Consider the following 131,742-nt stretch of genomic DNA (forward strand, 5'->3'; position numbering starts at 1 on the left):
TTATTGGAACGCAGTGTCTCCCTCTTGCGATGTGGGTCTTTTAAAGTAGAGTGAAAGGACTACTGCTTGGCTCAGCCGTGTTAATGATTCCAGTGCGATGAGAGACGAGGTGCCTCGGAGAAGAGAGGAGGGGGCTCTTAATTTACAAATGATGGTGTGGATGGGGGGAGCAGACCACGTGTGCAGCGATTTAAAGCAGAAACAGCTGACAGATTCACGCCAGTGCATGTTACCATGACTCTCTGGTAGCGATCTGTCAATATGAGATGTCCAGAGGCATCAAGGAGAACGATGGGGGGCGCAGGAGGTCCCCCCAATGATAAAATCTGCTGAGTGGGTGGTGCTTTTGGGGTGATTAAGTTGTGTTTCAGTCCAGAGTCCTTCAGTTCAATATCTTTCATAGAGTCATTAGATTTACCTCTATGGGAGTGACAGTTACACAGAATTTTTTTTTTTTTTGGGGGGGCTGGTGGTGGTAGTATTTTCTTCAAAGGGGGTGGTTTTTAGTATGCATCCCATGACAACGGAAGCCCTGAATATACCATTAGGAGCATCGCTGTCTGATTACTTCTTACAGCAAATTTAATATCAGGGCCAGACGTCCGTCTGAACTAAATATATAGGCGTTAAAGGGGAACCCTAAAGTAATTCTATCACTTTCTAAGAATGATCAAACAAACCATGGCTGACGGTTGGCAGAAAATTGCCAGAGGGTCTGAAATGGACATTTTCAGACTCTGAGCTCCTGTTTCCTCCCGAGCTGCTGCAGCAGCAGAGCCTGAGAGGGGGACTGGGGAAGTAACTGAGCCGGTGTCTGGGACATTGCGCTGGTCCCCATATCTTTTCATGCAGACAGCTCTGTGCATTGCGGTTATTCTCAAGAATCCCCAGAGAGGAACGGGAAATGCCAGTGCTTCTTTAACAGCAGTAGTCAAATGGACATTTTGACTAGTTTCGACAGCTAACTGGCTAATCAGCATTTCTTAATTTGACACTGATTGCAAATCGATATATTTGACAAAAAACGTAAACAGCGACGCGTGTCGTACCTAACGTGGCCACAAGGGGGAACCTTTTGGTTAAGTCAGGCGTGGTCGACGTCTGGAATTGCAAGCTGAACTTAGTACTCAAATAGTATTTAGATCATAAAAGTAAAGGACAGGATTGACTAAAACGAATGCAGGTTATGTCCAAAACTGCCAAAATAACGAGCACAATATTATGGCTCACTACTATCCAAGGAACTACAATTCATTCATCCATCCACCAATCATCTCTTATGTCCACATGGTTGCATTAATGCTACACTTCCGATGCCCCCGACTCAATTATGGGCTTGAAGATTAATTGGTTAATTTTATCATCTGAAATAATATATGGATTGGCGTGGGTTCTGAGGGAAAGGATTAGGAAGCACTGACTTAGATGATCAAAGTCGTCCGTTTCAAATGCAGGCCTACTCTTTTCTGTCCCATACAATAAATTGCACTTTAGGTTTAACAACCGGCAACTCGTTTCTTATATAACTAAAATGTGTCTGAATTCTAGGCTGCCAAAAATCGAACAATTTAATAGGCCTGCCTCTGAAAGAGCTGGGAGCAAAAATAATTCCGTAGGCCTTTTTTTGATTAAAATATGAATTGCTGCTGGAGGAAATGCTTACTCACCGTGACCGCAGACGGCATTTTAGGGTGCAATCGGCTGAATCAGCAAACTGTAAGACCCGTAACCTTGAAAATGACAGCCCGCGGTTAGGTCGACAGAAGTAATTCAGGCACGCATTACCATGCAATGTTTGTTTTACGCATAATATCTCAAATCTATAAAAAAAAATACAGGTGACTCCAAATCCCAAATAAAAAAGAGTAAGAGTTGTGCCCCCAAAGAAATTAGCTCACAAATATTTATGTAGGTCAATATGTGCCATAAACTGCAGCATAACAGGGTATATTAATTTAAATATGTAGTATTTTTGGCCTAATGGCAGCCTTCCCCAAACGGACGTGTCTGATTGTAATTACGGTTCCTCTGGATGGGACATATTATTAAACGTCCCGTGTTATGAGCCTGTAGGGCGGAGACGCCTCCCTCGCTTGTTCACCTGAGCCCCGGCTGCATGTGCGCAGGCGCACACTCCCGGCCGCTGCTGCCTTGCCAGGATCGATCCCTGCAGGTTTGGGAGGCAGCCGCAGCGGACGGAGCGCGTCTGCAAACAGACGGGAGGATACGGGACCCGCTCCTGCTCTGAAATGCACTAACCGTACGCATCAAATACAAAAACGGACTATCTATTCTTAAGCTTATAACTGCTTATTTTAATGGTAAGTTCCGACTATAGTTAGGTTGTGCGTTACAGTTTTATTTACTAAAACGTTACTCGCTGGCGAATATAAACTAAAGCACTGCGGCTGTGCCAAGAATGTGAAATTACATCATTTGATTAATCGTGGAGGGAACATCCACCTGTCAAAACGTCGCTTTCGCGACTGTTTGTTAATGCGGCACTGTGTATAAGACGATGCTTTTTTTTTTTTTTTTTTTTTTTTTACAATAACATTTTTTTTCCAGCTTTGCGGATCTCCTGGGGGGAAAGCAGTGGGAAAAAGGTAAGATCGCTCAATAGTGTAATTATTTTGGATGCATCCGAAATAAGAAGACAGAAATAGAGCAACATTACCTATTAAATCGTTACCGTATAACAGTGTGGTGTAAAATAAATACTACACGCATCCTTGTTTTTTATTTATACAGATGATCGCGAGATCCGTGCTTTAGTTTCTATTAATAATTTTATTTTGCCAGCACCACGACAAGCATTGTGTGACTCTGGTTTATGGTAGAAGATAACCTGTAACACAAACTAAGTTTATTTTTTTTAAGTCGTGCCTTTTTGATTGTAATTTCCTGGATCAGTTTGTGTGCTTTATTCCAGTGCTGATGTCAATCCCCCCGAATTATATGCCAATTTGTTTTTGTGTTCCCATTGAAAAGAGTTATTTAAAACGAATACTAGATAAATTGCGTGATTTGTGACCTCGGACACAGAAATTTATTACATGATGATCATTTCTTGTGGTATAATTCAGTGCTTAGAAAGGGCACAGGCGCCGTGGGCTTGGTAACAGCGGCTGCCCGGTATCCAGGCGCAAACCCCCGGAGAGGAACTGGAGACTCTGCGACGCGTGTACGGCAACATGTGGCAATGTGCGACTGGCACGGATGTCCGAGACTTCAGTCAGTTCAGTGTCGCAGTATGATAAATGCACCTGCTTCACCACCGGGACCTTAATAGACGTTTGGCAGAGCCGATGCGTTAAGAAATTGTGTAAACATGCAGCCTGGAGTGTTAGGGGGCAAAGATGCCTCCTGCCCACAGAAGCTTTTGCGTTTTCTAGCAGACGAGGCGCCGTGCGCCATTCAGTCTTGTATAAACTCGTGCACAGTGAAATTAGAATTACAGGAGGAAAAAAATCACTTAACTATATTAGCATCATTTGTCCAATACAGAAATAACGAATAAAATGAAAAAACAAAATTTAAGAAAATTATTGAATTTTGTAATGATAAAGTAATTTAAAGGGCTATCCTGATATATCTGCGTCCTATAGGGTAAAGATTGTAGAGGATATTATTTCCAAAAGAAAATTGTCACGTCAGAGCGCTATTTGATGGGCGTCACACTTTGTTATGCGGTAAATATATGTATGTGTGCCCACACACTCGCTTTTCGCGCCCCTGCTTTGGTTTGCGTGTATTAACAGACGCCCTTTGACCCAGTGCTGAATGTACGTGCGTAGCTTTGTCGCTGTCCTCGACGGTCACAGTTCCCGCTGCCTTTCACGACTATTTCTCATGCTGAGATGAATTAGAAGTAATCAATTTAAGTGTTGGGAACAAAGAGCAGCGAAAAGTTGTGGCCAGGTCAGGTCAGGGGGGATGGTGGTATCCTCGTGTTACCATGGGAACTGAGACTAACCGGGAGAATGCAATTTTGTGAGACAAACTTAGACCAAAGCCTTTAGGGGATCCCTGACTGATTTGTGTGGGAGGCTAGTAGGCGGATGACGACAGGATTACCAGCAAGGGAATAATGAAACATTAACACCTGTTCACATAATTGATATCGTTTGATAAGTTAACAGTATTGAAACAGTGGTGGGAACGTCTGTAGGCTGAAGGGGAATGAAATGTTTGAAAGAAGCCACTGTTGAATATTGGTTAAATTCTAAATCGACTTCTATGTATAATTTTGTCTGAGAAATTTTTGCATATGCATTGAAATTTTTCCCATTAAGTAGATATTTGTCAGTTCCACATCCTTTCCTTAATTAAATGGTCTCCTCTGTGTCTTGGGGCTGTTCAGGTCAGTTTAGTGCAAAGTCATAGGGGTGTATGAGATGTAATTTGATCCCTCCTCACTAACCAATAACAAGTCCCACCCTGAGCACTGAACTGGTTTTCTTTGCTGTTGATACTGTTACCCAGTACATGAAGAAAACTTACTGATATATCGATCCCGGCTGTTTGGCCCTTCATGTCCTTTTTGTATTCTTCTGTGTAAAAAAGAGTTTTGTCTTGCATATGTTCCAGCTGTATTCAGCATGAAGACCTTTTCTCCCACATTGGGATCAATTTATCTTATGCTTTCAGACCTTTGCACTGGACAGACAAGGTTGATGATTGCATGCTAACGGAAAAGCAGGCTTTAGTTTCAGTTTTTCGTTTCACTTTTATGCTTGTGGGCGGATTTGGACGTTGTTTACAGTCATTGTGTTTATGGCTGAATTTGTCAGTGTTGGGGCCCCTACCTACAACATAAATGCTACTGTAACAACCATAGAAACAATTCGAGGCGCCTTACATCTCGGGGCCCCGGGCCTCAGCTTAGGATAGTTCCTGCATGAGTCCAGCCGTGATTGTGCCTCGTATGTTTGAATGCAGAAATAATCCAACAAAACACAGGAGTTTCTGAGAAACAACTGCCTATTGTCAAAAAAATTAAGGTAAACCTTTAATTCCTAGAAATAATGCCTCAGAATAATCTGAATCTGTATCGGAACATTACCGAAGCCGGGAATTTTCCGTGTCGCAGCTCGCTGCTGTTTTCGGCCGTGCGGCTGCATCGACGGGCCAGCAGCAGAACCCTGGGAACGTTGTTTGCGACTGAGGCACGGCACTGGGGATACGGGACGAGTCAAGTGCTGTAGGATGCTGGGTCTGCGGAAGGCTGCCCCCCTACCAGCGGTGTAGCGTTTCCTCTCTGTAACTGGAGTCTAGTGAGGGGTTGTGGCTCTTAGGTTAGTAGACAGAATAGAAATTTGCCCCCCACCCCACCCCACCCCGCCCCAAGTCTCCAGGACATAAAAGGGAAATGGAGTGCAAAGCATAGACCTAAATATTTATAAGCTTAAAATGGTGTTTAAATGATCTTCATATTGGTGTGAAAGTATGATATTACGTCTGTCAAAGTGTATCAGCTTTGCCATTTCAAAACCTCTCCTAATGTCACTCCTTTGTTTGCAGCAGCCGATTATTGCAGCCATGTATGTTTTGACTTGACCAGTAGCACACCATGTTTGGCTGATTGATACCTCATTTAGTCATTTAACTAATTATCCATCTGTCCAGCCATTTTCTGTACCCGCTTGTCCTAAATAAATCAATTAAGTGAGCTGGTGGTGAAATTTAACAAACACATGGAGTGGCTGAGGTGCCCCTGAGGAGCGGTGTGGGAACTGAAGCTGTGTTCTAATGGCCAGCAATGGCCAACTTTCCTGTGACAACTGCTGTACAGCACTGTACTCCCCTGTGACAACTGCTGTACAGCCCCTGTACTCCCCTGTGACAACTGCTGTACAACGTGCACTTGGTGCCATAGCTGTGCTGGACATACACCCATCCAAAGTGATTTTTTTTACACACATTTACTTAGTTAAAAAAATTGCAAGTCATCGTTAGTCTCATGGATTGTTAGTCAGGGATAGTATGTACTTTTAACTGTGTCACTATTAATTTGTGTATATTCTGATGTTAAATTCTGAGCAGTTTACTACCCAGATAAATCGCTTTAAACATTTCCTTTGACACTTCAGACTTTTGCACAGCACTGTAAGATGTTAACCTGGGGGGGGTTTGAATTTTCGCACCTGTAACCCCCAGAGGCTTCCGTCACATCCTGCTAGAGAGTGCCACACATTTGTGTTTAGCTCAGTTTAGGCGGTTCCTTCAAGGTTTGGTCACTGGTGCCCCCAGGTAATTATGCACTAGTGAAGCAGCACCTGACTGTCGAGTCTCTCCTGTCGAGAACGAGTGGTAGGTTCAGAGCCGATAAGGCGTTTTCCCGTCATGCTGCATCAGTGGAGTTTGGGGAGAGGCTTATGTTTCATATCTCTCTTATTATAGGGATGACAAAAAATGCTTTTTTGAGCAGGGGACCACGGGGAAAAGTATCCCACGGTGAAGTGTTGGGGGGTCCAGTTTTGCAAGCATATGCCGTTAATGAAGATAGGCCGAGCCGAAATCACACAGGTGTCTTTATGGGTGTGGACCTAACGCCATGGTGTGATGGCAGTTCGTTAGTCATGTGGTATGTAATCTCGAGGGAGCCTCGGAAACAGAGAGGTTCTCAAATTACTGTCATAAAGATCGGCAGCGCTCGCTAGGCTGCCACCTGTAATTGCCCTTGTTTTACCGAGAAATAATTCTGGCCGGAATGACCTTGGGTGAGATATCTGTTGCATGATTGCCCATGCAGTCAATGCAGATGTAATTCACCTAGAAGCATGTAAATGTTGAGAGAGAATAGCATGTTGGAACACCGAAGGTGTTATTAAGTTGTTAGCAATTCATATTCCCTGGTGACTAAAGGAATCAACACAGAGAATTGGGCAAAAAGTTTCTAGTAAGAACACATGCAAGGTGACACTATTAGAGCACATAGTTAAGCTATGACTGTCCGAATGCACTGTTAGCATACCATTGACGTATTAGTATTAGTTGACATGCTAGCATACCACTGACATGTTAGCGTTTGTTGACATGTTAGCACGCCATTAACATATTAGCATTAGTTGATATGCCAGCACAATATTGACATGTTAGCATTAGTCTATATGTTAGCATACCATTGTTATGTTAGCATGCTGTTAGCACGTTAGCATGCCGTTGAGATGTTGGCTTGAAAAGCTAGTAGCTATAAGGCCGAAGTAGCTTTTCCTTACACTTCTTTGTGCCTCCCTAGTACATGTGACCTGCTGAAACACAGGGGAATGTCCATTGACATTTCACTGAGAATTTTGCGCCATTGTCCGGGGCGTAACTTGGGAATTGCCTCAGACTTCCTGTCATGTCCTGCCTGGAGGGGTGGGAGGGATTCGAGGTGCTCTGATGCCCGTTCTCTGGAACGCCGAGTGTGGGAGGGGGTCACTGATACTGGGTTTCAATTGGCGGGGTGGGTGCGGTGGAGTGGCCAGGCCTCAGGTACCTGGCGCTGAGACTCCCCCTTCAGAGGCCACCTCCTCCTCCTTTAGTGGCCTTTATCTTACTCAGAGGGGAACAGTCCAATTCCCAAGGCACTCCGGTTACCCTGGAGACAGATGTTCATTTTGACTCATTCTTTGTGATTATATGGGCGTACTGCAACCTTCTCCCAACACACGCACGTACACACACACACACACACACACACACACACACACACAGAGGTTTGTAATTATATCTTTATGGGGACTCTCCATCCATTTCTATGAGGAAAATGCTAATCCCAACATGATGACCCTAACCCCTACCCAGTCCTAGTAGTGGCCAGAAGTCGTACTAGGTGGGATTGGCGCGTAGAAAAAAAATTTGGCGTTGTGGACGGGAGCCCAAGGAACACAATTTGGACTTACGGTCCTCTTTGTTCGTATGTCTGAAAGTTCATAAGTTGAAAGTTCATAAGTAGAGGAGTGTCTGTAATATAAACCTAATACACATACACAGACCTGTACTTAGATCTTTGTGGGGACCTTTCATCCATTTCTTTGGGCATAACCCTAATCCCAACTATGACACCCTTAACCCCTACCCACTCCTAACCTTAACCATAAGTAACCAAACAAAATACGGGACTTTCGACATTCGTAGTATTTTGATTGCAGTCACAGATTGTTATAAACCTGAATTTCCCCTTGTGGGGTACAAAAAAAATTAACCCACAACGTCAAAATAACAGGTTTCTATCATTTGGTCTCCGCAATGTAATCTACACATGGCACACATACACTCGCACAGTATACCTGTTTGATAATTCAGTCACATCATCATCCACTGCTGCTAAGTTACTTAAAGACCCATTTAATTCTTAAAACTTTAGCCAGTTTCGTTTCATCATCATATTGTACTGTTGATTGTGAAGTTATCAAGCTATCTTTGGTAATAAGTCATTAAATGTGTGCCCTGTATCAGTTTTGATGTAATAAGACGTAATGATATTAAATAATGTGGTTTTGGTCTTGATGTGAACTCTTCAGCACCATAATATCCTACATATATTTGTTTTTTGTGTATGTAGTATTTTTCCTGTCTGGCTTTTAAGTTACATTTTCAGAGATGAGTTGGGATCATATATATTGGTTCTCAGCGCCATGCTTGTTCTGCCCCAGGCTCCCGGAGGAATGGGAGGAGTTACCGTCAGCCTGACGCAGGAATGTGTTTTTGTTTTGAAGAACAGTCAGGATGCACTGCCTTTGCGTCATTTGTGTATGCCGGGGGTGGGGCTACAGGGGCTGATTGAAAGCTGATTGGCCCCCAGAGTGCCTCCTTCCTGGTCACTCATCGATTCAAAACGTATCATTGGCTAATGATAAAGTTAGCCTCTCTGGAGAAGTTATGCTCCCTTTTATAGCTTAAAAAATACTGGAATTACTGCTGTAATGTTACGCCGGCCAGTTAATAACAACTGATGAAGAAAATGAAACCAGCAGGTTTCTGTGTGTCTGATGCACTTTTCCAGTTGACCTGTGCAGTGGCTAGTTCCACACCCTTTATTTATATATCAATTCTGGCTCCTTAGCATTATGGTGTCGAATGTCCTCAAATGAGCTCTTCTCATGAGCTGCCCTTTTGCACCGGAATGCACATTCGGAGACGTGGAGAACAGGCCCTTCAGCTGTAGGTGTAGGTATCGTGTTTGCCGGCTTGGGTTTTTAAGAGAATGTTCTTGGTAATTTAATTGAAGAGGGGGAAGCTGTTCAGGCCAGCGCTGCCTTGGAATAATAGAGGAATAATCGAAAGAAATGGGCTCAGAGATGGGATTTTGCACCAGCCGTGTAAGAGCCACAGTGTAAGATAACACCTCAACCTGCTTTAATTCTCCTCGCGGTCGTCGTTTCCCCCTTAATCTGCATAGATATTCAAAATAGAAGCAGACGCAGGTTTGGCTGCATGACGTGTCATCTGGATGCAGTGACAGAAAGGCTCTTTCCCTGCTGTGGCCAGACAGCAGTGCAGTTTTATTTATATGGAGCCTTTCGCACACTAAAGTGCGCTTCACGGCGCATAGAATCCAGCAGATAAACAGAAATCGGCGACAAAACAACCGAAGGCAAACCTTACAAACTGGATGATGTGTTACATCATTCCAGAAAGAGATACCTTTTTAACCCGGAGCTCAAAAGCTGGAGTAGATTGTGCATCTCACAGACTCGATGACTGTGCATCTCACAGAGCTTTGGTGCTGCCACATTAAATGTCCTGCCACCCATAGAGGATGGGAGGTCTTAACCCAGGTATCGTGAGGAAACTGGAGCCTAAGGATCTTAGTGTACAAGCTTGCGTGTCTGGAAGAAGATGGTCAGACAGTTAGGAAGGGGCAAGTGCATGAAGAGCTTTGTAGGGGAGTAAGTGTTACTTTAGAATAACTTCATTCTGACTGGAGCAGAGGTGGAAAGTTCAGGTCCAGAAGATAAAAATCCAGACCAAGGTTTTGTTTCAACCAACCAGTTGAGTATAAAGAGTCACAGTCAGGACTTAACTGGTCTGGATTTTTGCTTTCTGGACCTGAACTTTCCAACTCTGCAATAGAGCTGAGGGGGGCTGAGTGTCCTTGGTGCTGATTACTGCCAATTTTGGCCACACGGGTCCAGTACAGGGCTTGCCCCTGTGACCCTCCATGTCCTGCTGTTTACTCCCATTTTTATTCTGAGCTGCTATTGAATACTGGTCTAGATAACACAGTTATTAACAGGTGACAATGACAGATCCTTTTTCAATAGTCATAAAGATACATTTGTACTGGCAATGTTTATGATCTGAACTGATTCGATCTCTGACATGCTTAAGGAATCGGAGGCGCAGATTCGTAGTTATTAATTAGCAAAACACTCATTCAGTCAGCAGATGGAGTAAATAAGCATCAATAAGGACAGACGTGGACATATTTACTTTGATTTACTTTGAAGCAGGAACGTTATCTGCCAACGTTTGATAAGTCACAGTAAAACTGTGAGGTTCTGCTTGGATTATCAGAACATTCAGAACAGACTGTGAGTCCTTGGGAAGGGGGGGGGGTGGTCAGCAGATGCTGGCTGGCTGTCCCACACGCATATTTAACCTAACTGGCTGTAAGGGAGTCCCACCTACAAGAAGACGTGACTTTGGGCGTCTTTGGACTTTTGCTTGTGGACAGCAGTTGGTCAGGTAGACCTTTGTGGGCGGCAACAGTTAAGTAAACACTGGCAACTTCTGCCAATAGGGGCATATCACAGTATGACTATATATAATATAATATAATACACATACACACACACATAGACTTATGTACCTCTACAGTTAATCCACTGTAGGGGAAATCAGATTAGGGGAGTGATTTATTACTGGCCTAAGAAATGCACAATGATCTTACTGATTCTTTGCCATCAGATAAACAATTCCAGATAAAATGATTCTGCTTGTAATGGTGCATTGTGTAGTGTGTAGTCCAGTTTTTAATTACACGTTGGTGCGGTCGGCCGTTGCAGAATGTCCACGTGATTCGAGAAGCGTGAAATTCATTTCGGTAGATTACGAACGGCAGCGAAAAAAATTTAACTGCCCTGCAGTCTTTTGTCCGAAAAGTCGTTAGAATTCTACAATGCGGAATCGGGTGCTCGTGACGCTCACGTGTAATTAAATTTTCACAGATAAATCTGCATGTTTGCAGTCCGTGTGGACTCCTGAATCGCGAATCCGCTGTGCGTGCTGCCGGGTGCGCGGGCTGCTTGCCGTATGAATTTGCATATGCGGGAGTGATGTCACCTCCAGCCCTCCTGCTGTTTGGCGGCGGCCAGGAGGAATAGAGGTGTCATTGTCAGCCTGGCCCCTGCGGCGGCCGACGGTCCTCGGTGACAAGGCCGGGCGGCAGCGGCGGACGGAATACGGAGCAGCTTTTGTGGTGGCATCCTGTCGGGAGCCTTTCCCAGCATGCTGCGGGGCTGGTGTTGGCAGGGGCTGGTACTCTTGAGTACATGAGGTGTTGAGCTTCATGGTTTTCACATTCAGGCCCACTGGGATGTGAGCGTGAGCACGACTCATTGCGATAGCACATCTTAATAATGCACAATTGTCCGCTGTGGCCTTGACCGTGAAAAATATTGGCGTGATGGCCTGGAAATTGCGTGCAGCATGCAGTGAAGGTGCAAGGTTATGATGAAGGTTTGGCTGTATTCTTGAATAGTGAAAAGCAAAGAGCTGTTTAATCTACTGATAGATGGATGGATGGATGGATGGATGGATAGATGGATGGATGGATGGATAAATTTAATAAAATGATAAAATAAGTAAAAGAATCTTTATTGTCATCTTCTGCTGTATGACCCATGAAATGAGATTATAATCTATTAAATTCTGAAATTATAATCTAATAAAATAAATCATGTGTATTGAATACCGGTTTATACCACAGCGACACTGAACACCTAATAGGGTGCATTGACCAGCAGAGCACTTACAAGGTCATCAGCACAGGGTCAGATGAGGTCAACATACGTGTGACGAGACTGGGTAGCCAGGCTTTGACAGAGAGTAATCAGGCCGGAAGGACCAGAGATTGCAGTGCGGGCGAAGGCGTGACAGATGTCCGGAACGACGGGGCAGACGGACACAGGCGTCCTCAAGGAATCGTTCACTCTGCAAAATCAGAAAGACAGAATGTTCTCCTCCAGAGGAGTCAGGTTGGAATCCTGGGTGATGTTTACTCTAGGGCTGTCACATCACCGGACATGGCTGCTTGACGTTGCCGTTAAGAATGTGCCAGTCCTTAAATTGCAGAAAATATCACAAGTATTTGTTGTTTTCCAAGGAGAATGCATGTATTTTTTCCCGTGTGTTTACGACGTGTGGCGCTGTAGATGGTACAGGTGAGGAGTAATGTGTGTTATGCACCTAAAGATATTTTTTCCAAAGCGTGTGAATTTTGGTTCAGTAATTGTATAATCAGGAAACATGCGGCACATTTAAGCCTAATCCCTGATCTTTTTAATAACCCCATTCTCCTAGAACTTTAATACGATTTTATCTCTAAACCTCGTCTTGCTCAGGCTCGCATTGTACAGCCTTGGAAAAGTGGAAACGAAACCTCGTGTAATTTTACAGGCCGACGTGAAACGATGTCAGAGGCGCCTCGAGGAAACATGCGAGGCAGAAATGCCGAAACGCTAAATCGACAGTAAACTGTCACGGGAGGGATGAGTTCTGTGTGGCGGAAACTCCCTGCATGACTCACGCCGTGTTATAATGTCTATGGCTCCAAATCCCAATCACTGAGCTCTGGGACTCCCAGAGATTGTTCTGTGTCTGTCAGCACCAAGCGATGGAGAGCAAGACGGGGTAGGCGAGGAGACAAATTCCAATGTATCTGTACTCGTACTTGTGCAAATAGCAAATAAAGGATTTATTGTTTATCCATGGTTTGTCTAACACCCCCCCCCCCCCCCACATCGCTGCTTCTACCCCCTCCCTTGCTCGGGAACCCCAGCATCACCCATCTCGGCCCATTTGAGTGCCCATCGGTCAGGCAAACTGCGCCGAGGCTCCTTCTAGGACCTCAAAAAAAAGACGTCTTTAACTTTTAGGTGCAGAAAGTACCCTGCTGCCGTGGTAACTCTCCTACACCCTGAGGGATAATTGAGGATTATTCTGCCCGGTCGAGGAAGCGAACCCACAGCTGCAGCCATGGAGTGTTTAGCAGCACAGGGTGCTTTTGTTAGCATGAATGGCGGCCGTGGGGCCGCTGCCGCTTTATCTCGCAAGTACGCAACCTTAAAGGCGCTCCCAGTTACAGCCTGTAGGTAACACAATGCTCTTATTGTCGTGCCTGTCGGCCTGACAATGGACCTAATCGGGTTTGTCCTGTGAGCCACAGCCTCCCTCCTGCGGTCGCCGGGGCATTTACGACCGGGCGTCCCCGTATTGTCGAGTGCCTCCGTTTCCATAGCACGGGCCCCCTGCATTTTGTTATTTTGTTTTGTTTTGTGTGTCGCATTTCCTGCATCCGCAGCGCGTGTTTGCTTTTTATGCCGCGATAATTCGACGTGCTGGATTGGCTGCGCGAAAGCGGGTCTCCTTGTACTTTGAGGAGACGGGCTTTAACAGAACAATGACAATGCTAGTCTGGCTTGGCCCTGGTCCAGTACGACCCCCCCCCCCTCCTTTACTCCCACATTTGAATGGCCCAGCTGTCTGGGGGTTAACAAGCACCCAAGCCCATCAGGAAGTAAGTGTTCCTGGGAGATGATTAGAGCTCAGACTGGCCTGAGAAGTACTCCCCCCCCCCACAAAAAAAAATAAAACATCCCACCCCAGACCCCACCCCCTTGCTACACCACCTTGGGTGAGGGCCTGTGTAGAGCCATGAGTGATCTAGATAGCAATATTACATACATATCTCAAACAGCCCCCCCCCCCCCCCCAGATCCTGCGGTAATGATGTCGTGAACTTGGCATTCAGGACAGTACTGTTATACTCGCGTACCTGTGACCCAGGGTGGTCCAGTATAGATGGCCGGTGACCCATTCACGGTCGGTTCCGCCTAATCGGGACAATACAGAAAAGCCCGCGGCAGCCCAGTCCCAGCTGATAATGAGCCTCTTTAAGCTGCATCGTTCCTGTTCATATTCACCTGATCCAGCAGGAGCTTCAGCTGACGAACCAAGACGATAAAGACACACAGACAATCACTCCTAGGTAACATGCTGGTGTGACAGGGGCAGACTGACTTGGATAAGCAAAAAAAATGACAAATCCCTTATTTGCCATTTGCAGAAGTACGCGTACAGGTACATTGGAATTTGTCTCCTCGCCTACCCCATCTGGTACTCCATAGCTTGGGGGTCACAGCAGAGGGTCAGCCAGTGTGCGGCAGCCCTACAGCTGGGGGTTAAGGCTCCTGCTGAAGGGTCCAGGTACATGTGACTGTTCTGCTGAGTCCGGGTCTTGAACCGGTGACCTTCTGATCACAGGCTGAGGGGTTTACGTCTTTCCGCCCTCCATGCAGACCCAACCACGGACACATAGGGACTTACTCCGGAATGTTCCAAGTTCTGTGGAACGACTTGCCGCTGACCAATCAGACTTCTGTTTGCAAATCTGGTCCCGGCCTGAGGTCACCGCCAATCCCAAGCATTCCTTTTCTTTTTGGGAGCGTCATCAGCACGGCTTATTCCCACTTCCTGGCCATGAATTTAACATGGGTTGCCGGGGTGATAGCCATCCGTGGAGAAGCACTCTTAAATAAGTTAGAGGCTGCAGGATAGCCGCAATCTAATCCTCATGGGTCTGAGAATTACCCTTCAGTCTGTGACCACAGAGCGTCCCGAACAATAAACACTAAATAAACCTCACGCCTGGACCAACACTTTTATAATTTATAATGGAGAGAAACATCAGGGGACACATGCACCCTTCTGCACACGGACCGGTGCGGGTCTTTCTGAAAGGCTGCGGAGTCGGATTATTAGTCCCATGGGAATTATGTCCTCGTAGGTGTTTTGCACACCGACATGTCATTACTCTAACTGGGGAGTAGCATTTGCGTTGCTACTGGGCTGCGAGTAATCCCAAACAAAGCCGGTATCATTTCACATTAACTGCACCTTCATGATGCTTTTATATTGCATTCATAAAACGTTCAGTACACCTTCGTAATGTACCCATAAAGTATTCATAAAACATTCAGAAACATCATGCACGTGTATCTTAACATCCTAACATCCCTTAACAGCTTTAATATACATTAATAACAAACATTAATAATAACAAACATTATAATCGTATAATCAAGTAATGTTTGTTATTGATGTATATTAAAGCTGTTAAAGGATGTTAAGGTGTACTTGCATGCTGCTTATGAATGTTCTATGAATGCATAATGAAGGTGCACTTAATGTAAAGTGTTATCAAAAAAAACATTTGCATTGGCAGTCTGGATACGTGTCTGAGATAATTGGTCGTAAATCTCGCCGAAGTCCTGCTTCACCTTTTAGGGTGCACTTCACTGAAAAGTGCAAAGATTATATCCCATAAAAGCTAATGAAATTATATTTATTTATAGCTCAGAATATATTGTTACCTTCAGAAAGGACACTTCCGCTGGTATACATCACGGTAAAATTACATTCACCAACACTTTCGTGGTGGTCTAAAAATAAAAAACGACAGAGAGTTTTAGGGACAGAGAACATTTCACTGGGGCTTTTTTGGTCTGTCTCTCTGTAAAATAAGACACGTTGTGTTCTAGCTGTGGACAGTAGGTGTTTTGTGGATCTGATGGTGAATAAGTGACCCCCTTCCCAGGGCCTCGTGGCCTCACTTCGGCTTTGTGCTTTGAGGGTCCCTCTTTGATCTCACGGGCCCCGTGAGGGCCCATCGAGCGGGTCGCCATAGGACCGTGTGCTCGACTAAGCTCTGAGATTCGTGTCTCGTGTTCTGTCCACCTGCAGCTCTCCAGCTGTGGCTGCCGGGTGTTCTCACGCCCCCTTGTGGATCCTCGGAGGATCGCGTCGCCGGAGATGCGGGGGGGGAGTATCCAGGAGCACCATGACTGCGTTGTGAGTGGATGTCCCAAAACCTGTGCGCTCAAGGCTACCCCTCCCCGGACTTGGTGGCTGGCGTGAGGGGGGGGATGAGCAGCTTGGCGTTGGTCGACAAGAAGGAGAATCACCTTGGGGAAAGCGTCTCGATGCCCGGACAACCTCCTTCGGGCAGCCCACCAGCCCCTCCCCCGCCCCCACCTCCTCCACCCCCGCCCCCCGGGCCGGGCAGCGGAGGCGCCCAGGGGGTGGTGCGTAAGCGGCGACGCGTACGGAGCTTCTTCTGGAAGACCATCCCGGAGGAGAAGGTGCGGGGCAAGCCCAACATCTGGACGATGGCCGTGCGGCAGCAGCAGTACCAGATTGATGTGCGCACCGTGGAGGAGCTCTTCGGTCAGCAGGAGGAAACGCGGCAGGGGGGCACCTCCACCCGCTCTGGCTCCTCCCTCAAAGAGTCCAAGGAGGAGGTGAGTCCCGTTAGCCTCGAGGCTCGTCGACGCAGATTACAGATGGTGCTGAGATCTTATTGGGTGCCACCAAGGTACAATGACCCCTTAGAACCTCCCAAATGTCCTCATACCCCTCCAAGTCCAATGGGCTTTGTCTCATGTGAGGGAAACGCATCAGATAAAGGCTTTTGTCTCCTTGCTCCTTCAAACGATAGGTTAAGAGGCAGAAGATCGTCTGTGGAAGTGAATATAGAGAGGAGTTCCCTGACAGGAGCCTCTGTCTTGTAAACGTATATCCCTGTGAGAGCTGGACTTGACAGCATCCTCAGCTCTTTGAATGGGCCTGCTAGGGTTACCTGTCAGATCGGTCACCAAACTACCCCACAATGAAAGCTTAAGTCGACCCTTATAGAGCCTAGAGGATGGAAAGAACCAATTTGTGGACCAGGCGGGGGTGTTTCCTCAGAAGCTGTTCAGACGTTATATGCTAAGTTGCTTTGATGAGCACATGGGGTGGGGGAGGGGCGGGGGGCATAAAGGGGGGAGATGCTAAGATAACTTGAACAAATCTGGGTGGGATGGGGGGCATAAAGGGGAGAGATGCTAAGCTAACTAGAACGAACCCAGATTTATTTTAAACGCAGCCCATAGACAAGCTCTGTTGGGGGTGCAGGAACATATCAGTCCGCCCGCTGCCTCCCCCGTGTGCAGAGGATCTCAGAGCATCATGGGATTTGCATGCTTTTTCCATAAGCTCATGTTGCACACACAGATGCCTTGTAAAAATAAACCATTCATCCGATGACCTCACTGTGCTCCACAACCTCGCATCATCCTTCTTGTGTTTGGAAATAGTTTGTGTTTGTGTGTGTATGCAGCTCCCATAAAGCTGACCTCCTGAATCACCCATCTGTTTTAGGAACCTATGTATCCAGGTTGGGTCACGGTGAGATGATAGCCATCTTTGAAAGCGCGGGGTGTAGTGAAGGGTTAGGGTGCTGTGCTTGTGTTCGGAAGGTTGCTGGTTCAAATCCCAGGGCCAGCAGAGTGATGTCAAAGTTGTGCCCGTGGGCAAGCTCCTTAACCTCCAATTGCTCCAGGAACTGTTTGACCCTGCTCCCTTAAAAAATGCACATCACATTGAATAAAACCATCTGGTAGGTAAATTAAATGTATAACAACCTGTCAAGGTGCCGGTTCCTTGCAAGAATGGTCGACAGCAACCAGTTGGCTTGAACCTTATTTTCTTTATGCTGTGGGAGTGAGCAGGTCTTAAGGACAGTGACAGGAATGCCAGGAGGTCTATGTAGGTGGAGCGGGGGTCAGGGATGCACCCCTAGAGCCTCACTTTGAGCCACTGTCCCGGCCAGCTCCAGAGCAGATATAAGCGAACATCAGTGTCCTATTGCTCCTGTCATGTTTTTTACAAGGAACAACTGACGTCTAAACACCAGAAATATATCCTGAGCGTCTGTTTAGCCTTCCTGTTGCCCCTATGTAGCTGCAGACTGGCGACTGTTCGTTATCACAACACCTCACCTGTGCATTCCCATGACACAGCACAGCTGCGAAGATTATGATGATGTCACTGCGTAAACAGTGGTCGTCATGGTGATGAACACCCCGCCCCCTCACTGACCATGGCATATAGACAGTGTGTCAGACAGGAAGGAAACAAGAGTGGATAGTGTCTAGGTAAGCTAATCTGATTTGGTAGTAGAGCTTGCTTGAAAACTGCTGAAGATGCCCCAGAAATGTTGATTGAGTGTGAAAAGTTCACCAGCTCTAGTTCAGGCACACAGACGCCTTTTGAATGAGCTGCTCTGTCTGAATGAACACAGTTGGCAGCGTCCGCCTGAACAAAAACAGGGACGTCAGGCTGACTGAGAAGTTCCCCTTTTCTGTTTGCGCTTTCAGATGAGCATCCTGGACCCCAAGCGAGGGATGAACGTGGGCATTTTCCTCAAGCAGTTCAAGAAGTAAGTCTTCTCGTCCACACGTGTGGCAGAAAGGGGGATTGGGACAGGTCAGAGCTGCAAGTCTGACGGTTAGCACTCATTGGGCAGGTGCAGAGCAGTGTATTCTGGGAAACGGCTACGAGTGAGATTCACCTTCATTGCCGTGTGCAGAATGTGCCTTGCATTTCTATGACCCTGGATTGGTCGTCGCGTGTGCAGACATCTGCCGGTGATGTGTCATGGGGGGGCCCCAGTGTGCCCAGGGAGCGAGGCCACCTGCTTCTCATACTCCCCAGGACTTTGGCAAGTCGTGCTGCTTTTTGCATCACCCTGCGAGGCATTCTTTGCAGCTGCAGATAAAGCTGATTGACCCCAGGGATTTCGCTTTTGATGAACTCTGTTCTCTAGTGACGCCGAAGTAGGAATGTGAACCGGAAACCCGAACCGGAGTATGAACTGTCTACTGCGCTGCAAAGACCTGAACCAGAGTTGGAAATTTCCGGTCCAGAAAGTAAAACTCCAGACCGAGATTTCATTTTATCCAACCAATTGAGTACCTTGTGACTGTGACTGTTTGTAGTCAACTGGTTGGTTGAAATTAAATTTTGGTCTGGATTTTTACTCTCTGGACCTGAAATTTCCATCTCTGCCCAGAACCAATGAGAATGTGTAAACATTTAACCCTCTTTGTTCACCGTCCTATGAGAAATAATCCAGTAGGATAAGCGGTTTGGAAAACGGATGGATGGATGGATGGATTATTACTCATTATTGTCAACGGGGGTGCAGTAAGGGGAGGGGATGCTAGGACAATTCCAAAAAATTTGGAAAAATAACTGCATTGGTCTGGACTGGGGAACCCAGTATGATATTCTTGCACGGGGCCCAAAATCCATAGCGACGCCCCTGATTGTCATTGACCTGAATGATGCAGAAAAGTGTCAGTGGTAATTAACAGATAAAATATACGATAGACGTTTACAGTATATGTGCATCTTTCAGAGCATCAATATCATGGCAGGAAGCATAGATTTATAATCCGGCATGTAAAAATCTCTAAATAAAGTCACTGTTTATGTTCCTTTTAAATGCAGGAATACATCAAAAAAATATGTCGCTATAAAACAACGTGTCAGCTAAACAGCTACATGCATTTGTTAACGCAGAACTCATTAAGCAACTGGCTGCCCATTTATGAAGAGACTCTCTGTCTGCTGTGGCATCGATTTAAAATTTGTTTTCCTTGATCGTAAGGCCGGTACTAGTCCACTGCATTCTCCCTAGATCACAGACTTCCTGTAATAAGAGGCCTCGCCAAAATTTGCTGCACAGACCACATTGTTTGCATTAGCTGTAGCTTGCAAAAAGAACGACTCGGTCAGCCACACTACACCTGTAGCCCGGATCGCGGCGCCGTGTGTTTTCTTGTTGTAGTGTGTTAATTGATCGTATCTCAGGCCCGCCAGTCAAATGGATCGTATTTCAAGCCCCGTTTATCGTCGTGCTCATCTGCACCCAGCTTCAAGACCTATATTCCTGCATTAATGCAAATGGTTCCGGAAAATCTGCATGAGCACAAATGGGCGACACTGGGCTTTTTTTGTGCTAATACACCTTCGCTTCATGTTTGTTTACATATTATTTGTTAATCGTACGCATGGATGGTTTTTCCGCGTCCAGAGGGGCGCTGGGCACCGCGGCGAATGAGCAGTTCGAGTCTCGATGGCGTGTGAATGCCGTTGCCGGACAAAAGGGGGGGTCATACATTATGCATGTCTCTTTGCGCGGCCTTTATGGAAAAAGCCGGCGTGAGCGAGCGGGCCCTCAAAGCCTTCGTCGCGTGCGTTTTCTCCAGGTTGTGTGAGCCATGTTTTCATCCTTTAATGCCTGTTTTTCTGCCATTTGCCGTTTTGTTTCTGAATACACACTCTTGCCTGTACAAGGCTTCCATTCTGAGTTGTTCTGGTTCAGTATCATCAACCTTTCTGTCCCCAGTTGGCACCATTAACTCCCAGGCTGCTAACGAGACCCGTTCTCTGTGTCTGTCTTTACGTCAGATTTGTAGATAATTTGGAAATATAATAATACAGTATGAACACCGATGGACACCTGAAGCCTCTCTGTTTTCACGAGCATTACAAAGTAGATTGTGCGTTTGTTATTACGGACCATTGTATTTGTCCAGAATTTTTTATATAATTTTAATAGGCTTTATGCCAGTATGTTCCTAAGTACGAGTTGGTTGTAAGTCGGATGTTCTTAACTCAGGAACTGCCTGTGATCACAACTTGTCCCTTAAATTACTCATGGTTTCACTTTCCACCGACCCCTCCCTCGTTCTTCCCTTCAACAGTACATTTCACTCTGTGATGCAACCCCAATTCGCCCCCATTCTCACGAATTAACAGCTCAAGTGCCCTAATTTACCTCACACACAAACCCAGCTTTCTTCAGCCGCATCCTACATAATCCCAATAAGAGTGGATGTGGGAAAACATTGTTTAAAATGAGCGGATTATCCATGGCTAAAAATCCAGTCCGATTTTGAAGTATAACTTGGACAGTGGCAGCCAAAGCAGGTTAGCCGGCTCAGTGGAACTTGGTGGAAGGTTCTATAAGCCTGTTTTAAGCAGGCACTGCTCGCCTGAATTTGCATCGCAGGGAGTTAACTGGAGCCACCTGATCGCGTCGCGAGTTTGCATCCGACTCGGCGATTTCCATAATGCTGCGGCCTTGACTCATGAGCCCTCCCTCGCAGCACCCTTCCGGAAGCGAGCGCGCTACCTCAGGCCTCCGCGGTGACCTGCTGCCATGGAGACCCTTACATCAGAAGTTACCTCTGCATTCAGCCACTCGAAGAGCTCCCAGATAATGAAGCCTTATTCGTTATTGTAATGCCCCTGAGTAAACGGGCCCCCTCAATAAGAAGTGTGACGTTTGAGTGCAGCGCCGTTGAATGTCTGGAGTTGGTTGTGTCATCTGTGAAGAGCTGCTGTATTCATGTGCCTGTTGGGTGAGGTCAGGTTCACTTGCACATTTTTAGTTCTAATGTTGTAGAGGCTCTGTTGAGACCCAGGAGTTCTCATTTGCAGCTTACTCCATATATTGCGTCCAATAAATCCACGTGTCCTTTGGAGACTTAGATCAAAAGCGTGCAGCCAATTTGAGGAATAGTGGGATCTATAGATTAAGTTGGGGCAACATTAGCAATACAGCCGCAAATTTGTCTTGCAGGTCTAACCAGTCTATCATTGATGACATCCGCCACGGCAACAGCAAACGGTACGGCCCAGAGGCGTTGAAGGAGCTCCTGAAACTCCTGCCCGAAGCAGAGGAGGTGAGGACTGCTCGTCTTTTTCAGATGTGTTTGTGGAATGGACCAGATGATAGATTAGACCATACATCTAAAGCAGGGCTGTCAAACTCCAGTCCTGGGGGGCCGGAGCCCTACACAGTTCTTGGTTCACCCTCATTTAACACACCTCTTGCAACTCCTTGTTTTAGATTAATTACCACACAGCTCTTGAGGTTTGTGGTGGAGCGGGGTCTACACCGGCCCTCCAGGACTGGAGTTTGAGCCCCCTGATCTAAAGGTTCTATGGATTTTTGTGTGGAACATTCCATCATGCAGATCAGCTGACATAACCATGACATAAATTGGCCGATGATGTAATGGCCCAACGGAAGAAGGGCTAGTTGAGCTCAGTTTCGAACATTGTGTTTTGGCATTGTACAAATGGATGTGGGGTTAGTGAAGCAGCAGGTCATGTGACTCAAGGAACACGTTAGTATTGACTCTATGCTTCCCTCTGCAGGTGAAGAAGCTCCAAGCCGTCAAAGGGGACACCAGTAAACTGACCCTTGTAGACTCCTTTATGTACCTTTTGATCCAGGTGCCAAGGTAGGAACCCTCTTGTTCTAAGCGGTTTGTATTTTGGTTCAGCTCTCTCTAATCCCATGTTAAATGGGAAATGAACTCTTGTTGTCATCATCCGCAGTTTTGATGCTCGTATTGAAGCCATGGTGCTTAAGGAGGAATTCTTCCCATCCTGCTCAGTGATGAGCCGCGAAATCGACGTTATCCGTACGGCCACTAAAGGTAATAATGAGTTTTCTTCTTTCAGGTGTAAAAATCTGCTTTCCCTCGTCATCAGGTGGGCAGGATTGCCCATGCGACTTATCTAGACCAATTGAAAAGAATCTGTATTTAATGAACCACTTTCTAATTAGTGTCCCACCCCAACAAATTTAATTTAGCTGTTTTCTCACATTAAAATGCAACTTTTAAAAGCGGTGGACATTTTAGCAATTAAGTTATTGATCTGTATGGTTCATTCTCTCATGCTATTAGGCTGTTTGGATACTATTTCTTCAGATTCCTAAAAAGTTAGCTAACTTGGTGCAGTTTGGAAAAGCGGTTTGACACATTCTGTGAAGTTCCCAACTGTTTATGCATCGGAAGTGCTGGGAATGCACTTTCTGTTAGCTGCAGGAACATTCTTACTGAACACATGCTTAACATCAATGGGCTCATTAAATCTTGCTGAGTCACACTGTTTGCAATATCTGGGCCCCCTAACCTCCTTTACGGCATTACAGTTGTGATATTTGCAGCCTTCCTTCCAGATTATGTTTTTTCTTGACTGAACAATGCTTTAATTATTGTAGTGCTTTCAGGACTGGGCCAGACTCTTGATGTTCTGTGTTGTTTTTTTTTACCCTTTCGCTTTAAGTACCAACGTAGAGGTGCCGTTACGTAATGAATGATGCTGAGCTTTGAATTGCATTATCCATCATTCTGGAGACCTTGCAAGGGGGTTTTAACATAGACTAGAATTGCAGGAGGTGTGTGACTCAGTGGGTTGGAACACTGTGCCTGTGAACAGAAGGTCGTTGGTTCAAATCCCATGGCCAGTGGAATGATTTCACCTCAATCCTTTAGCATGGCCCTTAATCCCCAGTTGCTCTAGGGACTGTCTGACCCTGCTTTTTCGCAAAAGTACATCGCATCGGATGATGGTGTCTGCCAGATATGTAAAACGAGTGAGGATTTTTGGGTAACACTTTACTTGACGGGGCACGAATACTTATTTATAATAACTGAGTAATAGTAATAACTGAGTTCTAACTGAGTACAAACCATGAACAAATATAGCCGTTACTTGACATAAAATATGCGTCATGATTCATTAATGATGAACAAACACGATCAGAATTTCACTTGTGTTATTCATGACTTGTTCCTTCAGTAGTTCACAAAGGTTTACAGAATTAACAGATGTAGTAACAAATATAATAACTGCTTGGGATGAAGGATGCATCATGATTCATTAATGATGAACAAATATGAGATCAGTATGTAACTTGTGTTATTCATGACTTGTTCCTTCAGTAGTTCCTTCAGTATTTCACAAAGGTTTACAGAATTAACAGACATAGGAAAAAATATGTTTAATATGTGCTTAAGATAAAACATGCATCACCATTCATTAATGATGAATTAACATGAGATCAGTATGTGACTAAGACTTAGTTTGTGGTTAATTAATACATAAGTAATAGTACAATATTTGCCCCGTCAAATAAAATGTTACCGTTTTTTTTGTGCTAAGGAGTAAGTAAAATGGCCGCTGTATTCTGACTGCGGATGTGTTTGCGTCTTACAGAGCTGATGACGTGCGAGGAGCTGCATGCTATACTGCACCTGGTGCTGCAGGCTGGGAACATCATGAATGCTGTAAGTGCCTGTACAGGCCAGGCTGCTGTAACGAGCCGCCCTGAATGATGCTAACCGCTAACGGTCTGCTTGCGTGGGAGCAGGGAGGCTACGCTGGAAACGCCGTGGGCTTCAAGCTGTCCTCGCTGCTTTCGCTAGCGGACACCAAGGCCAACAAGCCGGGGATGAACCTGCTACATTTCGTGGCTCTGGTGAGTGTGTGTGTGTGTGTGTGGGGGGGGGGGGTGTCACTGGGGTAGAGAGACACAGGGCAGCTTTAATACAAAGTCCCACAGCCTAGAGACCTTAGTACAAATATATTAGGCTTACGGTGAACAGGATTAAGCATGAAATGCTAGTTTCTTTTGGTTTTAACCCAGTAGATATTCATATAAGCAACAGGTGGTCTGGGAAGTCAGCTAACTGACAGAGCAGTATAATCCTGACCACTGTGAGTTTCATACTAGTGTTTCTCATCACTATGTAGTATAATTCTACGGAGTCTGTAAAACTAAATGTAAATATCCTGAGTCATGGTTCTTGCGGTCTGGGGTGATTCTAGGATTTATTTAAGGTGAGACTCGCGTATAAGATGGCCATAATTCATACAGAGAGGCCAACCAGTATCAGTAGCCAATGAGATGTTTTGATTCAGTGAGTGACGGGTGAGGAAACTCCGGGAGCCAATCAGCGTTCAGCTAGGGCCGGTGCCTCTGTGACTCCGCCCCTTAATACACTCCTGGTCGAGGTTAAAGTTCATTGTGTCTCTCTCCCCTGCACAGGAAGCCCAGAAGAAGGATGAAGGCCTACTGAAGTTCCCCGAGAAGCTGCAGCACGTGCAGAGTGCAGTCAGGTAAGACACCCTGCGCAGGTGTAGGCAGGAATGGCACCTGCATCCATCTTGTGCCCGGCGGCGCAGAAGTGCATTAGAACTGCAATGCGAAGCACCAGATGACGCCCAACAGGGCCGTGCAGAGCTGTCCCTGCTGCAAGGGCGTGTCGGTGGAGCAGGTGTTTCCAAGGGCATCCTGATACTGTCCAGGCGGCAAATTGCGCTTCCTGTGGAAGATGCCATTCTTTCTGCTTGTTTTTTTTTTCTCCCTGCTAGTATCACCTCAAAGTTTAACGCCGTGATCTTCTCCTCAGAATATGCGTGGAGAACATCGAGACGGAGCTGCAGTCCCTGTACTTTAGGATAAGGTCGGTTGAGGAGAAGATCCAGAGGGATGAAGAGCTGCTTCAGCAGCTAGAGGACTTCCTGCAGGTGGGAGACCCCTTTACCGCCCAATGGCCGGAGTCATAGTGGCCATTTTGTTAGAGACACACTTCTGAACCTGTACACATTTGTACATTTTGTGAATTTACCGAGTATATTGTGTAGCAATGTGGTGGAGCAGCAGCTTGCACTGTTGCCTCACACCTCTGGGACCAGGGTTCGAGTGCCTTTCTGACATTGCCCCTATACCCCCCCACCCTCCCCCCCCACCCAGAACTCCACACGGACTCTGCAAGAGCTGACGAGGCGCAGGCTGGATTTGCGCAAGGAGGGAAACACGCTCATTGATTTCTTCTGTGAAGACAAAGACACGTTCAAGCTGGATGACTGCTTCAGGATATTCCAAGACTTCTGTCTGAAATTTAAAAAGGCGGTCAAGGTATGGAGTGTTAGGTCCTTCGACGCATTTTAGCATCGTGACAGCAGTTAACTTTCTAACTTGTTCGGTGGTCATTCTAGGATTTTTTAAGGGGAGGCGCCGTAATACATTCTGAAGGGCCGGCCTTATCATTAGCCAATGATATGTTTTAAACCAGCGAGTGACAGAGGAGAGGGGGCTCTAGTGACCAATCAGCTTTCAGCGGGCACCCTGTGGCCACGCCCATGTATGCCCCTGATTCTGATGGATTTACCGGTGGATATCGACCAAGCAGACTACTATGATGCCAGCTATAAATCAGCTTTTAGAATCCAGTGTCTGGTATCATTAAGGTTAAATGACAGGTGCTGTGCATTGTGGGATGGTGAATCATAAAAATGAAAATGTGGGAATTCCTTAAAGAAAACAGTTTGTTTTCATAATGTTTGGAGGCTGCCAGGAGGACTATGTTGTTTTAGAGTGGGGATGAGCTGCAGATTAAGTTACTTGCTCCCCTACCCTTTCCTCCCTGGGCAGGATAACCATGACCGCAAGCTAAAGGAGGTGGCGCGACAGCAGCGGCTGCGCGAGCTGGAGGAGAAGCGCTTCCTGTTGTCCAGCTGGGAACGCGGCGGCGGCTTCGGCCGCAGCAGCAGCGAGAATGATGTGGACACGCTGAGCAAGGAGGGGCTGCTGGACTTCCTGCAGCCGCGCTCGCAGAGCCCCCGCAGTCCGCTGGGCCGTTCCTCTAGCGTCCGCCGTTACCGCCACACCACGGCCGCCGCCGCCGACCGCGAGCTGCACAGTTACCTCGAGCTGTTCTCTGCCGGCGAAGTGCCGCATTTTAACAGCCTACCACGCCCCAGCCGCCCGCACCAAAGGAGGACCGTCCCCTGGCTTGCTGAGCAGGATGGCACCTACAAATCGGGCTCGATTGGCCAACCCTCCCCTGGGACTCAGGCGACTCCCCCAGGATCAGACAGGGACCCTCTCAGCCCCTTGGCTAGGTTCTCCACTGGCTTTGACATCGATGAGGATAGGTTTCTCGATAATAAAACTGCCCTCTCTGAAGGTGAGGCGGTGCCCAGAACTGATCACAACAAAAATCACCTCTGCAGGTCCTCTAGTGTAGGTACTGGACAGCTCAATGTCAACATAGAGAAACGCACCTTAGTTCCTGGGCCACCACCTTTGGTTCTTGGAAGTCCTAACAACAATACTATGCACTTAGCGGATCAGGGAGATCTTGTAATCACTGATCTGGAGAGGGAACTGGATCCTCCAAAAAACCTTGTCTTGGACACCCCTCCTTCCAGTAAGGATTCTGAGACTGGGCCCGATTCGAGAACAGAATGGGACTGTAAGATGGCCTCTCCTCAGTTTACTTTATCCCCTCTGCGCGACGAGGAAGACAGTAGCACGATTTCCTCAACGACGTGTGATACACCTCTGCCTTTGGATTTATCACTATCAGGCAAAAAGCCTGTTTTTTACATTTTGGACTGTACAGATACAGACTGTTCTGTGATACTGGACTACTCAGAAACGGAAAGCTCTTCCGTCACACGGGATGCCGTCAGCCTCGACTCCAAAATGCTGACCGGTGACAGTCAAGCCAACTTGAAGGAGCAGAGCTCCCGTTCGTCCAACATTGAGTCCACGTCGAGCAACGACCAATCGGTGCTTATGTCGCCCAATGATAGCGTACCTAAGGGTGACATAGAGAGTGCAGAAATGCACAGCTGCGGCAAAGTAGGGGGCAGAGAACTGGATAATCGGACAACGCCAACCAATGGGTCCAAACCCATGCGGGTGAAAACTAAGTCTGTCACAAAAGCCGTTGCTGCACAAAACACAGGAGAGGTTCAGGAAGCTCATACACAGAACATCCCTGAGCATCAGGCTTTGCACAAAGTGGTCCCCATCACCAAGACCAACCACGCGAGCAGCACAGCTAGGAAGGTAGAGAAGCCCCCAGCTGTGGAAGGAGCTGACATCAGGAGGCACCACCGGGACCATAGCATGCCCGCTAGGAGGAACGAAAAGCTCAGCCGTGCCCCGCGAAACTCCAGCATGCCCCCAGAGGACCCCAAGGGTCACAGGGGGATCCCTCGCTGGGCCCGGGACTCCCCCATGTACAAGGCCTCCATCAGGAAGCCAAGTGCCAAACCCGTGAGGAACATTCCCAAGCCCCCACCAGAAGAGAAGATGTGCCGGTCCACCATGAGGGCGTTAGCCCAGGCACAGGCAGCCTCTGAGGGCAATGTCCCAAACACACCCACCCATGGGGGGCAGAAGATGCCGGGGTCCCTGCCCGGCTTTGCCCGCAACACGGTGGCCTCCTCCTCAAGGAGGGCCACGAAGGAGCTCGGCCCGGACTCTAACCCCTCAACCCCTTCGAAAAGTGCCACCCTAACAAGGACTGGCTCCCAGAGGCAGGCCTCCAGTAAGGCTGTCCAAACGAGCACTCAGCACTCCCCTCGGGAGGAGGCGAAGCCCCAGGGTTCGCTGCGGCGCGTTCAGAGCGCAAAAGGCAGCAGTCGCAGCGGCCGGGTTGTCGACAGGCCGACGCCTCTCAAGAGCAGCAGTTTCTCTGAGAAGTCCAGAGACTCCATCTCCAGCAAATCCATCAAACCTTCGTGGAAATAAGACCGAGGACTTGGAAATCGGACCACAGCGTTTTGGAGAAACCCTAAAAAAAAAGAGATTTAATTCAATAAAAAAAACCTTTTCCCCCAGCCTTGTCCAGGCGAACCATCACCTTATAGGAGCTGGTTGGATGAATGGTATTTTTGTCCAAAATCTTCACCACATGTCATTTTCAGTAGCTGCTTAATCACGAAGGGTTTAAAATCTCAAAATGTGCCGTCCGTATTTTCGAACGATGTCGAGACCGCAATCCAAATCGGCAACATTTCATAGTTTCAGGTTAGAATGGATTCATTTCGTTTAAGATACATTTGTGACTCCTCACTTATGGAAATTGCCTACCAACGATTTAGGTGTTTTAATAAATACCCTTATCTGTGTTTTTTTTTCCGTTTCGGCAGTAGAGGATATAAATAGTATGTTTTTCGTCTTCGTGGACAGCCTCTGCCTGCTTTGTTGTCCCGTATGTAATAGTTCAAGACGTGTAAGAACTACCAAACATGTTCAAATGCTGCTGAACAGCTCTGGCGATCCCAGTGAGCGTTGGACTTCACTCGGGGGTACAAGCTGTCGAAATGTGATGCTGCTCTCCGTGTCCGTCTTCCCTCGCTGCGACAAGCCGTCGATTGTGCACGGACTTGCCCGGCCGGTAGTCACTGGGGCCTGGCGGCTTGTCTAAAAGCTTCACCCTGTGAAACGTGGGATGCCTCTTGTGTCGTGGTATATTAGCATTTTTTATGTGTCTCCCCTGTAGTACCCTCACTGTTGGTAGCCCTAACACCTAAGAACGCATCCATTTGATATGGATAAGGTAACGCACACCATAGAATATATTGTGGTTGAATTTGTGCTATGAATCGATTATGAACAGAATGGTTGTAATTGTTTTGGATTGAAATAACACGTTTATGAGTGTTATTATTTCCAAATAAAAATCACATTATTTCCTTGCATTTGTCCAATGGGAGTGTTTGTACTTGTACTTGATTGCTACTAATTACCTGATCACTGTCCAACAGTAAATTGCCCACATGAATCTGGAAAACGTAGTTCCCACGATCAAAGCAGTTCCCTACTTCCAGGCCACAAAAAGTATTTCAAATACCACATCAACCTCTCAGTTTAGATTTTTTTAACAGTACATATTTTTTTAGCATCACCAAGCTAATAAATGCATGTACTTCTCAGTAAACGCAAAGCTATGCATTAAAATCCCTAAACATTTATATTCCTAGCTATACTTTAAACCGAAAGCAAAATTCACCTCTACACATCAATACATACGTACCTTCCTTTGTCTGGAAATCTTTAGATTTGAGTTTTTTTTAGTTTTTCACTGTTTATTACATTCAGTAGATTAACTGGATTCAGAATGCATGCCCATGTTCTGAAGGGGGTTCAAACTTGTAATTTTGCCTGATGGGTCACAAATTTATTTATTTATTTTTTTTTGGGGGGGGGGGGGATCGATTTGAGCCCATTATTTTATTACTTGGCTATGCACTGGCTGTAATCCACATCGCACAATATATGGGGGTAAAGATACACTGGCCCTTGGCTCAATTCGAGGCAAACCTGCACACACACGCACGCGCATTTACATGTATGTGACAGGTAGCTAATTTTAGGTTTATAATGGAATAATATAGATTTGCTGTAAGATTTCTTGCGCGAGCGCGAGTCGGAAATTGTGAGTGTCGCGCCGGATGCGTGAGACTCGGCGACCCTGGTAATATGAGGTGCGCCCTTGAAGTCATGCGTCACATCATGAGTTTGATCAGTTGTTAACGGGATTTCTTGTTGTTTGTGGTGTGAGGTGATGATACAAAGTCTCCGGCCACAGAATGGGAGTCTGCATACCTCGGTCACCGTATCTCTGTAGCTCTCTTCTTGGGAGGGGGGGGGGGGGGGAGATTCTAAGCTAATACACTATACTGGCTGACCTGAGCGATAAGAACACCCACTAGCTGAAGACTGATGGTACGAGCGAGCCAGCGGGACCGGTGGAGGATCTGTGGGCATCTTGCCAATTTGTCTCCCATGGCCACCAACACCCCCCAACCCCTCAACCAGGACCCTCCCCTTCCTTGGCTGCTTTCAGTTTGTTCAGGCTGGGTCCCAGAAATAGATGGCCTTTCACGTGGAACCCGATTACGACAGAAGTCTCGTATATGTGACGGTTCTGTGTTACTGTCTGGCTGCCATGGCGACCCAGTGCGTCAGAGGCTGAAGTCCTGTCAAACGGGCCGCTGATGAACACCGTCCAGCTTCACCCCATTACCCTAAACAGCTTATACAAGCTCAATGAAGTGTAGCGGCAACGACACCTTGAGGACGTATCTGGAACTTTTTTTTATACATGACAGCACAAGAACAGTATTCGATTTACCTTCAAATATTGAGGCATTTAAATGTCTAGAGCACAGGTGTGAAACATGCCCCCTGGTGGGATGCAAAGGAATTGCGGCGGCGGGGGGGGGGGGGGGGGAGCACAAGTGATGGGAAATAACAGAACTTATGGAGGGTTTGAGGTGGGGGCAGACCTATATTGAATTTGTAACCTTTTAAAATCTAAAAAATAATAATATAAAGCCATTATATACCTGTACACATTATATGATGTTAACAAATTAAAAATTAAATGTGTTAAACTTACACTACACAGGGAATACGTCACTGTTATGACTAATGACGTAATGAAATTTCACTGCGGGAAAGCTGTTTAGCGTAATGGAAGCCAGTCCATTTCAGGACACTTACGCATTCGCAAGCCGTGAAATTTATATGCTTTTTGGACAGCGGAAGGAAACCCAAGTGACAAGAAGTAAAGATGGAAACACCACACACACTGAGCGAAGGTGGGATTTAAACGCCCAACTGTGGAAGTGTGCGGTACTACCCGTTATGCCGCCCTGCACGTGCAGAACTTTCCTTCTGTGTGAATCAAATCGCTAAAAACGGGTCCTACCACATAAGCCTAATGCGACAATGTTTTATGATCGCCACTAGGGGGAGCTCAAGTGCTACAAGTCTACATTTAATTTAATACATTACTGCGAGCCCAGGAAATTCGCGTCCCTTCCTAGATTTTTGCAATGTCATCATATTAAATCTTACCACCAGCTTCTTACTCTTTTGCCTGTTTTTTTGTTGTTGTGAATTAAAATATGTTGCAGTAGTTAATGTAGTTTCCTTCGGTATTTGTGGTAACATTTCCTGCTCGGATATAAAATATTAATTATTGAATATTTTAAAATATATTTTAAAGCGACATGACTTTGACCGGCATATGCAGATGGAATATCGCTAGACGGATGGATGGATTTTTAATGTATTCTCCAAACCACTTATCAAGGTGTCATGTATATCCATCCATCCATCCATCCATCCATCTTTTACACTGTCAGAAAAAAAGGTCAGGGTCCCATGTGTTATGAACTGTGGGTAAGGACAGGTGGGCAGGAAGCAGGGAAGGATGAGGCAGACAGGCAAATTACGGGCAAAACCGGGGATTTATTAAAGAGGAGACGGCCAGGAGCATAACAGGACATCACAACGTTAATGAAGGACACTCGACTGAGGAAGACGCGGACTGATATACACAAGACAGGGCGAAAATAATAGGAAACAGCTGCGCATGATCGGGGAGGCACACGTGAATAATCAGGGGGCGTGGCACACACGAGGACCGGACGAGCCGGGCATGACACCCTAACTGTAATGCAGTCTGGGGTACACTCGGGATGAGATACCAGTCCATCGCAGTATTTATAAAATACACCTCACTTGTTAAATCCTCTCAAGTTCTCACATGGCATTGGTCTTTGCTTTTGAGTGATACATGTCTCCTATCAATCTTTGTCTGTACCAGTAACCTCAGTACACTGTCCCTGAAACAATATTCTCAACGCAGAAAGATAAATAATGTCATTGTCACTTTTCAGTGTCAACATAGGGCAGGACAACCTGTTCAGTTTCCGTCTTGCCTCGGATCAAATGTTAGGAGAATGCAGCTGCTGGAAACCCCCGAGAAGGAACCAGGGGTTGATGTGAGCAGAGGTGACCTCACTGCAGAGGCTGAGATGCTCCTGCTGCTTGCTTACCCCCACTAACAGAAGTGCTCCAAGCGTGCTCAGGATTACTGCCAGTCTATCCCAATCCTTACCAATCCTCCCTAATCTCCAGGAGCCACCTGCGGACCTGAGTCCCTGAAGCAGGGTGGGGTGGGCATCTGGGGAAAAAAATCTACCAGACTGGAACAGAGGAGCTCCACAGGGACCTCATCTGCGACAGTTTAGGGTTTGTGAGAGCTGGCTGCAGGGAGGCAGGCCAGGCGTAGCACGCACAGTCATACGGGCGGGGGTTGGTGTACGACTGCTCGCGTGTAGGAGCCATTTCGGCCCCGGACGGGATTTTGTCGGTAAGTGATTTTCTTTTTCCAGCGAATGCTGTTTGTCAGCCAGCCTTTTATGTGCTTCGGCGCTCACAAAGCACAACGGGTTAGCACTGTCCGTCTCCTCTCATTTCCCGCAGATCGGGGATATGCGCGGAAGTTAAACAGGAACGTCGCTACTGTTATTTATTTATTTGTTGCCGGAACCACCGCCTTCCCGTTTAACGAAACTCGGAGCCGTATGGAGCCGCCCTGCCACGTCGCTCACACCGACCGGAACGCGGAGCTAGATGGTTTAGCACGGTGCACCGGGAATAGAAAGAGAGCGACCGGACTCTATTCCACCTGAAAGCCAAGGACACAGGTGCATGCAATAAATAGACACGGATAAAAAGGGAGTATTTCTCTCTGGGAATACCTCCAAGACTCTCAATTAGTCATGTGTTTCGAAGCATACAGAGTCACCAGAAGTTTGGAACAGAGATACCTGGAGGCACTAACTAAAGTCACATGACAGAGAAAGGGGATTGTATTGGGGACTGAACAAATGAGCTATGACTGAACTGCTAAATACACGAGACTGAATAAACCACGTGAATGCAACCAGTAAGCCTATAATTAAGTAAAATCCTTTTGATTGATCATGTGCACAAAACTGAACATTTGCGGTAAATATTGTACATGATATTGAGTGTAATGTAAATATAACTTATATATACACACACAACTCGACTACACTTAGCTGACATGTAAGTAGGCTATAGGCGTTAGTGGTTTCGCCTGTGAGGACCTTAGTAACCTCCAGCCTGGGTGAGGGAAAGGTCATTCTGTAGAGCGATGCTCTTAGGCAGAGAATTAGGGCATCTCATTAAAATTAAACTAGGTTTTTATGCACGGCTTTTAGTTTGATTGCTGACCATATCCGCACGGAGAATACAGGCTTTTAAAATAATTTAATTGCACGGCTGAGGCTAATGGAAAGCTTTTCACCTACATCGCCAGGACCGCGTAAATGTGTGCCTTATTCAGGCCGGACTAACTCCATTATTCCTGAGTTTTAAAAAGCTCAGTGTTGCACCAGGAGACGAATACATCAGCAACAAAAAAAGAAAACAGAGCCCCCTGCCCCTCCCCCCCCTCGAGTGATTTCATTCTTTGAACACTGGGGGCTTCCCATGCCCCCAAGATCAATGACCTCGATTTTCGGGTGTTACACCAATGCCAGACAATGACATTTCAAAACAGAGCTAAAAGGCAGTCGATCCACAGTATACAAATGCAAGAGTAAAACAGGAGTTTGCTGCACTGCTAGATTTTTGTGGTTCCTATATTTAGGTTTTTAAAAGAGCCAAAGACAGGACTCATATAAATCAATAGCTGTGAATGTACATGTGTTTCAGAATAATGGATTATTTTGTTGTGGGCTTCCTTCAGTAATTCTGCTTGCAGTTATGATAAATAGGGTCTTTGAATTGCCCATAGTGTATGATTGTGTTTGTGTGTGTGTGTGTGTGTGTGTGTACACATTGATGAACTGGCATCCCATCCAGCGGGTACTGTAGCCGTATACCCTAGACTGCTTGGGATAGTCTCCAAGATCCTCCATTACTCTGACTAGAACAGGGGTGTCAAACTCCAGTCCTGGGGGGCTGGAACCCTGCACATTGTTGGGTTTCCCCTCATTTAACATACCTGATTTATCTTCATGTGCTAATTACCACGTTGCTCTTGAGCTGAATCATTTGTGGTGGAGCAGGGAAAGAACTAAGTTACACAGGGTTCCGCCCCCCCCCCCCAGGACTAGAATAAACAGTTGGTTTTTTTTTGGTTGTGTTTTCTTGAAAGTTTGTAGATGTTTGGATTGCGGGTCTAAACTCAAGGTTCAGAGACCAGTTGCCTTACAAACAGCTGCTGCGTCTGTCGGGTGAGTCCTTAAGCAAAACCTTACTGTTCTAACAGAGCTGTGTGAGTGTAGTTAATAAGGAGGCTTAACCAGCCCAGAGAAAGCTAAAGAACAGCACAAGAACAACCAAAGAGCAGCCCAGGAACAGCCACAGAACAACTAAGAAATGCTCCAGTAACAGCCACAGAACAACCATAGAATGGTTGAGGAACAGCACAAGAACAACTGCAGAACAACCAAGCAATGGCCGGGAACAGCATAAGAACAGTTGCAGAACAACCATAGAATGGTCCAGGAACAGCACAAGAACAACTGTAGAACAACCAATGAATGGCCGGGAACAGCACAAGAACTGCCACAGAACCACAAATGAATGTCCCAGAAACAGCCGAAAAATGGGACACACATATGTAGCATTGCACACGTACATTTTCAATAATGAGGTGGTTTGTAGTGCAATGAATTAGGGATTTATGCTCATGACTCAAGCCCTCTCATTGGCAGGGAAACATCACCATTAGGTCCTTTACCCCACCTGCCCCAGGGCCACTGGTTCTGACTAACCCTGTAATTGGACCCTAAAACTTGCTCTCACTGTATACACACATGTCTCTGTCTCTAATGGAGAGCAAGATGGGGCTTGTGAGAACTGCCCACTTTCCCCAAATTGATGAATAAAGTACTACAGGGGTGTGATTTGCATTGAATGGGGGTTGGGGTCCTTTTACACACTGGGAAATTCCTACGGCTGGTAATCAAATATCGTGCTCGTCGCCGTCTTTCACACCCTGTGTTTTCCCACACTGCAACAGATGCTTGTTTTCTGTTTCCAGATCTTTCCAGAGGGTGGCGTTTCAATGGATCTCGTGCGGAAATGCTCCGTGACAAGTTAATGCAACAATGGGGTAAGTCGTAGAGACCCACAGAAGGTCACTGTCAACACTTAGGTAAAAACTACCTACGAAATTGGATCACTGCGTCTGTTGGCAACGTACTGTGTGTACAAAAAATATCCACAAAATATAACGTACACATTCAGTATTTCGATATTCTACCTCTACAGCTGAAAACATATTTTGTGAACATTTGTGCTTATTAACAAAATAGCGCTGATCACTAAATGTGTTTACCCCAGGTCAATGAAAAAAGTTCTTTAATAACAAAATTGAGTAGATATTTTCAAAAGCATCAAAGAGAATAATCTTCGCGTCTGGAATTGACGAGGTAATCCTGTCTTACTTTTCCCCAAGCAACTCAACAAAAATGCAAATGATCTGCAAATTAGCAGTCCTTTCATCCTATTGGGCCCAGTCCCAGTGTGATACCCCAAGGGGTGTGCGGGGTTTACGATCCCACCGCCACGCAGGAGCCCCAAAGTGGATTATTCCTGGCAAAATTTCACAGTGCGCTAGAGATTAAAGGCTTCGGATCAACCTTCAGATTTCAAATCCAGGCTGTTGATGTGACTCCCAGTTCCTCGCTGAATGAGAGCTACCTGCCTGTCATGTGACATTCACTCTCATTTTGCTGGAAAGTCTCGCCCCAAGACACGTTAAAGCCTGATTTCACTCAGTCAGGATTAGATGCTCTTTGTAAAATTATTAGATCGTGACCTCGTTTCAGTCCTGCTACGGTTTACAGATCTTTACAAGACAGTGCACTGTGAAAATATGATAAAAATAAGGAGAAAATGTCCGTTAAATTTCAATCAGCTTTGATCTTACATTTACTCTTCATCGATCTCTGTGGGGATACAGGCAAGGGTGTGAATTTTGGTATAGATGGTGGAGGTATGTCCCTACCAATATTCTGGGAATATCATGGGTGTTTGGGGAGGCGGGGGGGGGGGGGGCTGATTTGGTCCCTGCTAAATGTTGAAACCTTTAGATACAGAATTTTGGTCCTGTGGTGGTTTAGTGCAGTTGCTGTGTTTCCGAATATCTGTATTGTTTGCAGCTGTGCAGAACATAACATAACAAAATATCTGTGCCTTCTAAGACTTTAGGGCAGAGAGGGCTTCTTGTGAGACCTTTACATTGGAATGCCAAAATTGATTTCTCTGACAGAGCCCCGGAGGCTGATCAGACACTATGTCTGAAAGATAATTGCTGACATTTCCTGCCTCCTCAAATTTCACATGGAAACCAGCCACTGTCCGATGTCGCCGATGTAATGTGTTACATTACCGAGCGGCACCCTGTGACAAGGACGTCACACCCCATGAGCCTGGCGAAGAAAAGAGCAGTGAAAGAATCGGCAGTGAGTCACAATCCTGACTAGATGCAGCGATGCTGAATGGGGCCTGCCAGTAGGTGGGTGTGGTCAACAGGGGAAAAGCGCTTTGGCCTTTTCTGGCCACAGGGGGCAGCGTGCATCACTTGTACAGTCACCTGCACCAAAAGATGAACTAATGCCACTGCATATGGATTAAGCCAGAATTCGGACCATGTGTTATTGTTCAGTGTGAGGAATCGTGTTTGTGCTCCTGTTGGTGCTTTGTTGTTTTGCCGCACTTGTGGCATTTTGTCCATCTCTGGCATCTGAATAATTTTCATGACTGTGTTCTAAGTGTCATTATAACTTCCTTATCAGTCTTTTGGAGTCTTATAATTTTTTTTTTTTTTGCTCCTAAAAGGAAATTCAAATAACTTTGGCTGAAAGGCCTTTCATCGGCTGATGCATAATGTATAGTTGCTGTGGCAACAGCCTCCTTTTGGAAATAAATGACTGAAGCGAGTTCCCCTGGAAACCAGTGCCACGCTGAGAATCCGATGGCTCAATAAGAGGTGAACAGAATCGGAATGAGTTACTATGGCGCTAAATGTTCACAATTCATGTGGGAAAATGTGCGACAAACGCGTAAGGCCTCGTCTGCAGGCAACTCATTCAACAACTGACACAATAGTGCGAGAGACCATTCACTCCTTTCCAAAAAGTTATACCGCGTCAATATTTTTGTCATCTTATTAATTTAAACGTAGTCTTTTTACCGATTCGCAAAAAGCACTTCATACTCCATTGAAGAAAGTTACTTACTTTATGTCTGTGCGTAGATTTCAGGAATATTAGGCCTACTTCGACGCCAACGCTCGATACGAAAGCCATGATTGCTTATTACACTTTACCATACTTAAAAATAATTATTTTAGCTCATCAGTTGCATATTTTCACCTGACTGATGGTACAGGGGTGTTTTTGCTGGAATCGGGGCAGGTCATCAGCCCGGACATTTTAAATTATTTAACTCATACTCTCCATTGCAAAAGACATCAGTATAAGATCCTCTGAACATTAGAAAACTTTTCACAAGTTTATGTAATAACATTTTAAATCCAGCATTAAAATGTAGTAAGGTTGACGAAATGTGTGGGGAAACTATGGAGTTAAAGTTTTGGGATATACCATATATATCTTCTGCAGAGCTAATGCAATTTGATGTACATGTAAATACATTTTGTCCGCAGTGTGGGCTAATAAAATACAGGAAACAAGGGACAGATGCAATTCGTTACAGTGCCGAGTAAACGATTTACAGCGGGTGGCATTTCGTAAAACCGGAATCCCGGTGGGCCGAGTCGGTCTCTGGCTGAACCAGAGTCACCGCAGCTGCGGCGAAGAGCGCATCTCTGCCGTGGTGAAACCGGCTGACTGCGCCCCGCACTGCCCGTACCGCCCCTCGCCGGCCCTAACTGTTCCGCAGAAGCAGCCCCGATACGGCTCGTCATTAGTGCACGGAAAACGTGAGTATGCCGGGCTGCGTTTTTATCCCGATTCTTCTAGCAATCCTGAGCGCGACTTGTTTGTTTGCGTGCGAGTCGTGCAATGACATGAATACGTGCATAAATACGCCGCCGGTTGATACTTTAACCTTGTAATTAAATATTTGCACAGATATGAAGAAACAGGGGCGGCCTCGTTCCATTGCTTTGATAACCGGACATTAATCACGGTTTCTGTTACATCCGAGGGCGGATAGAATAACGCGGCTCGGTAGTTTGACTGTAGATCACGCTGGAACAGCGTGTGGAGTCCATGGATTTGTAGCCACGTTTTTGTTCTGAAATGTTTTGCTCCACAGTAAAAAAATAAGCAATTAAGTAAGTTGTAGAGAATAATATTTGTATTTCTGCTTAGTGCCGTTTAATAAACACGTTTTACGTCGCATGCGTTTTAACACATTTTTGGTATTGTGTTGTAGCCTACAAAGTGTCAGTGGATGACATTTTGATAGTTTTAATCGTCACTTTCCTATTTTGACCAGTAAATACTGAGCTGTAACCATTAAGCAGTGATTTGTGGTATTTACGTCCCTATAATAAGACGCCTATAAAGATACTAGATATAAGCTGTATTTAATACCCGTTAAATTCTAACAAGGATATCGGTTATTACATGCTGCGTACTTTTACATTAGTCTTCGCTTTATAATATACCAAAATGGGATTTTATTTTAAGATTCGAGAAATTAATTATAATCAAATACGTGAGTCTGACGTAATCAGACGGGCTACTTTTGGCGTATTGACTCATCCCTTTTATTTTTTTGAAACGTTATATTTTCAGCATAGGTTTTGCCGTAAATCACTTCGATCGACCTATATTTTGAGTAATTTGTTTTTCCGGAGGAAGTTGGTTATTATAACGTGGACGATTATGCGGGATTTTAGGACACACGTGTCGACATCTGTGCCTCATGTCACGGGTGGGGGACACCGCGGTGACATTTCGCCCAAGTCTCACTAATGACGGTTTGACAGCAGTGTACTTTGATGTTACCTTATCAGTAGGTGCCCTTCACATATGCATATGGGGGCATATAGACGTGTAAATGTGTTCACATCAAGAAATACTGATCGTTGAATGCTTTCGTCCCGGAGTGACGTGATTTTACTCCTGAGCTTTTGGGAAGAAAATCGTTCCTGCATGATTCCCACGTCGATCGATCATGCACCAAGGTTTATTTTTAAAAGGGGTTAATAAAAGACGTATTAACACAAATAATCTGAGGTCTGAAACGCAGCAGTAACAGGTCGATTAGTGACGCTTATGCTTGTCACGAAGTCATTGGTTTACGAGCGACTAACGTGACCGAAAAGGTTGCGTTGCGTATAAAGTCAGCCGAAATGGCCGCCCCATGTTAAGCTTTAATAATGCACACCTGAGCTCTTAATTACGATTTTAGCTCGAACGATGACTCGCAGGCAAAACGGTGTCATAGCGCGCCGCAAAGGAGAAGAGGCAGCAGCCGAGGCGCTGCACCTGAACTGAGAATGACGGCTGTGAAGCGTGAGATTTTCTGCCTGATTATTTATAGTACCGCGCAGATGGAGGCGGCGCAGTCCCCTTCCGTCTTAATTTATTTAGTACGCCTTGTGGCATTTGCATGGTGAGTGAAGCGCTCCTCCGCTGCGCCGTGGCGCAGGGCAGAGATCCGTTCTCAGTGCTGCAGTGCAGCCCGTGCGCCTGACGGGGGTGCTACTGAGACCATGAAGGGGGAAGAATTTTGTACGTCTTTTATAGAAAATGAGTGTGCAGTTCAGGAAAAATGGATAAATGCAAGGGATGTTTTTTAAAAAAATATTATTCTGAGGGCAGGACTAGGTGTTAGATTTTGCTGTTACTGCTTTTTAAAATATATTTTCTCAGCATAACCACCAACTATAGGCCTTGTATCCTGCTGCCCGCATTGAAGGTAGCCTCTTGCGTCACCCAGCCCCCAAGCTGAGGGCCGTGTAAAAATGCTGACAGTGTATGTTTGTATGTCGTGGGTGTCGCACAGAGGGAAATAAAAAGCAGTAAGAACCAGATGACATTACTGTAGGTCGAAATGATTTTATCTGTCGTATGAGGGAGCTGGTGCTGTTGTAGTTAGCTGTGGCTCTGATCTCTCTAATGCTTTGTGGTTACGGTACCGTCGCAGGGAAAGCTGCACATGTACAGCAATGTACAACAGCAGAATTGTGGTTTTATTAAATAGCCCAGTGGCTATTTTTAAACGGGCGCTAATCCCGGTTTGCCCAGCAGAGTGTGCTAATGTCTTGTGAATAATTTCTGTTAGGGAAACTGGTTTGGTCGACTCCTAAATGCTTGGAATTGCATAGGCTTGTACCGTCTCTCGTCCAGCGTGTCATCTGCTTTGCGTTTCCTGGGAAAAGTGCCAGGCTCATTGTGATGCGTAGTTATGTATGATGGATGGATGGATTCTTCATTTGAACCAATATGACAATGTTTTTTTAATTTATAAAACACTAGTGCCTTTGATTCAGTGACTTTATCACGCTTATAAAATGATATTCTTATAGGATATGCTAAATATTTGACTTCCAGATTGATCTGTATTCAAAAGTGAAATTTTGTCTTAACTGGAATGCAGTTCCAAGCGTATAATCAGGCTAATGACAGGTTAGCGGTGTCCCCACGATGTCATGGTTTCCGGAAGCCAGCATTCTTGTCCCTGTCAAATTGGCGAGTTACTCGGTTTGTTTCTGGGTAGCCAGCACCGTACTGTTGTTGGGAGTAGCGTGCCTGCGGCCGCAGGGCGACGTCATGCGGGTGAGCGTCTCCGCTGAAGTCCGCCGGGTCACGGTCTGAAGAGCTGCGTGACGGTCCGCTCGGATCCGGAGCAGAAGTAATAGGCATCTTTGCTACCGTGTTTCCATGTTTCACGAGACACTGTTTTACTTCAGAAGGATTTGATTCAATGTGGTGTTTAAAAATTATTTAAGGGGAATCCTTCTTCTGATGGTGGCCCATCTGAGCTACTAGTTAAATTCTCCCCAAACGAGCTTGATGGGCCGAATGACCTCCTCTCATCTGTAAATGTCTTATGCACACATTCACACAGAGACTCTCCTAGAGTCCTGCACTGATGAGTGGATGCTTATGCATGCATGATGGATGAATGGATCACTGGGGTGTGGGGGTGGATAAGTGTCCCTTTCCAGTTAGGGAGCCACTTATTTTTGCTGCGCTTTCGACTCAGTGCTGCAGTCAGGCTGCAAAATTAACTGCCTGGCAGCTGGAATCTCAGGCGATTGGACAACTGCAGCTGGTAAGGATTATGTCATACTTGAATTCTCCATGGTGATTGGCTAGTTGCAGCTGGTAAGGATTATGTCATACTTGTGCCCCTTTTCCTGCACTTAAAATTCAGCTAATTGAACCGAGTTGGTTCTCGGCTGTGACAGCTTATTTCGCTTCTCGGATCCGTGACCTTGCCTGCGAGAGAGCAACGAAGATATCATAATCATACAGATCTCATATCCCGAAAGGGGGGTGTGAGGATCCAAATGTGTGATTGTGTTGGTGTTTGTTTTTCGCTATACCTTTGTTTGCCTCCATTTGTACACTGGTAACTGAATATGAATGTGGCTTTTAGATAAACGTGATTGGTTAGAGAGCTTTTCTTTGCTGCCGCGTTTCTGTGGCCGTACCTGTAGGGGGCAGCGGTCGCCCAAAATGCCCAAAGTTATTCCCAGCCAGTGAGCCGAACCTGTTGAGGAATGCAGAACACTGCTCAAGTTGTGAATAGACTGTCTGTATTTATAATGAAAGCAAGCTGGGGGTGTCCTTTGTGGTTATGTCCTCAGTATGGAGGTTGCTTGAATTCTGGGACTGATCTGGGCCTTTGCAGAGGATTCCTGCTTCCTCACTGATGATTGGGTGGGACCCACAGGACCCACAGAGTGGTAGCAGAGGTCGGCAAGTCAGCTGGTCTCCGTCAGATAGGGCTGAAGGCTCTGGGGGTCCCCCGTCCCCCGATTGAGCTGCTGTTGCTCTTTATGAAGTCGACGGAGCTCCCGTGCTCCTGCGAGTCACTGCAGATGCCAGAAGCATTTCCGGATGATCTGCTGAAGGAGCGGTTTGAGCCAGCATTGTATTTTTCTCATTTGCATTGCAGTTTATTACATTTGTCAGGCACTTCCTGTCTGCGTCCCTCTGCCGTTATCTAAGGAGCGTGGGAAAACACAATAGCCGGATCTCCAGGAAAAGTACATCGATGACAGGAGGGAGTTGCAGAAACCTTCAGCAGAGCTTCGCGAGTTTGTTACTGAACCTCATGATTGGTGTCACCTGTGTGTGTGTGCGTGCGTGTGTGTGTGTGTGTGTGTGTGTGTGTGTGTGTGTGTGTGTGTGTTTGGGCTAGCCCTTGTTTGGATTTATGGTGAATGGCATTTGCAGAATTGTTTACCTGTCTCCATGGTGACAGTGGGAGGAATGCCAGTGAATGTCTTGATACGAGCTAGGTTATACTCGTTATCAAATCCAGCCTGTTGTTGCTGAAATGGTTCCTCACTGGCAGAGCGGTCGCTTCCTTCCAGGTCCCACGGCTCACCTCGATCCCGTTGCCACGGCTTCCGTTGCCACGGCGTGTCCTTGCATGGCAGTGCATGTATCCCCAATCCCCCCCCCCCCCCCCCCCCCCTTCATCGCTGGCTGCTTTTCTTTTTATCTGAAACCGCCTGTTGTTCCTCTCCTCGTCCTCGTTGGCCCTCAGCTCCTCACTGGGGCGCCCAGACACAGGGTTCCGCCCCTCTGAGCCCCGGGCAGTCTTCTATTGGCCAGTGGCCTCCACTGAGCGCTAAGTCCCTCCCCCCCCACCCCTCCCCTCTGCTGCTGCCTGTGACAGTGTGTCGTCGTGACGGGGCCCATTCTGAGACCCTTCCGCTTAGCTGCCTGGAAATGGGACCGGGTGCTTGAGCAGGCAGATGCTAGCTGTGTGCATTTGCTAACCGGGCGGGACACAGACCAGTGCAAGCCATGGACCTCAAGTAAGTGTTTTTTTTTCTGTGTGGGCTCCCCCTGGGGGCCTGGGGGGGTTGGTGCGTGTGTGGGGGGCTGCCGGCATGCAGCGACTGTGGGGCCCCTCAGGCTTGCCCACCCTCGTGTGGTCTGCCCGGTAGCATGCTTGCTTGTGGCAACTGGGCAGAGAGGCTTCACGTTCAATGAAATCCGCCGGCCGATTTTAAACGTGACATTGCAGATGTCCTGTGGGAGACACTCCCGGCCCTTGTGTTTGTGTATATAACAGTTTAGGTTCTGGCAGTGTTCAGTCTGAGAGATTAATCAGGGTTTCATTATGTGAAATGGAACTCCGAGGGAGGGCGTTGACCCAGATGAAATTATGGTTCTGATTATGTTACTCATGTTGTGTTGGACATGGGGTGGAATTTATTTTGCAGGCTTTTTTTTTTTTTTTTTTTTTTTTTTTTTTTACAAAGGACAAGTTAAAAAGGCAGAGCATATTTCAGACTTTCTTTTTCTCCCCTCAAACTGACAGGATAGCATGCTCACGGGAGCACGCCGTACCACCGGGGTTTGCCTTTTCGGCCGAATTGCGACACCGTAAATTACCTACTTTTGCATCATAAGAGTGTGGTCAGGCAGGCTCTCCGAAGCTCTGCGGCCTGCTCATCGTCATTAAGGCTGAGCACAATTCACTCCTCTGGAGGGGCAGGTTCTATGATAGCTTATGCAAATTTACTGTCTCCTGATTGGTGATTGCAGTGGGCCATGTACCAACCCTGTTGAAACAGGTGTTTTCCCTGACCACACTCATTTGCTATTTGCATACTCTGTACACACACACACACACACACACACACACACACACACACATTCTGCTTAAATTTCTACCTGCATCCATTCCTCATGTACCTCCCTAGGTTCCAGGTTCACCCCTGGCTTCTTTAAGAACAATCGTATCCGTTGCTTTCTTTTATTAAATCACATTTTCTCATTTTGGAAAAACAAATGATTCAGGTTTTCTGTGAAAGCGATTTTGGGCAAGTACAGCCTTCCGCATTTGGACTAGCTTGGTATCGGCGAGTAATTTCGCATATCTTCTCATGGAACTTCTTGGGTTGGATATAGACGAATCCTCGTAAATTTGCATGTTAGAAATGCATACATTTTATTAACATCGTGGATGTGACCAGCAAACAGACCTTTGCGTGGAATTGCCCTTTTGCGATTAGGAATGCACGATGCAAAACTTGCATACATGCCATTCATCTGTTTGTTTGCATTTCAGTGTAACAGACTATGGTTTTGGCCTTAAAAGGAGCAGCCAACCCTATCATGCACGTTTGCCATTTTAGAGGTGCTTGACACACACATGCACGCCCACACATGTGCCACGCCCCCTTTCCTGCCAATCAGAATGTTATCTCTGCGCACACCCAGTACCAGTCCCAGCTGCTGCGTGCACCACACCAAAGCTCCCAGATATCAGGGGGGGGCCTGTGATGTATGTCGTGTGAGGTCTCGGGGAGAGGAAAAGGCGTCAAAGGGCAGCGCGTCATGTCAGCCGTCTCCATGGAGACGGGCGCGTCAATTCCTGGAAGTTCTGTAACGTAACTCTGAATAACTGTGTCGCCGACAATCTAACTACGCAGGAGCTGTTCTGTCCCTTTTTCTTGCTTTTTAAAAAAAATTAATTTAGATTTTATTTTTTATTAAGGTGTTAATGGTATGCTCTTAATAGAAAGTCTTGTGGTGATTTTTTTTCCCCATGAATTAAAGATTAATATTGGTTCAAGCCTTAGGTCATGCATTTTGGATGTTTTCATCTTTGACGGCACTGGTGGATGGCGCGGTGTGTGGTCTGTAAAACGACACAGCAGACGCTGTCTGGAGTCCTGTGATAAAGCCGGCAGCTTCGTCCTCAGATGATTCTGCTCTCTGTTCGGTGGCCCCCACCACCCAATGACCTTTGGTCCCCTCAGATCTCTGTTTCCCGGGGCAACTGCAGTGTGCTGCTCGGTAGCGCGAGCCGCTGCGAATCTCTTCTGGGCTGAATGACGCGGAATTTGTGACGCCTGAAACGTCTGCAAAGACCAGATCTGGGTCCATATCTCTGATAGGCCTGCAGTTCTGCCTTATTGTTATACGTCTCAAAGATTTGTGATGCTTTGGGAAGGTGGCCTGGACTTCACCCCCTGACAGGCAGACCATTGAAAACTGAGCAGACCAATGTACCCCCCCCCCCCCCACGTGTAAATAGTCATTTCACTGCGTATTTACTTTGTTTGGCCGCCCTGATGAAAAGGTCATTGACAAGTCTGTTTAACACTGACTGCAGAGCAACTGGAGTAAAATGGAAAATATTTGACGTAAATAACCCAAGGAATTTATTAACCATAAAATCTTTTTATTATTTTTTTTAGCTGTACGACTTCATTCTTTCTGGTGGATTTTACTTATTTGAAGACAAATCATTGGGGTGACTATTTATATATGTTGCTGTAGACCAACATGCTCATTCAGTGTTTCACTAATGGTTGCTCTGGCCCTCCGGTCCTGCGGCCTGACAGGAGTATCTGTGTCGGGGTTAGAAGGTCACCCCCACTGGGGAGCCCCCCTCTCCATATGTTCAGCCTCCTTCCCCATCCTATTGTCTGGTGTGAGGTAAAGGCGCTATATCGGGGTGAGGCCTGTATCCAACTCGTCCATCAGAGAGGAGCCTCCCAGTGGAGTCCTTGGTGAGTCTCATGATGACCAGCTCCTCATTTTGAGCCCCACCCACTGCTGCACTTGACTTAAGTGTTCGTGTGCCCTGCCCCCCTCCCCCAGGGGAGTTTCTGCTCCTAATTGTCCGTCATCGATTGATTCTGGGGGTGGGCTTTCTGTACTGGCCAGGGGTTGGCTGGGGCCTGGACAGGCCAACAGCTAGTATACTTTCTGCCTCGGCAAGCACTCGGTGAATGTAAAAAAAAATTGGTTCGGATTGGATCTTAAGTTGCTATGGATCTATGGATTATTTTACCTGACCCTGGTGCGGATCGGTGGTGAATTAGCTTGGTCTGGCTTGTTTTTTTTTTTTGTTACGCAGGTTTATCTCGCTCTGTGTTCTGTTCCGTCCTCGGTGTAGGTGGACTTTTGAAAATGCAAATCTTGCACAATGGCCTTAAAGGATGGAGGCCTTGTGCTCTGAGTGAATGCTAAGCTTGCACAAAGGCTGGTCTCCATCTGCTGCGACTCGGTGTTGGAGGGCGGCACCTACCTCAACACGACTCTTAAACGAAGCCTTTGTGAGGATCACGCTGGTCTGAAATAAGGCCTTTTTATAAAGGTTCAGGTGAGGCAAGATGTACTGCGGAGTGTTTTCTGGCAACTTTGTCCTTAGCTGAGTCTATGGTGTCTCTCTTAATTTTAGAAAATGTTCAGGATTGCTGATTGCTCAGAATTCAGGCTTGAAGGTCTTGTCTTGCACTGATTCAGCACGGCGAAGAATGGACTGTGTGTTTTTTGCTTCTATTTAGGGGGTGGGGGCCTGACATATTGTAGCTCTGGTGGGGGCTTTTAGAAGGCCCCTCAGATTCCAGATGCGGGGTTTACGGGTCTGCTGGAGTAGGGAAGGGGGCCAGGACTGAAGGCTCGTCACCAATGGCTCGCTAATGCTAACAGCTCAGTAGGCTTGTTGACAGACGGCTATGTTTTCCTACTAGCTTCCCTGCATTCTGTTTATGTTCTAAGGTGACGGCAGTTGTGGGGTGGGGGGGGGGGGTCATGTTGTCCCGCTGTCCAGGAGTTCCCCGTATCAGCTGTGGGCCGTATTGAGTTGCATGTGTGGTTTCCAGATGGGTCGATGTGGGACAGCTAACACAAGTGTTCTCAGTGGTGGCCTCTGACTTGTGGAAGCGTCCTGCGGGTGAGTAAACAAACTTCCTGCTCCCCCTTTGCCGGGGGAATCCACCCCCGAAAGCAGCCAATGGTGAGGTGTGGTCTCTCTTGCTGGGGACGCTCTCTAAAGGGCCACTGTATGGCTCTGTGGGTTAGGGCTGTGTTTGGAATGTTTTAAGCGATATCGGTGCTTTCATTTGTGGGTTTGCTGCTGATGCTGAAAATCATGGAACCTTAATATCATCCAAGAAAAAAAAAATCTATCAAGTCCTAGTTCCTACCCAGCCTCTGTATTTACTGTTTTAGCTCCACATTGCATGCTTCCCCTGGGGTGTTCTGTACTTTCTTTAACCTTGATGGAGTAAACTGACGCTTGCTGAATTTTAATTTATAAGGCCCTAAATGTGAGGGGTAGTGATTGGGCGGTGGTTGTCATGTGAGTCAGTCACATGATTGGTTTAATCTACTTTCTATTGGTTACACTGTTGGCCTGCACCAAATAGTCCAGTCTACAGTGGGTTGTTTATTAGCTCATAAATATTGTCCAATATTGTATTAATATGCTGTTAATGGTGGTTCTGATGTGCAGCTATTTTAAAACCCTTTTGTGAAATATGAAGTAGGGTCAACTATTCCCTTTATTGTTGTTTATAAATCGATTTATTGTGTGATTTCTGAACCTGTGTCTTGGTTCTGCAGATTATGGTTCTGGCTCTGAGGTCCAGGCTTGGTTTTACTGTGTTTTTTTTTTTTTACCGTCATTTAATCTGTGCTCTGCCTGTGTGACAAACTGGGGATCAAGGCCTTAAAGCCATGCACTTATTTAATTTTATTTTTGTAATAAGATTTTTGCGTACTTATACTTACGGATTGACGTTCTGGTATTTAAGTATGTGTATGTGGTATAAAGGTTAAAATATGCTCTAACTTCTTGTCATAATTTATGTTCAGTTGTGCTGTTAAGTGCATTTAAACCGTTAAACTGCAAATATACCTGATAACATTTTAAGTCTGTTCTGTAAAGCGCTTTGAGTGACCTCTCTGCAGGGAAATGTGCTACATCAATAACCTGGGCCTGGACTTACGAGACAGATGCCATTCGTGTTCGCTGCTCTTCTGTCTTTTAAATTGATCCTCGGGGACAAATAGTTATTTATTTATTTATTTATTTATTCTTGATAAAATGAGTGTTTCCTGTAATGCCATATCCTCTCCTCGTCCTGTCGTGCACCTTTTTAATTGGGTGGCTGCTTGGTCTTAAGTGGATTGTTGTTTTGGCCCCGATTTACTCTGCAGGGAAAATGGGGGAAGATCCACAGTGATGCTACAGGCCGACACAGAGCTTTTAGCTGCGAGTGTGGTGACAGTTGTGAGGCTGTGAGATGGAGTGTGGGAGTGTGGCTGCATGTTATGTAAAACGTGCGTGTGTATGTATGTGAACGCTTCTGGCTGGGTCGGAGCCAAAGATGTCCCCACAAACAGTTATTCGTAAAAAAATAACATAAAATATAATAATAATAATAATAATAATAATAATAAAAGGTTTGGTGTAGATGTCCCCTCATCAAACTTATTCGTACCACACGCTGCAATCTGCCAAAGGCCAAAACTTCAGTTGCCCACTGAGGTTTGGAAAGTCAAGAAGGGGGCCGTGTGTAGAAATCGCTCTGCCTGATGTGGTCGTGGTGGGTCTGTCCCGCCTACGATTACTCCCATGATGCTTTGCTGTTCTTTCCATTTGGGCGTAGTGCTGCGTTCAGATGCTTATGAAGGATTTTGTGCAGAATCATCGCTCATTTCCTGTGTATGACCCCCATAATGGCCCTTCTGATGTGACGTTTTCATGTCCGCTTTTATGGACAGACTTCTTTTTGGTTCACTCAGACTGATGTACAGATTGCAAGTGTGTGTGTGTGTGGGCGGGGTCCCAGATGAGTCACACGGCACCCCACTGAGCACTGCGCCATTATCTCTGAGCTCTTAGGCCAAAAAGGCCTTGATTGATTTTTAGAGGACGATCTTCCCGCTGACCAACTTTCCCTGAGAGCCTCCCGATCCACACAGCATTAGCAGTCAGATTACTGGTGTAACAGCCAGCTACCCACCTTGCCAATGCTTTTCCCTTACTTTTGTATCCCAGAATCCTTTGCTGAGTTTGACTGTGGTGAAGTGATGGAATGGGGTCAGAATATGGGCCGGGGTGTCAATTTGATCTGGAGGGGGGGGCTGAGACAGGATGACTGCTTCCTCTGGGGGTGCGTTGGCTTGAGCCCAGCGTAGCTTCCTCTATTGATCATGCATTTATTCTGGAATCCTGGAATATTTAAATTATTGAATATTTGTTCAAGAAGGCCCCTCTTGATGAAAGAGGACAGCAGAGAGAATGTTCGTCCCCTCTGGCTTGTTTTGCCTGTTTTTGATTTTACAGCTGAAGTCATCTCATAAGTACTGCAGCTTATTGAACTGGGTTTATGCTTCACTGGCGGAGGGAAAGCTGTGGGTGACCCCCCCCCCCCCCCCCCCCCGTTTTAGTTACTATGGCGACGCGATCTTTTCTTTATTGAAGGGTCTTTCTAGTACAGCACATATTTCAGTAGCAGGAATTCTCCCAGAGGGTTTCATTAGGGCCACAGTTCTGTGCTTCATAAATGGAAGAAATCCGGTTCTTCACCTGGGACTCATCTGTCCTCGATTTATTGTTTGAATGCGTCTTACATTGGGGGGTCGCTGAAGTAAAAGCAGGGTAATGGGATGATATTCTGCAAAAATATGCTTTTTATGTGCCTCAATTATGCTGAGGTAATATGTAATTTGTTGTACATGCAATGTGTCAAGTTGGAAAATTACTGTACAAAGCTAAGCGAAGTGGCTCCTTTCGGGTGACTGGGGGGTATTTCAGGCTGCCTGTGGCCAGACATTAAACATTCACTACCAGTCAAACGTTTCTGCACACGCTGACATTTTTGTACATTTCCATATCACCCATTTATCATTTACTAAATTCACTCGACATTATTTGCTAATTTTACAATATGTTCAAAATTTGAGTACCTTTTTATTAGCAAGAAAATGTCATCTTTTTATTCATCAAACTAACCTCCTCTAGCAGTTACAGCAGCAGATTAAAATTCAAGTCATTCTGTCTACAAGGGACATTAAATACTGCTCTGTTTCATGGGAGAAAACTAGTGCATTTAAAGTTACAGGACAGCCTAGAATTTGACTCTGCCGTCACAATGCAACCAGTTTCAATACAATGTCAGACATGCACTGTTGCATACTCTTTCCATGTTATAAGGGAAACTTGTTTTATTTGACTTATTTTCATTTATAGTTTTTCACTCAACCTTTCCAGTGCTTAACCGGAATAAAAAATCTGCAGTTTATGAAATAAATGGAAAGTGGTTAAAAACCTGTGGCGTGCAATAACCTGACTGGTGGTGTGTGTGTGTGTGTGTGTGTGTGTGTGTGTGTGTGTGTGTGTGTGTGTGTGTTGGTAGTTTTATCTTGTACACATGGCCCACGTCTAGAAGTTTCAGACCTCAGTGAAAAGTCCCCCTGATGTGGTGGTGGGTCTGTCCCACCCACTGTCACTCCCATCATGCTTTGCTATTATTTTCTGTCAAGTGTAGTGCAGCAGTCCAGTGCCATAACGACTCCTGTGTGTCTTTCGAAGTTTCTGAAGTATGTTGGGCAGGATTGTCCCTCCATCCTTTCAGTACGACTCCTATAATAACTTTGAAGATCTGGTTTCCCGCCCTCCCCACTCCGCCCTTTGTGGTGATGCATCTCTCACCGCATGTGACTCCAGCTTGAGACCCCCCCCTTCCTGCTCTTCACTGCCAGGCCATCACGCTGGGCACAACTCTGCCGGAGCTTCTAATGCCAGGTTCTCCAGTTTCACCTTGTGAGATTTTCCACTGGCACTCTGGTTCCCGGCTCAGCCCCCTGGAGAGGCTGCCTTGCTAATCCAAATAAAAAAATAAAAAAAATCTACTTAATTTTTATGTGAAACCGATGCATAAGTCAAGTTGGTGGAGGTTTCTGTTTTTGTGTTATAACCGTCAACGGAAGAGTTGAGTAATCCTAGATTTCACAATTTAAAATTTACTGTTTACTGTAAATTTAATGTGTGGCAGGAGATTTGTTTACACTCCAGATAACAACATGTTTAGGTTAATCTGGCCTTATTTATGGCCGGGGATCTGATGGAAATCTGCATTGTTTGCATTTTAATAGCTGTTAGTTGACATGCGTGTTGCTGAATTGCAGGGCGGGGGACAGGAGGCAGACGGACCCCCATGTCATAGTCTTAGGATGGCAAGTGAAGGCTCCAGCATCCCAAGCCCTGTGGTCCGTCAGATCGACAAGCAGTTCCTGATCTGCAGCATATGCCTGGATCGCTACGACAACCCAAAAGTTCTCCCGTGTCTCCATACCTTCTGTGAGAGGTGAGGGCCGCCCAGCGCTTGGAGCCGGAAGCCCATGCCGCAGGTTTGCCGAGTCGGGAGTCTGTGTGGTCACCATCTTCACTGGCTTCACTGGTGTAGCTAGCTGTGTGACTTTGATGTTCTTCTAGGACACAGCTAGCTCCTGTCTGGTGTTTCGGTGAGAAATGAACCACGCGGGGTGGAAGCTTGGAATGGGAGGTTCCTGAGCCGTGAACTTGTAGCGCTTTTCCACTGCCACCAAGAACCGTGCCGCACTGCAAACTGATGGGTTTTCCATTGTATTATGCAAGTCATACTTGCGCTATCATGGCCCTGTTTGCTGGTGGTCAAAACTGACTCAACTGACCTGGTTGCATCACCACCATCTGATTGGTTGAAATTTATGGAGAGACCGGTGTTCTGCGCATGGATTATCTGAAGGAAAAAGGATATATTGTGTGTGTGTGTGTGTGTGTGTGTGTGTGTGTGTGTAAAATTAGTTATTCATTATTAGTAGTATATTAGTGTATTTATGCATTCCTGATAACTCGGAACTTTCCAACCTCCTACTTTAAAAAAGTATCAGATGAGCATAGTAGATTTTTAATGAAAATTTATGCAAGCGACTGCTAATTCTGATAGCGTGTGAGGCTATCATTACACGGCAATTCTCACAAACATGCTGGCAGAAAGTAGCACCCTTCCGCAGTGGAACACCGAAGCGAGCTGGAACCGTGCTGTTGCTAGGCTCCCTTGGCGTTACGGCTTTTTCTTGGTGGCAGTGGAAAAGCGCTTTGGCCCTGTGGTTCCTCTGTGTGAGGAGTCCCCAGTGCCAGTCAATCCTATAGGTGACATCGGGTAGCTGTCTAGGGCGCCATCTGCTGGGAGGGTGCAGACTCGGCACACCACCGGCCAAATGGGCTTTGTCCGGCACTGGGCATCTCTAGGCCTTTTGTGAGAGAGAGCTGTAGGTCAGAGCATTATAGAGTAACTCTTCTTAAAGCATCAGTAGAGTTATTCAGTGTCATAATCTTTGTGTGGTTGATTTTTCTGGTTAACTGTTTGACTATTGTTATTTATTTCAAGACAGATCCTCGATTTAAGACTTTGCATTTGTTTTTACTGCTTTAAGACATGTTTTATAGTCCGTTATTTTTTTGGTGTGAATGCTACAGAATTTAGTCTCCATGCACCTTGTTCGAGTAACACAGGCCTGCGGATGTGTCTCTAAGTGACGGACGGCACTGCTCCTCCCCTCACTCCGCCTCCAGGTGCCTCCAGAACTACATCCCCGCTCACAGCCTGACGTTGTCGTGCCCCGTGTGCCGCCAGACGTCCATCCTGCCCGAGAAGGGCGTCTCCGCCCTGCAGAGCAACTTCTTCATCACCAACTTGATGGATGTCCTGAGGAAGTCCCCTGACAGTGGCAGCGAGGACTGCGCGGTGCAGGAGACCGTCGCTGCCGTGGCGACGGGACAGCCCCTGTCCTGCCCCAACCACGGGAACAATGTAATACCCCTTCCCAGTCTTTAGGCACTTGCACTGAAGTTCCGGAATCTGGTCCCAGTGTACAAGTCCCTGGGCTGCCTCGATCTGGAACTTTTCTAGCTCCCGGCCACTTTTCGCTTTCACGCTGCACAGCAGGGACCGGGACCATTATGCAAAATAAACATGAGGGACGACGGCAAAAGTTTGTAGGTTAAACTTCACACACGATTTCATACGGAAATACACTGCCTCGCCGAAAGAGTGAATAAGCTGGTTTGTTGGTCGTTTTGGGAACCGATTACGAACAAAACGGGGCACAACCTTTTATTTATATTTTCCTTGTCTGCCCAACGACATGTTCATGGTTGCTAGCAGATCGATCTTTTGTTTTCCACAGAATGAGTAGCAATGTAACACTATCCCGATAGTAAGTGCTGGTAAGTTTTGCTGGCAATTTTCACCGCCGGCACCAGCAATATTAGACAAAAGTATATTGGTTAGCGATTGAATTGTCCAATTCAGAAATATGGCGATGCAAGCAAAAACGATATGGATTGATGTGTTAATTTTGTGCCCCAAATACATTTAGTTCCATCTACTCCAATTTCTGCTCCACTTATTCCTGCACTTAGGTGGAATGTCCAGGTTGGTCCCAGTGCTTGCGTTCAACCGATCAGCAAGCTGCCGCTATAAGCTCCTCCCCAGTAGTTTTGTGTGTGAGCGAAATGTACCTAGTCTGGAGTAAGTACTATAAAAAAGGGTTGCAGAACTACCTCCAAGGAACTACAATGGGGCCGCGTTCCTGTGGAGTGAACACGATAAAAGTTCCAGGAAAAAGTTCTGTTTGTGTGAAAGTGCCTTTTTGAGTTGCAGCTGCACCCCCCCCCCCCTATCAGGTGCCTTGTGGGTAATACCCTCATCTGTGCACGACAGTTTTTTTTGTGAGCAACCACTGGGTTTGAGGTAGTGAGGGGCAGGACATTTGCGTGTATTTCTGAAACTGCCTGTTGGATGATGCCTGTGCAGAGGCCTGAATGTGTTGACTTTTAAAAAAGCGTTGCCATAGTATTTTTAGCTGGCTGATTGTTGCCATGACAACCAAGTCCCACTGCAAATACTTTGAAATACTACCAGACCCATTAATATGTGTGTGGGTGTGTGTCCAGATCTATGATCCTTTATGGGCATATTCCGGAGTAATTTTCTTGCGGCATTTTTGCGTGCTTTTTTGTTGACTACGAAAGGGGTTTTATGTTGCTCTCTCGAGTTCTGAATGTTGTGGCGCTCGCCAGGTGATGGAGTTCTACTGCCCGCCGTGCGAGACGGCCATGTGCGAAGAGTGCACCAGCGGGGAGCACGCCGAGCACCCCACCGTCCCGCTCAAGGACGTGGTGGAGCAGCACAAGGCTTCACTGCAGGACCAGCTGGACGCCGTCAAAAGCAGGTGTGGCCCTTCACCCCACTCCAGATGTTTCTTGCCTTCCTGGTTGCTAAGCAATGATTTAGTCAGGTTTTTGCATCAACATCCGGGGCAGGTAATCTCAAAGGTCATATTTAAGAGGGGGTGGGTCATATTGTAGTATGTACAGTAAGACTTGCGGGGGAAATGGTGTGTGTGGCTCAGGGATTTGGGATGCTGTGCCTGAGATTGAAATGTTGCTGGTTCGAATCCCAGACTCGGCAGAGTGACGTCACCATTAGGCTTCCAGAACTGGTTCACCCGGGTATGTTGCTTTGGATAAAAAGATCTGCTATATCATTTGTAATATAATGGAAGCAAAACCTGCAGACTCATGGAAATAATTGGCTTTAAAATATCCCATATAGAGTGCTTGTTTTAATTTTATACGCCGAAGTGCAAGTCGAAGGATTTCACCATTGAAGACCGCATAGGTTTGTGTAGCAGCGGAGCAGACTGAGGCGCGATGCCTTGCGTTGAGCTTTGACGTTCGCCTCAGCGCGGCGGTATGCTGCTGGCTGCCATTACTCCTGAGCCGGTGACAGGGAGGTGAAGGAGGAGTGGGATTTGCTGAGGCGGATGTCGCCTCGCGGTGCAGCATTAGCTCCCCGCTTTCAGCACTGACATCACTGATATAATTAGTCGAGCGGTTGTGACACAGCATCCGTCTGTAGGTGTTAAAAGGATCGCCGGTGTGGATTGCACTGCCTCCCTCACACACTGACGCATAGGGCAATGTGATAGTTTACGGCGACTTATGATTTTTTTGTGTTGCGACTTGGCCATGTAAATAAAGCCGAGCGGATATCTTGTTCCCATATTTACGGTGTCCTAACCTGCTGAGCCACCTCTCTCTCTCTCTCCATGCCAGTGAAGGGAACCCGTGTCCGTTGATTCACAGGGTGCAAGAACAGATGTACCAGCAAGCAAGTTAGCTTGCGGTTAACCACATACTCTGACTGTCCCCCCCCCCCCCAACAACCCACAGGCTGCCCGAGATTGACCTGGCTCTGCAGGTAATCTCCGAGATCCTGCAGCAGCTCACCAACCAGAAGTCCGCCATCGAGGAGGACATCCACTCCACCTTCGACGAACTACAGAAGACGCTCAATGTCCGGAAGAGCGTGCTGCTCATGGAGTTGGAGGTCACCTACGGGCTCAAACAGAAGGTCGGTGGTTTTCATGTGGTTGTGAGGCTTCGTTTTATTTGCTGTTGAGACCTGAAGGCGAAACCAGCTGTTTGCACAGAGGTTTTCAGAACAAGAAGAGCTGGGTCATATCCCTCCACCGCCTACTAATCAGTGTCCCAGTTGGAGTTAGTCACTCCATCTCTCTCCACTGGAACAGGGTGGGCAGACAGACTGATCATGGATGTGAGCAGGGTTTTTGTATACGTCATGCTGTAGGTCCTGCCGATTTCTGTCGTAATTGACTGTCTCTGATTTGCGTGCTGTAGGCGGAGCTGGATAATACTTTATACTCGGCTGGTTGGTTGAAACAAAATCTTTTGTCTGGATTTGAACTTTCTGAAGCTGGATTTTCCTCCTCGGGCTGTAGGTGCTGCAGGCCCAGCTGGACACCCTGCTGGAGGGTCAGGAGAGCATAAACAGCAGCTGCAGCTTCACAGAGCAGGCGCTGAGCCAGGGCTCAGAGGCCGAGGTGTTGCTGGTGAAGAAGCAGATGAGCGAGCGTCTTGGTGAGCTGGCCAGCCTGGAGTTCCCCCTGCAGCCCGAGGAGAACGACCAGCTGGATTTCCTCATCGAGACCGAGGGCCTCAAGAAGTCCATCCACAACCTGGGCACCATGATCACCACCAATGCTGTCGCCTTCGAGACGGTGGCCTCGGGGGAGGGGCTGCGGCAGTGCATTGTGGGTCACCCCACCTCCATCACTGTCACCACCAAGGACAAGGACGGGGAGCTGTGCAAGATGGGCAACGCCGTCTTGACGGCTGAGATCTGCACCCCTGACGGAAGCGTGGCGGACGGGGAGGTCCTGGACAACAAGAACGGTACTTACGAGTACCTCTACACAGTACCCAGAGAGGGCAACTTCACCCTCTCCCTGCGTCTCTACGACCAACACATCAAGGGCAGCCCCTTCAAGGTGAAGGTGACCAAGTCTGCCAACGTCTCGCCTGTCCCCAGTAGCAACAAGAAGCGGCTCAAGTCTCCTGCAAGCAGCCACGTCAAGCAGAGGGCCATCAGGCGGCCGGACAGCATGTACAGCACCAGCAAGAGGAAGGAGAATCCTATCGAGGACGACCTGATATTCCGAATCGGTGAGTCTCGGAGGTGCCGCTTCACTCGGAATACAGTGGCTAGGCTGCGCCAACTGATGCTGGTAGTCTAGAGCAGCGTTTCTCAATCCAGTCCTCAGGAACCTCCAGACAGTATGAATTTTTGTATGGGAACCGGAAGGGAACACGACTGTCTTGAGAAATACTGGTTTAGCAAATTATCCAGAACCAAAAAATGTTCAGTCTCGTTGAGAAAATGCACCTAAAATCTTTTATTTATAATATTAGTAAATTTTAACATTACGTGACTGAACATTACATGACTGAACGTCTTTCTGAATTTGTTATCCTACATCTTGTAACCATTGTTGTATCATAATCAGGTTCTCATACATATAACATTAAACCAGGGTGATTTGGCAGATGTAGACGTCACCCCTCTGTCGTCCCTATAAGGAGGACAGCCCCTGTTACTGAAGGTTCATGTTTAATTATTGTACCGTGACCTCGCACTGCAGAGCTGGGTGGCCAGTGCTCACACTGACTCTGTCCACGTGAGCTTTCCTGGTTCTCCCTGCGTCTCATGTTGGTTTCTTCCTTGTTTTCGGGATTTCTTTCACTGTTCAAAGACACCTAGGTTAAGCAGTGTTGTAACGTCTGTACCTGAGATGTCTCCGCCTACAAATCCAGATTTTGTTTCTACCATCCAGTTGAGCATAAAGAGTCACCGTCAGATTACTTATCTGATTGGCAAAATCTTGAGACAAAATCTTGGTCTGGATTTTTTTATTTTTATTTTTTTACTTTCTGGACCCGAAATGCCAAACCTTGAGGTTGAATTGAAGTGAGTCGATGTGTGGCTGTAGTTTGTGTCTTGGTGTGTACACGTCCTGAGAAGGATTGGCATGTCCTTTTGCCTTGTACTGTATACGTCCTAGAATAAGGCTCCAGGTTCACCGTAAAACTGAACTGGATAAGTAGTCTGAGAAAATGGATGGGTAGATGGGTAAATATTGGTTACCTGATGGGCTTGGCCAACCAGCGAGCAAGTGTTGTCTTTACTGGGTCGATATTAGTGTAGTCAGACAATGGCATTAGTGCACCTATGTGTCCTTCTGGTATAGAACATCTAAGTGGGGAACATTGATCCCTGAAGTAGATGAGTGTGACGGGCAAGTCTCTAACCTTTACACTGGTCCCTTTAAATAAGCACATCCCTTATAAGTTCTCTTTGACCAAAAATGACAGGACGGGCTCTGTCGTTCCACCGTTTCGTTCAGTGGTGCTTGCTGGTTTGCCTTTCAGGTACGAAGGGAAGGAACAAGGGGGAGTTCACGAACGTTCAGGGTGTGGCAGCCTCGTCGGTGGCAAAGATATTAATAGCAGACAGCAACAACCAGTGCATCCAGGTAAGGGAGTGATGTCTGTACTGATGGCGAATCCACAGCAGAGAGTATGTTTGTCTACAAACCAAACCTTCTCTCCCATGAGTGTTTTTGTCAGCCGTGTCAACATGAAGCATAAAAATGCCTCACCCTTGCTGAGATTCCCATTTGGTTTCAATCTGGTCTATGGTGTTTCATCCTTACAAACTCACTGCATGCGCCATTGCTGATGCCTCCTTGATGGTCTCGCATGGTCCTCTCTGATCTTCTGGTAGAGCAATGGAACGGGAAGTAGATTATGCCAGAATGCTGTCGGCGTTCTGCGATTTTCCTGACATAAAATGTATTCCGAGATCTAATCAAAATGCCCTCGCTTGAAGGAGGGCGGACGGGCTCCCAGTTTAAGGCGTGCACTACAGCCTGTTCAGATGTCGCTGTAAGATTGTGTAATTGGTGTGTTTGTTCCATTTAGAATGGGAGGACTGAGGCTGGGTGCGGGGAAATGTCAAGAATTATCTCCAAGTCACTGTTGGAGGATGGCTCTCTACAACAGAGCAGCTCATTAGTGCTTTATGGGAAGACTTGAGCCTAATGTCAGTACAAGAATGTGTTCAAAGTGTAGCAGAATACTAATAATCCTGTTAGTCAGGTCTAGCTGTGTCTATGGTGGGAAAAGCGATATTTCAAATGTAAGATTGTTGAGTTGACCATAACGATTCCAGTCATTGATTTATTTTTTTTTTTAAATACCACATTAAGACCCGTCTTTGTTCATGGACAGATATTCTCCAACGAAGGGTTGTTTAGGAGTCGGTTTGGGGTAAGAGGCCGGTCTCCCGGGCAACTGCAGCGGCCAACTGGTGTGGCAGTCCATCCCAATGGCGACATCATCATCGCTGACTACGACAACAAATGGGTCAGCATCTTCTCAGGCGACGGGAAGTTCAAGGTAAGGTTGTCCGCTGTCGTGTGATGCAGTTATAGAGCCACAGTGATTGGAACCTTTTCAACTTTTCCCTTCTAACCGACAGTCCAAGATCGGCTCGGGAAAGCTCATGGGGCCCAAAGGGGTGTCGGTGGACCGGAACGGGCACATCATCGTGGTAGACAACAAGGCCTGCTGTGTCTTCATCTTCCAGCCTAACGGCAAGATTGTCACCAAGTTCGGTAACCGTGGAAATGGAGACAGGCAGTTTGCAGGTACACTTGTTGGTAATGTGTAAACCCATTTGTAATGGTCTGCATGCCAGGCTTGAGGAACGTGGTCTATTCAACCCAATTCTCTTGCCCCGTAACCTTTTCACTAAGTGGCGCCCTGCATGTTCCACATTTAAAGTGTAAGCACTGGTTAACCGTTCTTCATTGATACGTGAATGAACATGTTTCCTGCACAGTGTTTTCTTGCCATATTCAAGCCAGCTTCCGCTTGCTAATTGAGAGAAATGAGATCTATTTGAGAGGTCATAAATGTGCTCTAGTATGTAGTATAAAAGGTATCGACAAAAGGGATCGGACCTTAGTACAAGAAATTGGTACATTTACTGGTAGAATCAGTTGAGTTGTGTGTGTGTGTGTGTGTGTGTGTGTGTGTGTGTGTGTGTGTGTGTGTGTGTGTGTGTGTGTGTGTGTGTGTGTGTATACACTCAAGAAAAGTTAAGCACCCAGAAGTAATTGTCTGATTTGGATGATTTGAGGATTGTCGCAATATGCGGCAAACATTACAGAACCCCATGACATCTGTGCCTGCCATCCAGACTCAGGTATTAGACTCTTTACAACACCCCATGTCACCCGGCACCATGTCACTACGACTGGCATCAGCCAGACTACGGGGTCACTGTCCCATGCATAGGCTGCCGTTAGCAGCAGCGCGGAGACGGCTGCGTTTGGAGTGGTACCGTAACCGGGAGTCATGGACTGATGGCGTCGTACCGTGTCCAGCGATGAATCTCGGTTCTGCATTACCACGGATGACGGTCGTGTTCGTATGGCGGCACCGAGGGGAGAAGACCGATGTTGTGGAGAGACGCATCACCGTTACTCCTGGGATCGTGGCGTGGGGGAGCCGTGGGGTGTGACATCGTGGCGTGGGGGAGCCGTGGGGTATGACATCGTGGCGTGGGGGAGCCGTGGGGTATGACATCGTGGCGTGGGGGAGCCGTGGGGTATGACATCGTGGCGTGGGGGAGCCGTGGGGTATGACATCGTGGCGTGGGGGAGCCGTGGGGTATGACATCGTGGCGTGGGGGAGCCGTGGGGTATGACATCGTGGCGTGGGGGAGCCGTGGGGTATGACATCGTGGCGTGGGGGAGCCGTGGGGTATGACATCGTGGCGTGGGGGAGCCGTGGGGTATGACATCGTGGCGAGGGGGAGCCGTGGGGTATGACATCGTGGCGTGGGGGAGCCGTGGGGTATGACATCGTGGCGTGGGGGAGCCGTGGGGTATGACATCGACTTCAGGTCATCTCTGGTAGTGATTTGGGGGAGCCTGACGACACAGTGCCATGTCTGTAACATCCTGTGTCTGCATGTTTTACCTCTCCTGAGACAGCAACGTGGTATGGTTTTCCCGGAAAACAATGCCCATCCCCACATGGCATGTTTGTCTATGGGCTGCCCGCGTCATGTTGAGGTCCTCCTGTGGCCAGCCAGGTCCCCCAGTCTTTCCCAGTTGAACATGATGTCATCCCCTCTGTATCGGCGCGTGTATCCAGGCCCGGGTGGGTGCCACACCCTACTGACCTGGTACCAGCAGCGCGCCCATACTGCCAACTCTGTTGCCCGTTTGACCTGATATTATAATCATTACGATACAGTCACATGACCTTTCACCACATTCATTTCCACCAATCTGTCTGGGTGCTTAACTTTTTTTTTGGTCACTGGGTGTATATTAGAGCACATTTGGTCTTACAAAAATAAAAAGGTCTTCATCAAATTCACTTAAATATTTAACCTGCTTCTTTGTAGGTCCTCACTTCGCAGCTGTCAACAATAATAATGAAATAATCGTCACTGATTTCCATAACCATTCTGTGAAGGTAAGGATATTTCTATATCCATTTCCATTTATGGAAATGCCCAATTGATAGTCGTGTGTGTATCTGATAAGAATTGTATTTTCTGTCTCATTGACACTCACACAGGTTTTCAACTCCGAGGGGGAGTTTCTACTGAAGTTTGGGTCCAACGGTGAGGGGAACGGCCAGTTCAACGCCCCCACTGGAGTAGCAGTGGACGTCAACGGCAACATCATCGTGGCAGATTGGGGCAACAGCCGAATTCAGGTGTCCCCCATTCTCTTTTTTTTTTTTTTTTTTTTTTTTTACCCGTGTTGCCTATAATATTGCCAGTCATTTGCGAACTTTTATTTTGGACGGTAGCTACAGCATTTACAGTTGCATCTTACTTATTTAGCAGAAGCTTTTATCCAAAGTGACATGCGTTTCTTGAGAAAGTAGGGTCAGACAGTCCTGACCGCCCTCCAAGTGGTGCAGGAAACATCCACAGCACTAAATTGCATTTATTTACATTTTGTACGCTTTAATTCAAACCACGCACAACCAAGAAGGCGGGGTCAGCCGGTCCCTGGTGCATTTGGGTGTTAAGGTCCTTATTCAGGGGCCCAATGGTGACATCACCCTTCCAACCATGGGATATGAACCAATGACCTTCTGATGACAGGCGCAGCGTCCTAGCATATTTAGCCACATTTAGCCCTCATTTATTAATACGACGATTTACTGTGATTGGAGTTGAAGTTCCTTGTTCATGCGTGACCTTGTCCACTGATGCAGGTCTTTGATGGAAGCGGGTCCTTCCTGTCCTACATCAACACGTCGGCAGATCCTCTTTACGGGCCGCAGGGCCTGGCTCTCACTTCAGACGGCCATGTTGTAGTCGCGGATTCTGGGAACCACTGCTTCAAAGTTTACCGCTACCTTCAGTGACCTGCTACTATTTCCCCACCCCCTGCCCGCAGACCTGTGACACACCCGTCACGCCTCACTGTCACCATGCCACATTGGATCCTTGTCATCGTGGAATCTCGTCATCTCTCCCCAGGCTGATGACCTTTCACCTCTGACCCCTCGGCACTCCCGCGCTGAGGTGGTCTAATGCTGCCCTCACTTCCCCCCCCCATGGAGGAGAAAGATGGCATCTTGTTATTGATGATTATTTAAGTGTTCCTTTTCCTGAGTTTTTTATTTATTGAGCCGACCATGTAAAATACAGCATTTTATGTGAAACTGAAAATTAAGCACTTGATGCAATAGCTTTGGTGTAGCGTTACCCTTTTGAAAACGGTGGGTAAGGAAAACGGATATGGTTGGTAAGTGCGGCACTTTTTGGGGAATATATTTTGTTCATGACTAGTTTTCTAAAAAAAAAAAAAAGTATATTTTTGAAATTTGAAATGAAAATGCCATCCTATTGAAGATGTCCCCCCCGGCCTTGTGCCCTGAGCTGCCTGTGATAGGCTCCAGTCCCCCCCCTCCCATCACCGTGACAGGGATAAACAGTTATAATATGGATGGATGTAAGGGATTTAAGATTCATTTTGCTTAATGATTCACATGCATGACATGTAAACACTATGCAGATCAGGCAATACATTTCAGTTGTGTACTTCAGTCTCTGGTAAAATGCTCTTCCTTCAGGAAGATGGAGAAATGTAGTTCCTTAAATGTTCACAGATAAATACTTTTGTCGATATGAACTAAAGATGTTGAATGCCTCTGTGGTTTTTGCTTGTGCTTGGATTGACGTACGTTTTGTCCAGTCAGGAAACATTCCCTCAGTTTCCATGAGAAAGGTGTGTGTGTGTGTGGGAGAGTGCAGTTGCTTCACGAACTGTCTTTTCTGCTCTGTAACTGCCCATCTGTCTACCGTGAAGCTAGATGTATACATTTCTCAAAGTACTAGCCGCTCTGCACACAATAACTGATCATCATGCTTGGCGTTGACGTCTAGTTAGATTTGTTTTCTACGGCTTGTCATAGGATTTTATTTCTAACAATGCAATCGGTGAATCTTGGCATTGCTTGCAAAACCAGCGCAATATGTATTGTGGTATTCAAGGCTCCATTGACATTTTTTCTGCTTGCCGATATGTTTCCACAGGATGCAGATTTTTGCACTGTACGCCTTGCGGAACTATTGTAGAACTGTGTGGTGTGATTTCCGTCGTAGTGAAATTATCCAAGTTATAAGTAAACTGGAGCGAGTCGGATTCATTTTTCATGATTCGGGGATTCGGTGACGTCCGTGCTGACTTGTATCATGTTAATTTCCCGCCTAACAAAATACCCACATTTCAGTGACTGAACGGCACTTAGTCCAAATATTAGTATTAAAGAACACAAGGCATTGATGAGAGAATTGTGGTGTTAAACGATCCATGAAACCCTAAGCCCACTGTGTTTTTACTTATTTGAAAATGTCTCAAAAGGGATTTTCTTTTCATGTGAAATTTATTCATCTTTATTTACAAATGAATTATTGCTTTTTTTTAATTGTGATTAAACATGGAAAACGCATTGCTTTAATATCCCTAATGCCAAAAAAATTGAAAAAGTAACCTAGGGATGATTTGCTTAGAATTAATTTTTAATGCAGTTTTGTTCTGTAGAGGGAATCTTTTGTAATGAATGTTGTACAAAGGCTTGGGGTTGTTTAATTGTTCTATAATATTATCCCTCAAATGTCAGGATCACTCGTGCGGTTTCCCCCCCATTTATATTCCCGAATGTCTAGCATTGTTATATATGTAAAGGAGGGAAATACAGCCTTAAATGTATGTATTCCGTAATGCTTTTGTACTGACACAAGAAGCACTGAGAATGAACCGAGTTGTGGTGTTTCGTCTCACAAATATGCTTGCTGTGTATAAAAACATTGTTTGTGCCCATTTAAGCATTGCTTTCATTTCGATTTAGCCACTTGTCTGTGCGGCACATAAATAAAATATTGCATTCTTTGGAAAAATTTGTTTCTTTTGGCTTCTTTTTTTTAATCGACTGTGCTGATAACGGATCCTGTGGCCTTTTGACGTTTTAATACTTCATGTTAATAAATGGCTGTATCGTCGCGTGTTGATTACTGCGCAGTCTGCGTGCCATCGCCGTAGGCCGCCAGGGGGCGGTAGAAGTCCCTTCCGACGTTAGGCCCGCCCTCTACGCAGCCTTTTAGATCGCGGGAAAAATCAACGTGTTTGGCGGAAGGAGTGATTTGGAAAACGCCTGTTTGTGGGAAGTTTAATGTGCTGGCATTATGGTAAGACAGCATTTTATTTGCACTATTTAATGAACGCGCTAAGGTTCTGTAAGTCCAAGCAGAGGGACAGATCAATGTATTTCTCCAAGTAGCCAGTGAGTTAGCACTGGGCTGGGGCGGAATCTCCAAGACACGAATGGAATGGCTGTCTCTATGCGCTTAATGATACTGAGCTGCCTTCTGCGGGATATTTGCGTTTCTTTGACAGTCCAAGAAGAAGGGCTTGAGTCTGGAAGAGAAGCGGAGCCGGATGATGGAGATTTTCTTCGAGACTGTGAGCACCTGAGGGGGCTTGATCTGCTGCATGAATTGATCCTAACTTGAATTGGTTGTGGGAAACACTAAGGGCTTCTACAGGAAGTATAAATAGCAATTCTGGGCAAGGCACATTTTCTGGTGGAAAAGTAACGTGAGCTGTATAACGAAGGACATTTCGATACTCTTCAAATACCTGTTAGTCTGCTTTTCTTTCTCAGGATATGTTTTCCCTCTTATTAGTAGAGCATGGGACATGATGATCCCTTAATATTAGGTTTGGTGTTTAATTAAAAGCAGGGTTTTTTCTCTTAGTAAATTACATACATATATAGAAGGTATAGAAGAAGTCCCGTAATTGCTAGATTTGTTGCTAAATTTCACAAGACATCTCGGCGATTTCTTTGCCATTTTAATTTTCCGTATTTTAAACCTTGATAAATTCAACATGCTTTTTTTGTAGCGGAGTGTCTAAGCAGACACAAGGGGGCGCCATTTCCCCAAAGAGCGCGCTAATACTTCTCAAAACCCGCCCCCGGGCACAGAAGCTACCGATTGCTCTGGCTTGGCAGCACGCTCCTGCTTGGCTGCCGGCCTGGGAGTGCTCTCTGACTGCTCAGGAGCAACAGCTTGTATGCCCCCTTGGGTCTGCCCCGTGGGGGTTTTTGTGAAGCTTTGAAAAAGAGCCTCTCATTTTTGAAATGTTACATTGTGCCTGCTTGGAGCGAAGCTCGGCTTCTCGTGCGATGCATTATTTATGTGCGACTTACCATCTGAACATGTCTTTGCGCATTGCAGTGAAGCGCAGAGCGCGTGTGTGTCTGTGTGTGTGTGTGAGAGAGGGAGAAAAGGCTTGTTTTTCTTTCCCTTTGTGTGGGTGTCATCCAGCTGTCAGTACGTGGCATGCTAAGTGTGCCAGTTTCTATAGCATCATGAAATAACAGCCTGTTCGGCATTCTGGAGTCTTTTTGTTCTCAGGGAGGCATAAATGTACAGTGTAACCGTTATTTCATTAATTCGCTTGACCTCTCTCTCTCGTAGAAGGATGTCTTTCAGCTCAAAGACATTGAAAAGATTGCCCCAAAGACCAAAGGAATCAGTAAGTGTAGTTTCCTTAGACTCGTACTTAATGTCTGGCATGTGACACGGGGTCCCCCAGAAGGGGTGAGACAGACGGGTCCTTTCGGCATGATCCGCTGGACCTTCTGATGTGTTTTCATGAGACGGTGGCTGAGCGACGCACCTCAACTTCTGTTACGTTGCTTGGAGCTCACAGGTAAAAAGGGGGACCTGTTTCTCTGGACACCTCGTGTTCTCGTCTCCACCTCCCTGTCCAGACCAGACCAGGACATGGAGGGTAATCTTCAAGGCGACAGAAAGAAAGCTTACCCTATGGGGTCTTGCCCCCCCCCTCATTGGCCTTCATGCGTCATCTTGGAACAGAATAGAACAGCTACTTTATCGTCATTCAGAACATACACATCAGAACGAAATTACGTTGCGTTGACTCGCCATCGGCCTTGCGGAGTGTATTAATACTAAAAAATCTTGCATTTTAAGAATAGAAAATCTAAATAGAAAATAGAATATAAAGTGGAATTAACAGGATGTTTCCTCGGTGCAGTCAGCTGCCGGGTCATTGAGTTTACGAGAAGCACCCCGGAGTTCGGGATTACGGAACGTTTGTGTCTCTCAGCGCTTCTCCAGATTGGCATTAAAGGGTTAAAAATAAAAGTCGCCGTTGGGTATTTCTCCTTTGAGCTGCTGTACACCGCAGAAGTGAGAAGGGACTCATTCTTGGTCGTGCACCTCCCTGTGATTACGCCGCGTCACACTGACAGTAGCCTAAGGAAGTGAGCGCTTTCACAATGGTACGATTGCACACATTTTGTCCCCCTTTTGCTTCATTGAGACTGGGTGAAAGCACCTTTTTTCGGGCACTTTTGATTAGTTTAGAATGACCTACCAGGAAGTTTCAGTGGCTTTCCGGTTCTGAGAACAGGAAGTCCCTTAGGCCCGGGCATCTCCTCTGTCCCGTGAGATGTTCTGGGCACAGATCTGTGGTTCCCTCCCTCCCTCAGCGCCCATGTCTGTAAAGGAGGTCCTTCAGAGCCTGGTCAATGACAACCTGGTGGACTCGGAGAGAGTGGGCACCTCCAACTATTACTGGGCCTTCCCCAGTAAGGCCGTGCACAGCCGCAAACGCAGACTGGAGGAGCTGGAGAAGCAGGTATCTCACTGTCGCGGGGGCCGAGAACTGAGGCGCAGGTGTCTCTCTCGTGGGAAGCTTACCCCGGGGGAGGGGCGGGGGGCTTTTTAGGCGATCAAGTTACAATATCTGCAGAGGCATGAAAGTGTGTCGTGTGTGCAGCATGCGGCAGATGCGCAGAGATGGAGCCATAAATATAACAACCGGTCCTCCAAATGCATCTCGCCGTTTTGCTGGGCAGGTAAAAAATGGGATGTAAACGTTGATTGTCCAAGATGTATCTTTTTTTTTCTTTTTCATGCTTATAAAAAGGGTTTTATTTATGTCATTTTTCGCTCTCCTGGAATCTGTACAATGGCAAAAATCTCACCCACAGAAGAAGTTTTCCCAGATACAAGTTAGGCCTTTGGACGACGTGCCCGGGAAGGCCTGCCTTTCGAGCTGCCGATCGCTGTGGCCCATAGGCAGGGCAGGTTCAGACTTGCGTCCACTCGCTATTTTCACTTCCCCCCCCCCTAACCCTGACAGATGCATCAAGCATGCAGGCACATTACACAGATAGGCTGGCATCCTGTCGGAATCCTGCGACGAATGCATTTAAGTTCCCCGTGTGACATTTGGCATTGACACGCTATGGATTGATTGTAATGCAGAGTAAAACCTGCAGATTGTGTGCATGAGTGTGTGTGTGTGTGCAATATAAGTGCAATGTGGCAAAAGGGTTTTAATGCTTCCAGGTCTCAGAAGGGGCGCAGCGGAAGATTGTTCTGGAACACGCCATTGAGAAAGCCAAAGTGGGCCGTCAAGACACAGTGAGTCATTAATCGAACATATTCCTCTTTTTTTGCCTTGTACAGTACCTGCACTGTGAATTAAGGCATTAAATTTTCTGAAATGTTAAGAAGGAGCATTGGCACAGGATGAGGGAATGGAGGGAGGGGCTATTTTGGGGCAGTAAAATGTGCAGCTAACTGTGGGAGCAGAGATGAGACAGGAACCGGACCCTGTGTTCACTGAGGCCCAGAACCGGGGAGGAGCGGGGAGGTGCTGAGTCCCACGCCTGTGGCCTCCTGCAGGAGGAGCGTGCCAGACTGACGAGGGAGTTGCACTCGTTGAGGGAGCGGCGTGGGCGTTTGCATGCCGAGCTGGAGACGTACCGGGAGTGCGACCCGGAAGTGGTCCAGGAGATCCGTGAGTACAGCACCCCTCGGACGGGCAGAGCCGACACAAACATAACCACGGCTACCGCACAGCTTCTACGTACTCCGGCATACATCGTACAAATAAAGGCGTTTCGTTCTTTAATCGCTGATGCATGTTCGATTCTGTGGAGGTTCTTACAGATGTGATTTGGTTATAATTGAACCCTCTAAGTGTGTTAATCCGGCAGGTCATGTGACTTTCACAGGTCATGTGACACGTCTATGTAGGGGCCCCAGCTTTTGAGTCACATTAGCGGTTAGCGTGACGATTTAAACCACAGAGCCTTATCGGGTTCCTTGTCAGATGCCAGGGCCGCCTCGTGCTTAGGAGAGGGTGTAATCGGGTTGGCTGCTGCTGAAGTTCAGGCCTGCATCTCCTGAATACCTGTGCGTTTGCATATGTTCGCAGTGCCACTGTTGCTGCCAGCTTAGCCGTTAGCCAAGTCGGCACACGGTGGACAGTGGGAGCCCAGCTAATCGTATGGCGGACTGGCAGAGTGCCCGTCTGCCGTGGGTGATTATGGTCCAGGCAATGTTTGGTACTTAAATCGGCCCTTAAATTGACGTGTCACCCCCCCCCCCCTCCTCCCCCCAGACCTCCTGCTGAGCATATATAGAACGGCACGGAAACGGGGATGCTAAATTTAGCCATCCCCCGCTACTTGGGCCTCCCGCTATGCTGGCATTCTGAGTGTTGTTATTCCTCTGAGATCATGTGTCAGATATGCCCATCCCCCCCCTTCCCCCCCCCCCCCCCCCACCACCACTACCATTCCTGAACGGGGCAGAGGGTCCCCCTCCGCTCTTGACTTTCACGGCGTATGGAGTGTGGATCCGCCTGGGCTTAGCGCATAAAAACACACCTCTGGCTTCACCTCCACTGTGATAATGGGCAGACGCTTTGAGGTTTGGGGCGTTTTTAGCGTGTCGTCATTGCCCACCCGCTCCCTCCATTATCTGGCACAGCAGATGTCTGTTTTTTCTTTGGGGGGTGGGGTCCTTGCCTCCAGGCCAGTGTCAGCCCTGTTCATTGTAATGTACTTCTCATGGTTTCTTTAAAATAGTGTTTCCCAATCCGGTCCTCGGGGACCCACAGCCGGTCAATGTTTTTGCTCCTACCAGGTGCTGGGAAGGAGCAAAAACATGGAATATCTGTGGGTCCCCACGGACTGGATTAGGAGACACTGTATTAGGGGGTTACCGATTTGTTTCCGGAGCTGGAGGGGAACACTTTGCGTCTTCGCTTAATCACACTTGAAGTCACACGGCAGACTGCTCGGTGATGACCCCCCCAAGAGACCTTTTAAAACTCTGGAAGAAGTTGTTGAATAATTTTATACCATTGCACAACGTCTGTTGTTAAATAAGGCATTGAGATTTTTTTTTATTTTTATGTGTGTAGGTGTGAGATCCTCTTTATGTAACTCTGTCTCCTTTCATACCAGACTGATCACTGGATGCCTCGTGCTGTGGGGTGCGGCGCAGTGTTGAGGGAGTGTTCAGTGATATTTAAGGGGCGGGGATATGGGAATGGGGGCGTGGCTTGTAGGTGAAGCCCCTCCCCCTAGCAGTGTGACACTTACCAGTCAGTCAAGATGACAGTATTTGGGTAGAGCTGTCAGATACAGGACACGCCCCTTTCAGCTGGCTAGCGATTGGAGGGCCGTCTTGTGGAGTGAATGTCTTTGTGGCTCGGGTTAGCTCTGCATTGTTATGTCTCTGCTTGCCCGGGCTTGTCCCCAGACTGCGGGTGAGGGTTACCCGTGTCAAGGCGGCTCTTTAAACCTTCAAAGCCAGAGGGCCTCTGAATGTGCTATTCCTAGTCGCGAACGAAATCGGATCCGGCAATATCTACCTTTGTGATGTCGCCTAGTTGGGTCGCTCCTTTTACAAATGGCCAGCTTTCACCGGCAGGCCAACATGCCGTACGCGACCTGTGAAGTGGATCGTTGTGTTCCCATGGTAACTGCCATTTGCCCTGAACTCTTTCATATAGCTTGATTTAATTTCGACGAGATGCTATTGAACCCGACAGTCTTTCGTGGGCGTGGCAGCAGGCAGCTGCGCACCCTGCAGGTGGGAGTGAAGGGGTGGCCCCTCCAGAATGATGTAGTGAGGGGCTGGGATCCCTTTTGGGACAGGGGTTCCAGATGTTGTACTGCGCAGTCGCCCCTAATATGTAGGACACAGACTGCATCACCTGTTCATCTGACACTGGTTGCCCCCCCAGTCAGATTCCTGTAGGGCCTCCTGCCTGCTGGCTTGCACTTCAGCCTGTTCACCTAGCGAATTTCTCCTAATTAGTCAGTAATCGTCTACAGTATGTAATCTGCCTTCCCCCTAGAGCTATTTTTTGTGAACCGTAACATAAAACAATATGATTTATTGGAAATAGTGGATCGTAAGGTGGACTCAATCCGGCAAGGACTCTCAATTACCATCTGAAGCGTGGCTTGTAAGGATGGAGTTAGCGTTGGCCAACAATGGGCAAAGGATGATGGTTAGCCAAGGTCTTGGTCAACAGTCATCCTTGGGTGCTGCTACTCAAAAAGTTAATCTATCCATCCATCCATGATAGTTTACCCACTGCAGAGTCCCACTGGGCCTGGAGCCTGTCCCAGTATGCACAGGGCATTAGGCAGGGGTCCTCGTGCACTCAGTCACCATGGAGAATTCAGAGACCCCCATTTCAGCAAACCGCATGTTTTTGGACTGGAAACTGAAGTATCCAGTGAAAACCCACACAAGCACAGGGCTGGGAATCGAACCCAGGACCACAGGTGCGAGGCCACCATGCCCAGTGAGCTGTGGTGGCGGAGGCTTATCATCAAACGGCTCGTGATGTGAAATGGTGGGCTGGTGGGTCTCGCTGGTTGCCCGCTGCCATTACAGATTAAACCGATTTCACTTAAAATTTAAGTATTGGAGTCTGGCGCTATTCAACATGGCTATTCACCATATACTCTTCACCGTCTACTCTTCACCGTGACTCCTCGCCCCTTTTTATTCCCCCTTACAGGCCGAAACAACGTTACCGCCAAGGAAGCGGTTAGCAGATGGACAGGTGAGTCTAAAGATTTCAGCCAGTTTCCAGCCATTCCTCTTCCAGCTGGCTTTAGAATGAAGTGCCCCTGTAAAGTGTTCCTGTCTACTGTGTTTGGTTCTATGAAATAATAATCGTATAATGATCTGTTTAATGCATACAGCGTACAGTAAATGTGCATATACACTAACTCAAGTTAGAAAATTACTGTACAAAGTTTCTGCACACGCTGACATTTTACACATTTGCTTGTTACTTAAAATTTGCTGACGTACACTCAATATTCTTTGCTGACGAATTTAAAGTATGTTCACCATTTGAGTACCTTTATTTGCAAAACCCAAGGCATTCTTTCTAACAAGGGACATCAAATACTGACCCGTTTCTCGGTTAACTAGTGCATCGAAAGTTACAGGACAGCCTAGAATTTGAATACGACATCGTCACACAACCAGTTAATAGGATGTCAGACATGCAGCTGTTACATACTCTTTCCATGTTGCAAAGGAAACTTGTTTTGACTAATATTTTCATATTCTGATGCTTAACCGAAATAATAAATCTGCAGTTTATGGAATTAATGGTAGAAACCTGTGGTATGCAAAAACTTAGATTTTTATTTATATGTGCTATATATAGAATATATAAAAGCATAAAAATGAAGGGGGGGGCATGTAGCGCCTGTGCATGACACTATGTTAACCAGTTATAGCTGACCTTTCAATTAGGGCAGCTCATCTCTTATCTGCCGCTGTCATCATGTGCCACCATAATGAGGCCGTCTTACAGACCTGCTCTTGTTAACCCGGCTTGTCAACATCCTGCTTATGACTGCAATTACAGCCCTGGAGTTCACCCAAATGCTCCGCTGCACTGACGTTAAACAATTTCACTCCCTCCAGCCCCTGCCACCCGGGTGGCAGTGAAAGGCCAAACGTATGAGGAGCCCGTTTCAAAGATGCTTAATTTCTCACGGGGCTCGAATTGGATCTCGTACGTCGGCTGAGGCATCTCGCCCGCCCGTGTCACCTAGCTGACGTGAAACCCGCGAGTCGATTTATGAGCCTGGAGAACGAAATGTCCCTTTTTAGAGCTCAGAATGGCAGTCTTCGGGCTGCTGTGCACCCTCGGATACGTGTCCAACGTGCTGCTTTTGAAGGATTTAAGTCATTATGGGTGAGTAGAAGGAATAGGGGTGGAGTGTTGGAGGTTTCTAATGCCTTAGACGGTCTCGGACGCCCATTTGCATACAACACGCATGCGTTGGTGCCAGTGCACCTTCCCATGACGGTACTTGTGACCGTAGTGGGAGGAGGGGGTTTAACTGACGGTAAGGAACGGGAGCACAGTTGCATTGCCGCAAACCTGTTGAGTTGCAGCATTCGCCTCTAGATTATCCATGCGCTTTAGTCCGGTGGGACTCCTGCCTACTTGTTCCTCCACCCTGAATTGAATACGGATATTCTGTGCTGCCGGTGTCATGCACAGAAGTCTGTCTAAGGCGCCTTTAGCTTTCTTAGATCCTGAACCGGTGTATCTCCTCATTTTAACACAACGTTGTATTTCCAAACTAGCAAAAGCGAGACTTAGTTTAGCTTGATCAGTTTAATTGGTATATATTGCGAGAAAAGAAAACGATTCCTTCATCTTCGTGGGGCGGGCGGTGTATAGCTTAGTGGGTTTTGAATGCCGTGTCCAGATAGATGCAGATTTGAGACCTGTGGCTCTTGGGGGTATTTGTGTCACTGTTGTACTCTTGAGCGAGGCCCTGTAACCCAAACTGCTATGAGATTGCTGCCGGACCGAGCTCAGTGACCCCAGACTTTCTTCACTTGTACATCATATTGTTAAATAAATAAATGTCCCTAATTTCTTTAGCTTGTATTTTACTTGGAGCAATTCGAAAATTGAAGTGAATTTTAAAATCGTTTTATGTGTCTCCTTTTACTCTGGTCTGTAATACCGACAAACGTGTTCAAGCTCAGAATTGAGTGCCTCAGCCACTGTTCCTTTGCATTTATAGATAATGTCTTTGCCATCAAGTCTTGGGCAAAGAGGAAGTTTGGATTTGAAGACGGTCGCTTGGATAAGGCCTTTGGAATACCGGAGGATTTTGACTACTTGGATTGACATGATCTTCCCATTCACCAACAGCAGCTGCGAATGTCGACGTGTGGAGATGTGTCGGTGGACTATGAATACGATGGCCGTTTAAAGAACGATACGCCGTTTGTGTTGCGGATTTGCTTAATGCACCGAGCAAAGCTCAACTTCCTTTTGATTTTTTCAAGTTGTTTTTTGTGATTAAAAGATGTTTTTGTACTGCTGCCGCCTGCAGTAGCGCGATCAGACAGATGAAAATTCAGATTGTGTAATGAGATATCTTGGTGTGTTAACCTTTGACTCCCTGGGGTGCTGTGATACACACATTCGCAGACGCACACACATGCGTGTGGGCTGACTTTCAAGACACCTGCTTTCACGAAAGCTGAGCCCTTGGGCCGGGGGATGGCAATGAAACACATCCTGGAAATGAAGACACCCCAACAGTCATTATGCGAGCCTAATATACCACTTATCTAACATGAGCCAATTAGCATTTTCATCCAGTTTGTTAAAGGGTTCATACATGTGTATTGTGGTTGGACGTTACAGTTAAAGTGGGGAGTGTAAATATGTGTTTGTGTTTAATTTTGGGTCCACATAAAATATGTTAACTGAGCTTCTTGGTTTGTGGAATGAGGATATTTGTTACAGAAAATGTCATGCTGTTCCCATAACCCTAAAAAGGAAGTAAATCAGTTCTTGAAAGCGTACCAATAGCATTGACCAAAAAAAAAAACCCAGAACTTCTGGAGGAGTGACGTACGGAAGTGAGTGGCGTGAAGACCACCATCCTTATTTATGCCGGTGATGGAGAGGAACTGGCTGTAATTCAAGGTTAATAAACTGCAGTGACGAGAACAGCACCTCGCTACTCAATTCAGGGCATTCTGGGGAAACGTCTTAACCGATCTCATATGCCTCTAGCTGGAGGAAGGCCAGGCTTTCTGCTTAATGTATCGCACTAGCTTTCTCTTAGCATGGGGGCATCACGGTACATATGAAACGAAAGAGGAAATCTATGAATGTGCTGGTGGGGAGGCTACAGGGTATGTGGAGTTTGTCAGAGTGCATCTTACATGTCCTAATTTTCCGGTTAGCAGGTCAGCGAATGAGACCCGGTGTGCAGAGCCAGACATTGAGGTCGTACTTGTCTGGTGACTTTCGATATTAGTAACAGTTGCAGTAAAGGAGAAACTCAGAGTGCTGTGTTTATGTACGGGAGGCTTAAAGGCAAAGTTCATTTCTGTCATGTGTCAGCTAAACTCTACTCGTCTAACTCAGTTTGATTCTCTGCTGTGCAATAAGGGGAGAACAAAAACAGCGAGGGGTGGGTTTAATACTATAAAGACCGTCGCAAAAAAGCGGAGATGCTGAACGTGCATTTTTGGAGCCTTTAATGACAAGGGGATGAGGTGAAGGAGACTTAGTGAAACGATCGATCAATCCCTGTGCCACAAAGATGGCAGTGGGGCCCAAAGGTGTCTGTCAGTGCTTCGTGTAAATCACTTTGCTGGGACTGAAACTGCAGTTTCACTTACTAACCAAGTGAGATTCACGCATCGGTCTCGGATCATGGGAAAATGCGGTGATTATGGTGCACAAAGAATCTTCTTGCTTATCAGAGTTAGGGTTGCGGGTGGAACCTGGAGCTTTACTCCTAGCAGAACAAAGCTGGGATATGTTCAAGATGTGATGGCAGTACATCTCAGTCAGAAAATCACCAGAAAACAATAAAAACTGGTTGGTGAGGCGCTTTCTGGAATTTGTTCCATGCTTTTAAGTTATTAGCGACAACTGAGTGTGTATTGATGAATGCTTTGAATCATTTCTCGCGCCACTGAGCCCAACTGGGACACACCTTCAGAAAAATGGGTATTTTCTGTAATGAATGTAGTTCATAAATCTGGCAGGTCAAGTTAAAATCTGGCGGTTTTCACAATTTGTTACTAGAGGAAGTCTGGTGATTTTTGTGCTTTGATTATTGTTTACAAGCAGTTTTACCTCAGGTTGCAGAGCTGAAACGGACATGCGTGTGGGCCTCCATTTTCTGGGGCTGTGCTGCGGTACAGCCTGATTATTAAAAACATACCGAGTTTCTCTGTCTCTGACAGATCCATGTGAGGTTAAAATGAAGTTGCTTTGCTGTTGCCTACAGTGTTCATCACTAGTCGTTCAGAAGTGTACAGTTCAGATCATTGAACTTCATCGCCATGCATCACATTTAGACATATAACGTTTATTCAAAGAAGAAAATGAAACGCCGCCTAGCTGGGATGCGTGAATGACTTGCGAAGGCGTCGCTATGGTACGCGCCAACTTTCCTTTTTTTTGGATTTCAGCCTCTGATCCGTGACTGAATTAGATATCTGGCTGAGCAATGCTCCTTCACAAGTCACGGCATGGCCTGTGTGTGCAAAATACCCGCATCCAGAGCCAAACTTCTCCTGCAGAGTGAGGGGCCGCTCCCGCCCCCCATTACAAACAGTAGATGTTGCAGGTCTGCACTTAATTACATCATTCTTTAGCGGTTTTTTTCTCCTTAATTTCCACCTAAAGCACGATGCTTGCATCTGTTTTTGTGATGCCATATAGAAAAACTATAAAATCATTGTCTGATTCTGCCTTGCATCCTTTTATTTAACATGGCGGTTTATGCAGAGGTCCTAATTAAGATTCCGGAAATTAGCCCTGAGTCTAGTTCCCTATATAAACAGTTCAATGGTTGAACATGTGAACTACAGCAGACCCAGCTGCCATCCCATGACACTTGTTACCGGTGTCATAACAAGTACTAACAGATTTCATATAAGCAATTCCGCTCAGTACTGCCTTAGTTCTTTTAATAACTATACTGATTTAAAAAATAGTTGATTAACACAACTGCTTATGTAGAACCTGCAGTTCAACTAACCTATGCATACTCTGAAATAATAAAAACCTTACATAACTACAAAAAGAAATTAAATACTACCTTTTTGCAACTTCTAATGAGTCTAAAATCTGACCGTCTGTGCCAGTCACAGCAAATATTGAACATCGGATCTTTAACATCGGTTTTTAATCAATCGGCACTTCATCTAATTTTATTTACTGCGAGGACTGACGGTGTTACGTTTAATGTGACCACGTGCAGAATACATGATAGGACGCATGTTTAGTTGAGATCCTCGACACAAAGAGAAAGAACAATGGGGGAAAGAAGCGTGTTGCTACGACCTCCAGGCTAGGTAATCGGAGCATGGGCTGCACGCTTAGACTGAAAGAGAAATAAACCTCGCAAAAAATCGGCTCCTGCACATCCGAGCCCCGGGTCCGAGCGGCCGGACCGGTGGTGTAAGGGATCGGACTGCTTGCTCCGGCAGGCGCACACTCGCAGAAACAGGGTGTGAGAGGGGTGGGAGGGAGAGAGAGCGAAAGAGAGAAAGAGAAAGCACAGCGAGACGGGCAGAGTCGATCGCACCCGAGCCGAGCCGAGGCGAGCGCAGCGCGGCGGAGCAGCATGGCGGGGCCCAGGGACCTCCGACACGGCGGCCGCTGCCACGGAAAAACGTGGATAAATGTCCTATTCGGACTCTTGCAGCTACTTTTGCCCGGGCTCCGGCAGGGAGAAGCACAACTACAAGGTCTGCGCCTGTTTATTCGACCGCCCTGCGACGCGTCCGCCGTAGAAACGTGTTACAAAAGCGGAGCATGGAGAAGACTTATCGGTGGCTGGTGCTGGGAGCGAGCGGCGGCTCCGCGATAAGGGCAATGCCGCAATACGCTGGCGATGGCCTCCACGCCTGCAAATGTGTAACTAGCTATTATCCGATGCTACTAAAGTATACATATTTCAAAGTTATTTTCGAGTGCAAAGTTCCTACATCCTTTTTCGGGGATGTTTTTTTTCCTCTCAGACAATCGTGGTTTCCTGTCTCGGCTCTATTGCATTGCATATTTGTGTGGATCGTCCCCGGCGCCGCGTTTTAACGGGTTTTTCCACGTATGATCATTAACAGAGAACCCGTGTATTTTTTTAAATAAATTATTATTATTTGTTTTTTTGCATTTTGCGCAAAACTGAACCGATCATTCAAGCGGCCCCTTGGCCAGCCGAGCGGTGGCGATGATCTCGGCGTGTCGCCCAGTGCAAACGCACGGCTTTGTCACCTCCACTTCATACGAGCAGCCGAAGCAGTCAGGGCTGCCATGCAGTTTTGTTTGTGTTTATGAAATAAGGCTTTTAGCAACCGATTAGTGACGCAAAACATGGAGGGGAGTCTTTATTCCTGCACTTTGCTCAATTCTCGCCCCGTCTCTCTCTTTATTGCGCTCTTCCAGCATTAGCTCAGATGGCCAGCGTGGTCGAGGTCTGGGAGGCTGAAGAAGCAGAGCTCCTGCTCCCATCACAGGTACGATCATCCCAATCGGGGGGGAGGAGGAGGGGGGGTGTCAAGCAGGAACCTGATGTATTTCTCTGTTGGCACGTGCGGGCGGTACACCTGAAACTTTCTCGCGCACAAAACACACCCGAGCATCCCGCCCGCAGCATGCGGAGGGAGGGAAGGAGGGGGGCAGGGATGTGGTTGCAAAGGAGGGGAGGGGGGGGGCATGTTCAGTTAGTGCATCGTGAAACATGACTGATCACCATACGGTTTTAAGTTTCCCCGTCTGATCGCTCCAAGGTCTGGCCTGGAAAGATGCCGGTACCGGTACTCTGACCATCCAGCGGCGGGAAACGGAGCCAGGCAGCGTGACAGAAAGCGCCATGTGCCCGCTGTCCCTCACACTCGTACCCTGTGTCTTTAACCTGCGCCATGTAATTGTGCTTTCCCTTTTTATGAGCGCACTGTATTGTATTACTGTGCTGTAGGGTGACATTTCGCTTGTTTATACCCTGCTGGCCTTTATGTTCGCTCATCTATTCACTATCAGCCGCAGCGACGCCTTTGTATTGCAGAACATTCCCCTCAAATGCGTGGCTTTTGTAGTACATCGATATTGTTTTTCGCGCTCGTTTCTTTGTAGCATAATTGATTTATTATTTCCAGCATTGCTATGAAAATAGGTATTTTAAAAATAAATAGTCATTTTTTCTTTGTTTTCATTGACAGGCCTGTGGTTTCATTTGCGTGTGAGAGAGAGAACTGGCTATGTTTAACTCCGACTTCCTCGCCCCACCCATATCTGTCTGTACCTGACTGACAACTGCATAGTTGTCCTGTTTCCTTGGTCTGTCGTGTGTGTTAACATTCACTACCATTGGCTGAAGTCTTTACTATTTATGGCAAAGGCTGGTCTGAAGAGCTCGTTTGCTTTTATTATGTAACTCAGGTAGCACTGCTCTCTGAGGAAGATTACACGCCTAAAACTCTGCCAACAATGCTTAACTATTACCACACACACTGTCTTTTGAATTCCCTGTAAAATTTTAATGGCCTTATATAGCTGCATTGAGTATGTTAGTTTATTACCGATTGTGACCCTTGGCTTTTTTGTTAAATTGCGTCTTGCTAACTTGGCTGGAGGCAGCGTTGCTGTCCGAGTTGCCTGTTATCTACCTCTACTTGTCGTATGTGTACAGTCGTCTGAAGTCTTGATTTATTAGCGTTTGAGTAGGACTTCAACAAAAACGCAACTGCTACTGCCTGTGTGACTGCACCCAGACCGTTGCGACTGCTTGCTGCGGTATAACTTCAGCACTGGTGTTTGTTTATGGTCGCTGCAAGCTTTGAAATGTTCCCAGAATTGCAACGAGAATGTTGCAGAATGAAATGCTTATTTTCTTAATTTTTTATATATATATTTTTTTAATGAATTTTGAATCTGACTTTTGCTCAGGCTTTTTTGAACACGGGTGTTAAGCGTTTGTGTCAGCGGCAGCCGTGCACATGGGTTTGAAGGGGTGGCTTGCATGGTGCATTTTGTGCGTCGCAGACTCGCCAGGGTGCGAGGTTTGTGAGCGGCGGCCTGTCATTTGGCTCCCAGCCAAGCGTGCGTCTGGCCGATTCGTCTGCAAGCCTTAAGCTGTTAGATGCGTTTGCCTTTTTAATTTTATCTGGCGCGGTGCGTTTCCAGTTTGCCGCGGCACAGCGAACGGGGGCCCGCGGTGTACGGCGGCCGATCCGCCGCGGCTGGCGGGAGTGACAGAAATCGATATGCCATCCTCACCGTGACAACCTGTGCATGCCTGTACAGGCCTGCACACCTCAGCTGTCGAGTGTTTTGACACTAGATTCCCTCTTTCTTCTGTCCTTCATGATGCCTGGTTTCGAGAAGCTCTAAATTACGACGTGGGGTTTCTCCCCCTGAGAGGTTCGGCTTTTAGGTGGGCTGCGTAGGTTTGAAGGCCTCCATGACTTCCTGTGGAACGCTGACGAGTCGGCATCATCTTCCTGAATGACCTGCGACCAAGGGTTGATTTTTGCAGTGCAGCCAGGACCGTCTGTGTCTCTCTGTTGGTGTCTGTGTTGACTGTAAAGTAACGAGACTGTGTGTTGTTTTTTTTTTTTTTTTTTTTTTGCTGGTTTCTTTTTCAGGGAGAGGAAGACCACAGCACAGAGGGTCTTCCGCAGGAGGGAAGGTAAGACCCGCTATGGCCGCGCACCGAAAAGTAGGGCAGAGAGGTGGTCTGTCGGTAACCCTGAAGGAGTATCATCCCATTATGATGCTGAAGCATGGGGCTGGTAGCCGTACTGCAAAGGAGGCAGAGAAGAGGTTGGATGTTGATTTTTTTTTAATGCTAGTTTGTGGGGGGTGGGGGGCACTGATGTCAAGATAAGGATGAGGAGGTGGAAGTGTGTCATCTCTTATTTTATAGTATGGGAAGAGTGCTTAGGATACTGAGCACGCTGTCTTGTTTTGGTAGTGTGATTGTTACTTCTGCTGTGGTTAACGCGAGTATTTCAGGTTATTTGACAGTACAGATATACTCCGGTTAATTTCCCTGCATTTGGACTGTGTCTTGCTAAAATCGGTGTCATTTACTGTTCTGGAAATTGCCTCATGTGCCATGGAGCCTCTGTCACACTTCTGGCTGCTGACTGGCGAGATTAATATTCGGAGTGCACACCAGGCAGGTGACCCCGGCTAGACTTTCCCCATCGCAGAGCCGCCAGAGGCTTGACCCGCTTGTCTCCAGCCTCTTGGGGGGCGGGTAGGGGGTTATCGGCTCCTTGACCTGCTGCCAACACCCTCCAGGGCTTTCTGGCGACGAACCACTTCAGGCAGTCAGGCGGCTTCGGAACATTCCGGGCCCTCGGACCTCCCCTGACTGTTTTTGCTTGTTGAAGGTCTCCCCGCTGAGCGTTCACCCAAACCGCCGAAGTGACCAGCCTCACTTGCTCGCGCTCGTTTAGTTTTTGTCTTGTGCAAGTAAGGGATTTATTTACAGATGCATTGGAATTTGTTTCTTCGCCCTACCCCATCTTGCTTTCCATAGCTTGCGGGGGGTGGGGAGGGTGGGGGGTCACAGCACAGTGGCATCCCTGGAACTGGGGGTTAAGGGCCTTGCTGTAGGGTTCAGGGACATTTGACTGTTTTGTTAAGGCCGGGGCTCGAACCAGCGCCCTTCTGTTCAGAGACGTAGCCCTCTGAGCCAGTCACCTTCCTGAATCTTTTCAATGTCTAGCCTCTCATAGGGTATTTAAATGTCACTCTAAGATGCCTGAATGGCTTGTTTGAATTCTGACTTGGAATAAGGCACATTTCTGTCTGATCGTAAGGCCTACTTCAGGTACACCTTCTTCCTGGGGGGTGACACGGTGCACGGAGCAGCAGGCCTTAATAACAACGGAATGTGCCGGCTCGATCGGGACGCCTTGCCGATTGGTTCCCTCCCTGCCTCACAACCGAATAACGCATTAATGTTTGCTCCCAGGAATGGGAGACCGCATGTCCAAACCGTGTAGCTGAGGGGGGGGGGGGTGGGCTGCAGAGACTGCGGTGGTGGGGGGAGGAGCGGGCACTGTGCATTTTTCGGGGGTTATGTCAGACTATTAAAAATAAACTGGGCACTCGCGTGTGGATTCCTCACCTCCCTCGGCAAACAGATGAAACCACTGGAGTGGAGTTGGGTCAACGGGGGCGGCGCGGGGCTGCCGTTTGTCGGAGTGCCGTCTTCCGGAACCGCAACCAGAACCGGCTATGTCGCATCAGCGAAAATGCTTGTCGTTTGTACGTGCAGCGTGTGTCTCTTGAACGGCATTCATACAGCTTGTCTGTGTGTATATTTTATAATGTGTCTAGTACAGTAAAATCCCATTATAGTGGACTTGCTTAAAACGGAATATCGTCTATAACGGACAAGGTCCGCTGGTCCCCGCCATGCGCCGTTAAGAACATGCAGAAAAAGCATCGGATATAGCGGACTGGCATATACCGGAATTTCGCTTATAACAAACAATTTGGTCCCCAGGGTCGCTTTTAGCTGTAGTTTTGTTCAGCTATAACAGACATGCAGGCTCCGCCTACAAGACGCGCGGTTTGCCGGTGATTTCCAGTGCAGATACGGAGTTGGGATTATTAAACAGGCATGGCGTAACAGCAGGCAACACTGATTGGTCTGTGTGGCTGTCCATCACCAGGCACGCTGCGCGTCAGCGGACGACGCTCGCAGCCGGAGGGATGCAGTGAGCAATGAGGTCAAGGTTACTACTGTACCGTACATGTATAACCACTTATAGGCCATATATACTTCCAACAGTCAGGTAAAGTTGGATTACTACAGGTACAATATAACAATCTATACCACAAGTGTGTCTGTTGGGGTGTGGCATGAGTAAATGGTGTCCCGAGCATACAGGACTTTGGATATAGCAGACTTTGGATATAACGGACTGTTTTGCCAGGTCCCTTAAAGTCCGTTATAATGGGATTGTACTGTAGTGTGTTTGTTGAAGCAAATTGCAAATTCGTACAATAGTACAATATGAATCGGTCTTATTTGTCACATGCACCGTTATACTTGATACAATGTGTCGTTAAATGCTTTGCTACCCAACTCCAGGATGACAGTACAGGAGAAATAAGACGAAACTAAACATTAAATAAGACATTACAGGCCAACCATAAATATCTATAACTTAGTGTATCAATTCATTTGCGAGGCTCCTGGATTCGATAAGTTGTTGGGGGGGGGGGTCCTAATTCAGGTGGTGACTTGGGAGTGCAGAGGAAAGCCTTTAAGAAGGGCGAGGGGCGGGGAAGCTGGCGGGAACAAGAGGGAAATGGGAGTCAAACTCCCCGACCACAGCTAAGCTTGAGCAGCCCATGTCATACCAGCTCTTAAAGGGCCAGCGCGTGGGGGTGATGGACTGGCCCCACGCACGTTGCAGTTTCCTGACCCTGGGTAACCCCCCCCTCCCCCTCCCCCCAAGCGGCAGACCGACACTCTGTGGCGCACCTGTAGTCGGTTGTAGGGTAGATCTCCTTGGGGGGTGTCTGACGAGGGCGATGTTTGCGGCCTGTTGCCTCATGCGTGATTAAACTCCCGTTGTGTTTGCGGAAGCACTGATCTGAGGTCAGGGCTTCTTCGGGTACTTCAGTTGGAATAAATCTCTCCGTAAACCATTTGCCCATATTTCTATTCATGGGTCCTTTTATTTTTGGGCCCTTTAAACAGGCCCTTTAACCTTTGACCCCAGGTCACCCGCAGCATCACCGCATTGAACCGTGATGCCGTCATAGTGGGTCTCAGCCACTTTAGGAGCTTGATTCAGGGTGAGAGCTACATGTTCAGTCTGCTTTCGTTATATAATAACTAACGAACAGATGACGAGTCCCCGGTCCCCCCACTGCAGTGAGAGGTTTCGGGTTTTCAGAGGCACGGTGTAAGGGAGCTCACCCCCTGTGCTCACTCCTGGAAATGGCGAGATTTTTTTTATGTCGTAATAAGGACTCGTGTCGACTCCGTGTCCCTGTACTATGAGCGGAGTGTGTGATTTTCGTTGTCACTTTCCCGTTTGAGAAATGACAGCTCAGCGTGCATTAAAGTGACCCGCAGGGTGCAATTGGGGAATTGTTTGTGTGTGTGCGTGCATGCGCGCGCGCGTGTTTGTATGTGAGAATTCTGAATTGTCTATGTGTTTATGCTTGCAGGCAGGCAGGCAGGGTAAAAGCATGCTGATATTCGGGCCCAAATGAGCCTTTTCCTGCGCAGGGAAACGTGTGCGTGTGTGAGATTAGCGCTGAAGCGTGAGGAAGTGATGTCACAAAGAGGAAGTGCCGTGCGGCACTCTCGCTGTTAACCCGCGGGGTTAAACATACTACGAATGCCTGCCTTGTGTCCTAGAGATTGCGACAGACATCGGACATTCCCCATGAAACTCCTCGAGCTGAAGTAAAAATGCGTATTTTGGATAAACGAAAATGCTTCGCCAGTTTGTGATATTAATATGAATAAACCTGCCGCATTTGTTCCTCCCCACACTGAGGCCTTGCGATTTGTGTTCTGCGCTGTAAGCTGACTGTGGTTAAACTCCCAGAGGCAGAAGTTAAATTCATCAGACTGAATGTGTTTTTTTTTTATTTCTTGTCCTTGTCCTTGTGGTGCGGGTGAATAATGCCGGCACTGTGACTGTGGTCGCTCTTCACGAACGAGATGAAACTTCCCTTTTTCTCTTGTACTCCCTGTATCAGCCATCTCAGAGGAGCAGGCCGTAGCATGTGCATGGGGTTAGTCCCCCCCCTCCCTATCCGCCCCAAAATCACACGTAACCAGTGCTATACAGCGCCCCCTAGAGTGCCGTACTGTTGGGGCAAAGAAAATGGTTTTAAATCCCAGAGAAGGGTTTTTTTTTTTCTTCCAGGGGTAAAACATTTGAATCTGAAACATTTAATTGTGTGTGCTTGTGATATAAATATCTATGTAACATTTTACTTATTTAGTCATTTGCACTTACTTGTTTAGCTTTTATCCAAAGCGACGTAAACTTGAGAAGGACCCATCCGCCAGTCCCTGTAGAAACTGAGGGTTAAGGGGTTTTATGATATTAAAAAGTTCTTTAGGAAAACTTGTTAGAACAGTGTCGTGTCAGTCCATCCCCTGCAATTCCTGAGGTAGGCTGAGGCTGCGTTGTTGTGGTCATGTGACAGTGCCGCAGGACACCGATTGGCTCTGCTTTTGTGTTGTGTTTATAATGACGATGATGATGATAAGTAAATGAACGCTGCCCAGTTGTTCGCAGAAGTCTGCGGTTCCGAGTGAGCAGATGGGCATAATCCTGGCGTCTCCGTGCGACGGCTGCCTGTCCTCGAATGCGGCGCTGCCAGGGAAAGGCGCAGCGCGCTAATTTTCACGCCTCCCGTCGTGTTACGCCCACGTCACGCTCCAGGCTCGCTCCGCCAGCCAGGGCTCTTACTCAGAGCACTGCGAATAGCATAGCTTCTGCAGGGCCTCGCTTCCCTTGGGTCCCCTGGCCCCAGCAGTGTATTGTGGGATATGTGAGCAGTTCTCGGTTGCTTCAGCCTGTCGATGCTATGCGGTGATGGCTGTCCCACTGTGCTAAGCGTGCTATCGTGCTAATGCCGATTCTTCCATCTCGCGTCACAAGTCTACTGACTCATGCCCCGTCTCCCGCTCGCGTCTGTTGTCCCTTCCCATGTTTCCCAACGTCTGGGTTCCCAGTGTTGAGTTGTTTTTTTTTTTTTCTTTATTTGAAACTGAATCATCTCAAGTCCTCCGAAGCAGTTGGGGGCGCCGGTCCAGTGATCTCTGTGTCTCTGGACTTACGCCGTCCTCCCCTCAGGTTCGCTGTGATGTTGACAGTCTAGCTGTAGAAATTGGCCTTCCCTTGCCACTTGGGAACTGATTCGTGGTGGTATAATTTTTTTTTTTTAGAGGAGGGATGCAATGTGTTGTCTTTGCTACTATATGTCAACCCCCCATTCGTAGATGGGGGTGGAGGGTGGTGCCCATTTGTCCCCAGTACACGTTCTGTTCAGAAGATGCTAACAAGCATGAAATATCTCACTTTGCCTCTGCTTTATCACTGCCCCCCCACCCCCCACCCCCCCCCCCCCCCCCGTCCAAACTTCCGTCGCCTCACTCGTACACCGATGCTATAAATAACGCACTGGTTTGTTTTGTTCTGAATTTCGCTACTATGTTACTTGCCTGATACTGTCCCTTATTGCCGAATATGATTGTTGGAGCGATTTTAAATGCATAATCAATGACTGAAAGTGGATGTACCTTTTGTCTGGCGGTGCGTGTTCACTGTTTGGAGAAGCGAATGTGTAGCAGAAGTCTTCCAAAATGACGGCTTTTCCTTGTAGTCTCATGACCCGCCTCCCTGCTCCTGTCTTATCGCAATGGGCTCCTGAGGACATGCCTAAAATAAGGCCAGTTAGATAAGGGCGTCGGTGCAGATCTGAGATCCAGATCACTGGCTGTCTGCTGCCGACTTCCGACCGGGCGCGGGTCCTTGTGTCGCGTTACTCGGGAAAGAGCGGCTGAAACATGCAGCCTTGCCACAAGATTTTAATTTTTGCGCGATAAGGCAGGGAGATATCCTTTAACTCTTTGTCACTGAGGCGGGATTCTGACAGAGTGGAACATGAAAACTCTATTACAGGAGGGAAGCCGGGATTTTGTCTGGGTGTAAAGAAACACTACATAGATCCAGATGTCTATTTCAACCTCTGTTGCGCTGCCTGTTTACGGCGAGATTTTTTTTTAATCTGTTAGTTTATAGCGTTATGGTTGAAACGATTGCGTTATTTGCCCCCCATGGACTTCACTTTACAAGAATTTCCCCTCCAGTTATGAGGCACCAACTCATAAAACGAGTTATGGCAGAGAGCTTGTAGAATGTCGTATACTTTGCCTTTAAGGTGTGCCGGAAACCGCGGACCCCTGTTACGAGTACTTACATTTTGAAAAACGCGGTCTGCGGATTGTGCTGTGCTTCAGCAGTTATGTTGCGGGAGCCGAACTGGTTCAGGCTGGTTTGCTTGTCGGGGTGGGGGTGGGGGGGGGGGGGCTCTCCATCTGTGATGTATAGGTTGATAGGGTGGACTGAAGCCATGTTCAGTGTGACACAACTCACCTACATACGAATGAAATGGACCCCGCTGCTATTTTGGGACTCGCAGAGGAAGCAGTCTGCGTTCGCTTCGGGCTGCTCTCTTGAGGGGTGTCCTGTCTCGGCCTCCCAGTTTGCAGCGTAGGGCAAAGCCTGAGGTTCGAGGTCCGCCGCAGGGCAGGCCTCATGCTCGCTAATGCCGTCTATCTTGTCGGTTGATTCTGTGCTTTTCTGGTTTAGCCGATCAGTCGATCTGAATTTTGTCTCAGCCAGTCGTCTTTCTGTACGCCAGAGGCAATTTATGGGATTTTTTTTTTAAGGTGGGAGGGTACATAATTCATACAGAGGGGCCAGTCTTATTAGCCAATAATGTTTTGAATCGATGAGTGATAGGGGAGGGGGCTCTCTGGAGGCCAATCAGCTGGGGCCAGTTGCCCCTCTGACTCCGCTTCTCTAAACGCTCCTGCTGTACACTCTGGGAACCCAGGTTATGTCATCGAGACGGGGTCTGAACCCACTGCTCCGCTTGAGGCTTTGCACGCTCCAGGGTGCCAGGCAGCCGAATCTTCAGCCGATCCCTCATTTCTACGGGCCCTGGGGGCGACCGTGGGAGGCGGACGAAGCAGAGGCTCGTTAAGAATCCAAACCAGAGCCTGTGACTGATGTATCCAGAGTTGCGCTCCTTGATATGCGGCTGTCTGCCAGCTATTGGGGTCTCAGTCCATAACCACCTGCCTGGACCCTCTCTCTGTCTGTCAGCTCGAGGCGTAAATCTTAGAGGGCATAGGGAGCGAGTGGGGGCAGCTTTGCTTCTGGTTTTTCTTTTTAATCTTTGCTACTCCTTTAGAGCGGCCTGTGGAGGTGGCTGCTGGGTGCAGTGTGTGAGATTGACCAGCAGGGGCACCCTGACTGACAAGTTACAGATACATGTGTTTTGTACGATTGATGCGTCCACATATTTGGCACTCGTCCAGGCCTCTCGTGTGGCTCAGCCGCTCGGCAGCTGTGGCAGAGGCCAGCTCCATCGCTCAGCCTGCACCTCAGCCTGTGGGCCGCACTCAGGGTGGGCTATTTTTGGAGGAGGTTAGCGTTTGGTTATGAAAGCGAGTGTCTGTTTAGGCATCGTGCTGGATGTCTCAAGTTTAGGATGCTTGTACTCAGTTATGAACCTGGTTACGCAATCGGCCTGATTTAAACAGCAACAAAATGGTAATAATTTATTCTAAGCAGGCCGTTAATATCATGGATACATGTTCTTCCTCCGTGTAGTCTCCTTGTCGTCTGTACAGCCTGTCCATGGAGAATCCAGACTGTACAAATTCTTGGGCTGTACTGTACTGTAGGGCTGTAGTGTTTCCTTCTCACTGATCTCTAGATGTCTATGCCCCCCCCACCCACCCAATCCTGGCCTCTGTCCACCCCGGACATCCGTGTCGAGCCGGGGGGTAACTACAGTGGCCTGTGAAAGATGCCGGTCCAGACGGCGACCCAACCAGGGACAAGCATCCTTGGGGATGTACCGTTTGCATGAAGGCCTTCCTGGTGCGTGTGACTTGTGTCCATGTTACCCCAAAGTTACGCCGAAGGCTGATTATTGCAGTGTTTCTGAACGGGTTTCATTTTCAGTGTGGTTTCCTGTGTCACTCCGGACCTTTGCCGTTTTGCGAGACACAATGCGGCCAGTGGTAACTGTGGGGGTCTGTATCGTTAGACATAATTAAGCAGTAGGTGCACAGTTGTAGATGACAGTGCCCCTGCGGACTGCTAGATGACTAGATGACCGGCGGGTTGCTAGATGACTCGAGTGTCCGCAGCCGTTGTTCAGTGTGTTAATGGCGTGCCGGAACCCCCCGGATCGTGAAAGGAGAACAACGGGGGCATTCATGTCGAGGCGATGCAGCCTCATTCCTGATGTGCTGATGTTCTCCTACCTCTTTGAGGAGGTTGTTATTAGTGTTATTAGTGGGTGTGAGGTTTGGCAAATTCTAACAGTGTTGTTGACCTTTTTTTTATACCAACATGATACTGTGTCGTTTCGAAATGAAATTCAGAAGCCAACATTTGCAATACTTAAAGGGGCCCAGTTATGCTCATTTTCACTTTGGGGTCTACTAGAATAGACGTATGTGCTTCAATGTTCGAAAAACTGTACATCTCTATTCGCCCTCTGTTTTGATATGCACTGTCAGAGCTTTAAGCCCCACCCCCGACGAGCCCGGTGTGTTCTGATTGGTCAGCTTGCCCTACACATTCTGCACATTCTGTCCCCGTCTTGCAGTCTGCTGATAGACACTTGCAGGTAGGCGGCCCGTAAGGATTGTGCTATGAAGTGACCTCACCATGTCACGGAAGTAAGGGCTGGCAATCCAACGAGGCGGGTTAAGCAGATTAGAGAAGAGCGGTTAATGTGGTGAACGTTACTCTCTTTGGCGTGTACTTTGGGCCTTAAGACTTCGCAGGCCGTTTACATTTACCTAAAGCTGTGTAATACACTAAAGAAAGCGAAAAATCGGAAAGCACAATAGGAGCCCTTTAACTAGGGGTCAAAGATATGGGGCCTTATCTTTGTATTGCATGTTATTTAGTAGATGCTTTTCTCTGAAGTGCCATGCAAGTGAGTGTCAGAGCGGGGTCAGCCGGTCCCTGGAGCAATTGAGGTTAAGGGCCTTGTTCAGATACCTAGTGGTGATGTGATTACTCTGCTTGGCTGTTTGAACTTGCAACATCCCGGACAAGAGCACAGACCCCTGACCTGCTCAGCTGCGGTTAGATTGTATCTGTGGCTACACCTACTTGCGTTTTGTCCTGGAGTCTTAAGTATGACTTATGATGTCTATCCTCTTAAGGTTCCAACAGCACATACCCTGGTCTGTAACCCCCCCCCCCCCCCTCCTTTTCCCTGCAGCTCCTTATTTGACACGCGGGAGAGCAGGAGCTCTCTGTCATTCCAACCATCAGCTCTGGCCTACGGGGCACAGTGAGTACCCCCACCCTTCATTACTTAGAACCCCTCTCCATCTGGATTCTCTTATTTGTGTAAAGTATTTGTGTGAGTTTTATCATTTCAAATGGTAGAATCGCAAACTATAGGTGGTTTGATTATTATTTATTTTTGAGACATTAGACAGAATGAGGAATGTGTAATTCCATATTTAAAAAAAAAAAAAATAAATAAAAAATCAAAGAAATCTACTAGAGTAGAAGATGGGTGCGGACCGGCCTTGTACCAAGCCTGAACCGATCCTGTGCCGGAGTTCTAGTGGCTCCAAGGTCCCGCGGGCTGGTTGGGAGAGTTTGGGCCTGACACTCAGCTTGGCAGCCCCCGCCCGCAATAAGTAGCATTCTTCTACCAAACGGGGAGACGGCAGTTCATCCGCGAGACGCATCCGCCGCGGGGTGGTCTATGTCTCAGAGCGGTGGGCCCCCCCGCGGGATGACCAAATATGGAGAGAGACGCGCGGGAGCGTGAGACACTCTGGGGGACGGTGCTGTATAAACCGGGGCTGGCATAAGCGTTTCGTCTTTGACTTCGGAGGCTTGGCCGCTGGCTGCCACGGTAACCCATGAGGTTATGTCGTCAGCTTCACTCCCCCCTCGAGCTGGACTTTTAAATTTGTTCTAAGGCGGGAAAAAGAACGAAAAGCGATCAGCCGCTGATGTACGCAGGCAGTTGTTTTCTCTCGTTATTTCTCTCCCCTGGTATTTTTTTTTCTGCACTGCGTAACATTGATTTCTTAATCGCCGCCACCATCTATTGCATGGTGACTAATTTTATTGCAAATCCTCTGCCGGTTCCATCTGTTTTTAATGCCTCGGATGAGTTTGTGAATCATCTTGCTCTCCAGGGGCCTTTTTACACCCCAGAACAAATGTCTGTCAAACTTCTCTTCTGAATCGAATCACGCCCCCCCCCCCCCCCCCCCACTCGTTCCCCCAGGCCGCTGGGGTTGCCCCGAGCAGAGACTGTGCACGTCCACAACCCGAGCCAGGAGCTGCCCGTGACGGTACTGTCCGTGTTCACGCCCAGCAGGCATTTTCACACGCCCTCGTTCCACAGAAGGGTGAGTTGTTGGGGGGGGCTTTTCAATGGTCCAAGAACCAAGACAATGCCGCTGACTGTTGCGCTTTTCCACACCCCCCAGTGTAGGTGTGCGCACGTGCGAGTCTGACCGTGCGTGTGCACATATTTACACTGTCGCACGTGCTGATTTCTGGTTCTCAGCTTTGTTTGAATTGTGGGCTTGATGCCAGAAGGGGATGGGGTTTAGTCCCAGTGGGACTACCCAGTGACACTTTATCTATTTCCTGCCTTCCAGGTGATTCCGCCACGGGGGAAGGCTTCCTTTAAGTTAATCTTCTTCCCAACGGAGGAGGGCAGTGTAGAAAGTACCTTATTTATAAACACCACCCTGCATGGTGTCCTCTCTTACCAGGTGAGTCAGCATCTTACCAGGGGAGTCAGTATGGGTGGCACCTTCAGACAGAAAATGACATCACTAGTCTATAGGCTGCTTTCTTGCGAGCACCTGTCCAGTACTGTCATAGCCAGCCCTGCCCCTTACAGACCGTGGAGGGTTCAGACGTTTCGATTCATGTATTGGGTGGTACTGATCGTCTGGTTGGTCTTCCAGGTGTCTGGGGTTGGAGTGCATCACGGCTCCTCAAATGTTGCCCAGAACAGGGATGGAACGCTAGTTTTCCCGCACATACAGAGCATTAAACTGACCCAAACTCAGGTAACCCGTCACTGCTACGTTTTTTTTCCACCACTGACCTCTGGGGCCGGGTCCGTGACATGACAGCCAGCAGCAGCTGGTCCCCGCTGTGATGTGGCGGCTGGAATTTTGCCCCCGCCTCTCACCCTGCGGGGCAAATAATGGAGGGGCATCATGACAGCACCGGGGCCGCCTCGACAGGAAGTGGCTCCCCTCGTACTGCAGTGCATGCTGGGAGCCCAGGCCTGCCTGGCGGCTCGACAGGAAGCATGTGATGTTTTACAGTGATCTTTTTTAAAATTCAGTTTATCATGGAGCAGATCTGATTAATGTAGAAAGTTTATATTTAGATGCTTTTCACGGGCTTGTTGTTATCGTGTCAACTTGGAGTAAGATGTTTGTGTGAATGAATGTTCTGGTGCTGACCCAGCCTTGCGGTACTGTTAGCCGGTCATCTTAAACGCTAGTGTGTGTTAGCGTTCGCTGTGCATGGATATCAACGCCGCCTCCTGGCTCTCTCTGCAGGGCGATGCATCAAATGTCACAATCCTGGGACTGCTGATGGAGTCCACACTGCCTAAGGACTACGTCGGCCATCCCCAGGTAACCCAGAGGGCAGCGGCCCAAAAACAAACCCGGTTTTTGGGAACCTTCTGTCCGTGCGTGGATGCCGTTCTGCTTCCTGGAGCAGCGTCAGTTTCACTCATCATGCTTAACAGCCTTTTCATGGGTCCGACCGCCGCAGGAATGTTTGTCCCTGATGCGAATCGCCCATAATCCTTTGCTGCATGTTTGCGCACAGGGAGCTGGTCGGCTGCCCGTTCTAAACATGCAGATCAGAAAAGTGGCTTGTCGGGAGGGCTTAGCAATGGGGACAGGATGTGGATTCGTGACCCCGCCACCATCCCCCCCCCCAGTCCATTTTCCTACGCGTGACGGGACTGCCTTCCTGTGATTTCCCAGGGGTCTTGCTTCCAAGCAGAGCAGAAGCTGGTGGCTCAGATCAGCCTGTCGGAGAGAGGAGAGAAACACACAGACCTGGAGAAGCTGAAGCCTTACGTCATCGAGAACATCCTGGTCCTTTTCGTCGTGCCATCGGCAGCGAATTCTCTGCGTGAGTGCGCCGGCGAGCCGCGGAATCTGAAAAGGCTAAAATTAGATCCTGGAGCGTCAGACATGGAGAATGAGCCCGAGAACCAGGACTGTTGCATACAGATGTTTTTGTGAAGTTATGATTCATAACCGCTCCTGGGGTTTTAGGACTGACCGACGTGGCGAAATTTGACGATAGGATGGCGGCTCTGCACACGCAGACATCTCTGTGTGAGGGGGGGGGTGTCGTTTCTGCTCGGGACGTTTTATTAGCGTGTCTCTTATTTTCCGAGTCGTGCTGTAGAGGTGTGAGGAATGCTGGGTCTGATTGCTGCCTGTGGGACCATGAGGATTGACAGGCGATGGTTGCTGGGAGGCTGCGTGTCAGTGCTGCTGGCGCTGGGTGGGAATTGCGCCCCCCCCCCCTTTTTTTTTTTTTGGCGTCTGCCAGCAGCCAGGGCAGGAGTTGGGAGAGATTGGCATAGAACAATAGGAAAGATTCCCTCGCTGGACCATGGACTAAGGGCCTTCCCACCTGTCCTTCCCTGGGGTGGGCATGGACCCCCTCCCCCAAAGGAAACAGCTTAAATGTAGTTTCTTTTGCTTCATTCGTGTGCGAAGTATGTACACTTTGTACTGAGACAGGGCCACCTGTGAGTGTAGCATTGCAACTAAATTTTGGAGGTTTTTTTGTTTACATTTTTCCAGTGTGACTTAGGGTGGAGGGAGGGGTCAGGGTATGTGCACACTTCCTGGGATTGGAACCAACGACCTTACCCAGCTTGTTGTTGTGGTGGTGGTTGTTGTAATTTTTTTTGTTACTATTGTCATTCGTATGCTTTTCTTTCATCTGTACAGGAGTGCCAAAGATAAATATATACATGTTGAATTCCGGAGTCAAAAAATTGTTTGTGAAGGTAAGGAGCACCGGGTTTTTGTGTGTGTGTGTGTGTGTGTGTGTGTGTGTGTGTGTGTGTGTGTGTGTGTGTGTGTGTATATTTTGGTGGGTGGATATTTGCGAGCATGTGTGTGTTTGGGTGCTTGAGTGTATTTGGGGGTGTGTGTGGGTGTAAATTTAGGTGTGTGTGTGTGCGTGTGTGTATATTTTGGTGGGTGGAAATTTGCGTGCGTGTGTGGGTTTGGGTGCTTGAGTGTATTTGGGGGTGTGTGTGGGTGGAAATTTAGGTGTGCGTGTGTGTATATTTTGGTGGGTGGAAATTTGCGCGCATGTGTGGGTTTGGGTGCTTGAGTGTATTTGGGGGTGTGTTTGTGGGTGGAAATTTAGGTGTGCGTGTGTGTATATTTTGGTCGGTGGAAATTTGCGTGCATGTGTGGGTTTGGGTGCTTGAGTGTATTTGGGGATGTGTGGGTGTAAATTTAGGTGTGTGTGTGCGTGTGTGTATATTTTGGTGGGTGGATATTTGCGTGCATGTGTGTGTTTGGGTGCTTGAGTGTGTTTGGGTGTGTGTGTGGGTGTAAATTTAGGTGTGTGCGTGTGTGTATATTTTGGTGGGTGGAAATTTTGCGTGCGTGTGTGCATGTGTGGGTTTGGGTGCTTGAGTGTTTTTGGGTGTGAATTTCGGTGCGTGTGTGTGCATGTGTGGGTTTGGGTGCTTGAGTGTATTTGGGTGTGTATTTCTGTGGTTGGGTGTGCATGTGTATTGCTCTCCCCGTTACCATGACACTCCTGCTGTCTCCAGGAGATTCAGCTCTTTTCCAAAGTCGACAGCACCGTTGAGTTCAAGCAGGTCCTGCTGCGGGCCTCCAGCACTAACTTCACCCAGGTGGCTTCGTTAGTCTGCAAAGGTGAGTCCCGCTCGCTGCCCAGGATCGGCCCTCACTCCCCCTGCTTCCCCAAGCCATAATCGCCTGCCTGTCTGCTTCCTCCATTCAGGGCCCTTTCCTGCAAACGGGAAAAAGTGTCTCCGGCAAATCAGTCTGCAGCTCTTGCGAAACCACACAGTAAAGTCCCATCCAGCCTTTGGGATCCTCAGCAGGTACGCAGAAGCATTTCCTCTTTGTATAATACACAGATGCGTGTTATACTGCCCTACACAGGTGAAACACTGTAACTGCATATTTTATACAAACTGAGTTATGACCAAAACCGGGTCTCTTGGGCTCTGTTTTATCTCATGAAAAATATCCTAGGGTATGTATTCAAAATAACTATCGTTTACCTATGTTCTTCTCCTACGGGTGGACAGTCCATTAAACTCTGAAGCCATTTTTCTGAGGTTCAGTGTCTGTCTTTGTGGGACAGTGTAGAGTTACAGGTGTTCATATTAGTGTATGCAGATCACTTTAGTTTGAGCTCCTTGCCTCCTGATGGAGTGCCTGATGTTCATGATTTCTTTCTCCATTCCCAGAGACCTGGGGGATGGGTCTCCTGTCCAGTTCCACATCAATCAAACGGGTGACGACCACGCCGACGTCTGGCTGACCAGCCCCCTCGACTTCAGCTTTGAAGTGCGGAACGTGACGATGACGTCGGAGATGGACGGCCTCTTGGAGGTGGGGTCCGCTGCTCCCCACTCGGGCTGCGCTGCTGCTAATCTTAAATGTTGCTTAAAGTGTTACTGGGGAAATCGGAAGGGAAAATCCACTGAAAATGCTAAAATGTTAGCTGTAGCACCATTACGGCTTTAAAGTAATTTTCTTATTTAAAATTGCTTTTAACAAAATAATAATTTGCCACGCACCTATGGGATCCAGGTTTGAGTCTGTCTTGGCTCCACCTGTGTGGAAATTTGCATGTTTTCCCAGAGCTGTCCTGGGATTCCCTCTGGGTTCTCCAGCTTCCCTCCACAATCCGAAAGCATGCTGAGGTTAATTAAAGTTGGCAGCTCGCCCATAGCTGAGTGTTTTGTGTGTTTGTGTGAATGGTGTGGATGCCCTGCGATGGATGCGTATTGGATATTTGATTTAATAAGTTAATTGGTCTCGGTCGGACTGTCTAGGTCAGCCTAGAAGGGGCGACCATGATCTGACGTAGTCTGCTTTCCGCTCCCCTTCAGGTGGTGAACTTCAGCGGGCCGCTCGCCGTCCATCCAGGCTGCTGGAGGCTGCTGTCGCTGCAGCTGACTGGCCGCACGCTGCCTGTCAGTGTGGTCATCGCTGTGACCCTGGGCACCAGCCTGGGCGTCTCGCTGGAACTTCCCTTCCACTTCCACTCCTCTCTTACCAAGGTGACCCCACCCCCCGCTACTTTGCCGCATCCGCGTGGCTCGCTGTCCCTGTTTGAGTCCCCCACCCGCTGTCTAAGTCTGCCCCTTCTGGGACGTGACCCTGCAGCCTTCCGTGGTATCCATGGTAATGACTGTGCCTCGCTGTAACCATGGCGTCTTCTCTCCAGCAGGGGGACATTGTATTTGAGGCCAGTGGGGAATGCGGGAGACCCTGCAGGCTCCGGCTGTCCGAATCCGGTGAGACCGGTTAGACTGACACCCCGCTGATACCTGTAACCCAGTACGGAGGCTATTTGAATGGAGGATATGGGCCATGTGACCCGCATTGAAACGTGAATTTTCATTTGAGCGGTTTAGGGAAACCCATAGTGCTAGCTAATCAGGTAGCAGTTCCCTCATGAATATTAACGAGTTTCCCCAAACCACCTTTTTAAAACGAAAATTCGCCGTTGAAACTGTTCTCATGGCTAAGCCCCTCCCCACCGTCATGTTCCCTCCCACAGGGCGTGGCCAATGGCAGCGCTCCTTCCTGGACTCCGCCTCCTCCTGGCAGACAGACAGCATCCTGGCCTCGGAGCTCTGCGCCCGCTGGCGGAGCCACAAGAAGAGGCTCACGTGCAGGTGAGAGACACGTGAAGGGGCTGGGGGGGGGGGGGGAAGGGAACTCAGGACGGGGGGGGCAGAGGGATAGGCAGAGCAGCACACACCTGGCTGACAGGCTGACTCTCTTTCTGTTTCGTTTCTGAACCGGAAGCTGGCCGCGACTCCCAGTGGAAACCAGTTCCCATCTAGACTTTGGTGCCAGTCCAGTCAATGAGAGCAAGGTAGGTGGTAACCATCCGGCAGACACGTGGATTTGTGCCCTGAAATCTAATTCGCTGTTTGAGCAGCGAATGTGCCTTGAAGGCTTTGTTCAGTCTCTGTGTTAGTTTGTTCCGTAGTTTTGTAAACTGATGGCTTTGGGAAAGTGACTCATTGTTCCGTAGCCGTTTGAGGCATTTTAAATTGGTTTGTGAAAGTGTTATGTGACAGACTAGGCTATGATGATGATGATGATGATGATGATGTGACCCAGGTAAAGTTCTTCACCTTGAAGAACCCCTCGTCCCACCCTGTGTCCGTGGAGCTGAGGCCCTTGGCCTCGTACTCGGCTCCCCTGGGGGCCCTGGACCTGCTGACCAAGTGGTTCAACATCAGCCCGCTGTCGGTCAACGTCACAGCTACGGAGTTCACGTTACTGAAGGGGAGTGGTCAGGTGAGGTCTCTCCTCTGCCCCCCCCCCCCCCCCCCACTGCTCCGCCCTCCATTGTCGCGAGACGGCATCGTCACCGTGAGGCACTTGTGTTGATACTCGCGCCTCCTCTCCACCCCTCCTACTGCAGGAGGAGTGGCAGACAGCAGACGGGGCCCTGCGACTCCTCCTCCAGCCCCTGGAGAGCAGGGAGGTGGGCGTGGCTTTCACCCCCACCGAGCACAAGTCTGTGACCTCACTCATCCTCATCAGGTATCTGCTCTTACCCCACCCACGCAAGGATTCCATGCTGGATGATTTGGACTCGGGTTCCAATGATTTCATGTGGTTTGCGGTTAGTTTATTGAGCAGATTACTCGCCATGTTCTTGTGCCGACGTTGGGTGATGGGTGACTGTCTCTCTGCACGACAGAAACAACCTGACTGTGTTCGACGTGGTGATGGTGAGGGGTCATGGGGCCAGGGAGCTGCTGCGCATCGGGGGCAAGCTGCCGGGTCCAGGGGCTTCACTGCGCTTCAACGTGCCCCAGTCCACGCTGATGGAGTGCAGAGATGGTGAGGGGTGCCGCCGCCGCGACCCGTGTGGCGGGGGCAGGTTTTTCCAAGCTGTTTACCAGGCATGCTGGAGGCTTTCGTTTTGCTGTCAGCTGTAGCTTTAACAGCACTAGGCATGTAGATACAATTTTAAATATTGTCTGGATGCAGTGTGGGACGCCGGGTGTACACTGGCGGGATGCAGTGTGGGACGCCGGGTGTACACTGGCGGGATGCAGTGTGGGATGCTGGGTGTACACTGGCGGGATGTAATATGGAATAGCTAGTGTATACTTACTGGATGAAGTGTGGAATGGCAGGTGAATAGTGGGGTGGATGCAGTTTGGAATTTCAGGTGAATGCTCTGAATACTGAGTAGATGCAGTGTAAAATACTGAGTAGATGCAGTGTAAAATACTGAATAGATGCAGTGTAAAATACTGAGCAGATTCTCAGAGAACTCACTCTGTCATTGTGTACCCCAACCCTCTGCCCCCTTACCCCCACCCCCCCAGGGCTGAGGAGCAATAAGCCCCTGTTCGCCATCCGGAAGAGCTTCAAGGTAGAGAATGCAGGGGAGCTGCCCCTGACTGTCGAGTCAATGAACATCAACGGCTATAAATGCCAGGGTTTTGGGTTCGAGATCCTGCAATGCCGCTCATTCCAGCTGGACTACAACTCCTCTTCAGAGATCAACATTGTGTACGTGTCCGCCTGCCTGGCCGCCCTCCTGCAGGAAGTGTGCTGCACGGCATAGTCTTGCCCTTCCAGGCCTTATCCTGACTCCTTCACCCCCTCCCTCCACTGCAGCTTCACTCCCGACTTCACGTCCTCCTGGGTGATCCGGGACATGACCCTGGTGACGGCTCGGGGTTCCACCTTCCCCTTCACACTCAACGTGACTCTGCCCCACCACATGCTGCCCCTGTGTGCCCAGGTGGTGCCCGGGCCCAGCTGGGAGGAGACTTTCTGGCTGGTCACCATCATCTTTACATGGTCAGTGTCAGCTTCTGTCCCGTAAAGGACGCCAGGGAAACGGAGGGTGTTACAGTGAATCCCTGGCAAAGTACAGTCAGAGTTGAACTGTAGTGCTAAATAGAGCTTTGATAGGATGGATGGATGTATTTGGTATTTTCTGTTCTGTCTTCTTGCCAGCAGGGGGAGTACTGGTTAAGGGCAATGATTTGCTTCTTTTAAAGTCTAAGAAATATACAAGTGTGTGAATTTGTCATTTTAATCTCATTGAAACAAATTTGAATTCTTGGAAGAAATTCTAATTCTGCCTTGTTTTGTACGCAAATTATTTTTTTATTTTACTCATTCATCATATTCATCTGTTGGTTTCAGCCTTTCACTCGGGGGCGTCTGTCTGATGGCGTTCCACCGAGCCCAGTACATCCTCACGGAGTTCTCGTCCCCTGGTCCCCGGAGCAATCACCACAACTCGGTTCTGTCCCGGGAAAATGGCGTGGTGAACGCAGTGACCCCCCCCTCAGCAAAGTAAGGCCAGCTTCAGATTCGGAGGTTTCCTGTGATTTTTACGGCCAGTTAGTTCAGCCGCCGGTTGCTCATAAGAGAGAATGTAACTTTAGTGATACCTTCGCCAGACAGCGAAGGAAATTTTTGATTAGAATGAATGTTACATTTGCATAGTGCTTTTCAAGACACCCAGAGTGCTTTACAGAACCAGTGGGGATCCACTTCAACCACCACCACTGTGTAGCCCCCACCTGGGTTCTGCACCAGTACACTCACCATGCAGTAGCTAAAGTGGTGAAAGGGCAAGAGAGAATTCACCAGTTAGATATAGGGGGTGATTGGGAGTCTAGATTTGATAGGGCCACAGTGGGCAATTTTAGCCAGGACATCTGGGTACCAGTCCTACTCTTTCAAAAGATGCCCAGGGATCTTTTATGGCCTCAGAGTCTCAGGACCCCAGTTTCACGTCTCTTCCAAAGTAAAATCATTTTTACAGCACAGTGTCCCCATCACTGCACTGCGGCATTGGGATCCACACTGACCCCAGGATGGGTTAACGCTTTGGCCACACCAACACCTGCTCCAGGAGGAACCCAGCCTTCCTAGAAATAAATACAAGAAATCTGAGAAAGGACAATAAACACATAAAGGAAATTCATAAAATTGCCGGAAGTAGCAGTGCATAAGTAAGAGAACTGTGGAAAGCAGCCTTGTTTGTCTTTTTGTTTTGCTCTCAGCAGAATAAAAGGCAGTTGCAAGACCTTTGTGGACTCGTGCAACACGTCAGACAAAGGCAAAGGGAAGGGCTCCCTAGCCGTGGCCAACACCCCTGTCCGCAGCCAGACCTCCTCCAAGAAGGGCAGTGGTGCCCTCTCTCAGCCTCAGAGGAAGCACAAGGTCTCGCTCTACTATAGCAGGTACAAGGTCAGCTCCCCAGCCTCCGCTGTCACGGCACTGGAACCTTCTACAGAGCAGGAGGAGCGCAGCCCTGAGCGTGGCTTCGAGCAAGACCCGGAGAGCTGCTGCAGCGTCGGCAACGGCGCCGATGAGGCAGGCGCTGCGCTGCCCCCCGCTCCGGAGGAAAAGCCGGCATACCTCGAGGAATCGAGGAATCACGGTGCCGTCAAGGAAAAGGAGCCGCCCCCCATTATGTTTCCCATGGAAACGCATTCCGGCTTGGAGAGTGTGACCACACCCCCGGGCCCCCGGCCGGGCCCGCTGGCATGCAGTCCAGCTGAGAGGCCTCCCGCCGAGGGCGATCCGACTCCACAGAGGAAGGAGCCCAGGAAGAGAGACGTGGTGGAGGTGGAGGTCAGTGTCCCGTGACGGTTCCCGCAAGAACCCGAATGTGACTCTCAAAGCGAGGTGGTTTAGCATGTTGTTCGTTTTATCGATGCTCCTGCCATGCGGACTGACAGCCGAGGGAGGAGTCCCACATGCATGAGGTGCCGCAGCCTGAGAAAGCGGAGCTGGTCGCCGTGGCCAACGGCAGCTGCAAGGGGAAGAAGAACATGGGCAAGAATCGCAGGAAGCCCAGTGACGCCATGGCCGGGTAGGGGGTCACGGGCAGCGGCTGCAGCCTTGTCCACGCGTTTGTGGTGGTTCAGCATTAAATGCTCCGCATCCTGCCTCCCCCCCACCCCCGCAGTATCCCTGAGCCCATCGTGGTCGTGCTGTCAGAGAAGAGCAGGGACCTGGAATGGAGGGACAGCCGGACCGCCGCCCGGGCCCGGAACCACTGTGGCAACGGGAAACTGGAGACGCTCAAGTCGGGACCCAGCTCGGAAAGCCTCGTCAAGCAGCTCCAGAATGGTGAGCCTGCCCAGGGTGACCCACCTGCCCAGGGGCTCCTATCCTCCTTGCTGTGTGCTAACCTGATGATGCCACACTAGGGGGCAGTGTTGCACTCTTTTCCATGCTTAAAATTTAATATAACTTAAGAATCAATTTTTTTTTTTATTTACCAATGTATGCTCATATTTATGTTGTTTGCATATGACACCCCTACTCAGTGAAACCAACCCAGTAGATAATCTTAAAATGTAGTGTGCATGTCTTACCATTCAGTGCCCTCAGTTCAGGTAAATAATTTGGTGTGTGTGGGTGAGTGACAGATTCAGTGGGGTTTATCATTTCAGGACCCCCCTAGTGTATTGACTGTCAGGTAGCCTACCATTTAGATGCCCCCCCCGCACAGGTCGCCCTCAGCCCTTGACCCTGCCCACATGGCTCTTTCCGCAGGCGCACGGATGACCCGGTCACGTCGGAAGGGCCCACAGCGGCGCCCCCAGTGGGAGTCCGGTTCTGACTCGGCCAGTTCCTCGGGTAGTGTGCGGGCCAGCCGGGGCAGCTGGGGAAGCTGGAGCAGCACCAGCAGCGTGGAGGGAGAAAAAGACGCTGTGGCCAAACACCACTGCAATGCCGCTGCCCCCCCCACCAGGAAAAGTAGGTCCAACATGCTGTGTGGAAAAAGAACGGCTTCCAGGGAGGTGCCATATCTTTCGCAAACGAGGGGGGTCCTTACATAATGTTAGCTCAGTTTCGGGAGGCAGGATGTTGGGGATCGTCAAAAACAATGCCTAGTGAACCACTTACTATATTGTTTTGACGCCACTAGATGGTGCTGTCTGACCAAAAAAGGGCTAAAGCAGGACTATTCACGTCTGACTCCAAATTCCAGGCTATGTGTTCTGTTCTCCCTGGTAGTTACTTTAATAATTACTGATTCTTATTGGCCAGAGGCTTCACACCTGCATTACAGTAGGGATCAGTGAGACTTGTTCCTTGAGGACTGCGAGTTGCACAGTCCTGGGCTAAAGCATTCCTCATAACAAACCGAGAGCGCCATCTAGTGTGGTCAAAAAAATACCGCAAATGATTCATGAGGCGTCCTTCTGGCCGTCAGTATTTGTCATACCAGCTGTTTGATGGATTCTTTCTTAATCATCTGGAAAAACCATACTGCTTTGTGATACTTCTGTCCAAAGTTGTGAAGTATGTTTTGCGCCCTAGTGCTGCTAAATGACGGATAGCCAGAGTTTTAAAATCTGTGTCGAACGATTGGATGAGGGATAGGAATGTGTTTACGTGGCCCGTAATGCCCTTGAACCCCGTGCTTTTAATGTGTTGGAGGGGGTAGAGGGGACTGTAAGCTTGTCCCGACAGCCTGCCATAGATTTCTGAAGGTGGCGTACAGTGAAGCACAGACTGCCCGCCAGGCTGGCCTAAGCCCCCACCCACCTGCCTCTTCCTGGCACTCCACACAATGATCTGCCAAGACTGTTTGGAACCATGTTCTCAGGGTTGGATGAGAGAACCTCCTACTCTACCATGGGCCTCCTCAAAGCCTATTGGGCTGCAGTCTGGGTGGGCGTCGGCTTTCCCGCCCCCACCACCATGTTACCCATATGGACCACGATCGCTGCTGGCATGCTTTCCCACATTCTCTCCCCCCCCCCCCCCCCCCCCCCTTCCCATGCTATGGGAGCCGGGATCAGCAGAGCTCTGTATCAGACATCAGGCAAGATTCAATACACTCAGCTTCCCAGCCAATCAGAGGTCTGTCTCCACAGGGGACAACGTGCAGCACATGTACTACCCCGAGCGGGACTGTCACCAGGCACTGAACTCCGGCTACAAGACTCTGAGGTAACGTGGTCTCTGCTTGGAGGTGACAAGGCCTCGCCGCCTCTATCTGTCGGGCGCCCCTGACTCCGCCCCCTTATCCTACGCAGCACGCAGAGCCTGCACAGAAGGGACCCCTGCCAGTCACCAGAGCCTGCCCCTACCCCCAGCTTCAGCCCCAGCTTTGCGGCGGTGGCAGCAGCTGGAGTAGAGAGGAATGCAGGTGAGAACTGGCAAAGATGTCGGGCCTGTTAGCCGCCCGTCTCCAGGGCTTAAATGTTAAAATGTGTGTGTTCAGCCGCTGTAAACCTGCAGTTTCCCTCAGGATTAATAAAGTACCTGACTGTCTGTATGTTTCTATGTCTGTCTGTATGCAAGTCAATCCGTATCCATCTTGTCTGTGTCTGTTGCCTATGTGTCTGTCTAATTTTCTGTGTGTTTGTCCATTTATCTCTCTCTATCGATCTGTCTGTCTCTTGCTTTATCTCTCGATCGATCGATCTCTCTGTATGTAGGTCGATCTGAATGTCTGTCTGTCTGTCTATGTCTGTCTGTCTCTCTATCGATCTGTCTGTCATTCCATCCATTCATCCAACCAACCCTCTCTCTCTTTTTGGGTCGCACTCAGACCCAGCCGGCCCCTACCTGAGGGATGAGAAGTGGGCGGCGCCCTCCGTCCCTCTCACCAATGAGTTCCGGTACAACACGACAGAATCCCTGTCGGTCGTACCTCAGGCATCCACCTCTGGCTCATACAGCTGGTAAGGAGCCGTTTCCCAAAAGGGATCCCGCTCACTGAGCAGTGCTATCAGTGCGAGAACCGCTGCATCATCCCTGTGGATATTAAGTCGATACACCTGCCACTGATGACGCGTCTGGTATTTTGGTTTTGCTCCGGTCCAAACGCACCCAGCCTCTCATTGCTGGGTTTATTTGCAGTCAGGATGAGAGCCTGGTAAAGTCGGTTAGCATTTTTAGTGCTTGTTAGCCATCTGAAGCTATACCAGATTTAGAAACGTGAGAATGACCTCACCATCATCACATCAGGTATAACCCCGGTTCTTATGGTGGCTGCTTCCAAGATCATTTTGCTTGTCGGCTCCATTTGGGAACTGGGCCAAAATAATCTTAATGTCAAGTTGACTCACCAGTAAAGCTGTGCAATGGACATGCCCCCCCTCTTTCTCCTTCCCAGTTTCCCCTGGGGCTTCCCTGACAATTCATGTGCCAACCCGTATCCATACTGTGAGCAGAACAGCTACATGCCTGGTAAGGTGTTTTTCTTTGTGTTTTTGGTGGGGAGGGGCCTCTTTCTCTTATTTATCTATATGCAGGCTACACCACTTAAGTCTTTATTTAAATGTGTGATTTCCCCCCCCCCCCCCCCCACAGGAAATGCACATCTCCAGAACAGTTATACTTGCCCGGAGAACAAAAACATGGCCTACAGCGACCATGCCAGTTGGACTGAAGACAGCGGCCAGGACATGCCCACAACCTGGATCTCGCCAACTTGCATGGGCAGCAAGGTCTGTCCCGCCCGCCCCAGTTAAAAATGCAACAGGATCTGACTTCCACTCACTGACTTTCTTGTTTTTTCTTTTTGAAACCTCTCATCTTCGTGTGGCGGCCATTTAATATATTAAAATGGGAATGAGACCTCATAACAGTCTGCTGATTTGGTTCAAACCTCAGATTAGGAAGTCCTTAGTGCCCTACAGCTTTCGGCTGTCTGGGGGGAGGGGGGGACTTCAATCGCCCCACCACCTTTACAGCGATACAGTTCTGTACAAGTGCTAACTGATTAAGTTCTGTTGGTTTTTAAATACCACCCCCCCCCACCAAAAAAAAAAAGCTTAGTGGTCCCAAAGATTTAACATTAAGAATGACCTCATTGACTGATATACAGTCATGGGGAAATGAACCTACCCTTCCTTCAAGCAGATCTAACCTTGGGTAACAAAAACACAATATTTCATTATGTGGTGGTTTTTTTTTTTTTTTTTTTTTTCCTGTAAAGTAAACCAAAATTTAGAAATCTTGTAGAGAGAAAATGAGTACACCTTTACTGTAAGAGTATTCAGCAGGCAGGTATTACATCCATGTCGGCAGCTGGCGATGTTCAGCAGGTCAGCCTGCAGGGCGGCGCTGTCTGCGGTGCGAGTCGGACGCCATCATCATCATATGTCGGGATGTTGGGCCGTATGTGTACCAGAAGAGTGACAAGTGTCTCCTTCTCCACAGCCTTATTTCTCCGGTACCAGGAGCTTGTCCCCCATGTCGGGTCTGTTTGGGTCAATCTGGACCCCTCAGAGCGAGCCATACCAGAGCACCTTCCAGCCAGAGCGCTCACTGCCCCCTTCACCGGAGTCCCCCTTCATCCGGGAGCCCGTGGGATCCAGCAGGCCAAAGCCATTCTCCAATTTCAATCCCTTCGGCCCTCACATGAACTTGGACATTTGGAACTCGTCGTCTAACCGCAGCTCCAACTCCCAGCTGTCAAACGACTCTGGTTACTGTGGCGACACCTAAACAGAATATGCTTTTATTGATAACGTGGGGAGGGACAGGGGAGGGGGGGGGGGGGGGAAATGTGGATTTAAGGGTTTTTTTCCTTTTTATTTTTTCCCCCAAAATTCAGTGTTGTGAAGACTTAAGCGTTTTGTGGTATATTTTTCTAGGTGTTTTGCAGATTTGAACTTAGAAAATTAAAAAAAAAACAATGGTTTTGTAATTGTGTATTTCGTCTTTTATCCACCCCACACACACTACTGTTTTACGTTATTTACTTTGTACAATATTCTCCCCAAGTCGGACTACGGCAGTTGACTGACTTGTTGGCTGGCGTGCAGCAAGTATTAAGTAAGGAATAATTGACGACGGGCCGTTGAATTATTAGAAAATAATGCACACCCGAGGTGGTAATGCGGCCACGACGCGAAGCGGAGTGGCCGTTACACCTCGGGTGTGCATTATTTTCTAATAATTCAACGGTCCGGAGTCAATTATTCCGCTTATACTACGGTTGCCACACCTCAAGACATCGATCAGATGATATATTTCAAGGGATTCGTCTGGTTTTTCTACTTAAATCGCTATTGTGAGTAGGATTATTTCTTCCGCGTCTTATCCAACGACTCTTTTGCTAGTTCCAAAACGTCATTTTAAAGCTGGCAATGGAGGCTTGAGCCGTTGATAGCAGACTAATGCAGTTAATAATGAAGTTATTAGAAAGAGAGCGAGAGAGACAGAGAAAGAGAAACAGGGAGAGAGAGAGCTTGTATGAATTAGGCTACCTCTGTGTGTCCCTCAACAGTGTTCTGAAGCACCGTCTCTAAACTGTAAGTCTGCTTTAAGATGCAGCGCTGTTATTACCTCGCTAGCGAGAAATGTCATGTGTAGCCTTTAAGTTGGTACACTAGGCTAACTAATACTGCTGCAGCCCAGTTGTTGAAAGTTTCATATTCACCGTAATTATTAAAATTTACTTTCGGAAAATCGTCTGTCATGTTGTTGTTTTTGTTAGTCCTGTGTGCTGTATAGGTACTGTATGCTAATTTCCGTTATTACAGTTAACTATGCGAAGTGATATGGAACTGTAATGCGGTCAAGAGAGCTACCTGGAACTACGTTCGCCGTGCGGTTATCTGAAAATAATTGCACACCTCAGAACGTTCGTCAGCCAATCAGATTCAAGCATTCAACGGTCCCGTAGTATAACACTGTTTTGTTCACACACAATTATATAATCACCACGTAATAAAGCCATTCTACACCCATTGATAGTCGCAAAAGAAGCTAGTAACTCGTCCGTCCATTTTCCAACCGAAACAGAAAACGTAAAAAAATAAAATACCGCATGGAGATTTTTACATTTTATTTCGAAATTCTTAGACCAGCTGCTAAAGTTACAAACGCGTTACTGATCGATATACTTAACAAATGTGCATCGTCTGCGTCTGGTCCCTGGAGTCACTACGATTTGGTTACTAGAAGGCTGACCATATTGATATGGTAATACAGCACAATCGCAGCAACTACGCAATATCAGGGTATCGGGTTCACGAATGAGTGGGAGGTTAGTTTCCTTTCATAAAATGCTGCTAAAAGGTGACGTTTGCATGGCTAAAGTAGAGGTGACTGCATAGCAGTGGAAAAGGCTACTGCAATTCAAAATTCTAGCGATGTTTTTTTGCCTTTTTTAAGGTTTGTGATGTTCCGGTTATGCTGCCCTGTAAAACCGAGTAACGCGATGTCTGTGAGCTCAGAATGCACTGAAAGCAAGAGCTAATTTTATTTAAAAATGCAGAACCATGGGAAACGTCCTATGCCAAAAAGGTTAGATCTGCTGGCCATGCTACAACCTAACCTGCCTGTCAGTACCCGCTAAGGTCCATCTTTTTTTCTTCTTTTCATAATTATTAAATGGATACATTGCAATATTCAGGTACGGTCAGTTGGACATGGCCAATAAGTATTTAAGATTACGTCATAGCGCTTTTCTATAGGATAATGCCACGCCTAACAGGTGATTGGTCAGTGTCTAAAAGAGCGGGAAAAGGCCAAAATAATGGAGCTTATAGTAATGTCGCTTCAAGACGCTGTTCAATTAAAAAAGCTGTTAATTATGAGTCGTAATTTACGCCCGTATTTTATACATGTGCTGTAGACGACTGGACACGAAATAATACGCTCATGTGTAAGTATATACCACGGAGCCCAGGAAAATGTATGTTACATTTACTGCATTTTTTAAGATTAATATTTAGCTGGGGGGTGGCATGGTGGTGCAGTGGTTAGCACTGTTGCCTCACACCTCTGGGACCCGGGTTCGAGTCTCCGCCTGGGTTACATGTGTATGGAGTTTGCATGTTCTCCCCATGTCGTCGTGGGGTTTCCTCCGGGTACTCCGGTTTCCCCCCACATGCCAAAAACATGCTGAGGCTAATTGGAGTTGCTAAATTGCCCGTATATGTGAGTGAATGGTGTGTGAGTGTACCCTGCGATGGACTGGTCCCCCATCCTGGGTTGTTCTCTGCCTCGTGCCCATTGCTTCCGGGATAGGCTCTGGACCCCCCGCAACCCAGTAGGATAAGCGGTTTGGAAAATGGATGGATGGATAGATATTTAGCTGCAAACCCATAAATATCTGCATTGTACATACATTTATTCACATACGTTTTCTTTATCTGGGTCGAAATGACCCAGTATCGAAGAATATAACTGTATTTAGCGTCTATACATCGTATTAAATTAACTATCCTTAATAAAGATAAAGACAGTTTTGCACAGAATTGAGAGGTATCTATGCAGCTCGTTTTCTAAATTATTCTGATATCACTCACTCATTTATGCGTTAAAGACAGAAAAATATATTATCGAAAAGTATATTCTCGAAAAGTGCGTTTGGTTAAAGCCAAATGGGATGTATTTTCACTAAATCGATGTCATTGCAATGCCCATTCTTATCGAAAGGGGACCCTCGCGACCACTGTAAGCGTGAAAAGATAAAAATGTGTATTTCCCACAATAGTGTCACACAGCCTACTGCCGCAAGTTGAGTTTAAATTAAATACATGATTACGAAAATGTTACGTTTGGATGTGATTCAGTATAAAATATATTTACGACGTTTTCCATTTGTTAAATTTAAGAAATGCATGCAAAACCATTGAAATATCTATTTAAATTTTGGATATAAAGGAATATCACCGAAAAAAGAATCACCATAAACGAGCGGCACACATTTACACGGGGCTGCATAATTTGCCGTTTATTTTTCTTTAAAGGCAGAATATAAGAAAAGAACAAACGATTACTGATGTGTACAAAGTTGGTAGGTTAACTGCACCATCACAGGCTGTACTACATGAAAAGTGTAAATAAATCCGTGTAGGAGTACGAGAAACTTTGGTTGCATCCAGCTGTTAGTCTAAATTTAGTCCATCAGCTTTATAAAAACATGTTCTGACTAAAACTATTTTAGGTATTTACACGAATAAAATGTTTATCGTAATATTTACATAAGAATTATCTTACAAGGCTGAAAGACATGTCTGTCTTCTGAATGGCATTAAACACAAACAATCATGGTTCTGCTGTTAAATTGAAATGTAAACATACTGCAACGCAATAAGAACTATGAAAGCAGTGCAGTTTCGAGGCTCAAAAAGTAAAAGCAAATTGCGCAAACGATTAAAATGTAACGTAACTTAAGTATGTATTTGGGTGGAAAACTGGGAATACGTGGTTTAAATACAGATAAAAAAGGCAGGTGTTCCATGAGATTAGATCTATTAATCTATTCGTAGAAAACCGTGTTGGAGAAATAGCGAAGTCGACAAAAAAGGTGGAATCTGATTATTTAACCATGGATATTGTAGGATTTGTTTAATAAACTGGATATGATACTGTTGGGATGAAGAGTGGGAATCTTGGTGATGCACTAACACTGCATTCTGCGAATGCTCCGCGAAATCCTTCTGAACTCTTTCTGGCCAGGCTGCCATCTCTTGACGGAGGTGATGACCAGGTGTCCGTCCATCTTCTGGCCCATCACCAGATAGGCGGTGCTGAAGTCAGTCATCTCGTCGCAGGTGCATTTAAAGCCGTCCTTAAGCCACAACACCGTCTTCTTTAGGTCCCGCTCTGTTACCCCCTTCAGCTTGTAAATCGTCCTCATTTTGTTTTCGGGTATGATTTTGGTGTCACCGTTCATGTAAGAGATCTCCTTCACTTTGATCTTCAACGCTGTTGGGGAGTAGGGTAGGGAGAAGCAAAAAACACAGTAAAGTTATTGAGCCTACTGAAATAATTGTTTTGCAGTTATTGTAGGTCGTATGAGAATAAACCACGCATGTCGTGAGCCTCTGAAACGTAGAAACGCGCTTCTTAGACCACAAAATAGGTGCATTACAACTTACCAAAATCGTTCTTGCAAAGGTTGTCAACAATTTCATTGTCGTTTTCCTCTTTTTCCTGGCAAGGCTCACACACCCTGGGCACTGAGGTCAGAACGCAATCCACATTGAATGTTAAACAAAAACATGACCAAATACCGACCACGCATTTTAATGTAAACGGATTAAGTATGGTCACGTGAAGATTATGTAAGTGCTGTGTGATCTGAATAGCACACTGATAGACTTGGTGTCATTCTCGTACGTATTTTTCAACATATGCTAACTTATTAAACAGGCATAATATTTTAAAATATAACAGCTTCGTAAAGAAAAGGTGTAGGAAACAGGCTTTCCTCTGATGTCACTAATATGGAGTGGATAACATTTTAATGAGAAATTCTTGAATCAAATTCACAAGAAAAACTTGGTCATTATTCATGAGACGTTTTTATTTAATTTAATTAATTTTTTTTACCAGCGGGTTAACTAAGGCGGATGGAGAACTTAACAGATGTTAATACAGTTACATACCAACAGGGACTTAGAACTGAAATCCTTGAATCGACCCGCAAACGCGTTTCCTTTAGGCGTAGAACTCCACGCAATTAAGTTCACTAAGCAGTTTCAAAAATAACCGTAACCCGTATAAGTGAACACAGATGGTTTGATGACCATACAGTCATTAACTACGCTGGCGTGTACTGCTCACGTGCAATGTGTGTCCCTATAAATCTAGTAATAATGAATTTGTTGTCAGCATAATATCTCCTTCGGGGCATATATGTTAATCTTAATATTAATCTTTTTTCGTTAAAGGAAAAGTTAATTTGCAAATGTGTAGTGTAGTGGTTCGAGACGTGTGCTATGCTTAACGCCGTTTTACCTTCTCGGGTGACTGGTTCAAAACTGTCGAAGTTGGCTGGAGGTATACAAAGTTCGTTGTCCGCCGGGAAACGATCGCAATCTAGCATGTCTGGCCACGGGAAGCCAAAAACGGACATAACCGGCTCGCATCCGTTTCTTACGCTCTCACACAGCGATCTGCAAGGTTGAATGAGCTCGTCCAAATCGTCCAGACACACCGGGGAGAAGAGAGAGCAAAGGAACTTTCTAGTGTCTGGATGGCACTGTTTCTGCACTAGCGGGATCCAAGACGATGCTTGCTGGAGAACTTCATTCATGGTCTCGTGTCCCAGAAGGTTCGGCAGTCTCATGTCCGTGTACTCTATGTCGTGGCACAGTTGGAGATTGACCGGAATAGGTTTGCAGTTGCTCTTCTTGTGGAATAATTCGGATTGCCCGAACGGGTATATCCCATGGATCGCTTCCATACAAGCAGGCAGTGCCATCACAGAAATCATTATGAGCGTGAAGTACTTCATGGTGAAAAGCCCGCGTGAGCCTGGGGTGTGTAGTTACAGTTTATAAAAGATCTAATCTCGCACCTTTATTGCGGTCACGAAGTCATCCATACATGTATGTATCAATCTAAGTTGAGTACGACTCCTCGGAGTGTCAGACCATACTAAGAAGATGAAGACAGGGAGACCCTCATAAATAAAGTGGGGAGGAGTTACGTCGCACGTTCCTCATGGCAATTGGTCCGCTTTAATGCAGCCGCAGTTTCAGCCTCAGGTAGTTCAATAATTTGCGATGTAACGCTTAATATTCGATTATTACGTGTTCCTCCCGCGGCGATGTCTCTTCAGAGGCTGCATTTTGGGGTGAATCCGTTTTAGCTGGTGAACGCCAACTTTAATGGATTGGTGGTGACAGTGAATGTATATTCAACACCTTGTATAATTTAATTTTAAAGTTTGTCATATTTGAAAGTTTGTCTATTTTTAATCTCTCTTAGAAGGTTAATGGTTTTCAAAACAATAACGGTGTAACAACCGGCATTTTGCTTTTATATACAAAACCACGAGAGTGTAAGATTGTATCATCTTGCCGTTATATGTATGCATTGCAAGCCAGTTTGTACAATATACCACTGTTTTTTTAAATAAATGTATTTTTTTAGATTTATCTCTGTTACAGCCGTATTTTAAAATATCGCTTTATATCGCTTATCTTTATAGAACAGTATTAAATCTTTAGACATACCCTTAACAATGCCTGGTCCAAGCCATAAACTGCACGCCTTCATTCATGTCGACATTGACTGTTTCACGCCTAATTGGGAGTGGAATTAACACAGTATTTACGGACTCCGACAGAGTTTTCCCACGTAAGCATGCGAAAATCTGTCGCGTTGGTTAGTAGTTTGTTCGTTTTGTGTTTGGACAGTCAAAGCGGTCCATTGTTTCCAGTTTGAATGAGGAGTCGTACCGTGTTTACAGGCAAACCAGTGGATCTAGTGCTGAGCAGCGGCTGCTCTGCCATTCAAAAATAAAAACATTAAAAAAAAACGTTTGAAGCTATTTGATAAGTTCGACTGCATGCTTTCAGCTGAAATTTCCGCCATGGAAGTTACTCAGAACATTATCAGCCCACATATGGCAACCAAGCAAGGCTACAGATGTATTTATTTATTATCCCTAATTACAAGTTGACGTTTCCATAACAATGTGAATATGTTTCAACAGCAGCATGAATAAACAAACCATTTTAAAACAGAGATCAATCATCGGAGGCCTTTAAAATAATTTTTAGCATCCCGTAGGACCTTGGGTGGGGAAAATGCTGGCACGGCAGTTGGTGTAGTACGTACCATAGCCCACAGGTCATTAAAGGTCCGGTCAGTTTCAAGACTTGAGTATATAATAAAAGATAAGTTATTTAGACTGAGTGCATTTCCTATATAGAAGGAAAAATCCATCTAGGTCCAGCAGTCGATGGCTCCAAATTTCCGTTTAACATTTTATCTCGTTGTTTGAGTTGATAGCCACGAATAGGACATTTGTTGTGAGTGCTAAGTAATTTATTTACTAGATATTTGTCCAAAATAGTAGATTTACGAAATTCTCAGGGATAGCGTTAGAGAAGGAATGTACTTTACAGGAGATATGACAAAGAAATCTGATCTGTTTCCCGACCTGAATCACAGTGCCAGCTAAAATAACTAAGAAATGTAAACAAACCGTAGCATTTACTTATTTATGCAATATTTATCCGAAATGTTCCTCACGGCGATACTAATTTATGATATGGAAAGGCCTGTAATTCCCAACATAAGGTTAAAAGTCGTATGCTGAATGCAGCTGCGTAAATAAACCAAACGAGGAAAGAGGGCTAATTATTCTTTCTGTCCATAAAAACGGCGACTTTGTTGTCAGCAGGCGATGTCGGTCTCCGAGTATATTTTTTCTGCCTGGGTCTTTTATCAGCAATGCCATGTTTACCTCTGGTTTCACTCAAAATCGTACCTTGAGTAGTACACAGAGAACAGTTCCTCCGTTGAGTTTAGTAAGTACCTACTGTAACCCATGTGACTCTCTGTGAGTGACTGACCTAGTCATTTTACTCCTGCTGCTTTACAGTTCTCCGTCTGGGTTTGCGAGGTTTCTCTCTATGATTACAGGCATCTGTAGCAGATCTGCTGCTATTAAGCGCGCTGTTGTATTTTGAAAGTGATGCTCGGTTTTGAATCGTACTTTGTATGGTATTCATTACGAGTGCCTCATTTAATTTACCTTTTCTATTAATTGGGAATGTGAGTTTGATTCCGTGACCCAATACGGAAGACTTCTGTTAGAAAACGAGTCTTTAAATTCATTCTTAAAATAGTTTTTTTTTTTTTTTTTACCAAGTATAAGGTATTGGGGATTACATGCAAAATCTTGCGGAATTCCAGTTTAATCGGGGGTTTGAGTCGGGATGCTAATTTGATCTGTGCGGGATTCAGGGAATACCTTTGAGCAGTGACATCCGCATAGTGCCTCAAGGAAAACCCACGATACCCTTTCTGCCGACGGCCTGATTTAGTTTTTCACTTTTGTTTTCATTGTTTTTGCTTCTTCCATAGTGGAGGTGGGGGGCGGGGGCGGGTCTCACAAACAGCGGAATGTTCCTGACATGCTGATCAATCTCCTCCCCCCATCAAAAGGGAAAAACAGTGGCAGCTCGAGGAACTCATCACAGCCTTTATTCCTTTTGACATTTTTAAAATGAAAATGGCTGCTTAATACTCTATAGCAGTGTTTCCCAACCTGGTCCTTGGGGACCCCCCTCCGGTTTTGCTCCTGGTACGGAGCTGGGAGGGAGCAAAAACGTGGACTGTTTGAGGGTCCCAGAGGACCGGGTTGGGAAACAGTGTCCTGTGATTTAAAGCTTATTGACAAGCTGTCATCTTGCTGCTTGCAAACCTGGTAATAAATCTTTCTTCCAGTCTTCCAGGCCTCATTTTCTTTCATCTTATCACTAAAAACCACATGTAATGGAATTTGCCACATTTTTTTTCCTTCCAAAAATGTCACTATTTTTTTTTTCTTTTTTTGATCAAAAACCAGCAATAATATTATGTTCTTTTTTTTCCCCACTTGATCTTTCTACAGGGTGAATTGTGTTTGTTTTCATGGGGTATGTTATACAGTGAATTACATGAAATGACAGCTTGCTTTTAAATAAACTGCCAGTCATAAATGCTTGGTAATGTGCTTGGAGTGGAGTTCTGTGTGTGGGAATATGTTTCACAACAACCATGACATATGACATCAGAGTCTCGATATTGAATATGACGGGCCTGAGATCCGCAGGTTTAGAATGCGGAGAGTTCATTAGCGCCACTTCGACGTGGTACGTCCAAGCTCAACAAGGGAACGGTGAGACGATATCCCTCCTCTGCGGGGAAAATGCAAAACCAGCACAGTCTGGACAGATACGCAAAATCTGCCATGCAAAATGTGTTCCCCCTTCCTTCATCACATTGTATAGTTTCCATATGTTTGTTCATGAAAGTCCCCTTGACTCCTAAATAAACATAAAAAATTGAGTGCGTGTATATATTTTACGGTATCTGCGTATGCCTTAGTCTTCAATGACGCATTAGAAAAACATTAATAAATATAACCCAAAATATTCTATGATAATAAATATGTAGTTTAAATATAGTATACATAACCAGCAGCTGCACGTTTTTCCGTAAAACAAAACTGAACTAATATACACTCATGGGATCACTGAGCATGAATGCGTGAAAAAAATGTCATTTACTAGAGATGAAAATCTCAGAAGCTTAGAACCCAGTTCCATTAAATTAGGTGTTTTATTGTTAAAGTACCTCCATATTTCAGTTGGAATGAACCCTGGGTGTTTTTTTTTTGTGCCTGAAATTCTTGCCCCGGCTGCTTTTCATGATTTCTCAAATGTTCACGTGTCCTGTCGGAGTTTCTCAGAACCGTTCGATGTGCACTGGGATTATAAGTCGCTTTTGGAAAAACGAATGTATTCTAAATATTTTGTTTACCCTTAAATGCTTTCAAACAAAAGGCTCTGTGAGTGTAGGTGCAGTAGTAGGAGTGTAGGTAGGGTTTTCTTCTTCATAATTTAGACTAAAGCTTTTAAAAAGATATATAATGGCAATGATCTTTGGCAGCAATGGGTCACCGCTGTGATATTTAGAAATGCATTAGCGCAATGGTCCGACAGCATTATATGTTACTTGCACCCTGCACATGGCATTGCATGAGAGGCTAGCGGAGGCCCCTATTGCGCTCTCACGCCAAAAGCCCGAAAGCCATCAAATATTGGCCACTGGAGATTGCATTTTTTTCCTGCCAGCATTTTAATCATACGGCTATATTCTGTCATTTCTGTTCATTTTCAATGCGAGTTTCCAATCTGTCAGAAACGCTTTAAAGCAGCAATGCTCGTTAAGCTACATGATGCAAAATGTCTAATACTTGCTTAAGGTTGTTGTAATTATTCAGTTATACTGTTATAAACAACAATGGATCTATAAGATGTGTCCAAGAAAACAGGCATTAACCTGCCTGTAACATGACTAGCAAAACAAGAGGCCTCGTTTCTGCCTCGATGTGTCACCATGGCTTTGCGTTATAGACATCAGGTGAATCCCCCACTTGGAAGAAAAGAATCGACTGCCCTGTGAAGTTGTACTTTTTTATTTTTATTTATTTATTTTTTGCGTGATGTCTAGAGGATGCGGGATGGGCAACGCATCCAGATGAGCAGATGAGGATTACTTTTTTTGAGGGAGGAGGATCTAGTAAATTGTGCAACGTGATATCATTCCGTGTCCTGTCTTATTCCACATCCTACAAGAGCTAGGGTTGGTCATGTTCAATGAGGGGATAATTAGTGTGCATGCCCAGGAAAGGCGTTTGTATGATGTCTGAAGCAACAGCTGCTTCGTATTTGTGACTTCGAATTAAAGGGCTATGACCGAAGGTCCTTCTTGAGTGCGCGGTCTAAAAGGGTTCGCGGACCCATTGTAATTTCAAGTGCTTTCGAGTCAAAGGTTTATTCTTTTATGAGAAATGCTGTTCCCTTCTTCTTTTCCTCCATAGTGTGGAAATTCCACTTGGGACTCCAAGAAGACATCCGGGCAGGTCACGGGCACTTAAGAACCCATTAAGTGCAAGGCCCATGCGTGCGCCAGGGCCTAGCCACCAGCCGCCGACGGATGGGTAACAAGCACTCCTGCAGTAAAGCCAACGTCCTCCTGGGTGGATCTAGCGCAGACTGGCTTTCAGTGGTCTCCAGAAATTGCGCTCGAGTTCTATTTTTTGGTGGTGGGGTGGGGAGTGGAAGATTCAAACAACTGCGACCGGCCCCCAGCCCACAGTTGACAAAGAACACACAGTCAGAATCAATGGGAAGGGGTGAAAATGAGATGGGCATTGTTTCATACATTTCCCAGAAGCTCAGACCTAGAAAAGCACCAAACCATTTCAGCATTAGAAAGGAATGTGGAGAAAATATCATGAGAGCTTTGGCCTTTATGCAGTCTGCATTTTTAACACGAAAAATAAAAGATGTGGTTTTTTTTTAACCAATTTATTAGACACGTAATTGCTTTAACAATCCCCAAAAGTCAAAAAAGAAAAAAAAACGTAGCATTCACAGAGTGAAAAACTGGCAAAGACCCAGAGTTAATGAATACAAAAAAGACATTGTAAATACTTTGTAATTGCTCATTCGCCGTGGCGATGTGAGTCATTTTTCCATGCTTGATATTCGTTGTAAAAAGTGTCAAAGTTAACGTTAGCATTTGATAAAGCAAATTCCTTTGAGTACAACCCCGTGGTTGTCTGGGCCACAGAATTATGTTGAGGTTGAAAAAAAGTCAATAGATCGTCTTCCATCGGCTTTCAGCATGCAGCCGGTTCTCATCAGGGCCGGTGTGTGAAAATGAAATGCAGTCCCCCATCTGCAAAGTGGTTACCTTCCATTTCTGACCCCTTTTTACGTTTTTTATTGCGGACTCTGGGCCAAACCACTGTCGCCATTGATTAGGGGACACATGCTTTTTTTTTTCTCCTTCTTCTTTCGAGAGAAACCCGGAATCCACACGGAGGCCATCAGGAAAGTTTTTCTTTGCGAGCTGCAGTTTCCATGCCACCTCACAATAAAGCATCACAATTTGCCTGATAAGACTGAACTAGAAAGAGAAACAGTTTGTAAACAGTATTTAATGGTCCCATTTTCACTTCAGACTGATGTTTGGATTTCGTTATTACGGCTGCCTAGATAAGCGTTCCTTAAATCATGCTTCGTTATTCAGGATTTAAAATGTATCTTTGTTTAAATGGACTAAATTACTCCGACGACTGAATGATTGATTTTGATTTTTAAACTCTGGCGAAATTCAGTGCACATTTGGTGACATGAATTTGCCACTGCCCTTTTTGGGAGGTATGCACCATCTGCTGCAGAACGTTCCACCCAAGCAGCTCCAAGTGCAGCGTAGATAGTCACTCTGAATGGGAATTTAGAACCAAGGCAGGCAGGAATACAGAATGGTGAACAGTCACACAAAATGCGCTCATGCTTATTGGAAACAAGCTGATCCTCTGATGGATTTTCTTCAGTTTGAGAAACAGAGGAGCATGCTGGCAGCTGCATTTGGGTGAGGCCTGAAGCTCAGAAGCGCGTCTGGGGCATTTTTACCCGCCGGTGTCCCGGCTTCCGGCTTATCTCTGAAAATCCACTTTCGGAAAGCCTCTCGATTGGGGTTACCATACCGGGCGATGAAAATGAGCTTCGAGCAAATTAAATCGGGGAAGCGAATGCCGCAGAGAGGTCGCCAGTCGATGGAAACGGAGCGCCCAAGGAAGTGAGATGGAGCTTTCAGGATTTACGGTGACCGGGGGGGGGGGGTGGAGTGACCATTGACCTTTGCGAGATGCATTTTGCCTGGGCTGGTGTAGCGGCCCTGCGTGGCAACTAAAAATACCTTGCCAATGCTGTCCCTTTGACAGCAACCTATGTTTTCAAAGAAAGAGAGAAGGGCTCCACTTCAGTCAACCCCCTTGTCTGTCTTAGCCCCCCTGCCAAGAAACATTCCAGCGGAATAGACCCTGGCATCTAATTTGGACCATGGGGGAAAAATGTACACCGTTGCACAGAACCATTTCGTTTTAAGTGGTGAGATGCGTGTTAGCAAAGAAGTGAGGAGAATTAGATGTGAAAATATCCATATACTCTTGGTCTGCTTTTACTGCAGGAGGCTGTCAGAATTCAAATTATCCATAAAATATGAATAAACTTCCCTGCGTCGTAATTGATTCACTGCCAGTGTTTTCCCTCTGATTTGTGGCAGGTGTTCATACCACAGCGTCAATGGAATCTTGTATCTTGGGGAAAAATATTAAATATCATTTCCAAACCCTGTATATGTCCATGTTTGGGTATCGCCTTCCAGAGAAATAGGAAACAGAGCTAAAGCTGCAACTTCCAACTAAAGGACGCTAAAGAAAAAAAACGATACCATATTGTCAACATGGACGTAAAGTCCTGTGGTGAAATATGATCTCTGGGAGCATCGTAGACCTTAAACCTTTTCGTTTGGGTTTAGCTGTAACAGTGCAGCGCGGTGACCCAGGGTGACCTGGGAATGCCAGACAAGGCCCATGTGTAAATAAAGATCGGCGTCGGTTTCATGACTCCCAACTCCAGTGGGGCTACAGTTTGTTTACAGGCTTTTGCTAACCTGTCCACTGCCTTTTAAAGTGAAACGCAAGCGACAAATGGCACGCCATGGTAACGGAAGCCCGTCAGATTGCCGGTGGTCTTTTGTAGAAGATAGAGAAGACCTGATTGTTTAAAAGCATGACACACAATCTGAGGCAAATTAAGAAAAATAAATTGATTTAAGATAAATTGCTCATCATTTATTCTGGTTTGACCCGATCCAAATATGTAATAGCTGCTGTATTTTTCTAAGAACAGTGCCCGGTGGTTCAGAGGTGTGGATTGAGAAACTGACGTTTGCTCTGAAAAGCAGGAGAACGGCCAGAACCTAAGGATGGCTTAGAGGCAGGAAGCTTTGGTATGACCCAAGAGAGCAGTCATTCAAACGCTCCAGATTATTGTTATGAAGAGCTTGGCAGCCCTGATTTCATACTGCCTGGCAGGCATGAGATGAGTAGGTGGACTGGGCCTGTCCTCAACCCACCCCAGTCCTACACCTCCTGTCCCTATGCAGGAGACACTGGCTGAGTTGAGGGTACGACCCCGAGCAAGGGGGGGGTGAAATTCCACTGACGCAAACCGGGTCTTGCTTTGCTAATGCACGCAGGGCTGCCAGCTTTGGTCAGCTGGCTGGAGTGAGATTTTCAATCTGAGACGACAAGCCTGCACACACATCTACATGTATGCGACAGTTTTATTACCCTATAAATAGTCTGTAGGGTTTGCAAACTACTCCGACGCTTTTGAGGTCACTGATTTTAGGTTTATAATAGAATAATATAGATTTGTTGTAAGATTTCTTGCATGAGGGTGAGAATCTGAAAGCGTGGATGTCACACCAGATGCATGAGAGTTGGCAACGCCTGCAAGTGTGTCCGCGATCTGAACACACGGCTGGTAAGAGGCAGACTTAGCTGAGGTATAGATGTAGGAGTATAGATCTGTGTGTCACCATGACAAAACTCCTGAGCTGCAGTCTGGTATCCTTGATTTGTCGATAATGTACGGTACCCCAGCTCAGGATGTGCCATATGCTGCCTAGGATATGCTCCAGGCCTCCACTGTCCAATGTAAAGTGGATTTTAAAGAATCCCTTCAGTGCTTTGACAAAAATAATATTAACTTTATATGTAAACTTAAAGTATAAGCGTAGTATTTTTTTGTTTATGTCACTGGTCTGTCACGCACAACAAATTGAAGAAACATGTGCAGCATGTAGTGTAGCATTTAGCGGTTTGGATGTTTCCCGGTGAGGTCTGCTCATTTGGGGGATTCCCTGTGAGGGCTGCTTCATTGAGGCATTCCCTGTGAGGGCTGCTCCATTAGGGGATTCCCTGTGAGGGCTGCTCCTTTGGGTGACTCCCTGAGAGGGCTGCTCCTTTGGGTGATTCCCTGAGAGTGCTGCTCCTTTGGGTGATTCCCTGTGAGGACTGCTCCTTTGGGTGACTCCCTGAGAGGGCTGCTCCTTTGGGTGATTCCCTGTGAGGGCTGCTCCTTTGGGTGATTCCCTGTGTGGGCTGCTCCTTTGGGTGATTCCCTGTGAGGGCTGCTCCTTTGGGTGATTCCCTGTGAGGACTGCTCCTTTGGGTGATTCCCTGTGAGGGCTGCTCCTTTGGGTGATTCCTGTGAGGGCTGCTCCTTTGGGTGATTCCCTGTGAGGGCTGCTCCTTTGGGTGATTCCCTGTGAGGGCTGCTCCTTTGGGTGATTCCCTGTGAGGGCTGCTCCTTTGGGTGATTCCCTGTGAGGGCTGCTCCTTTGGGTGATTCCCTGTGAGGGCTACTCCTTTGGGTGATTCCCTGTGAGGACTGCTCATTCCTGCTTCTGGAGATCTACCCTGCAGAGCTTAGGTGCAGCCCTAATTTAACATACTTGATACAGATAATCAGGCTCTTCAGTAGCATCTCAGTATTAGAGATGTCAACTATGCTGAAGCTATGGGTGGTAGATCTCTAGAAGCAGGAATGAGCAGCGCTCTTAGACAGTCTATTCGTTGGCCAATGGCTTAGTGGCATGCTAGCTCAGGGATGTTTGGTGCTGCTTGTGACATCATGCCCTTGTTGGGCACAAAAAGCTGATTTTGACAATATTTGCAGTCACATGGGACAAAACCTTTCAAAATGTTCTGTGATTTTTTTTCCCTGCAAGTACTTTGCAACTAGGAAATAAACTCCACAGTAGTTCAGTTGGTTTGTAGTGAGGTTAAGATTTAAAGGCATCTCCACATATGGCCGACGTTTCTTCAGCGTTCTCTGTGGAAATGAATTACACAGCTGGCCCGAATGCAGCTTTAAAGTAGTTTTAAAGCAGAAAAGCCCCAAAGGCAATTAAATTACACAATGAATTTATACACCAGAAAGAATGTTTTCTATATTTTTTAATATTTTGTATAATAAAATGCAGGCGTTTCACCATACAGGCGAAATCTTTCCATTTTTTGTTTGTAAACCGTCTTCATTCATGCTGCATGTGGAGAGACCTGGGGGGGGGGGAGGGGGGGGTCTCATTCCCTCCACCCCCTCCTCCCCCCCCCCCAACTAAAACATAAAACACAGCTCTCTTGCTCATCTACAACCCTGCTAAATTTAGGACTGATTTGAAAACTGAAATGCAATCAAAACCTTTGCCGATGCGTATGTCTTAAACCTAAACTAAACTTCAGCTTAAAAAATTTCAGTTAGTCTCCCTTTTTTTCCCACCATTCTCTCCCATTTTTGTTAGTTTTGCAATTAGTGTGTATTCTCATTCATCAACTGAAAATAGGCCGTTTTGGATCTTCCTCCTCCTACATTCGTCGATATCAACATGGCCTCTGATATGATGTCACCTCATTATGCAGCGTGTGAGCACCTCTGAACTTTGGGCCTACCCTGCACAAAAGGCCCAGGCCATTATAGGATCGGTGTGATTGGCGGCCGCAGGGTCCCGTCCGCGAGGCGGCCCCGTTCCTACCTGTCCATCTCCCCCAGATGCGTTACGTCCTGGGCTGTTCACGCGAATTTCCAGAGGCTCCTGACGCGCCCCTGCGGTGTCGCATGCCCTCCCCCAGCAGCTGGCAGGAATGCGGACTCAAGTTCTTTTTTTTTTTTTTTAACCCAGGGCCTCCCCTTGCCGGTTCTACCGGCCAGCAATGAGCGTAGAAAAAGTTAGGAGCAGCTGCCTATGCTATAGGCCGCAGAGAAACATGCACATGTACGTTTGTGTAAGTCACTGCCTCCCTGCTGTCCTCCCCCACCCCGCCCCCCCCAGCGCTGCGTGGTCCTGGCATTTCCTCCCAAATGTTTTGGGGGAACAGTTCCCCCCATCTGGGGCTGAACTCTGACCTGGCAAGCGCTCCTGCCCCCCCCGGCTTGGCAGACATGTGTGGCCATATCCGCGGCTCCTCGCTCCCCGTGTGGCGACTTTAAGCCCGTCTCACACACGCTGGTGTGGTGGATATATCAGGACCGGCTGCCCTATGGAGCTCACTGCTGAGACGGGCCGGGCCACACACACAGTACCGTCACAGCGGAGAGCAGCACTGCGAGAACAGGGAGCGGAGGTGGCTGAGTCCCATCGTGCCCTAGGTGCCAGAACTCACAGTTATTTCAGGAGCATGTTTAAGATTCTGCCACTTGACCCGCTGCCCCAGAAAAGTCACGCGGAGCTTAATACTTTAATGCCGTCACGTCTGACATTTTTCACCAGACATATTTTTGGTGTTATTAGTCGACACTGCAGCTGTTTATTCATTAATTGCAGAAGCAGCAGCCAACAAAAATACCGGCGGATTGTAGCGGCTAGCAGATGCAATTCTGGGGGCCTCCGTCATCGATCAGCCCCCCCAAGTGTAACATTTCCTCCCGATGATGTGCTTATTGAAAGTTTCCAAGACGTGTGGGGTGACCGAACTTGTCTGCGCCACAGCTGCACCGGTGTGATGCGGGGGGGGGGGGTTGCTGTGGTTCGTTGGGGGGTGAGGGTTGATTAGGGGCACACAGCCCCCCCCCCCCTTTGGGGATGCATTGTGGCCCCCCTTCAACATATGATCGCACCACAAAACACTTTACGTTGGATTCCAACACAAATGTTTGAACCACACGACTCGCTGGCAATGCTGCAATGATGAATTGTTTCTACCCCATTTACTGGGCGCGGAACACGTCTTTTTTTTCTGAGCTTTTTTTAATTGATGGAAATGTAATAAACACGTGAATAGCAGGCTACAAAACAAAGTATTCGGCGTTTTAGCGGCTTACGTTCAGGGATGTAGGAACCTGCAAAGATTTGCTCTGAAGGCAGACAGGAGTGATGTCATCCAGCCCTGGGTTGAGGTGTTTAACTGCAGTTTTCAGTGTGCAAAACCCCCCCCAGTACTGCTAATGATTCAAACTCACAGCCGTCCTTGGTGACGGTTGAGGTCCTTTCCACTTGTCTCTGAAAGCGATTGCCAAACCAGACCTTACACGTTCCCCGCGTTGGATCCTTTGGAGGCTGGGAAAGGCAGTAGTGATGGATCACCTGGCATTTTTGGCAGGTCCTTGCCTGGTGCGCCTGAGATATGGCCAGTGGAAGATGGGATGCTCACGCTTCCCGGGTAAGACGATCCCATTCTTTGAAGGATTTCCACATAACCAGGAATCCCTAAGAACGTATCCATTCTCAGGGATGTCCTTTCCAGAAAGCGAATGTGCTGACGGCACGTCGATGTGTTTTTCCAGCATCTGTTCTCAGGATTCCCTCTGTATACAGCTTGGCTTTGTTTTTGATTGTCGAATTTGCGATGCTTTACTGCCAAAGATATACATTTCAGTCGATCTACCAACAACTTTGCTGCTGACTGTGTGCTGTGAGGGTTTTGATATCTGAAATGTTTAAAACTGAGTAATAAGTGTATATTTGCTCAGAAAAAAAAACATTATTTAACATTAAAACATGCGAATGAACAGTAACACAAAAAACGAACAATTTCTCCCGTTCTCCAAAAAATGACTGATATCTCGGTTGACTGTAGAATGCCTCTCTGGTTCCTAGGCCCCTCCTTGGGGACACCTCAGCCATTCCATTCCACATTTCATCACCAGATCACACACTGATTAATACATTACTTACATTAGCCGTAAAAAAAAGAATGTCAATGAGGTGTTGATTATCCAAACATGGCGTGCTAGTGGTCAAGTCAAAAAACACCTATGTGTAGTATTTGATTGCTGCAAATGCTGGGGTGACATTAGGAGAGGTTTCGAAACGACAAAGCTAAAACACTTTGACAGACTTAATATCATAGTTTTACAACAACAGGAAGATCATTTAAATGCCATTTCCCCTGACTGGCTAAGACTTTTGCACAGTACCGTATGTGTGTGCCTTTAAGACTGAAGGGAGATGGAGAATCAATAGCAGCTGATGTCTTTAGACTCATATTCATCTGAAAAATTCCTCATAAATTCAGCAAGGGGGGTTTTCCATGGACCTTGGTACATGTGGTGTTCAAAGCTCCAATAACAGAAGACTCCTTCTGACCTTCCCTAGCGGTGCCTGCACCTCAGGCATCACAGCAAGATGCCTGAAACGAGGGGTTTCCTGGTGATCTATGAAAGGACTCACCATCGATTATGTTTCTTTCTGTGGCCGCGACGAGGGAACACAAACAGGCTGTTCAGACGAAAATTCATATGCTGTCATTGGCGTCTAATGCGTTCGAGCCATTTCAACAAAGACAGAACTTAATATTTCTCTTAAGTGTTATACATTAAAACCACATATAATCTGAAAAGAAACATTTAAATGGTGAAATCCAGCTCTCTGACCTAAGACAATGCATTTTATAATAGAAAAAGCAATATATTGTATATTCATGAAAACTTTTAAGTATATAAACTAAGAAATAAAAAACTTTAACCTCTATTTCTGGTTATGAAGGCAGACTACGCCATGTAAGTGTTTTTTCTGTTCCACAATCTCATACTAATTCAGTAGATGTTGCAAAAGTAAAATTAATTTTTTTAATACATTTTTTACTTTATTTTGTAAATCAAATAAATGGGCTTTGATTTTAGTTTCTAAATCTTACAACCGCTGCTAGTTGTTCGTGAATTAATCTCTAGAAAAGTAAATTGAACTGCACCGACAGTAACTGATATATTATGTTTGCCAATCTATTAATTGATTTGGCTTAACTTCCTAGTAACAAACTGAACAGTAATGATTTTTTTTCTGTTTACCGGTGCCAAGGACAACATGAAGACCGCAGGCACAGTGAGTTGAATTATAAAGTTATGGCTTGATTCAATGCAGTCTTAATTTGCATTGAACTGCTGAATGATCTCATTCGGAAAACGCTCTCTGGGGTAAAAAGCTTAGGCAATTGCAGAGACGGAATGCGGAAACGAGATTAAAGATCTGTTTAATATTCTCAGAGCGATCTTGGGGTTTGGAGTCTGTTGACTCAGCAGGTGGAGAAGGAGAGGTTGGAAGGAGGAAATGGCGAACGATCACATATGTGTCTACATCTTTTACTGAAACAAAAGGTTACTTATTTGAAGATATCGTATACTGAAAATTCTCTCGGCATGTTTTTACTTGTCAGAACATTAGTCTTCTATGGTAAAAGTGACCACCGGTGAAACAGTTTTACTTTAAACCACTTTACTTAAATCATTATACCCTCACAATACTAATTAACTGCAATGGTGCTTTGCATTATGATTTGCAATTTATTAATCGGGATTGTCTTATGCATTTAAATTAATCATAGGCTAGGTGCGCATGTGTAAGTGAATAGTGTGTGAGTGTGCTCAGCGATGGGTTGGCGCCCCATCTGGTGTTGTTCCCTACCTTATGCCTGTAGCCTCCGGTATAGGCCCCCCGTGAACCTGAATAGGGCACACGGTTTCAAAAAATGGATGGATGGACTTTACAGGCAAAACTTTCATACTCTTAAATGGCTGGATTAGGATTAAAAATCAGCCTTGGATTTTGGGATCCCCCCACGATAAATTTTGCTTATCCGCAAGCAAAACGCCCGGTATTCCAGATGGCCAGTCCAGGCCTGACACCCTTGTGCTTTATACATGTGCAGTTTAACGCCACCTAATTCAGGTCTGCTCCATTGCGCCCCCTGCAGGTAATTGTGGTATATTTCCGTTTATCCTACTGTCAGGGCAGTGATTTTATTATTTGAAATCAAAGCACACAGGTATCGAGACCCCTTTATTGTTGTTTGCAGCCATTTTGATAATAATTTTACATTGCTATAATAAGTGCCTGTTGTAGCTTTCGGGATAGACTCCGGACCCCCCCACGAAGCTGCAACAGAGAAGTGGGTACAGAAAATGGATGGAAATACGTCTGTATGTTTTATTTTTCAATATTTTTCAGGCTCGCCCACGACCCTGAACGGGATTAGTGGTTCAAAGATGGACGGATCGATGGATGGGTGAAATCTCCAGGTCAGTAGGGACAAACAATGTATTTCTAATTTCTTGACAATTCATTTTCTGAAAGCTTAAAATATGTAGATACTCCATTTATTTAACTGCCATTAGCAGAAATCGGGACTTTGTTAGTCTGACTTCCTCTGCCGGCCCCCGGAGGATGCCCCCCCCCTTTGAGTTGGTTCCTCCCAAGGTTTCTTCCTTCCTGGGAGATTTTCCTTGCCACTGTCACCTCTGGCTCGCTTTCTGTGGGCATCGGGCAGGGATATAGTAAAGTGCTTTGAGACAATGTAACGTTGTGAAAATGCGCTTTGCAAGTAAGATTGAATTGAATTAGCTTATCTATTCAAATGTAAAATGTTGCCAAAATCGTGTTGAATCGATTCTTTGTTAGTGAACAACAATTATGAAAGAAACCGCACATTAAAACAACATGAAAGTGTGATACTTCTTCTAATGTCTTGCATTTTGAGATTTAGGTAAAAAAAAGGGAATTTAAAAAATGTTTCATTTCCTTAGGTTAGACTTCTCTCCTGGTCCTTTGCTGGGTTAGCAGTGCTTGTCTCAGGCATCATTTGTTGAGGTGGCTTTGTCCTTTCTGAGTTTCTGATCTGGCCCAGTCACAGCATTGGAGCTTAAAGACTGTTATAAACATCCTTTCTCCAGGTCGTTTGCCCACCAGAGGCCTGGCAGCTTTGTAATGCAAAGTCTCCCAAGCTGGGCACCAAGCCTGGCTTTAAGAGGAAGTCTCTAAACAAGGGCATTGGGGCAGGGGTACCTGAACTAGTTCAGTATGAATATTCAGCTGTATAAATCCATCGTAAAAGACCTGCAGTGGCCACAGTGTAGCTAGATGGGGTTTAGACCCTGGAACCTGGCTGCCAAACCAAATTCTTAAAGCAAAATCCATGTCACCACTGTGGGCATTTCTAGTTGCAATTATCACTTATTGTTAGCTTAGATATCCACCACCTACCTGTCATGTGACTGTAAGTTCAGCTGCAGGAAATAAACATAGAAGACAAGGTAACAATCCGTCGCTGTTTCTTGACTCATCTGATATACAGTATTTGCATTTAGTATTTAGATATTTAGTAATTGGCTGCCCAATTAATTTTTATTCACTTTTTTTTCTTCGAAGTTCTTAATTGCTGTATTTGCCATCAGTTGCCGAGTCCCAGAAACTACCTGATTTGGAGACTATTTATTAAGGAAAAAACTCACTCCACCAAGTGGATGTGCTATAGTTTAATCCCTCTTTTCCTTGTCTTCGTCGGGTGATTAATGAAACTGTATAAGATGTTTTAAGTTGCATGCCTTCACTGATGTACAGATGTCGACTTTGTGTTTAATTTGCAGTCTATTTATCTTCAAGAGTTATGGGTTCCTTTATTTCACGCTGTGCCTGTTGGGACGTCACACAAATCTGAGAAATCTGACCTGTCACGAGGCAAGTAGCCTACAGGCAGGCTTGCTTATGACAAGGAAACAGCGACGTAGACTAAACAGAAACCAGAGGAAACGCGAGCAATTTCCGTTGCTTCTTTTGGGAAATGTTCATAATTAAATACTATAGAAAAGGGTCCAATGGAAAATGTGGCCTTACCGGGGTATGTCATCACATGGCCATTGCAAGTGTTATTGTTCATGTCAACCGTCTTTAATATGCATGAAGCACTACCTTTGCAAAGGCATGCCACCCTTTGTAGTTCCTTACCAGATGGCTTTAAAATGACTTGCAGATGACTCGTTTGGAGATGAAAGAGGCAAGAGAAGTGTATCCGACTCTCTCTTTCCCTGTCCCCTGGATGCATGCTTGGCCATATAAGTTCACATGAGGTATTTTTGTGTCAGATCAACTTTGGAGGCAGTAGAGAAATGGCGGAAGCCCGAATGAAACCGGGACAGGTCACCTAGAGTCAAATTCGTTAAAATTTGCCAGAGTATGCTAATCCATGCTGTGAGGCTCTGGGTGAACAGTCTGGCTGTTTTCATCGTCCAACTGAAACAATACAGAAAAAGGAGCTAGACTTCGTTATGTTGCTGAAGACCTCTGTTCTCAGATAATTGATAGACCTGATAAACCCATTCCATGGCTTGTACTTTATAGCTCTTGGAGCACTTAAGAAGGGCGGCCCGCAATTACACACCAAGAGCTGAAGGGAGATCTCTGAGAAGCGAGGCACAAATCAGCTAGCGTTATTCAGATGCCAGGACACATTAGTTACAGCTGCTCTTCCTGCGGTGAACCTGGAAGTGGTTTTAAAACTTCCTTTGCATATAGAATGCAGGCGTCTTGCGTCCTTGAGTTCGATATGAGCATGTCAAAGACCTGGAGGGCTGTGATAGCGCCCCACCTGGGGACAGCTGCATAAAGTAAAGCATTACAATAGTCAATATGTGGAAAAACAACACCGCGTTGTTGTAACGCATGGCTAGTAAACCTGATGAATATGGACAATGATAAATAGTCTTATTAAATTGCCTGTTGAAGGGTATTTAATGCATAATATCTATGTAGAACAGTGGATGAAAGAAAACACAACTTGCAGACAAGCAATAGATAATAGCTGTTTCTTGCTGGAAGGTTTGGATTTGAAAATGACAAGGTAAAATATACATACATTTTTCTGCATATTTTACCTATGCCGGTGTAAAAACACATTTTGCTCAAGCTTTCATATGCTTTCAAGTATGGTAACGGCTTTAAACTGCTAACCTTTAGAAAGAACTTCTAAGTCCTACATTTTTTTTTTGCTTGGCCTTTATGTTCAATCCTGTGATCACGACCAACTCCAAGAGACCAGCTAACGAATAAGAAGCGTTTCACTCTGCCAAGCCAACCACTGTGCTGTCCAAACGCAGCGTTATCTTTCCAGCATTCACAGCCATGCGTGGTTACATCCTGAAAGCCTGGCGGGACAGAAGAGGTCTTCATCTGACCCGTTCCCGCGAGCTGAAATGTAGCTGTCCCTGACGACGGCTGATTGAAGTCACGGAATGAGGTGTCGCGGAACGCGTCTGCAACCGAGGGCAACGCGACACTCGCTGAGCTACGTCTCCGCGGCGCCTTCACCGCGCATGTGGTATCCTTGGCGATGGCCGCCAAACCACAGGAATCTGGAGCCAGAAAGGGAAATAAACGATTGAATCTATCGATCCCACCCCACATTTCAGCCTGGGGGAGGAACGCAATCTTCCACCCTGTGGATGAAACAGGTGCTGGGCCCAGATGAAGATGGGGGTTGATAAATTGGACACCCACAAAGTTCAACACAAACGACTGCTTCTGTGCCTCAGGGACTGAATTATGCCTGTCAGTTAAATGTTATGGTCAACTGTCTGTCTCAGGCACTATTATATTAGACTATTCAACAGTACATAGTTATACCGTTACGTGTTGAAGGAGATATTGGTCTTTGAGTCCAACAAATACTCTTGTTGTATCATTGCCACCTTGTCGGCGTCTTGACTAGCCGTAAATGATTTCTGACACCCTCTGGCAAACAAATCTGCAGCGGCACTTAATGGGGAGCCCTTCAAACTCGATCTGGTTTATGAACGTTTAAGGCCGTGTGTATCGCGGTGCATTCGCTATTAAACTGTAACATTGTAACGTCTGCCGCATGTGAATCGGGTTAGGAAGTACATGGGGAAATATGAAAGAACACACAAATCTTTACGGAGCTGGAGGTTTAGGGATGGTAGCGTCTGATGCTTAGTTCCCTGGTTGAGGCTATGATGCAGCACTTCAAATGACTGTGACAGCAATGGCAGGCCCCACAACGGCCCCTGGGGGGGGGGGGGGGGGGGGGGGGGGTGAATGTTAAAGTCATGCTTGCGGAAGGGATGAGTAGAGTGAACGCCTTTAACATTCAGCATGATGCCTGGATTCCAGTAAAATGATTCAATCAATTTATAGGAAACATTCGGGGTGGTCATGTGGAAAATCAGTTTGAAGAAAAAACAACTCGCATATTTTGTTCTGACACATTTACAAGATAAATACTTTCCCTTTCCCCCCCCTGCTTACGCACCAACAATATCTCCTTTAGTAACAGAATATAATTTTCTAATTACAGAACTTGCCGTTCATTTCATACTAATTCAATGGAATTTTTTTTTTATCAAGCCATTTGGCAGCATCTGGCCACCAAAATTCGGACATTATTAATGCAACTAATTTAAAATGGCATCAATAATGTTGGAAAACAATCAACTTGAAATATACACATTATCCTTAATAACTGATAAAAATAGCTAACATAAGTAGACAAATTTTATAAACAAAAAGGATTGATGTACAAGAAACAACTATTTAAACTAGTTTGATATAAGATGTTGATTCCGCAGGCATTGGACAATGAAACTGAAACCTTGTTTTAGACCACAATCATGGATTAATATGATGTAGGGCCTCCTTTTGTGGCCAGTAAAGCATCAGTTTGTTTTGGGAATGGCAGATAAAAGCCCTGTACTGCTGCCAGAGTGATTTTGAGCCATTCCGTTTGAACAGTGGCCATGTCGCTGTATTCTCTCCTGCAATATCCATGCTCACTCATATTCATCAAACCACTCTGTCATCAGTCTTCCTGTGTGTATTGGTGCATTATCACCCTGATACACGACTCCACCTTCGGGGTACAATGTTGGAACCACTGGGTGAATATGGTCTGCCAGAACGGTTTGGCAATGAACCGCCCATCTCGAACCAGTAGTGGGACTAGGGAATGCCATGATATTGCAGCCCAAACCATCACTGATGCTGCACTCTGGGTACGCAGCGGTATGGGTGGAAAGGCTTCTCCACATCGTAACTCTTCATGATGTGGGAAAGACAGTGAAGGTGGACTTAGAGGACGATATGTTTCAGATTGTCCCCAGGCAGAGATTTGCACTGTTGGCACCTCTGATACCTACATTCGGCACGAGTGACCAAAGGTTTGGCTATTGCAGCTCAGCTATATACATCGAGCATGTGGAACTCCCGGTGAACAGTTTTGGTAGGAGCAGGGGAGTCGAGGTGAGCATTTAATTAGAGTTAATTAGCGAGTTGGCAAGCTGTGAGTTTAAGCTGCCTGGTTAATACCCGGGCACCTTTCGGACAGAATCCTCTTGTGTCCATCTCTCCTGTTGGACATGGTCCATCCTTCGTCGTGGTATGCCAACGTTACCCTGGACACCGTGACTTGCCGTCCTGGTCACAGATGCACCAGCAAGATGCTCACCAACAATTTGTCCTCTTTTGAACTCTGATATGTCTTCCATTATGTTGTATTTTGCAATATTTTATGTACAGCTGTGCTATCGCCCTGCTAATTCAACCTTCGCACTGAGCTCTTACGGGGGAATACACAAGCAGTGAAAACTGGCCACCAGGCGGAGACTCGAACCCGGGTCCCGGAGGTGTGAGGCAACAATGCTAACCACTGCACCACCATGCCGCCCCCAGGCCCCAGGCGTGAAAAGCACAAGTTTTAATTTGTTCCATTCATTTACTCTAATTGTTGGTGCTTGTCTTTGACAATTGCAATGCAGTGTGTGGATCAGTGGGCTAAGCCTCCGTGGCTGTGATTAGAAGGTCGCTGGTTCAAGCCTGCTTTCAGCATGTCAGTGGGCCTTTGAGCAAGGCCCTTAACCCCCCCCCCCCCAGCTCCCAGCGTGCTGCTATGGGTAGCTATCAAGCGGGCTCTCACCTATGGGGGCTTTGTCAGCTGCTCAAATACAAATATCAGTTAAGAATGAAACACACCCAACAAGATTTCTCATTCAAAATTGGCATTTGAAGATGGGGTGGGGGGGGTGGTAAGCATTGGGCATTGTTTCCTCAGCAAATCTGGGAAAGGTTGCAGATTTGGAAACGGATATTAGGTGTGCAAGATGCTACTGGTTGCCCTTTCAAAACAATTCCGTATTTAAGGCGCCATACTGAATGATTGAACCCCCTGGAGCACAGCTGTTGTCTATAGGCAGCCGGCA

The 131,742-nt window shown here is 46.9% G+C and overlaps 5 protein-coding genes and 1 long non-coding RNA gene across 15 annotated transcripts; 5 read left to right on the forward strand and 1 right to left on the reverse strand.

Moving 5' to 3' along the window:
* Positions 1-2,183: 2,183 nt before the first annotated feature.
* On the forward strand, positions 2,184-16,175 carry LOC125723359 (uncharacterized). The gene is made up of 3 exons (XR_007386865.1): positions 2,184-2,321; positions 2,569-2,606; positions 15,955-16,175. It is a non-coding gene; the product is annotated as an uncharacterized LOC125723359 (long non-coding RNA).
* Positions 16,176-16,193: 18 nt separating this feature from the next.
* fhdc1 (FH2 domain containing 1) lies at positions 16,194-29,401 on the forward strand. The gene is made up of 11 exons (XM_048999707.1): positions 16,194-16,511; positions 18,411-18,472; positions 21,686-21,788; positions 22,267-22,352; positions 22,450-22,550; positions 24,118-24,188; positions 24,272-24,379; positions 24,950-25,020; positions 25,314-25,431; positions 25,658-25,822; positions 26,339-29,401. Exons 1-11 carry the CDS (start codon positions 16,194-16,196, stop codon positions 28,448-28,450), a joined length of 3,315 nt encoding a protein of 1,104 aa, XP_048855664.1. The 3' UTR covers positions 28,451-29,401.
* A 3,293-nt stretch (positions 29,402-32,694) lies between these two features.
* trim2a (tripartite motif containing 2a) lies at positions 32,695-64,361 on the forward strand. 7 transcript variants are annotated; one of them, XM_048999775.1, is made up of 13 exons: positions 32,695-32,870; positions 35,580-35,651; positions 51,643-51,821; positions 53,072-53,309; positions 54,581-54,732; positions 55,736-55,916; positions 56,305-57,028; positions 58,292-58,395; positions 59,153-59,320; positions 59,403-59,571; positions 61,344-61,414; positions 61,520-61,660; positions 62,171-64,361. In XM_048999775.1, exons 3-13 carry the CDS (start codon positions 51,688-51,690, stop codon positions 62,321-62,323), a joined length of 2,235 nt encoding a protein of 744 aa, XP_048855732.1. In that variant the 5' UTR covers positions 32,695-32,870; positions 35,580-35,651; positions 51,643-51,687; the 3' UTR covers positions 62,324-64,361. The 7 variants fall into 7 exon arrangements, with proteins under 7 accessions (XP_048855732.1, XP_048855734.1, XP_048855736.1 ...); XM_048999777.1 differs by lacking the exons at positions 32,695-32,870; positions 35,580-35,651 and adding an exon at positions 37,842-38,486; XM_048999779.1 differs by lacking the exons at positions 32,695-32,870; positions 35,580-35,651 and adding an exon at positions 38,673-38,843.
* A 155-nt stretch (positions 64,362-64,516) lies between these two features.
* mnd1 (meiotic nuclear divisions 1 homolog (S. cerevisiae)) lies at positions 64,517-74,327 on the forward strand. Its single transcript, XM_048999755.1, has 8 exons — positions 64,517-64,649; positions 64,858-64,923; positions 65,946-66,003; positions 66,986-67,134; positions 67,851-67,925; positions 68,190-68,304; positions 71,335-71,379; positions 73,382-74,327. Exons 1-8 carry the CDS (start codon positions 64,647-64,649, stop codon positions 73,486-73,488), a joined length of 618 nt encoding a protein of 205 aa, XP_048855712.1. The 5' UTR covers positions 64,517-64,646; the 3' UTR covers positions 73,489-74,327.
* A 2,289-nt stretch (positions 74,328-76,616) lies between these two features.
* tmem131l (transmembrane 131 like) lies at positions 76,617-105,086 on the forward strand. Of its 4 annotated transcripts, none has more exons than XM_048999754.1 (33): positions 76,617-76,691; positions 77,785-77,855; positions 79,983-80,026; positions 89,374-89,445; positions 90,406-90,529; positions 90,785-90,901; positions 91,100-91,204; positions 91,709-91,786; positions 92,147-92,297; positions 93,134-93,192; positions 93,976-94,081; positions 94,170-94,272; positions 94,645-94,789; positions 95,293-95,463; positions 95,631-95,700; positions 95,967-96,084; positions 96,218-96,287; positions 96,539-96,718; positions 96,846-96,967; positions 97,128-97,270; positions 97,765-97,951; positions 98,060-98,245; positions 98,597-98,749; positions 99,466-100,039; positions 100,147-100,280; positions 100,377-100,540; positions 100,970-101,173; positions 102,301-102,376; positions 102,463-102,575; positions 102,981-103,113; positions 103,548-103,621; positions 103,745-103,881; positions 104,597-105,086. In XM_048999754.1, the coding sequence occupies exons 2-33, from the start codon at positions 77,796-77,798 to the stop codon at positions 104,882-104,884; spliced, it is 4,461 nt and encodes a 1,486-aa protein (XP_048855711.1). In that variant the 5' UTR covers positions 76,617-76,691; positions 77,785-77,795; the 3' UTR covers positions 104,885-105,086. The 4 variants fall into 4 exon arrangements, with proteins under 4 accessions (XP_048855711.1, XP_048855709.1, XP_048855710.1 ...); XM_048999752.1 differs by lacking the exon at positions 76,617-76,691 and adding an exon at positions 76,742-77,087 and having other exon boundaries at positions 99,469-100,039; XM_048999753.1 differs by lacking the exon at positions 76,617-76,691 and adding an exon at positions 76,742-77,087 and having other exon boundaries at positions 95,634-95,700.
* A 3,012-nt stretch (positions 105,087-108,098) lies between these two features.
* Positions 108,099-110,775, reverse strand: sfrp2 (secreted frizzled-related protein 2). Its single transcript, XM_048999867.1, has 3 exons — positions 110,138-110,775; positions 109,276-109,356; positions 108,099-109,102 (listed from the first exon to the last, which is right to left on the reverse strand). The coding sequence occupies exons 1-3, from the start codon at positions 110,634-110,636 to the stop codon at positions 108,798-108,800; spliced, it is 885 nt and encodes a 294-aa protein (XP_048855824.1). The 5' UTR covers positions 110,637-110,775; the 3' UTR covers positions 108,099-108,797.
* Positions 110,776-131,742: the final 20,967 nt, after the last annotated feature.

Source organism: Brienomyrus brachyistius, unplaced genomic scaffold (genome assembly GCF_023856365.1).
Source record: "Brienomyrus brachyistius isolate T26 unplaced genomic scaffold, BBRACH_0.4 scaffold47, whole genome shotgun sequence".
Lineage (NCBI taxonomy): Eukaryota > Metazoa > Chordata > Actinopteri > Osteoglossiformes > Mormyridae > Brienomyrus > Brienomyrus brachyistius.

Coding starts and splice junctions, on each gene's coding strand:
- fhdc1 (XM_048999707.1), top strand. CDS start 16,194: ATGCCCGGACAACCTCCTTCGGGCAGCCCACCAGCCCCTCCCCCGCCC. Junction 22,551..24,117: donor TATCCGTACGGCCACTAAAG/GTAATAATGAGT, acceptor TGCGTCTTACAG/AGCTGATGACGTGCGAGGAG. Junction 25,432..25,657: donor AGCTAGAGGACTTCCTGCAG/GTGGGAGACCCC, acceptor CCCCCCACCCAG/AACTCCACACGGACTCTGCA.
- trim2a (XM_048999774.1), top strand. Junction 54,733..55,735: donor CTGGACGCCGTCAAAAGCAG/GTGTGGCCCTTC, acceptor AACAACCCACAG/GCTGCCCGAGATTGACCTGG. Junction 55,917..56,304: donor CCTACGGGCTCAAACAGAAG/GTCGGTGGTTTT, acceptor CTCGGGCTGTAG/GTGCTGCAGGCCCAGCTGGA.
- mnd1 (XM_048999755.1), top strand. Junction 67,926..68,189: donor AAGTGGGCCGTCAAGACACA/GTGAGTCATTAA, acceptor GGCCTCCTGCAG/GAGGAGCGTGCCAGACTGAC. Junction 71,380..73,381: donor AGCGGTTAGCAGATGGACAG/GTGAGTCTAAAG, acceptor TTGCATTTATAG/ATAATGTCTTTGCCATCAAG.
- tmem131l (XM_048999751.1), top strand. CDS start 76,964: ATGGCGGGGCCCAGGGACCTCCGACACGGCGGCCGCTGCCACGGAAAA. Junction 90,902..91,099: donor ATGGTGTCCTCTCTTACCAG/GTGAGTCAGCAT, acceptor TTGGTCTTCCAG/GTGTCTGGGGTTGGAGTGCA. Junction 102,377..102,462: donor TCCGGCTACAAGACTCTGAG/GTAACGTGGTCT, acceptor TATCCTACGCAG/CACGCAGAGCCTGCACAGAA.
- sfrp2 (XM_048999867.1), bottom strand. CDS start 110,636: ATGAAGTACTTCACGCTCATAATGATTTCTGTGATGGCACTGCCTGCT. Junction 109,357..110,137: donor TGAACCAGTCACCCGAGAAG/GTAAAACGGCGT, acceptor TTCTGACCTCAG/TGCCCAGGGTGTGTGAGCCT. Junction 109,103..109,275: donor CCTTTGCAAGAACGATTTTG/GTAAGTTGTAAT, acceptor ACTCCCCAACAG/CGTTGAAGATCAAAGTGAAG.